General features: G+C 44.6%; 3 protein-coding genes across 3 annotated transcripts; 1 reads left to right on the top strand and 2 right to left on the bottom strand.

Moving 5' to 3' along the window:
- Positions 1-11,544: 11,544 nt before the first annotated feature.
- EIF3H (eukaryotic translation initiation factor 3 subunit H) lies at positions 11,545-84,281 on the bottom strand. Its single transcript, XM_077351622.1, has 8 exons — positions 84,104-84,281; positions 66,097-66,253; positions 28,854-29,021; positions 25,105-25,204; positions 24,107-24,256; positions 20,283-20,403; positions 17,331-17,463; positions 11,545-11,824 (listed from the first exon to the last, which is right to left on the bottom strand). The coding sequence occupies exons 1-8, from the start codon at positions 84,218-84,220 to the stop codon at positions 11,727-11,729; spliced, it is 1,044 nt and encodes a 347-aa protein (XP_077207737.1). The 5' UTR covers positions 84,221-84,281; the 3' UTR covers positions 11,545-11,726.
- A 993-nt stretch (positions 84,282-85,274) lies between these two features.
- UTP23 (UTP23 small subunit processome component) lies at positions 85,275-90,130 on the top strand. Its single transcript, XM_077351621.1, has 3 exons — positions 85,275-85,559; positions 86,956-87,130; positions 89,560-90,130. The coding sequence occupies exons 1-3, from the start codon at positions 85,372-85,374 to the stop codon at positions 89,929-89,931; spliced, it is 735 nt and encodes a 244-aa protein (XP_077207736.1). The 5' UTR covers positions 85,275-85,371; the 3' UTR covers positions 89,932-90,130.
- A 7,176-nt stretch (positions 90,131-97,306) lies between these two features.
- Positions 97,307-120,763, bottom strand: RAD21 (RAD21 cohesin complex component). The gene is made up of 14 exons (XM_077351619.1): positions 120,574-120,763; positions 115,029-115,196; positions 113,810-113,939; positions 112,924-113,023; positions 112,126-112,232; positions 111,217-111,420; positions 109,984-110,109; positions 109,054-109,176; positions 107,088-107,311; positions 106,785-106,932; positions 106,367-106,518; positions 104,323-104,472; positions 103,227-103,310; positions 97,307-102,177 (listed from the first exon to the last, which is right to left on the bottom strand). The coding sequence occupies exons 2-14, from the start codon at positions 115,170-115,172 to the stop codon at positions 101,986-101,988; spliced, it is 1,884 nt and encodes a 627-aa protein (XP_077207734.1). The 5' UTR covers positions 115,173-115,196; positions 120,574-120,763; the 3' UTR covers positions 97,307-101,985.
- Between the last annotated feature and the right edge of the window lie 177 nt (positions 120,764-120,940).

The following is a 120,940-nucleotide window of genomic DNA, read 5'->3' as shown; positions in this document are numbered from 1 at the left end:
TATCCCATGGGGTTTTCAAGGCAAGGGTCATTCAGAGATGGTGTTCTATTGGCTGCCTCTGTGTCATGACTAAGGATGGGTGATGTGGTTCTGATAAGCCAAAAAGTATCTGAATCAATGCTGATTTGGGTACTTTTTGGACCTATCCAAACCAAATTCCCTGTTCTTTAAACCAGCCAAATCAGCGATATCCAGATCATGATTCGGCCACAGTTCAGCCAGTTAAAAGAGAGGGCTGGGGGGGGAAAGAAAGTACAACCTTAAACACCTCCCCCTGCCTCCTCAGATGCTCTCCATTGCCTGGAAGGCAGGAAGGAGAGAGGTATGCACACAGAATAAAATATGGACCATTTTGGATACAGCCCAAATTGATTTGGCTGAATCCGAGCCAGTGATTCAGAGGATTCAGATTTGGGCTGAATCAGAAAAGGTCTGATTTTTCCTGTTCACATGTCTAATCACAACCCTGGTATTCCTTGCAGGATTTCCTTCCAAATACCAGCCAGGGGTGATCCTGCATAGCTTTTGGGATGTGATGGGGCTCACCAGGGCTGTTCAGGTCAGGACAACTGCTTCCGTCAAATTCAAGGTGAAGCATGTTATTGTCTTGCCTCCAGTCTCTTTTGTGTGGGCTCAAATCTGATACATTCCTCATTGTGTATGTGGATGCCATTTTGAGGAACTTTTCCATATGGAAGGAGATGAGATGCAAGCAGAAGGAAGCATTAGGATACAGGTCAGCATTTTGAGAGCATCTGGTGTCAAATGATTTCCAGATCATTTTACTCTGTTTCTCCTGTTCACTCTTACCGAGCCAAATCTGCCTGCAGGTCCGTTGTTAGAGTTCATACTCAAAAACATCATTTTACAAACAATTGTAAAACTGAAGATTAACATGAAAAATCTAAAGGCCTGCATTCTTATTTTCACTTTGAAATTTCAAGGGCCTGTTAATTAAAAAAAAAACACCCTTAATATATAATGTATTTTTTAAAGTCATTAAATATATACTTAAGAATTTGTTGGTCCCTCTGGTATCCCATTTCATAAGAATTACATTTCTAATATTGCTGACAGGAATACATTTTGCACAGTGGAGACCTCGTCTTCTCCAGAATCGTCCATATATTTGAGAAATTGCTATTCTTCAGAGATTGTAATGCAGTATCTAAAGTTAACATTAAATTTCATGCGATATCATTGTATGTCCCCCTTGCCATTGCGACATCGTCTTTTCTAGGATAGCTGCTACAAGGATAGAGTACTGACGACTGCTTTAAAGACAATAGAAAACCATTACCTGGTGAGCAAATGCAAACACATTATTTGAAGACTGCAAAACATCCGTATTATAGCTTTGGTTATTCTCACATCACATTTGAAATGGATGGCCATCCTTCGACTAGCACAGGATTGACATCCAAGGATTGACATAGGAACCAAGCCCTGTGAGGAAAGGCTGAAGGACCTGTGAATGTTTGGCCTGGAAAAGAAGTTGAGAGGGGACATGATGGTTCTCTTTAAGTATTTGAAAGGTTGTCACTTAGAGGAGGGCAGGAAATGGTTCTTGTTAGCAGCCGAAGATAGGCTTGGCTATAGCCCGCAGTCATGGCTTTAAATTACATGTAGAATGGAACTGGCTAGATATCAGGAAAAAAAATCGTAGTTGGGATAGTTCAGTAGTGGAATTAGCTGCCTAAGAAGGTGGTGAGCTCCCCCTCACCAGCAGTTGCTGGACACATACTTACCATGGATGCTTTAGTCTGATCCTGCACTGAGCAGGGGGTTGGACTAGATGGACTGTATGGCCTCTTCCAACTCTATGATAATATGACCTATAACTTTGGCAGTTATATAATAGAGAGAAATGGTAAAAATATGTGCATGTCTCTATGAACACTCTGGGAATTTTAAGCAAAGCATTATGTTCCACCAAAAAATGGCTGCCACGGGAGATGGAACCCTTTTTCTCTACCCAAAGAAGTCTCAAAGCAGCTTACAGTCGCCTTCCCTTTCCTCTCCCCACAACAGACACCCTGTGAGGTGGGTGAGGCTGAGAGAGCCCTGATATTGCTGCTCAGTCAGAACAGCTTTATCAGTATCATGGCAAGGCCAAGGTCACTCAGCTGGTTGCATGTGGGGAAGCGCAGAATCAAACCCGGTTTGCCAGATTAGAAGTTCGCACTCCTAACCACTACACCAAGCTGGCTCTGAAAAGGCTGAGATCTTCAGAAGCACCTCCTTTCTCATTGTGCTTTGAGGAGGAAGTGTTTGAGGGAAGACATTATGGGCACTAGGATACACAGTAGTAGACATTAAGTTGAGGATCATTCTTTCATTCTTCATTAGATTTTTATACCGCCCTCCCATATGGCTCAGGGCGGTTCTATAGCTAGAAAGGCCTCATCTACTGGACTTTGTCACACTTGTTAAAGGAAAAGTACAGGTGGCAACCCTAGGATGAGCGAAATATGGCCTCCATGGGCATTGTAAGCATTATCAAACTGAATATAAATTATGCATTCTTCCTCCCCATCATGCTCCAAGTATAAGGCTGTAGCCACACATCATTCGATATTGCATTATTGATGCTCTATACCCATTTACCTTCTCACAGGAAAATCCAGATGTGAATTATTTCTATTGCACAGTGATAGTGCAATCCATATCCAACAAGGCATAGATACAACCTTAAATGGGTTTCCCTAAAGGCAGCATAGTACAGCATGAGGGATGTAAAGATGCTGACCAGATGCTCCCTGATTCTCCCTGAGTTTTGACCTTATGAGATGGGATGGCAAAAACAAGTCTAAACCACTTTCACAAGTATTATAATGATATCCTTATTCAGAGTTATACCTTCTAAGCTTATGTATTTAGAATAGTGTAAACTAGGCTTTCTCGACCGGGGCTTCATGAAACCCTAGGGTTTCTTTATGGCCACTTTGAGATTCCTTCAGGCAGTGAAAAGCAGGGTGCAAAAAAACAACAACAGCTCTCTTCTTCTCAGTAGGTTTTAATATATAAAGGTAAAGGTATCCCCTGTGCAAGCACCGGGTCATGTCTGACCCTTGGGGTGATGCCCTCTAGCGTTTTCATGGCAGACGGGGTGGTTTGCCAGTGCCTTCCCCAGTCATTACTGTTTGCCCCCCAGCAAGCTGGGTACTCATTTTACCGACCTTGGAAGGATGGAAGGCTGAGTCAATCTTGAGCCGGCTGCTGGGATTGAACTCCCAGTCTCATGGGCAGAGCTTTCAGACTGCATGTCTGTGGCCTTACCACTCTGTGCCACATGAGGCTCTTTAATATATATATGTATATATACAGATTTATTTTCATGCATGAATACATGCACTAATTGCATTTTTCTTCGGATCACCTGCTTTTTGGTTTTACTCTTGGGGTTGTTAGCTTTGCAATGACCTCTACTCTGCCTCTTATCTGCTGTTGTTTCTACTTTGTGGAAATAGTCTCTCCTCATGAGTGAGAAGGGGCTTTGGCATATTTTTGCAAGAAACATAAAACAATTCTTTTCTGACATTTGAGTGATGTTTTTCTGGAAGTACCATCTTGTTTAGGCCTCTTTTCTAGGCTTGAGTTGGGAGGACTGGAAGTCTACAAAACCAGGACCCCTGAGAACTCACCAGAGAAGGGAAATTCCCATCCTCCCTTTCACTCATTAAAGTGGTTTTAGATAGCCTACGCAACCCGCAATTTGAATGCACATCTTGCAAGGTGGTATTGTAAGATGTCAGTGTATTTAAACGTTTTGTGTGTTTTTATTTAATCAGGGTTTAAAACAATTTATATACTTTATCATCAGACATCTTATTCTTGTGGATTAAAAAAAATTCAAACAGAGGGTTTATCCAGGTGATCCAGACATATAATTTAACTGTGACGGTATTTTAACCTGTTAACTTCAGTTTGTTGTGACCCACCTGGGCTCAAAAAAGAAAAGGCAAGAAACAAATATTGAAATAAATGTGTACATTCCCTGAGGAGCTTGCAGTGACTTATATGGTTTTCCCTTAGAATCATCATAGAATCATAAAGTTGGAAGGTACCTCTGCGGTCATCTAGTCCAGTGGTCCCCAACCTTTTTATCACTGGGAACCACTCAACGCTTGACAATTTTACTGAGGCCCGGTGGGGGGGTAGTTTACTCCTCTACTCTCAACCACTGCCCTAACACTCTCTGATCGCTATGGTAATGTTTAAACATCCCTTCAAAATAAGATACAGACACGCCACAACAATGAACATAAGGAACATTTTATTTTCATGGAAATAACTCATGACAATGACAAATCAATGGGAACCCTGAGCTTGTTTCTCTGCAACGAGATTGTCCCATGGGAGACAATGGCACCCAAAGTGTGTTGTAAAGGGCCGGGGGGGGATGAAGTAAAGGGCCGGGGGGGGAGGAGAAGGCGTCCTTCGCGGCCCAACTCCAATGTGGTCCACATGTGGTCCACGGCCCACAGGTTGGGGATCGCTAATCTAGTCCAACCCCCTACAGAATGCAAGAAATTCACAACTACCTGCACATCCAAAGTGACCCCAATTCCATGCCCAGATGATGTCCCCCGCTCCCCCCAGAATCCCTGGCCAGCCTGGATTGGAAGAAATTTACCTCCCAAACCCAAAGTAGTGATCAGCATTTCCCTGGGCATGCAAGTAAGGGCCACAAGAGCCCAGCACTTTCCTTCTCTTTATCCTTGCAAGAGTCCTGTGAGGTGCATCATGGTGAGAGAGCGTGATTGGCCTAAGGTCTTCTACTCAGGCTTGAGACATTCCAGGAGATTTGGAGGCAGTTTCTGAGGAGGGCAGTTTGGGGAGGTGCTGGAGCTTGGTTGGGGTATGAGGCCAGAGAATCTGCCCTCTAAAACAGCCATTTGTTCCAGAGGGAGATATCTCTGTAATCTGGAGAACAGTTGTCATTCGGGCTCATTCTGCACGTTGGATAATGCACTTTAAGTGTTTTGCACAGGAAAATCCAGCTTCAAAAACACATTGAAATGTATACAGAATGTATACAGAATGAACCTCAGAGAGAAATCTAGGCCTCAACTTGTGGCTGGTAACCTTACCTATGCTGCATTTCCAACAGAGTGGTACCCTTTGGAGGCCATGATCTAAATTGTCCCGGGTAGCTGGGTCAGCCTTGGTTATAAGTTGGAGGGAAGACCAACAAGAAAATCCAGGGTTGCTACACAGAGGCTAGCAGTGGGAAATCACCTCTGTTCATTTAGAATCATAGAGTTGGAAGGGGCCACACAGGCGATCTAGTCCAACCCCCTGCTCAACGCAGGTTCAGCCCAAAGCATCCTAAAGCATCCATTTCTTGCCTTGAAAACTATAGGGGCTCACCATAAGTTGGTTGTGAGACACTTGATAGCATTTTCCACCCACAGGCCTTCTGCGACCATTGACTTAATGGACTGAGACCGGTATAACTGGAATTGCTCTACCAGTAGGTGGAACCACCAGATTTCCACAGAAAAAGTTTTACAAAGAATCATGGTGCTAACACTCAAAAGAGGGTCTTCTCCTATAGACCACTTTGACCAACAGCCAAAGGATGCACAGAAGGTCCCTTAGATGTTGAACTGAAAGACTGGGAAATTACACATTATGCCATTATAGGCGTTCCTTTTATACAGTTCCAAAGTCAGGCAACGTGAGTGTGTTTAAAGTTGCCACATTTCAGAGGGTTTTTTTTTTTTATTGTTCTGGTCAATTTACTAAAAGAGAAATGACAGCAAACAGCAGGCTGAGCAGATCCTTCCGTCGAATGAAATAGAAGGAAGGCGGAATCTCCTGCTGGGATCCATGTTGCGATGACTCAACACCATTCCTGCTTTTATGTACAAAATGGCAGAAGGTGGGCATTCAGGGAAGCTGACATGGTGAGGAAAGGTATGCGGGGTGGGGAAGAGATTCCTATCAAGTGATGTTCTTCAGGGAGCCGTCCTGCCTTTTTGAGGTTCAGCTCCTACCAGTCCTGAGGGATAAATTCTCATCTCTCTCCCCGCATGTGGGGCTTTAATTGTGCACGTCCTATTAGTGCTAATGGGAGTGGTGCACCTAAAAGTCCTCTGTGTGAAATGAGTCTAATAAATCCAGGGTTACAACCTCATTAAATACAGAGTTGCTTATTTCATGTGTAATGGGCCTTTAGCCTCCATGATCTGGTAATTCATGTCTTTATTTGTCCCTCTGAGAGGATTCATCAAGGTTCCTTTGCTAATCATTCGCCTCCCCTCCCCTCGATTCTCCCTAAGGTGACCGACCACTCCTGGCACACTCGCTCGGCTTCGTAACGCTTGTGTCGGTTAAGGGAAATAGTTGCCATCAGGTCAGCAAGAAATTTTCAGGGGCGTTCCTGAGGGACAGCCGAGCTTCGCCAACCTAATTTCCCATTTGAAATGGCTGGGCAAGTCACCTCTTTCTGCGATTAGCTACCCCTTTTGGAAATCCGGCTGTATTCAGCATTTTGCAGCTGATTACAAATGTCTTGAGGTAAAACTTTCTTTTTCTGCACCCCGAGGTCTACGGAGAGTGGATTAAATCAGGAAGGGGAGGTTTCTCTCTGTAGCCAGAGGAGCAGGGATAACCTAGAAAGCCGGCCAAAGCAGCGGGAAAAAGTGAAGCAAAGAGCCCCTCTCTAATGTTTTAACATGGGAGCTGTGGTGGTTATACTGACTTCTATAACCTTTTTCAGTGGGCCTCACTTGTACTATCAGAAGCTTCCAGAATACGCTGGAAGGGTCCAGAGAGCATTTCCCCCACCACTGATTCCCCATTGTAGGCAATCCAGAAGCATTTAATGTTCTCTTTGAATTATGGGAAAGAGTTGTGTACCTTCTCTACAGTACAAGTCACCTCAGAAAGGTTATGTGGAAAGCTCAGAGTGAGAATTTTGGGCAATGCTGCTTCAAATATTTTCAAAGGATTTTTTAAAATGAAATCTGCTCTTCCTGTAGCAGCCAAGCTCTTGGGGGGAGAAATATTTGGTGGGTTTTCCATAATGATATAATTTTTCTATTTTCAGGGAAAGATGGCAGCCCTTTAGGATCCCTCCCCCAATACACACATATCTACAGGACTACTTCTCCTACTATGTTCTCCTAAGAGTGTTACAGTCTAGTGATCAGAATCTGCTTAGGGTCCCTGCCCCTAAAGAAATAAAATTTGCCTCAGTTTTTGCCCCGACCTGATGGTATGTTGTCAGACAAGACCTTAAATTGTTCTGCAGGGCTTGCAAGACAGAGCTCAATCTATAGTTGAGGAGGGAATAGTCCATGAATATTGCTGGCCTCCCTATTCAAGAACCTACCGAATCAAGACAGCACTGGAATGACACTTCTATCCCTGGGACAAGGATGAAGGAAGAAGCGGTTCTATTTAGGGATTAAAATAATTTTAACAATTTATCAATGACGTATCTTATGGTTTTAACCTTCTAGGCCGCCCTCAGTCTTTGAGAAAGGGCAGCATAAAAATAGAATTAATCGCAGCAACAATGCACATGGCTCCCAAACCATACCACCTTCTTCAACAGTTCATAAGTGTCTCCATTCCCTTTCCTGATTCTGTGAGGAATCCTGGAGTTCAGCAGAGGCAGTGTTGGAAAAGCCACTGTCATCTACCACTCTTATTCTTCTAGCCCGGATTCTCACATAGCTAATTGGCTTCCTTGCATTTGCTGCAAGGAGAATAGGGAATTGTCCAGCTGGGTAGAACTGCAGTTCAAAGCAAGATCCACCATTTCATTGCTTCCCAATCCAAGATTTTTCCACTTGGAGCTTTTACTTAAAAGGGGGGTGGTTCTTCCCAACCTCCCACTCCTTTTCTTTTACTGGCTGTCTGGCTGCTCAAGGTAAAGAAGCGCTTGCGTTTACAGCCTTGGTATCGAATCCTGAGCAATAGAAGCAGAGTCTTTGGTGCTAGCCAAAGCAATTACAGGAGGGATTTAAATGTGGAAAAAATGATCAAATTGCTTCTTTACGACAGTATTAAAGACACATCAGAGTGTCAAGTAAAACAAACAAGGGATTCGAAATGCACTCATCTATTCAAAACAAAGTGAAAGGCCCCTTTTCTTGCAATTCGCCGCCTAAAAGCAAAGGCCTGCAATTAGATTTTATGCAATGGTTTGTTTTCTTTTCACAGGCTCCTTCCTCAAAGTTAGCCCTTCGTTTGCTAATCCATTCGAGGCTTCACATGATACATTAGGTCTTCAAATGAATGTTTCCCACCATTCGTATAAGCAATATTCTCTGGATGTTATTCCAGAGCACCCAATATTTTCTGCAGTCTATGGATGGGATTTCATCTGCAGCGCATCAATAAAACTGACAAGAACGAATTCCGGCTTCCTGTGAGCTGCAAAAGCGAGCTGGCGTTTTGGGAGAGCCTTTGGAGGGCTTTCGGCTAGCAGGCTTAACAGCATGATCCTAAGGGCAGGACCAGGAAGCGCACCTCCCATGCCTGAATGGAGTGCAATTAACACCCGCACCAGTTGCCAGGAATTTGGGGGTGACATTTGATGCCTCCCTCTCTATGGAGGCTCAGGTCACCAATGTAGCTCGGACGGCGTTTTTCCATCTTCGCCAAGCCCGGCTACTAGCGCCCTACCTGTCCTTGGAACACCTGGCCACAGTGATCCATGCAATGGTCACTTCCAGATTAGACTTCTGTAACTCGCTCTACGCAGGCCTTCCCTTTTCTTCCCCCCTCCTCCAGTCCTCCTGGCTGTTAACATGGGTGGTGATGTCACTTCTGGCAGGGAGGTGTGGCCAGTTGACATCACTTCCGGGGTTCCTTGAAGCCTGAACAATTATTTCAGGACCTTCTGCATGGTCAAAAGGTTGAAAAAGGCTGGCTTAGAGCATCACATATAAAAGTAGCTTGAAATTCACGGTGGTGGAAAGTGCCATTAAGTCATAGCCAACTTATTTTGATCCTGCAAGGCAAGAATGTTCAGAGGTGGTTTGCCATTGCCTGCTTCTAAGTAACCATTGTAGCTTTTGGTCTCTATTCCAAGTACTAACTATGGCTGACCCTACTTAGCTTCCAAGATCTGATCAGACCCGACTAACCTCGGCCGTCCATGCCAAAGCTGTGTGAAATTCATGCAGTGAACTAAATCGGGCTTCCAAATCATGTCAACAGACTGACGGATCAATAGAGCTGCTACAGTCTCATCATGAGACAGTGGGAACAGCCCTGCATTGGACTTGTTTCTTCAGAATGACTAGTTTCACCCCAGCTAACATTGGCTTGTATGGATGTCATCGTGAAGTAGAGTATCTTTCGCTAGCAGAGGCACTATAAAGTTACCAGCAACAATAGATTAGAAGATACAAGATTTTGGACGTCTTCCCATTTCATCTGGAGAACATTCAGAGGCATAGTTTTTATTGCATCGCTGCTACATAACCTGCACATCGGCCTTGAATCAATCCGTTTGCCTGTGGATTAGATCTGCTTGTTTACCCTCCTGTCCCTTATGACTTCCCCCGGCTTCAGATGTTACTTTGCACCGAGAAGGATTGCAAGGTCAAGCTATCAAGCATCTAACCATTCACAATTTCACATTGATTTCCCAAGACACGCCACATGCTGGATGCAGGTTTTGTGAAGGAGAGTCTTGGGAGTGAAATCAATACACAGTTCAACCATGAAACAGCTCTGATGTCGATCTTAAGACACAAATCTGTACAGTAAGGTTGATTTTAAGAAGTGACCTTAGAGTAAAACTCTGGCTCTATAGGTACGGGGACCCCGATGCTGCTTTTAGCAAGCCCAAAGGCCATTTTCGACACTCTGCCTTAGTATGTTTTTTTTTGGGGGGGGGGGGTTAAAAAGCTTTTTACACCTCTTGCCTGGGCCTTTGGTTTTCTACCACAAAAGCTTTAATTCTTTGCCAAATGCATAATAGCTGAGCTCAAGGTTTCTGGACGCAATTCCTGCAGAACGTAGCACGCTCAGAATACTGGTGCATTGTGTGGTGAAACAGGATATTTCGGCAGATTCGAGACTTTAGATAAGCATAACGTAGAAACAATTCATGCACGAGTACTCCGGCCTTGCAAATTCCAGAGCCTGTTTAGACACTTTGCCAAGTGCCTGAGGTTTGCAAACAATTTGCATACGCATTTACATAATGTGAACAATCTCTAAAGATTTGAGAGTGCGTGTGGGAGGGGGATACTCCAGAAAATTTCCATTCTGGCAAATGGATTTTACATTGGTGTAACTTTCCTATGCCGTGAACCATCTTCCATCCCCCTCGACCTGTACAACTGTTCCACCTAGGAATATATTAAACAAATCCCCTTTGACCTTTGAGGCCGAGAGGAAAGGCCTTTTAAGCTTCCTGATATAAAAATGCCCGCATTCTCCCCCACCCCAAAGAAGCCTGAGATAACTCACAAGGGGAGTGCCATCAATAACTCCTCTCCCCCAACTAAGCTTTCCCCACAGGAGCTCCTTTTGGGGATTATTCTCTTTAAATATTGGTAGGCCCTTTACTTTGTCTAGCTGTTTCCTTAACACATTCAAATGGTAATAATAATTAAGTGCTGTCAAGACACAACTGTCCTACGGCGACCTCTCAAGGGGTTCTTGAAGCAAGGGATGAGAAGAGGTTACCTCTGTACAACAGCTCTGCTCTTCCTTTTGCAGTCTCCCATCCAAACACTAACCAGGGCTGACCTTGCTTAGCTTCCGAGCTCTGACAAGCTCAGGCTGCTCTGGGCTTTTGAGGTTGCTGCAGAAAGAAAGGGGCTGGGTGATGGCCCGGGGGCCAAGTTTGGGTTCCCTCTCCATAGGGACGGAGGCTAGTACTAGACTGGCCCGGATTCCCAGATCGATCCTTCCATGTCCAATTATCCATTTGCCTGTTTTTTCTTGGATCATCCAGAGAGCATGTATGGGAAACAGTATTTTAACATTATATCGCCATCGCTGTTATTGAGTATTGTTGTGAGGGTTTCAATGGGGAATTTGAATGTTTTAATGTATTGATTTGTACGAAATGCTGTAAACTCCCGCGAGCCAGTTCTCAGAGAGCGGTGGTTATACAAATCTAATAAATAATAATAATAATAAAAATAATAAGGCTTGTTGAAGTTTCAAATCCATATGTGCCAGCCAATGGCTGAAGGTGTGAGCCTTTGTACCACCCGAAGGATCTAGCACTGGATGGAATCCAACAGACTTAGACTTTGGTTGTGACCAAGGATCTGTGCTCACTCATCATTCTAATAGGTGTTCTAAAAGTCCAGCTTTGGATGCAAGGAGGGGAATGAATTCTGGAAGCAACCACTGTTGAGGAGTTCTCCCCCAAAATGCTATTTCCTCTGCACTGCATTGCAGGAAGCTTTTTCTTTTAATTTTCTTTTTAAATGGCCAATTTTTCAAATAATCTTCAAACACAGTGAGCAGTAAGGTCAAGCATAGTATGGTGTGAGTTAAAGTCCACGGCACAAGCCCCCCCCCCAAAATAGCAGCCCAATAACAGCACATGCTAAAAAGTTTTAAATTGGCCTTTTATTTTAATTTTTTTCCCTTTCCTTTTGAATTCTCAGACACCTGAGAGTCTAGTTCATGGTTCATTTTGCAACAATCGATGTAAAAACCTCTTAAGCCCAAACGAGTAGAGATCCTGAGCCCCTCCTGAGCTCTGGGCAGGACTCTGCTTCTTTTTTCCACCTCTAGTTATTGTGCTCCTGAAGGGCTTGAGCCATGAAGAGCTTGCCCAGGTTCTGTGCGGTGAATTCCTTGATGTTCTGGGCATAGGTATTAATTTGACCTGCAGTGGGAAATGAGAAGGGAGAGGGAAGCATGGAAACAAAAACTCTGAATACTTAGTTCTGCAAAACACAGCCACACTTTCTGCACAAAACCTATTCTTCAGAGATTCGTAAGCCAGTTTCTAACACTGAAACGTTACAGGGTGACCAAGGACTCAAGGCAGGGTTATGTAGGATAGCGGATATGTCCCAATAGGTGCTATGAAACACAAGTAAATTGAAAAGCAAAACAGCCCTGCTGGAGCAAATTAGGGGTCTGTCTATTCCAGCATCCTGTTACAAGTGGTGGCCAACAAAGGGGAACAGAGGCCAAGGTCTGCACTGTTTGTACTGCCCAAAGGAGTCTCAAAGCAGCTTACAATCGTCTTTCCTTCTTCTCCCCACAACAGACGCCCTGTGAAGTATGTGGGGCTGAGAGAGCTCTAACAGAACTGCTCTGCAAGAAAACTATGACTGGCCCAGATCACCCAGCTGTTTGCACTTGGAGGAGGGATGGGGACTCAAACCCGTTTTTTCAGATTAGAGTCCACCGCTCTGAACCACTGCACCACACTGGTGCTAGTGTTCAAGCTGCTAGTGTTCAAGGTGGTTCCCTGCCTCAGGATGCAGTGATTCTCTATAACTGTCTGCACCACAATGGACCTCTCCTCCTTGGATCGCTTTAATCTCCTTTTAAAGCTAGTTGCCATCACTACAGCCACTGGAAGCGGAATAGAGGATTTTAATTGCTCCTTCGCCATGCCCTTTTGTCTGTTCTTCCCCCGTTTCCAATCAACCATGGATTGCTTCTGCCTTCTGGCATTATAGGAAAGGGAGTGGGAAAAGATGTCTATTTTCTCCATCCAGTGCAGAATTCGATACACTTTTTTTTTTCATACTCCCCCATAGTAGTTTTGTCACGGAATTGAAAAACTTTACAACTCTTCCGCTTTCTTGAAAGGGGAAGGTGCTTCCAACCTTTGCCATCCGGAGAAGTAGCAACGGGGAGATAATCTGCTCCTCGTTAGGGGCAGGTTTTCCTCTCCTCTTTGCCTTCCGCTTGCGGAAAGGGAGTTGAAAAGGAGGCCTTCCTTGAAGACCTGGGCTAGGACCAAGACTGTGTTAGGTGGGGGTGGGTAGAAGGGAGACTGGGACAGGACCGAGTTCTGAAAGGCAGGCCTTTCCCTTTGCATCGGTCTGCAGGAGCCAATACTCTTCATGGGGGAGGAGGAGAAGCCACAGGGAGGTGACGTCATCAAAGGAGAACATCAAAGAGAACAGAGCCAATAGCAATCAGAGTTCTGCTGCTAGTGGGCTAGAATTTCAAATCCAGGCCTGGAAGATCAAAACTCCAAATCACAGAGTTGGACAACTGCAGACTTGCTGGATAGCAGTTTTCTGTCTGAACATCAACACCAGGACTGCTGCAGGTACAAATGAAATAACGAAGCCATTTTGCAGTTGCTATGATTATTAGCACCACACTCTCCATTAGCGTGTTGCTGAAAGTCAAAAGGATAAAGCTTGGTGTAGTGGTTAAGAGCAGTGGTGGTCTCTAATTGGGCGAGCTCGGTTTGACTCCCTGCTCCTCCACAGGCAGCAAGCTGATAGTCTTGTTAGATGGTCCTGTTAGAGCTATTCTTACAGAGCAGTTTCTCTCAGAGCTCTCTCAGCCCTACCTCACAAGGTGTCTGTTGTGGGGAGAGGAAGGGAAGGCGATTGTAAGCCACTTTGAGACTCCCTTGGGTAATGAAAAGCAGAGTATAAAAACCAACTCTTCTTCTTAAAAATTAAGGCCATGGATTAAGGATACTGGGTTAAAAGAACCCCGGGTGAGTTTTGTTGTGTTTCTCCTTCTTTCCTTGCTTGAAATGGGTAGATATGGAATGAAGAGCATTTTGATTGCTGGAAGAATTGTGATCTTCCTGGTAAGAGCATAAAAGCAACCCTGCTGGATCACACTAATGTACCAGCCAGTCCAGCATTCTGCCTTACACAGTGGCTACTGTTCCATTATTCCATGGCACCTGGCAATTTTGCAGGGAGAACCGTCCTACAAAGGCCTACCTACTGCCTAGTAAACCGCACTGAATTCCAAAGGATGTACTTCCTGCTTATGCATGCATTTGGCCGAAGCTTTACTGAGATGTCTACTGTCTTCCGGCTGAAGACCGCTGACAGAAAAAACCAAAACAAAGACACCCTGCTAGAAAAGATCAGTGATCCATGTAGCCCAGCACCCTAGTTCTCTACAGTGGCCAACCTGTTGCCCCAAGGGGTCAATGAACATCCAAGAAGGCCAACCCTGATGCTCCTTTCTAGCATTGATATTCAGAGAAAAAGATGAGTGAGTTCTTATACCCTGTTTTTATCTATCCTAAGAAGTCTCAAAGCAGTTTATAACCACATTCCCTCTCCCTACAACAGGCACCTTGTGAGGCAAGCTGGGTTGTGAGAGAGCTCTGAGAAAACTGGGAATGGCCCAAGGTCACCCAGCAGGTTTCATGTGGAGTAGGAGTGGGGGATCAAACCTGGTTCTCCAGATTAGAGTCCATCTCTGAACATAAAGGTTCCCTGTAGTCCAGGGGTAGTCAAACTGCGGCCCTCCAGATGTCCATGGACTACAATTCCCAGGAGCCCCTGGCAGGGGCTCCTGGGAATTGTAGTCCATGGACATCTGGAGGGCCGCAGTTTGACTACCCCTGCTTTAGTCCCTATTGTTAGTAGTCATGGATGGGCCTGCCCTCCATGAATATGCCTAATCACCTTTTATAGCCATTTGGTACATTTAGTGATACAGAAGCCTTTATTGGCTTGATGAACAACACAAGAAGGAAGATACAAAGTAAAAAATTTTTAAAAATCAAGCGGAGTTACTCAGTTTTGTTAAAAACAAGGAATTAATTCTAAAAACCTTACCTAAAAATGCTGCAATACAGGTGGTTTGGGCAGGATCCTTGCTATCAAGTAATTTATTAACTATTACAGTTTCATCACAGTGGAATTGAAGGGAGGATAGAATGTCAGATATCACATAGCGGTATAAAGAAAACTTGGGGCAAAACAAAATAATATGAGGAAGAAGATCGGGATGCCAGTTTTGGTGGATGGCGGTTTTGTAACCAAAGCTTTGTCAAATAAGACCCAGAGGAGGAAAGACTGACACCAATATCTGGGAAGCTATCAGAAACCTTCAACCTGCATCTCCTCTACTTTGGGCCTGGCAACTTCATGTGCCTCATGCTGCTGACGTTTTGTGGGCCATATTTTCTTTTGCTACTTCATGCTACTGCTGATTTTTCAAATCAGCAGGCTTGGAAAAGCTTTTTTTCCCCTGATGCGTTACACAAATTAAAAAAGGGTCTCCATCATCCCAGTTTTGTAGACATTCTCCTGCTACAAATTTATTTAGCTTGCTAGCCAGGAAGAGCAAAGGAAGACAAAGCCAGATTATCAGAATTAAAACTGCTTAGCAGACCAATACACTTTCAATTTAATGCTCTACTTAGAAAAAAAAATTAATGCCTCAGAGACAAAACCAGCCAAGTTTCAGCTTTGATCGCCAACTCAATTCTGCATGAATTAAAATCCTGAATGCTTTTCAGTTCTTTTTCCTGACTCTGCTAAAAAGAAAAAAAAAACATTTTTGGCTGAAGGCTGCTTGAGTGTAATCAGTTCTTGCTTTGCCTAACTCTAGGAGATGGCTGAACTGTAAAACCAAGTTGTGCTCACCTGTAACTATTCTCCATCAGGTATCTTCCGTGCAGGTCCATGTGGGGACTGCACATAAACAGGCCTGTTATCAAAGAGGTGTATACAGCTAAGAGCCTCCAGGGTGCGCTGTGTGCTACAGCCAAAAGTTAGTTCCTATCCAGGGTCCACATGCTTCTATGAAGCAGTGTCCCCACCCTCTGTACTTCTAACGCTGCTGGAGCAGAATATGCAGCGGAGCTGGAGGGAGGATGTGTGTGCCTGCACAGAAGATAATTGATGAACAATAGTTACAGGTAAGTGCAACTTTGTTCTCATCATTGATCTTTTGTGCAGTCCCACATGGGGATTCTAGTAAGCTGCTCATCAGGCTGTAGACCACACTCTCTTCACTTGAGCAGAGAATGCAGCACTGCCTTTCCCGCTTGAGCTTCACACCTCACCTGAAGATCCAATGCATAGTGGCATAAAAACATGTCTGCTGATGACCAAGTAGCAGTCCAGCAGATCTCTGTCAACAGAAAGCTGCAGAAGAAGCTATAGCTCTGGTAGAATGGGTATGAATATTTAGTGGGCACGGTATCCTGGCAAAAAGATAGCATTCCTAATAGTAGAGACAATCCACCTGGATGAAGTTTGGGCAGAAGCTCCCTTTATCGGGACCAGTAAAACATATAAATAATGCTCTGCCCCTGAGAAACTCCAGAGTTATTTTAAGGTAAAATAAAATGGCCCTTCTAACATCTACGGAGTGCAGCATTTGCTCACTTTCAGAGCTTGGTGTAGGAAAAAAAGGGTTGGCAAAATAATATCCTAAGTGGGATTTAAGGAACTACTTCAGGTGGAAACTAAAGGCTCTATCAGAGAATTACCCTATCAGGAAAAATCTTCAGAAATCGAGGTCCCATCTGAAAAGCTGCTATACAGTTACCTTCCTGGCTGATGTAACAGCCACCAGGAAGTGGACTTTCTAGAGCAGCCAAGGAACATTTTGTCAGAACAAGAGAAAGAAGTCATTGGGAAATTAGAGGGTCCAGAGGTAGGCAAATATTACATAGCCCCTTTTGGATAAATGGTGGGGGGAAACTGACCCTCTATCCACTCCCCTGTGATAACAAGATATGGCAGCAAGGTGAACTTTTAAAGAATAAAAAGCCATATCCTTATTCCCCAGGTGCAAAAGATATTTAAGTATGACTGTCACAAAAAATCTACCAGGAGAAACCTCTTTATCAGTTCACCAGAGGTAAAACGGTCTCCACTTATTCATGAAAGACTGTAATTCTAACAAATGAACATTAAGTTGCTTCTCATCTTCTGATACATAACCCAATCTGAAAACCCCTTACAGTGGGTGGCAAAAGAGGAACTGAGGTTGAGGGCACTGCTCCATGGTCCCTGGGCAGAAACAAGTTCCTGGCTGGGGAGGAATGGGGAAGCAGAGGGCAACCCTAAGAACTTAAGTGCATATCGAACAGAAAAGCAGCTTGACTGTGTGAAGAGCCAGGTTTGAAAGGGATCCGTGGGATCAGCGGTTTGCAATTAGGCCATAACTGTGTATTTTGCTGGGGTCTTCTGGGGACCTAACTGAACAAAAGCGAGAACATTTATTGTGTTTCATCAATGGGGAAATCTTTCCTTGAAGAGGGGGGGGGGGGGAACAAACCCTCGCAGTCCCTAGAATAATACACAGATCTTCTGATGACAAAACCAGAGAAGTTCTATAAAGGCACCGCCCGAGACTGTCTCGCTTCCAAAAAGCACATGCAAACTAAGGAGCCTCAAGAAAGGGGGAAGGCTTTTCCGAAAGATTACCTGCAATCAACAGCGATTCCATCCTGGGAGGAGGCTGCAGCGGCTTGAACAGTTTGTTCAAGTCCTCTTCGGGGAGAGGGGTCTCTCCTCTGCTTTGGCGCTGCAAGTTCTCTTGTTGACGCCTCTGCTGGTACTAGAAAGCAGAGAAACAAGCACCGTCACAGGCTGGTCCTGGGGGACTCGTCAGAAATCATTTAAAGCATTTTAAAAAAATAATAAAGCATTTATGGAACTTAGATTATATCGTGGCGTTCAGGCAAGCCTTCAAAGCCAACTCGTTCATCAAGCTTTCTGTACAAAATTATTGCTCAGTTTCTACTTGGGGCTTTTTAGATTTTCTCCTGAGTTTCTTTTATAAATGACCTCCCACCTCTTTGCCCCATGTCACCACTTCTGGGGTTCCTCAAAGCGTGAAAAATATTTCAGGGGTTCCTCCACACTCAAAAGGCCGAGTTGGAGACATTGGGTGGCTTGGCGTATGTATGGAATAAAAGCCTAACTTCTTTGGGTCAGAATGCTAGGCTCCTCACTGGAACACCTTGGAGGGCCCACATCCAGCCGGTGCATTGGTTGCCAGTTCTGGCCTACATCAGGTTCAAGTCTTTGGCGTTAATATTTAATGTTCCCTTAAGCCCCCCACAGGGCTCTTTGCTCTGCAGGAGCTAACCTGCTGGAGGTCCCTGACCCTAAGGAGGTCCCACCTGGCCTTGACCCGGGCCACGGCCTTTTCGGTCCAGGCCCTGACCTGGTGGAATGAGCTCCCAGGAGAGTTGGAAGGACCTGTCAGAGCTTTCAGAGTTCAGCAGGGCCTGCAAGACGGAGCTCTTCCGCCAGGTCTTTGTGTGAAGGCAGAGCTTGATATCAGCTGGGCCCCTTTGTGGAATCAAGTCCCCGCGCTTGCACCTGTGCACCCTGCCTGGGGTGGCTATGGGAAGGTGGTATTAGGTATGACAAAGAGAGAAGTGCCAGGAAAAAGCCACCACTAGCCCTGTTCACAAGTTACAATGGACATCAGAAACAACAACCCCCTTGTGTGCTCTTCTAAATAAATGTACGTTCACTGAGCAATCCTTATGTTACACTCAACACATGTACAGCTAAACAAGTGATGCAAAACATGTGTTGGCTGTTTCTTACGGACAGATGTATGTGCATGCACGCAAAACGTCCTTGCATTCACTGTCATTTGCAAACAGGGCTGCTGACCCATATAGGAACAGAAGAGTATTCTGGGGAGCAGGGGAATGAAAACTAGCAGCAGGCTCTGCTATCAGCCTGGAACAGACTGAACTATTGTGCTACTGGCTTCCAAAGCAAGAATCTAAATTAATTTTCCATCCATTTCATGTAGTTTACTGCCTGCTTGTTTGAATGCACAGGCAGAACCTCTGGGATATAACATTTAGCAAAACATGCATTCTCTCAATGGCCTCATCTTTATAGGAATGGTAAATGCATTCATCCCAGGATATGCTAACATTTTCTTGCTGTTGAGGGAAACAAACAGACAAACGGGAACAAATTGCATCCACAAAACATTAGTGGGTTGACCCCTGTTCCGTTAGTGGAGAACATTTCCGCCAGTGGAAGGAGGCATTCGCTGATGTAAGACACTCTTGAGTGGCTCATGTCAGGGGAAGAGTCCTGCTGCTGGAGGAAACACAACAAGTCCATAGGATCCAACTTGGTGAATAAGAGGCTGAATCTCCAGATCACAGATGACGGGGAAATTATTATATTGGGTTCAATCTCAGGGGTCCAAATAAGCAAACAGTTTAGTATAAACGAAGTATTCAGTTCACCATGGTCAAGAAAAGAATCCCCGATATTCAAGACACTGACCCTTTTCCTTTGTCTGGGCTGAGCACTTACAGAATGTTTTACATAATGCAAATACATTAACACAGGGGTATTTGCATTTGCATCCCCCGCATTTGCTGGCAGGGGCTCATGGGAATTGTAGTCCACGAACATCTGGAGGACCACAGGTTGACTACCCCTGCATTAACACAAACCAGTAGCATCAGGTTAATACAGATCTTGCAGGGGCTATCATCCAGGGTCAGCATCTTGGAAGTTTTCTAGGGATAGCTACTTTCTTTGACCATGGCCAACTGAATAAAGACTTTGCTTCTACTGAGTTCTGTTTGCTTATTTGGACCCCTAAGATTGAACCTTACATAATAACAAACTTTCCTTTCACAGACAATGTGAAAGTGAACAGAGGTTTTCTTTTGAGATTTTTGTGATGGAGGCAGGGGAGGCTGAGGATCAGGATGCTGGAGTGTGTGTGTGCATGTGTGTTTGGTCCTGAGTACCCAGGGCAAACTGTGCTTTTACATTTCAGATTCGCTTGCTCTGGCACACAACTGTTCAACAGCTAAATAATGAACATGGTCTAGCTCTGGGGCAACGAGCCACATCGACAGCAAGTATAAGCTGGGCAAGAAATGAGAGCCAAGACTCCCTTGATTTCTCTTCAAATCAGTTCTCCCAACTCTGCAACATCTTCTTATCAAATCTGCCCCTGCAGATTCATCTTGACATGTGACATAATTTATTTTATTTACGTTTGGATTTATTTTCTGCTGCTCCTGGCCAAGGGTTACAGTCAGTATGCTTTACAAAGATAAAAGCCTTAAAACCATAAAGGCTCTTGATTAAAACAATAGCCAGCAAGATGGCAGCAAAGATTTAACCACAGTACGTCCTTCTAATAGCAGACTCTGCAATCTCACCCATCAATGGACCTGTGCAATATTGCACGGCGGCAAAGCCTGAATTTACAAGTGTCTCTGATATAGGTATTCACTTCCTGAGCAGGCTTTTATGTTGAGCAGATGCAACACAAAGGATTCTGCAGTTTACATCCCATTGTGGAAGCTGCATGGCAGGATGTTTCCCCCATCCCCATCCGGAGCTGATGTGATCTGGTCCACCTTCACCACCCACCTGATGTTTCTGCTGCTGCTGTTTGCTGGTGTTCCTCAGGTAGGTGTTGTATTTGACAATGTCCTGGCTCATCTCGTCCACTCGGTCCATTAAGAGCTGCAGGCTTTTCCCAAGGTGATTACTGGAAAGGGCAAAGAGGCGGTCCGTTAGGTGATGGATGGACGCTTTTTATCGCATGTTTGCATCTGGCAGGTTCAGGTGAGCTCACAAGTTTAAACAGACTTATACAGAATTCAAGAGCTTCCAATTCTGTATAAAGGGTTCTGTACAGATGCTACAATCACAACTTACTTATGGTGACTCTTATTGGGTTTTCCAGGCAAGGGATGTTCAGAGGTGGTTTCCCATTGCTTGTTTCTGCCTCGGAGGCCTCCCATCCAAATACTAACCACGGCCAACTCTGCTTAGCTTCCAACAAGACTGGGCCAGCCTGGACCATCCAGCTCAGGGCACTCAGCATAGACTCTATTGCAGTGGTCCTCAACCTTCCTAATGCCACGACCCTTTAATACAGTTCCATAAAACTATGCAAGTTCATTCACAGAAATTAAACCGAAACTGACCAATGGTGTGAAGATCCATTGTTCATGATTGTATATCAATTGGTTGTTTTCTGGGGCTTCTCAGTTCAGTTCTGCCTCTTGTCCCACCATGCTGACCTTGCTCTTTTCCGCTGCTCCAGAGAGAGGAACTATCTACCTTGATCTACCCCGCAAGGCAGTTGTGTGAATGGTGCCCCCCGGCCAAGCTGCTTGCCCTGCCGTGACCCCTGTGAAATAGTCATTCGACCCCCAAATAGTCTAGACCCCCAGGTTGAGAACCAGTGCTCTATTGTATATTCCATGGTCCTGGAAAGACTGGGGCAATTTAAATCCAAGAATGAACCCTTTCAACACAGATTCTGGCATCCTGACTGGGTACTATCCCCCCCCCCCCCTGCCCAACTTAGCACCAAGAAAGCAATCCTGCAAGATCTAAAGAGACCATATATTCCACCATCCTGTTTCCCACAGTGATCAGCCAGGTGCTTCTGGAAGAAAAACATGCAAAGCTCAAAGGGAATATCCCTACACCCATTTTTTGGGTTGGATCCAGGCATGTCGCCCCCTCCCCCCCTCCCGGTAAGCAAGGTGGATTGCACAAGTATGCCTTTTGCACAAGGCACCAAATGGAAAGCCGTGCAGTTCTGAAACACAGCCAGGTATGCATGGAGAAACCAGTCAAGAGTGTCTGTCACTGTCTCTTACTGCTGGCTATTTCCATTTAAAAATAATTTCCTGTTCATTCTCCTGGGAACTGTGACATTACTTAAGCCAATGGCGCAATTGCTAGCAAGAGTTCCACACCCTAGAAGAAAGTCTGTAACCAACAGCAAAATCCCAGAAAACGAATTCCCAGGATGTGGAATTTGCAGCTCTATTACAAATTTAGCATCCTGTTCCTTCTTCTCTAACTGACTTTAAAGAAATGTAATCCTAAGGATAGTGGCTGCTCTTTGTGATCTAAATTACTGCACAGCCCCTTGCATTTTATTAATAATAATTGAGAGACGCTCTTGATCTACACTCACTCTTCCCCCCCCCCCCAAGCTGGCCCAAACTTGTCAGCTCTCAGAAGTTAAGTTCGGCCCCAATTAATAGCTAGGTGGGAGACAACTAATAAAGTCCAGAGTATGCAGAGGCAAGCAATGGCAAACCACCTCTGAATGTCTCCTGCCTCAAACCCCCTACAGCAGGCTTTCTCAACTGGGGTTTCGTGGTCCCTGAGGCTTCAAATTTGGTGTATTGGTGTGGACTTCTAATCTGGCATTCCGGGTTCGATTCTGCACTCCCCCACATGCAGCCAGGTGACCTTGGGCTCACCACAGCACTGATAAAATTGTGATATTGGGGCTCTCTCAGGCTCACCCACCTCACAGGGTGTCTGCTGTGGGGAGAGGAAAGGGAAGGTGAATGTAAGCTGCTTTGAGCCTCCTTCAAGTAGAGAAAAGTGGCATATAAGAACCAACTCTTCTTCTTCTTCCTGATGGCCACGGAAGGGTTTCCCGAATGGGTGGGACTTAATTAATGTTTAATAAATATTTTTTAATTTGTTAAACATTCTTTTGAGTAAAATGACCATATATAGTCATGTAGACCTCTACTCCCCCTCAATGACCAACGATGGAGGAGAGGGAAGGGCATGTACACAGGTGGGCAGGTAGACAGCTCTGCTTCCCAACCATATTCAGCACAATTGTGCCACTTCTGGGGTTTCTCAAAGCATGAAGAATGTTTCAGAGGAGTCTCAACGGTAAAAAAGTTGAGAAAGGCTGCCCTTTGAGGGTAAATATAAGTCAGCAGTGACTTCACGGCACTTCTCAATAACAATAATAATGATGATGATGATGATGATGATGATGATGATGATGATGATGATTGTCTCACGTCACTGGTGCACCGCTGGCTGCGGCGGCTTGGAACGGCCGATTCGGACACCGCCGCGCACAAACCTACCACCAGCCTTATATGTCAATGCAATGGGAAACTAATGACCTTGCGTGGTAAGTGGCATCTGTTATTTTTGCAGACAGTGGCATTAGGAGGCAGGTTTGGCTAGGGAATATCATTTTATAACCCTGTTTCTTGGGACGCTCTGCTGGAATGGGATCCTTTTGTATTGGGATGCTATTGTTAGAAGCTGCAGTGCTCCAATGTCGCCCTGGCAAAGAGAGCCCGTAATGAATGTGAGAAGGCAGCATTAACAGATGTCAACAGTGACACTGAGAAGCATGTGCTAACTACAGGAGCTGTTTTTCCGCAGTCTACGATCTATTGTTCAGGCTCACTCCATCCTGTTAACAGAAGCAGACTGGCAGAAACTGAACTCTATTAGTGTTTGTGTGTGCTTGCGTGCACAATTCTGTCTCTTGCTAGTCCAACTTTCTGTATGCTATTGAGTTTTTATAAAGACGTTTCAGTGAAAGACATTACTTAATCCCACTTCTAACGAAAATGCTATTTTTTAAAAAAAGGTCAACCACCACAGAAGGTTACATGGGGACGACCTCTAATCTAGCAGACACGTTCTCTTGGACCAAAAGCTGCAAGCAGGAAAGACTATATAAGATTCTCCCCTGTATTCCCTGTAGAAAAGATGACTGTACCCCTAGAATAGAATAGAATCATAACATCATAGAGTTGAATGGTACCTCCTGGGTCATCTAGTCCAACCTCCTGCACAATGCAGGACACTCACAACCCTATCGCTCATCCACTGTCACCTGCCACCCCCGTGAACCTTCACAGAATCAGCCTCCCCATCAGATGGCTCTCCAGCCACCACCTCCCGAGGAAGCCTGTTCCACTGAGAAGCAGCTCTAACTGTTCCAGGCCACACCCTGGGAGACTCCCAGATAAGACAGGAATAAGATGCCCGACCCCCCCCCCCGGAAGGAAATAAAATACCCAACAGCTGTTCATACACTCCGCAACTTGGCACAGAAAGATTCCCATCTTATCTTGTTTATTTTATTTCTTAAATTTGTATTCCGCACTGTTTCTCGTGACTCAGGGCAGATCGCATCATTAAAAAAAATTCATGCAGTCTAAAATGCCATTTGAAGCCATGTCCTGCTTCTGAAGATGCCACCTACAGTTACCAGTGAAATGTGAGGGATCAGAAATACCAGACCACGGCCACATGGCCTGGAAAATGCACAACAGCCAGTTGACTCCGGCCGTGAAAGCCTTCAGGCGTGGCTATCTTCAACACTGACAGGTGTCAATCAAAAGCCAGCACAGTGTTGGGGAGGGATGGCGGTGGATGGCTGCCGTTTTACTTACTTGCTTGCAAGGCTAAGCAGCTCGTGCCTGTCTGCTACTGCCGACTTCTTCTCGAGCTCCCAAAGAAGAACGTTGATCAGGTAGGAATTCTTGATGATGATAGGGACTTCCTCAAACATGCTTTCAAAGGCAATGGTCGCTTTTTTTAACCTAGCAAAGAGAGGCTTCTTTTACCAACCAGCATAGCGATTTGCACCCCTCCCCACAAAAACCACACAAAGACTTCAACTGATTCTAATAAAATAACCCAGTGAGGGATTCTGGAAAGTATAGGCTGCTGTTACCATAGAAATCATAGAACCATAGAGGTGGAAGGAGTCACACAGGCCATCTACTCCAACCCCCTGTTCAATACATATTTCAAAAATGTTTCCCGTATAGCATGGGGGACAGGAAGGCAATCTGAAGAGAACTGGGCTGGATCCAGTCAGCTGTTCAACTTGATGTCACCGAATCTTTCTTTCTTCCTCCTTCCTCCCTCCCCCAAATGCCATACACATTTGTCCTATGTCTGGAACAGCATTTTTCAGGTCAGAAGGAAAGGGAACCCACCACCTGTGGAGGAATCTATCTGTAGCCATTTGAGGGGTGAGGTGAGATTCCTCATTGTAACTTCAATTAGGGTTTACCTAAGGCCTCATTGAGCCTCTTGTGGCGCAGAGTGGTAAGGCAGCAGACAGGCAGTCTGAAAGCTCTGCCCATGAGGCTGGGAGTTCAATTCCAGCAGCCGGCTCAAGGTTGACTCAGCCTTCCATCCTTCCGAGGTCGGTAAAATGAGTACCCAGCTTGCTGGGGGGCAAACGGTAATGACTGGGGAAGGCACTGGCAAACCACCCCGTATTGAGTCTGCCATGAAAACGCTAGATGGCGTCACCACAAGGGTCAGACATGACCCGGTGCTTGCACAGGGGATACCTTTTCCTTTAAGGCCTCATTTTTTTTAAAAAAGTGTTTCCTCTTCCTGCCACCCATATTTCAAAATGTCTCCTTCCACTTACGCTTCCGGAGAGAAGTCTTTCTCTTTGCAAACTTCCATCAATTTAGGTGTCAGTCTGTATGCCTTTAGCGAAAGATACCCTTGTGCAGTTTTTATGGGATCTGAGAAAGTACAAGAAGGGAGTGCAAAAAACAGGTCGTTTATAAGCATCTAGCCAAGCACTTCAGAAGGAGCATTTTTTTAGCTCTGTAAAAGGTTGACATTTAATAGCACAAAACACAAGTCCAGTGGCACCCGAAAGACTAAGGACATTTATACCAGTATGAGGTCAAGCCAGAATAACAGAATAAGTGTTTGCCTCAACAGAAGACTGACACAGCTACTCCTCGGTAATCATCATTTCATGTAAAAGCAACTTGGACAAAGAAATGTTATTCATTTATTATATTTATATATGCCGCCCTCCCCTGAGGCTCGGGGCGGTTTACATAAAACTTAGTGGAACAGGGAACAGTACAGATAACTCAGTAGTTGTAAACAGTAAGAATACAGTGATGGCAATAGAACAATGGTGAGAACAGTCATTTAACTACAGTGTACTGATAGCCCTGTGGATTGGACAAATTGGTGGTGGTTTTCATGGGAGGAAGGCTCAGAGGCCAATGGAAAATTATTGGTTCAGGTTGACCTCAACCAAATGCCTGGCCGAGGAGCTCCCTTTTGCAGGCTCTGTGGAACTGTTCAAGTTCCATCAGGGGCCTGATCTCCTCTGGGAGCTTATTCCACCAGGTGGGGGCCAGGATCGAGAAAGCTGTGTCCCTGGTTGAGGTCAAGCGAGCTTCATTGGGGCCAGGGGTCATCAAATTGAAGTTAGCAGGAGTATAAGGCTCTTTGAGGGGTGTAGGCAGAAAGGCCGTCCCTCAGGTACCCTGGGCCCAGACAGCGTATGGCCTTAAAGAACCTTAAGTCTGATTCGGAATTTGACTGGTAACAAATGCAGTTGTTGAAGGATAGGCCAAATGTGGGACCTCCAAGGTATCACTGTGAGGTTCCGGACCACTGCATTCTGGACCAGCAGCTGTAGTTTCTGGATCAAGGTTAAGGGCAGGCCTGCATAAAGCTAGTTGCAGAAGTCCAGTGACCATGGGGTGGATCACCGTGGCTAGGTGTTCCGAGGCCAAGTAGGGCACCAGTAGCTTGGCTTGGCCAAGGTGATAGAATGCCAGCTGCACAACTTTCATGACCTGAGCCTCCATTGAGAGGGAGGCATTGAAGATCACGCCCAGGTTCCTGGCGGAGTTAGCCACTGATAGCTGCACGCCGTCAAGCTGCACACAATATTGCTTAAAAATGAACAACTTCGCTTTTCCGAGGCTCAAAATGATGCAGATAAATGCCCAAATGACATAAAGTCATGAAAACGGATACACAAAGCGCGTCTGCCCAAGTATCAAGAATTTTTTAAAAACTCAGCAGCAATAGATTGGCTACTACATGAAATGGGATGCTGAACCATGTGGACCTCTGGTTTGATCCAGCAGGGCTTTTATTAGGTCCTTAACACTGAAGACTTGGGTAAAATGAAAAGATGACACCTGAAAAGGCCCCAAAATATTGCTACAGTGGCTTGCCTGGGACAGAAACCTACAGGAATGGGACAGTCCCCCTGCCCTCCCTCCACTGTGGATGGACCTGGATCAAGGCTTTTCTGGAAGCCATTGGGAAAACCATATAGAAGGGGTGGATCTCATACATCTGGGCCTGGCTGTTCAAGCGTCCAAAAACATCCTGAAATAGGCCGAGGAGCACATTCCTATCCAATGTAAACTAGCCACATTTGGTGTGATACACTATTCATGTCAAACACTGTCAGCAGGAGGGCTGCTGAATACCTATTGTAATAACATCATAAAAGCCCTGCTGGATCAGATAAATAATCCGTCTAATCCAGCATCCTGTCTCACACAGTGGCCAACCAGTTCCCCTGGCTGAGGTCTTCCCTTGAGGTTGCCTCCTGGCTCTGGAATTCAGGGGATCAGTGCCTCTGAACGTGGAGATTACCCCACAGTCACCATGGCTAGTAGCCACTGATAGACTCATCCTGCATGGATCTATCTAATCCCTTTTCAAATTGTTTATCCCTGTGGCCATCACTACATTCTCTGGCAGCCCATCAATTTTATTGGATGTTCTCAAGTTCTAATATTTCGGGAGAAGAAAAAAAAATATTATGTAAAGTCAGGGCTGGAACGAGGTGGGGGAGAACACGAACTTTTTATTTCCAGCCAATATTTTGTAACAAAAGCAGGCCTGTAATCATATGTAGTTTCACAGGGTCTGCATATATTAGCTTCTGGGCTCCTCCACGTGACCAGAAGCGGAAGTTCAAGACACCACACGATCCCTTGCTGCTATTGAACCTAACACTATAAGCACTATAAGCATGGAGACGGTCCGTGGATTTTATCATGATCTGGGTGGCGTTCTCCGCACGCAGCCACAAAAGTGGCACAGCCCACAGATACGGCTTTATTTCGACGAGAACTAGGGTCTTCTTCATAACAGCCCCACAAACAGACCTTTTTGGGGGACTGCTGTCTGAATTCCCAAGCTCCTGGTATTCTATCAGAAAGATATTAAGGTAAACGTTTCCAGTTGTATTATTATCATCATCATCATCATTAAGGGGAAAAATGCCCCCAAAGGTTTCAAATTGACATGCGATCCTTAGCACAGAAAAATTTCCAACTAGGAAAAAAAAAACAACCCAAAAAAGACAACCATCTCAATCTCAAAGACAAGGAAGCTCAGCATTTGTAGCAAAGACAACTGTTGAGTTCGGCCTGCCAAGAAGCAAAGCTCCCCTTTCTTTCTTTTCTTTTTTAAATGTCACCGTTTTGCGCTGTCTGAAACTCAACACAGTAAAACCTTTAGCAATCAGTGATAAAATGAAAACCAAAATAGACCGAAACAAGTGGAAAATTCATCAGGATCAGATGATGCAATGTTTCCAGCCAGTATAAGTATACTTTAACAACTTGTTCTTTACTGTAATCCAATTGTTAACATACTGAAACAATTTTGGGGCAGCTCATAAGATTGATCGTATTCATTAGTATTTTTTCTGACAGATACTCAGGACGTTACATTTACTTCTCAGCTGGAAACTATACGCGAGCCTGCCAGATATGGCTAAACTGTGAGTGTTCGTTTGGGGAGGGGGGGCAGCTATAAAGCTGTTAAATTGCCTACGGTTCTGATACAGCACAGAACATCTGGTCTGGAGAGCTTGAGGAAACGCCATTAAAATATATATATATATATATATCGGCAGAAAAGAAAAAATCTTTGTGCTACGAAACAGGCCAGGTTTTGTACGCTTCTGTCAAATGCATAAAAAGGGAAAGGGGGGGGGGAGAGAGACTTGGCAAGCTGCATGATGATTGGTCAGTCACGTACCGAGCCAGACGCTCTAGCAAGCAGGGTTTGTTAAGACATCTGGTCAAGTTCCACCAGCCCCTTTCCACGAGGGAGGGGAGCCGGAGGAATAAAAATGAAGCAGCTACTCTGGCATTCCAAAACGTACACATCAGGGCTCTGATAGCAAGAAAAATAAACAGAGAGAAGGAAACCCTGTCTAGACTTCGCTGCTGCTCAGGCTGCTTGCAGACACAGGATTGGTATTTACTTGGAGGAGGACTGCCAGGGTTGCTCTCGCAGGCGAGGCGAGATGGAAGACAAAAATAGCCGTAATAATATTGGGGTGGGAGAGGGCGGGGGGAAGAGAAATACAGGAAGCGGGGCACTGACCGTAAATGAGGACGACGGACTCCTCGATGGCGTGCTGGTAGCTGAACTGGGAGTCCAGGAGGGCGCGGGTGACAAAGGAGCCGTAGTAGGTAGACTGGTACCAGCCGACGTGAAGATGGTCGATGTTGACATGGCGGAGGCTCCTCATCATCTCCATCTGGTACTGGACTGAGAAAGGGGAAGGGGAAGCCTTCTTTAAGAGGATGAGCTTACAGAACAGTCCCGCTACTTCTGGATGGTGACCATGCTTAACCGCAGGCTGGATCCTGGGGTTCCGATTCCTCTGATGGTGACACAAGGGATCAAGGGGCCTCCAGTGGTGGGAGGCTTCTTGGGCTGCAGGGAACCATTGCTGTTAGCAGATGAGATACATGTGATCTAGTCACCTTGTGCTATACCCTGTTGGGTTCTGCAGGGACCTCGCAGACCAGGAACCCAAGTAGGCCAGCCAGTCATAGCTGAACTGCTTAGGAGAAGGAACATTTATCCCAGACACATCTTGGTTTGTTGCTACTCTTTAACTTCTTCTTTTTGGCCTTCTGTATTGAAAGAAGCTAAGCAAATCCAACTGGTCTTACATGATTCTAAAAGGAAGCTTCTCCTAGGGAAAGAGTTTCGCTCTAAGCAAATTAATTATAATTGCTTTTTCCTAGGCAGCTGTTGGGTTTTTTCCCCCTGCCTGTTTGCTGCAGCAGCTATTGATCCCTCTTGTTATGTTGCAGAGTACTCTTCGGCCCTTGTGCGGCTCTACAGTTTCCCACCTCTTTGACTGTCCCCCTCCTGCCCCCTACTCCGGAAGCCTGCTATTTCTCCAGATCTAGTCTAACGATGTGCATTCCCAAGTTGACTGCTGTCTTTCCCTGGGCAACAAACAAGACTGGCTAGCAGGGAATCCTTACAAACCACAAGTGTTCTGCATTATATACACTGGAACTGCTGATGTCCTCCTGTAACTACAGAACAGTCCCTACTGTACAAAACCGGGTTGTGTTTATGAAGCATTTTGGACCACTCTATGCAGCATCAAGTGGATCAATATTATCCCCAGGTTATACAAGTGCTCTGAGGCTGAGAGAGAATGGCCTGCACATCGGGTTGTCTCATCTATACCAGTGGAGAGACATGAACCCAGGGACATCCTTCTTCACTTCTCAGGAGCTAAGCTACTGGTATCTCTAGTTCTCAGTACTGGCTGGAGTCCTACCCCTGTTGCTAAGTTATTGTTCTGAGTAGTATAGCAACCGTCTTAGAACCCCCACAAACTTTGATACAGGCCTTCTTTTAGGTTCATTCTGGCCAAGACTCATCTGCCAAACACAATTTTTTAGAACCTAGAAAGATTCTCTTCATAGCAACCACTTTCTGCCAAATATGCAATGTCTTCTCTAGCATGGACGACTTTTTGGGTAGGGGGAGGGAGAGACCTCTTAATGCGGTAGAAATGATTAAGAAGAGCCCTGCTGGAGCAGACCAACAAGTCATCTGTTCCAACGTCTGTCTCACACAGTGGCCACCCAGGGCCAACAACAGGGCATAGAGGCCTGAGGCCTTCCCCTAAGGTTGCCTCCTGGCTCTGGGATTCAGAGAATCAGTGCCTCTGAATGTAAAGCTCTCCTGCAGTCACCAAGACTGGTAGCCATTGATAAACTTATCCTCCATTTGTCTAATCCCCCTTAAAAGCTGATTATTTGATGCAGCCATCACTATACTGTCAGCAAATTCCACATTTTAATCACTCTCTATGTAATGTAATAAAAAGCGGTGGCAGCACCAAAAAGAACCACCAGTTCAATTTTAGACCCGTGTCCCTTAATCATCTCTGAGATATGGCAGGTAGAAGGGCCAGAACATGAATGGAGTTGCCTTCCAGACTTGCTTACTTACAAAGTGTTTCGGGCAGGGCTAGGCAGCCTTTCTGGGTCATCTATCCCCTACTCAACACCTACCTGTTGATGTGACAGAGCTGAGGAAGAAGTAACAGATGATATGACGCAGCAGCAAACAAAAAGATGGGTGAGAGTATGTGCAAAGACTGTACTTGGCCGGGAATATTTGGAGCAAAGCCACCCGTCCAGAGTTTTGCTGGACTTAACTGATGTCTATGGACATCTGAGAGACAATGATACATACGAGCCATGTCTGGTGCCCCTCCCACACCCCTGGCCCCAGCAGTGTGGCCATGCTTCATTTGCATGGGCAGAGATCTGGCCCTGGGGGGGGGGGTAAGTATACTGGTGAGAGGTATAAGGGTTAATGTGTTGTTGTTAGGTGCAAAGTCGTGTCCAACCCATCGCGACCCCATGGACAATGATCCTCCATGCCTTCCTGTCCTCTACCATTCCCCAGAGTCCATTTAAGTTTGTACCTACTGCTTCAGTGACTCCATCCAGGGTTAATGTAGAACACCTCTAACAATGCTGAGGAAGGGTTATTAATTTGGGAGACATCTAGCTGCTGCAGGACAGGGTTATAAGCTAATTCTAGTGGGCTACACCAAGGCATCATCAGGACGACACGAGGCAAGCACAAAGAACACGATTGTCCAAAACTAGTAACTCAGACCAGTAACTGGCTGCTCGTCGGAGGAGAGTGAGAATTCTGTCCAGGCAATCAGGAATGGAAGTTCAGTGCAAAGCTTTCAAGTCGCAAAACAACGGTGAGGCTAGCACCATTCATGCATTCAGCTACTGGCACTAAGTACTTTCCTAATTCTACAAAAACTACAAAACACTGCAACCCTTTCCTCATTTATTAGTCCTTATGAGCCGGAGACAGACTAAGCTGAGCAGAACTGAATTGCCACAGGCTACCATGGATAAACTGAAATGGAATGCCTTCTCGGGTCCACACCGTTCAGTAGCATTTGGGAGAAGAAACAGACCTGGGGTCAAGATTGCCCTCCTTTCTTCAGCAAGCATGTTTATTAGGAGTATTGCTGCTTTGACACCTCGCAATGTGCGTGTCAATAAAAGGTGCTAATTTGACTGTTTCAGACGTCTGACAATAGCAGACTCTGTTCTCCAGTGGCTGAGTCTCTCCTCTAACTGGAATGCATTATTAGCCTTAAACAATGATGTTTACAACAAAAAAAAGGACAATGTGTGGTAAAGGCCTTTCTTGCCCACATAAGCAGCATCCAGACGGAGAACGGGGACAATTAATGCAGTCCAACATAATCTTTGCACACACATTTCCAAAAAGGCTAATTAGATTATTGTTAACTACTTCCAGAGGACAAACGAAGGCAGCGCTTGTGTGCTAGACCAGTGTGATCCTTCCCATTGTTAAGTAAAAACTGAGCCATGTTAAATATAGATCTATAATTAAGAAAACGTTATAAGCAGCGAAACACCCTGCAATGAACATAACGTAGAGTTCATTCATCTTTAATTTTGCTTTCATGTAAAAAAAATACATTTTAAATAAGGCAGTCAGAAAAGAATGTTGGGGTTTTTTTTATTGTTGTTGTTACTATTATTGAGCCTTTGATTAATTTTTTTTGAAACTGGCCCACCAAGACAAGCCTTCTCAGACCACCCTGGATGAGCAAAAATCATTCCCTTGATTTTCACAGTTTAGGCATCTGACAAGCATAAAGCAACCCCCCAATATGTGTATAACCAGGGAGCCAGAATGTTAATCTATTTCCAGGATCATAATCCCTTTTTACCTCCTATGTGTGAATTCTCTCCAGCCCACCCCACACGCGTCTGATGTTCTAGGTTTGAGATCGGAACCTATTCAACTCAATGGTTCACTGAGGAACTAGGGGAAACAAAATAACAAGGATCATGGTGCAAGGCTCTGGTAGAATCAAAATGACTTAGAGAACATTTTAGGTCCTCCTCTGAGATGAAGACATCAAGAAAAGTTCTCCACTACCACTGGACCCATCCCTTGTTGTCCAGAGAAGTTCTTCTGAGTAGCTCGTTTTGCTATGGGTTACGAAGATCCCACTTAATGCTGTGCAATTTGCTTTTAGCGAAGCCTATTCACTATGGCTAGATTTCTTTATCTGACGACGAAATGACCTAATAGGTAAAGAGGCCTATTGCTCTTGCAGAGGCTTCCTTGGATACAATTCAAAGGGAACTAAGAATATGCAAGCTGGATATGACGCAGAACCAGGTACAGAGAGGCCAGAATTTTATACCAGCATAAGAAGCCAATGGTTCTGAAAACCAGGCCACAATTATGTATTGTCCCACTTGACCACATATTTTTCTTCTATATAACGAATACAACACAACAGATGGGGTGCTACAATGGAGTTTATGAGAGCTAGGCTGGAAAAACAGCTAATCCACCGAGTCATCAACATAGCCAAATTAAAGGGGTTATTATGAGAACAGAAAATACAGGCCAACATGACCTTGGAGGGACAGGACACAAAGATGACAAAAATAAATACAATGCATCATATTCAACAGGTATGGAACTGTCATGGATCATCAGTGAATTGGACACTACTATTTTCCAAGTCTTTCTTGGTTAACTAAGCAGAGAAACCAGGTTTATGAATCATTATCAAGACAGTGTTATCCTGGTTTGGCATTTTGGAGAGGTTGCACCTGTGTGAGGAGGCAGTCTCTGAAAGAACCATGGAACCACAGGATCAAAAGTAGAGCTGGAAGGGGCCATGCCGGCCATCTAGTCCAACCCCTTGTTCAATGCAGGATCAGTCCATGATATCTGACCAGCTGCTGCTTAAAGGCCACCAGTGAGGGAGCGCTTATCACCTCTTCAGGCAACCTAATTCACTACTGAACTACTCGACTGTGAATCCCCCCCTCTAGCCAGTACCATTCTATACATAGTTTAAACTAGGGGTAGTCAAACTGCGGCCTTCCAGATGTCCATGGACTACCATTCCCATGAGCCCCCTGCAAATGCTGGCAGGGGCTCATGGGAATGGTAGTCCATGGACATCTGGAGGGCCGCAGTTTGACTACCCCTAGTTTAAACCCATCATCGTGGTTCTACACGCTGTTAGCAACATGAAATGCTCCCTGTCCTCCTACAAGTGACAACCTTTCAAATACTTAAAGATAGCAACCATATCTCCTCTTAATCTCCTCTTCTCCAAGTTGAACATTCCCAAGTCCCTCAGCCTTTCCTCATAGGACTTGGCCCCCAGGATTGTCCTAGTCACTCTCCTGTTCACCTTCTCAATTTTGTCCACATCCTTTTTGAAGTGAGATCTCCAGAACTGAACACACTACTGCAGGTGTGGTCTGACAAAAGGGCTAAGCAGAGGGACTATGAAATCTTGCAATTTTGATACGATGCCTCTGTTGACACAGCCCAAGATTGCATTCACCTTCTTTACTGCAACATCACGCTGTCTACTCATATTTTGCTTACAGTCCACAACTACCCCACAATCTGACACACACTGCTACTGATCTGGCAGATAACATCTTGAACATAGACACGTGTCAGTAGGACAGAGGGAAATGCAGACATTTTAAAATATTGTTGACAAAGTCAATTGGTGGTGGAAAGTACCATCAAATTGCAACTTACATATGGTGACCCCATAGGGTTTTCAAGGTAAGAGGCGTTCAGAGGTGTCTCCATGTTAAGATGCTGGTATTTCCTGGAGCAGGGGTAGTCAACCTGTGGTCCTCCAGATGTTCATGGACTACAATTCCAATGAGCCCCTGCCAGCAAACGCTGGCAGGGGCTCATGGGAATGGATATCTGGAGGACCACAGGTTGACTTAAAGGAGGTCTTCCATCCCAATACTAGCCAGGGCTGACCCTGCTTAGTCTCCAAAACAGGACAAGATCAAACTAACCTACAAAGTTGATTAGGGAGGGGAATAGAACAACACCCTCAAACTGGACTAAGTGTAATGCAAATAGCTGTTGCTCAAAGAGCATTTTGTGCAGCAGAAGTTGAAGCGTGACAAGGAAACTCATTCACATTTCACAGACAGCTCTCCACCAGAATGACAGAAATTCGCTATGCTGACTGGTGCAGAAATTATGAACTAAAGCCGCCAACTTCAGTACTGGCACAATGGCAAGACGGATGCAGATTTTTTTTTTTTAATGATCACAATGACCACCACCGCATGTGAAGCGATTACTAAAGTGGTTTCTTTTTAAGGGGGAATCTAAATCGTAGAATATGCACTTGCTGCTCTTTTCTCACCATACCAACCATTCTGGCCTTTTCCCCCCACCATTTCAAGAAGAAGAAGAAGAGGAAGAGGATGAGGAAGAAGAAGAGTTGGTTCTTATAGGGAGGTGAGGCTGAGAGAGCCCTGATATTACTGAAGAAGAAGACTTAGTTCTTATATGCAGCTTTTCTCTACCCAAAGGCGTCTCAAAGCGGCTTACAATCGCCTTCTCATTCCTCTCCCCTCAACAGACACCCTGTGAAGTGGGTGAGGCTGAGAGAGCCCTGATATCACTGCCCGGTCAGAACAGCTTTATCAGTGCCGTGGCGAGCCCAAGGTCACCCAGCTGGCTGCATGCGGGGGAGTGCAGAATCGAACCAGGCATGCCAGTTTAGAAGTCCTAACCACTACACCAAACTGGCTCTCCCTCCCCTAGAGAGGCCACTGGCCGTTCTTCTCCCCGAGACTATAGCGTCATTACAAAAGGTCACTGTAGATCTACCACCACAGAGGGAACTTTGCAACCCTTCAAAACCATTTTAGGTGACCTCTGCTCAGTGAGTGACCAAGCACAGGAGGGGGAAAATATCAAATGGCTACTTGGAGGTGTAAACCATCTCACCAATATTTAGGAGGTTTGTCCTCACACATTTCCATAGCTCTCCATCTTATCATTTAGTCTCAAAGACCCAACTGAAAAAAAAAATAAAGTAGGACCATTTCCAGGCAGTCACGCAAATGATTTAAACCATGTAAAAAGTGATAGTAGTTTTGAATATGTCTCAGTAGTTCTAAAAACCCCTTCCTGGTCATTACAGAAATAACTGCTATCGATATCGGTGCAGTATGGCCTCAAACCGGGCAGTTCTTCCAGCATTACAAGAACAAGACCACAGACATCAACTAAGAAGACTTCAACATTGTATTTGACATTTGTAATATTAGCACTGCATAAACTGAAGAGGAAACTCTTTCAAAGTAAAGCTACAGATTAAAATTTCAATGTATGTTATGAGCAGCTAATTTTAGCGCAATATTTTTTATACATATAACTAAATTTCCTTGAATTACCGTGTCTCTGAACAGAATTTGCCATGGGTTTCTGAAACCCCAACAGTTTAATTTAATTAAAACATTATAAGCATGGCAAATCTTGAAGATCGCCTTTGATGCTACAAAAGATCCTTGTGTGTATGTATTTTTAAAAAAAATTACATGCAAGCATTAAAATCTAGTATGTGCTGAATTCTGAATTTCCTCTCCTCTCCAGCACTTCACAGGAGAAACAAAACAGGATGCTACGTATATATAATAACTGATGGAAGATGGGTTTGCAGCTGCTACTCAAGGTAATTTCTTTGGACTACAGCTGCAAGATTCATGAAGAAATGTACACAAAAATGGAGGGGGGGGAACCCCACACTAATGCCTCCTTTAAAGTTTCCCCCATCAAACCAGACAACTATAAATTCACATATGGAAGATAATTTTTAAACCCTTCATTTTATGTTTAGATTTTTGTTTCAACTTTCTGTATCATGTACAATACAGCATGTTCCCCGTGTACAAATGCCTAAAGGCCCTGTTATTCTCTATGTTACTCAAACCTATTAGAGACCAGCTTTAAATATAGCATACTAGGTCCCACACAGAAAATTTAAAAAATTTGGATAAGGAAACAAAACACCTTTCCCACCACCATTGCAAAAAAAAAAAACCCTGTACATTCGAAATAATCTTGTAACCAAACGGTGTTCCCAAATTAACACAAACCAATCCAAGTTATTTAAGGAAGTGTTACGTGCTCTTCTGAGAGAACAGTTTAGCTTTTTAACAACCCACTGCTGCATTTTTAATTTTCACAATAAGCTTATAGCAAGGCATGCAACTCAAAAGTTACTAGGGACGGATCACTGGGAATTTTGCAACATTAAGTAGGCCCCGTAGTGTTATAAGGAGAAGTTTAAAAAAATACACAAGGAAGAAAATACACTTGCATTTTCAAAATGCAGTGAAAGATTGGTCCTTTGATAGAACAAAAACATATAATTAAAGTACACAAGTGACACAAAACACTCCAACTTCTCCAATTTGCAGCAGTAAGACAGTGGGGTATTTTGGGTAGTAGGTCAATTTTGGGTAGTAGGTCAATAATTTTGGTTGATTAGCTTACCAATACTGGTCGAAGAATTTCAAGGAATAAACTTGAGTAGTAATGTGGCAGGTATAAAATTAAAATCGGCACTTGTGTACAGCTTCATTTCTCAGTAGATTCAAATGGGTAGCCATGTTGGTCTGAAGTAGCACAATAAAATCACAATAAAATAAGAGTCCAGTAGCACCTTTAAGACCAACAAAGATTTATTCAGGGTGTGAGCCTTCGAGTGCAAGCAAGCTTTCGAGTGCAAGTCGAGTGTCTGACGAAGAGTGCTTGCACTCGAAAGCTCACACCCTGAATAAATCCTTGTTGGCCTTAAAGGTGCTACTGGACACTGATTTTAAAAATTTCAGTGTTCATTTAAGATGCGCTTTCTCAGCCAGGGTTTCATGGAAGGGTTTTCTGAAGGGATGGGAGTTAAAAGAGGTGTGGGTGGGTTGAGCAATGGAATAGGCTGCCTAAGGAGGTGGTGAGCTCCCCCTCACTGGCAGTCTTCAAGCAAAGGTTGGATACACACTTTTCTTGGATGCTTTAGGATGCTTAGGGCTGATCCTGCGTTGAGCAGGGGGTTGGACTAGATGGCCTGTCTGGCCCCTTCCAACTCTATGATTCTATGATTCTATGTGAAACTGCATTACACCAAGTAAAACCATTGGTCAGTTGAGAACAGTATCACCTGTTCTAACTGGTAGGAGCTCTCCAGGGTCCCAAGACAGAAGTCTTTCACATCAAAACAAGGATCTTTGGCAGAGCATTCTTGTTAAGACGGCACTGCAATGGAACAGCTCAGGAAGTTGCTTTTATAAGAGCATAGGATAGAATTGTTGTCTTACTGTATGTATTACCTTAACTTTTACTGTGTTGCCTTCTACCATTGTAATCCTCTCACTCCATTATAGCAGGATGTGCCTTTGACTGGGTTGCTTGTTTGCAGTCTTTTCCAACTCTGCCATCCTCGTCCGACTGCATTATTTATTAGATGCCTTACGCAGCTTGATTGAATTGTTTTTATATGTTGGAATTCCCTTTAAGTCTCAGTGAAAAAGGCAGGCTATTGTTGAGGCAAATAAATATGATGATGATGTCAGCCATTTAGTCGAGCCCGACTCTTGGCAATCCTATTAAAGCAGGGGTAGTCAAACTGCGGTCCTCCAGATGTCCATGGACCACAATTCCCAGAAGCCCCTGCCAGCATTTGCTGGCAGGGGCTTCTGGGAATTGTGGTCCATGGACATCTGGAGGGCCGCAGTTTGACTACCCCTGGTTTAAAGTGACATACCAGAGATGGAACTTGGCACCTCCTACAGAGAGAACCAGTTTGGTGTAGTGGTTAAGACTGACAGCTTCTAATCTGGAGAACCGGGTTCGATTTCACACTCTTCCACAGGCAGCTAGCTGGATGACCTCAAGCCAGTCACAGTTCTCTCAGAGCTCTCTCACCCTCACCTACCTCACAGGGTGTCTGTTGTGGGGAGAGGAAGGGTAGACATTTGTGAGCCACTTTGAGACTCCTTTGGGTAGTAGAAAGCAGGATACAATAAACCAGCTCTTCTCCTTCTTCTTATTCTACTTGCAAAGCAGATCCTCTGCCACTCACCCACATCCTCCCCTCGAGGCTCTGGAGGAAATGGCTCAGCTCTCACACGACGCATGCATCAGGGACCACGACTGCACTGAACGGCTGCAACCGGAGGAGTGTTGGTTTGGAAAGTATACAAACTATCCTTCAACGGTACCTCAGCCCATTCACGGCTACAGAATTAATGTTTGTTCTGTGGGCCCAACAGCCCTCCCTGTCAGAGTTTACAAACTAAACGGTTTCAGATCATTTAAAGAGCAGCGGCTTTTCTCCCGCAGAATCTTTGGGCATTATAAGGATTTGGCAAGGTGCTCAGACTTCTCTGTTAGAGATCATTAGTCCTTCACAAAAGGCTACAGTTCCTGGGGAAAGAGAATGCCTAGTAAACGGGACTGGCTGTAGGGCAGACATGCCCTGGGAAACAGAACTACACGGGACGCCTAACAAGCGGTGGAAGCTAAATTCCTCACAGGTGGATAGTTGGCCCATTGCTTTTGGATACTGGGGACAATGTGCAAATAGTCCGTACAAGACAGCCAATTAAAAATCAAACCCACATTAATGTCATTTTTCCCACTTTAAGCCCTTTGCCAAGGGGAAATGTACATTCTTACCTCCTGATGGGAAGCAGAACCTCAAGGGCTCCTCAATTCATTTGCTAAATAATTTGGCCAAACTGAGAACTGTAAACCTGTTTCTTTCTTTCTTCTTCTTTTTTTAAACAGCAATGTATTTTGGAATGCCCTCTAGTTTCCAAATCTCCCTTAAAAACCTCTGACAGGATCTGCAAAAACTGTTTCACCGGTTTGCTCTGGTATGCTTTTTTTACATTAGACTTTAACATATTTTGGTTTTGTAAAATTATCTGTGTTTTCCCTCAAGTCAAATTAAGGGTTACCGGTCTATTTTTCTTAGCACATTTCTTCTCGGGAGATTACAATACAAGCTACCATTTTTCAGGGTTCTGGCACAGTGGCTCTCGCAGTAATAAATTACACATTGTTTGCAATTCAGCTACTTTTACTTCTTTTGTTCCTTATTAGCTTGGATCCATGCCACCTGGTTCCACTGATTTATTGCAAGTTACCTTCGCTTCCACCTGTAGGCCTCCTATATCAACTGATCTGGCAGCTGGCTTCTGCTTACATTCCTACAAAAACACACACACTAACCACCCAATGTGGGGGCCATTACCTCAAACCATTACTTTTAAAGGGTTTGGGTTTATCCAGCTGGAAACAGTGCACTGGGATCAGACCTTCAAACAACAGAGCCTAGAGTCCCTCCCTCAAGTCTGCTTTTGATGCAAACACTAACAAGTATTTAGAGAAAGAACGACCATTGATTACTTACCGAGAAGGGTCCTTCTTCTCTGGAGACAGGAGGACGTCGTGGTAAGTGATTCCCACCACTCCTTCAGGGAGGCAGGGTCAACTTTTCTGCTTCCTGTCCTCTTCGCCCCCCCCCAAAGAAGGAGTAAGGAGGGAAGGTATTCCACCATATTGTAATAATGGTGGCCAGATGTTCCCCCCTGGTCCCCAGAGGGGGTAGGTGGGGGGTTGGTCTCCTGTCATGTCCTTGTTGGGTCTATATTTTATTAACTATTTTGTTTTGGGAGGGGGTCAGGGGGTTTGTATTTTACTTTTTTTATCTTGTAACCTGCCACGAACTGGCTTTACTGAGACTGGCAGGGAATAAATTTAAAAAATAATAATAATAATTGGTGGGAGTTGCCCTCCTTTCAGTTTAGGTACTCCAAAATCTATGCCCTGCTCTAGACCTTTTAAACTAAGAGAAAACATCCCATGGAAAAATGACTTGTAATAAGTAAACAGTAAACAGTAAAGTTTGGGGAAGACACTGGCAAAGACTGGGGAAGGCACTGGCAAACCACCCCGTATTGAGTCTGCCATGAAAACGCTGGCGGGCGTCACCCCAAGGGTCAGACATGACCCAGTGCTTGCACAGGGGATACCTTTACCTTTTAAACAGTAAAGTAAGGAATCAAAACAGGAAGAAGAACTCTGGCAGACAAAAGATCTTCTGAGTTGTACCCAATCTGGGGAAGAGATCCTTATTTCAACCTTGGTCTGAAACTAGTCTCAGGCCCTGTAGTGTGGTCACCTGCCAACAGGGATTTTAAATCTAATGCAGCCAGAGATTCAGCAAGTAAGTATTGACAGTCCTCGTTCTTTAAGAACTTTAGAGACTGCTCAGGGTTCTCTATTTCATTGTGCTCCTCTTAAACTTGAGATTTAATCTTCTTCACCCACTCAGAAAAAGATTTCAAAGCATAGGATTGGAAGTACCAGGATTTAGAAATGTGTGTCTTGAATGCAAACCAGGACTTCATTCTAGAAACAATTTCTCGTCAAGGCCACCAAAATCCAGACACAAAGATGTCTCCCAGACCAGAATAATCCAATCTGCAAAGTTCATTTCCTGCAAAGTGCAAACACTCAAGCACACACACAATCATCTGCTGTTCCTTCACCTGCAAGTTAAAGCTTTCCAAGAGAACAGAAGAACTCTGTTTCGAGCTTCGTTCTGAGCTCGTCCAGCTTCTCAAAATAGGTGCCGGTAAATAACTCTGACCTTCAAAAACCAGTTTTCTAAGCCTATTCGCTGAGCTATGATGGGAGCAACAACGGCTCTGACTGTTATGCATCTGTTTTCTAAAGAGCACAAAAGTTAGCAGTTACTGTGCGTAGACATCAATCTACAAACAAGACTGCAAAAGCAATGCAGTCAAAAGCAAAAATATGGCTCAAGTGTTTTCCACTTGAGAATCTTTCAGTTTTTAAATACATTTTTTAGTCCTTGTGATGACTAGGAATACAATGGGCAATGTCTGGTTAAGGCTTACACAGGTTATGCATGGCAATGCTTCCGGTTTCTAGGGCAACTGTGATACAACTTCCTTACAACCAACCATATCTTGATCAAAAAGTGTTGAGTTATTTTATAAACTTTAACATTAGAGGTGCAATACGTTACAGGTGAATATTATGTTTACTTAGAATGGTAGTTGGGACAATGAAGAAAGCTGACAGGAAGAAATCTGAGTAATCTGAGATGTGGTGTTGGAGGAGAGTTTTATGGATACTATAGACAGCCAAAAGGACAAATAAGTGAAATCTGGATGAAATAAAGCTTGGCCTCTCCCTAGAAGCTAAAATGACTACGTTGTGGCTATCATACTTTGGGCACATTATGAGAAGACAGGAGTCACTGGCAAATATGATATGGAAAGTTGAAGGCAGCAGGAAAAGGAAAAGACCCAACACAAGATGGATTGACTCAATCAAGACTGCGATATTTAGGTTTTTTATACCATCCCTCTTGGACTGGCTGTCACAGGGCAGGTACAACAAGTAAAACATTAGTTAACAATAATACATAATTTTAAAACATAACAATATTTACTAATATATAATTTTATAATATATAACAACAAGATAACAATATGATATAATTTTAAAATATAACAATCCAACGTTCAGTTTGCAAGACCTCAGCAAAGCTGTTAATGGCAGAGCATTAAGGATGTCATTAATTTATTGGGTTGCCGTAAACCGGAAGCAACTTGACGATGCCTACCAGTTAGATCCCCAGCATCTAGAAAATTGACAGCACTGATCAATCTTCCCTTCTAGATATAACAGCATATGTTCTGCTAGTCCACTAAGTGAATATGACGCTTTCCTCAACCCCCAAGGCAGGACAGTATCTCATAATGACAGTCAGATTCTGCTCTGGAGGGTCTCCCAATCTTTACTAGAGGCTTTTTGGGAACGTGGAGGTCCATCAAAAGGCTTCCCGTGTGACTGTCATTCATTCAGTCCCTAGTGTGGCAGCTCTCAAGGAAAAGAACAGAGTAGACCTCATTAGAGTATGTAATCAGTAATCTTGCAACATCCCTCCAACTTCCAGATTTCTCTTGGGAAACAATTACTGAGTTTTATCTCTCAAATTGTTAAATGCTTCTTTTGTTTAAAGGAAATCTCACCTATCTGCTCAGTGATTTTTGGGAGGGAGTTCAGAACAAAATGCAGAGCCACATCAAAACCCTATCTCCAAACATAGAGCAGAAATGATCTTAAAATGGTGCTTTTTTCAAAAGCCAACTAAAACAGCTGAAACTAAAATTAACACAAATCCATCAACCCGTGTAACAGAACTGAGCAACAAATACACAAAGCAAACCAAGCAGCAGAAAAAGAACAGCTAAAAAATAAACGTAGTAACTAATCAATAAAATTAAGCAGATGGCGACTAACAATAAACAACAAAAACCATCACTTAGCTAAAGGTTCCTTCAAACACATGTTCTTTCTCCTGACACCAGAAGCTCCTCTGATGCAGCCCCAGATGGTCCCCTAAGGGGCAGGGCAGTCCACAACTGAGATGCCACGGGAAAAGGCTATGGTTTTTATCACAATCCGGCTCACATGCTATGGCTGGCAGCACTTTGGAAGAAAACAATAGCTGGTTGGAAAGAATGTAAGGAAGTAAACACTCCTGCTCCCAGGTCATCCAGGGCTTTAAGGAGCACAATCAACACCTTGAATGGGGCCCAAAAACCCACTGGTAGCCTGTGCAATGTCCTAGGACAAATATCTGCAATCCAGCTTCTGAATTCCACACCCACTGCAGCTTCCCAGCTTTCTTCAAAAGACAGTCGCTCTGTTGTCTCTGCAACAGACATACAAAACTAAACTAAGGTGACCAGATTTTAACAGTGGTAAAGTGGGACACCATTGACCGGGGGGGGGGGGGGTTCTTGATTAAAAATATGGTCTACTTGGAGCAACAAAAAATGTTCACAGAACGCAAAAATAGTATTGTAATATATATATTTTTTAATTTCAACATAGGTACACTTTGCCAGGTGCCCCCAGATGTCCCTCCAAAAGTGGGACAATCTGGTCACCTTAAACTAAACACTGGGGCAACTTACAGTACGATCTTTCCTAATTTTTAATAGATTTTACATGCGTTTCCCACCACGCAGCTGTAAAAGTCCTCATCAGCCCAGTGGCCAAATTTGTTTTCGGCAGAGCAGTTAATGCTAACCTTGCATGCATAGTAACCCTCCTTGTATATATCCAATTAATTATGCAAGCACACACTGTGACCTGAGAAACTCCTTTTGACATCTATATTCTCTCCCCCAGCCCCACTTGGTGCCTATGGATATAGGTGTAAGGAATCATGAGAGTTGCCTTCCTCGATAAGCATTTTAAGATGCCGGTAGAAATCAGAAACAGCTCACCTTTATTCAGCATAGCATTTGCGGGCATGAAATTCAATAAAATGACCTCCATAAAAGTTAATCAGAAGTCTTTAAATGTATTGGCAATAAAGCACATTTTATGGCCAGCAGAGTCGGTTATCTTCTGCGACAAATTAACCGAGCACTCAAAATAAGAGGCATCGGTACTGTTTTAATAATGAAAAATGAAGGCAGGTGAAAACCGGCAGCGGAGACCCAAGTGTCATTTCCCAATGGAAAGCCTCATACGGAAAGGCGTTTTTTGATTACGATGCATGTAGATTCCAGGGTAAACCACTTCTCTTTGCATTCGGTTCAGGCACTGCCATTCTCTGAACCTCAACTGAAAACCCTGCAGTGCTTAGAGGGACATTTCTCCAGATTTATCAGGTGCTGCCACATAAGTGAATTAGGGAACACACACAGTGAAATTGGAAACATGGCTTCTACATCTGGGGGAGTTTGTATGCATGGAGCTGCCTTTTACTGAATCGGGTCCTTGATCTACCAAGAGTATTGTCTAGTCAGACTGGAAGAGATTCTCCAGCATCTCACATTGAGGACTTCCTTACCACCTCATCCTTTTTGCTGCTCACACTAGGGATTGAACTTGGGACCTTCTACATGCCAAGCAGATGTTCTACTGAGCCACAGCCTCTCCCCTAATATGTCAGAGCCATTGTTCTCAGAAAAGCCCATCTCCATATGGATGTGTCTCCTCAGTTAGAATCTCACGCTGAAAATGAATGATCCAATCACAGCTGACACAGAGACATTATATTCCTTACAACTGTGGGTCAGAAGAGTAGGCCAATGATGGCTCTTAAAGGTGGTTCCAGAGCTTTCCGTTGGGCCTGGAAACAACATTCAAAGGCGCTTAAGAGGGTACAGAATGCACAAGTCCCTGTTAGGTCTCTCACTACCACATTCTACTCAGTTATTGTTAACCACTGCCCAGATATAGGCTTGCAGCTTGACATAGAATAAAAGCCTGATGCATCAATGTGTTCTTAGAACTGCAGTTCCACTGCAGTCATGAACCACACAAGTAAAGTATTGGCAATCGGCAATTTTTTTTTAAAGACACTGGTTCTTCACATCATATCAATCAATCAAATACCTTTATTGGCATAATGATAATAATAATAAAACATTTATACAAAAGACAGGGTGGTTCAGATCCCAGGTCACTTGGAGAAAATCCCATGAAGAAATTTTGCAATGCCTTCAGTTATTTGAGGGTTATGATCCGATAAGAGAAATGCACTATAGTTTCAGGACTGTGAGAGTATTGCTTGCCCCCACAAGAGGAAATGTGTACCGTTCTCCGAGATGGTTATGCTGCTCACAAAAGAGGAGTCAGTGTTCCACTGACTCAGGTTTCTTTGCAGGACATGGGCAGAGTCCGTCGGCATATTGGATTTTAGCCTACCGACCTTTAGTCACTGCTGTTGGTAGGAGGCTCAGCCTTGCTAGCATAAAAATATCGCTTCAAGGATTCGCATCAAATCTATGAAATGAAGTCCTCAATTATATTACAAATTTATGTGATCCATGCTGTGTCAGATCAGAGCGGGAGTCCCAATAACTACAGCTGGAAACTTTGGAGAATATTAAGGATCACACCATAAATACAGATATTCAGCCCACAGTCCAAAAAGATAAAGGACCCGGATCCTGGAGCATCCCAACATGCTGCAGAAACTCATGGTGAAAGCACCGTAACCCGCCTCCCCATTCTAACACAGTTCAAATGTTGACTTTACAGCCATGTACTCCTTGGCGTTTGCCTCTTCTCTGAATCAGAACCTTGTTTAGAAATTGGCATCTCTGGAGGATTTCAAGGTGTTCCTTATCAAAGGATATGCTAAAAATTTATTGGTCACATGAAAACTCTTCAGCAACCCAAATGGCAGATCATAACGTAAAAAAATCTTTAGTGGTAGACTTCTGCATTTTGGCTGCTGATGCTCCGCTTCGGGAAGTGGGGGAGATGTCTACCTCTTTAGATGGATGCAAATAATAAGGTACTGAAACATAACCAATAGTTAAGAGTTGGCCTGCCTTTACAGCAAAGCGTCATAAAGGCATAAAAAAACAACAACTGCAGAATGTGAGACCAGGCCACAGAATTCAGCTTCCGAGGAAAGCTAGCTCTCTCTCTTATAACTACAAAGCCATAAACAGGGACAAAGTGTGGATTGAAACATCAAGAGCCTGAGAGGAAAGCTGAGCAAGAAAGCTGGTCTTCGGTGCCCCCTGAGCTGTCTTGCCACTCCCCTTGCCGGGCAAAACAAACGCATACAAATGTGTTGGAATCCACATAAATCACGGAGTTACCCCATTCTAAGCCCACTAACTTGGAAGGGAATAACTTTGCTTTGGGTTGCTGTTATAAGGACTGGTTTTTTTTTTTGGTTTTGTACCTATAAGTAACAGATGACTTGTGCAATCCTGTAGGGCAGCCTTCGTAGGGCTGCTCTGGAGTGGGGGGGAGAGGGCAGCCCGGGGGCCCGGGGGTCCACACGGCAGCCCCAGCGCAAACGCGCATGTGCGGACTGCCGTGCAGGGGCGCAAACGCGCGTGCACGTCAGTCCGCGCACGTGCGTTTGCGCCGCCGCCATGCCGGCAGCCACGGCTCCCCCTCCCGGCCCCTCTGAGCCGCCAGCCAATTGGCCGCCAAAGCGGCCAATTAGCTTGCGGCTCGGCAAGCTTCTCTACCCTCCACTCCGGATTTGCTCGCGGCCTGGCGAGCTTCTCACTTCGGGAGGGGGGGAGGGAAGAAGGAGCCGCAGCCCGGCGCCAAGGCCTTCACGGCCCGGCACCGGGTCGCAGCCCGCGGGTTGGGAACCACTGCTGTAGGGTTTTCAAGGGAAGAGACATTCAGAGGTGGTTTGTTACTGCCTGCCCTGCATCGTGACCCTGGTATTCCTTGGTGGTCTCCCTTCCAAATTTTGACCAGGGCTGACCCTGCTTAGCTTCCATAATTAACTAGATGAGCCTAGCCTGGGCTATCCCAGATAGGGAAAACCTTAATACATAACAGTCCTAGTTAAAAGGAACAACATATCAAGACTAGAACATAGAAGAAAACTTATGGGCATACATGCCTAAAATTGTGTCTTAAAAATAAGAGCAGGGTTCTACCAAGAAGCATTCTGAATCCAGGGTGAGCATTCAAAATCTAGGAAGTGTGCATATGCTTCATGCATTCATATCATTTCGGTTTTTTCATAACTCTTTGCTATTTTATAGGGGCTCAATCTCAAGAACTCCTACTCGAGAATACATGATGGATACTGGATAACGGAAAGTGCTGGCTGCCCTCACTGGGCAAAAAGTCTGCTGATACAGGTCGTAAATAATAATAAATGTAAGAAAGTAAAAGCCCTCCTAGAGCTGTATAATTCAGTATGCCATTTCTCAATAGTGGCTAAGCTAGCCACAAGCAGAAGAGGAAGACGAAGAAGAAGAAGCAGCAGCAGCTGCTTTTCTCTACCCGAAGGAGGCTCAAAGGCTTCCAATCGCCTTCCCTTTCCTCTCCCCACAACAGACACCCTATGAGGTGGTTGAGGCTGAGAGAGCCCTGATATTACTGCTGAGTCAGAACAGCTATATCAGGGCTGTGACTAGCCCAAGGTCTCCCAGCTGGCTGCAAGTGGGGGAGTGCAGAATCGAACCCGGCATGCCAGATTAGAAGTCCACACTCCTAACCACTACACCAAACTGGTGTAGAAGAAAACTGCTTTGACAGGGTCACAGAAAAACAGAACTTTTCGGACCAAGGAATGGATTCAATATAAAGTAAGTTCATATGACCTCAAATTCAAGTGTAACAAAGGTTTTGGAAAATGCAAGATCTGCAGAGGGCAGGAGTCAGCGGCATGAGAAGAATATCCTGCAGGGGACATCAGAGGAGATATGTAGCTAGCATATTTAGATTAGGAACTTCCTGAGGTTTTGCAAATATGCTCCTTCTGTGCCCTGACTGACTCAATAGGAGACTCTCTCCCTCCCTCCCCAAAGTTGTTTCTCTTCACTGTTTTATTATATTTATTAAGCAGCTTGGCGTGCTTCAGTCTCTTTACACAGAATCATAGAGTTGGAAGGGACCTCATCTAATCCAACCTTGTCCCCAAAGGTATGACCAGCATTTCCCTGGGCATGCAAGAAGGGGCCACAAGAGCCAATCACAGACACAATCCCTTCTGCCCACCCATTTACAATCTGCCTTAAGTTCACAGAATCAGCATTTCTGTGTGGCGGCTATCTAGCCTCTGCGTAAAAACTTCCCAGGAAGGAGAACCCACCATCTCCTGAGGAAGCCTGCTCAACTGAGGAACCGCTCTATCAGGGACTTCTTCCGGATGTTTAGCTGAAAATTCTTTTGAATTAATTTCATCCCATTGGTTCTGGTCCGATCCTCTGGTACATAGTTAAACTCTGTCTAGTTCATCCACACTATGCATTATTTTGAAATCTCTATTGTGTTTCCTTAATCTGTTTCTTTTCATAAACTAAAAAGCCTTGAAAGGGGTGGGGGAGAATCTAATACCTTGATCATTTAGGTTGACATGTTTTGCACTTTTACAAGAACACTGGCATGATTTTCTCCCTTCTGGAAGGGCCATAAGCCACTCGGAAGCAAGAAACAACAGCTATCAGAGACGAATGCACAACTTTGCCAGGCGACATCAGCAGCACCAGGAGATGCAAAGTTTTCTTGTGCCAGGAAATTTCTTTGTCCTCTGCTTAGGCACCAGGGGTACCTCTTCAGAACGGACCTCTGCAACATTTTTAAATCCATCTTCCCTTTTCACAAGCCTCCCTTGCATTATATCAAACTGAGGCCTAAATCACCAAGATGACAAGGAATTGTAGCGGTTTAACACAGACAAGTCTTGAAATAATATTGTGATCAAAGTAGAAGGCAGCCTAATAAAACCCAGGTGGCTTTGGCTTATCATACATGGTACTCATTACTTCAATTGCTCTGTTTAATAGATTGCCTGGTGTCAGCAGAAGGAGATTTCTGCTATTAATTCCTCTAGTTATAACTCTACATGTGTTTTCTGAAGCTCTCTGATAAATCGGCTTTGTCCAGGAAAAAACGTAAGGGGGAGAAAAATCTATTTTAGAAGTCAGACCTTTTGCCACTGCTGGCAAAACCACAGAAACCACTCTGAATTTGCTTGTATTCACTATTAACAAACGCCTAGAACTAGTTTTTCAGGAGGATCCAGATTATTCAAGCTTGCCAAGAATTTTGTGTTCGGTGACGTGTTTCTCCACACCCTCCCCCCCAAAGCCACACACAAAAAAAATGCTAACTTTGTTGCAAGACCTGGTCTATAAATTCCAAAGAAAGGTGGTCTGTTATTTTCCCTCCCCCTCCCCCACCAGACTTTCGTTAGGCTTGTAGTTTTAGATAGCCACCGCAATTTGCAGCTGAAAAAGAAAAAGTATAGGAGAATGAGAACTGACTTCAGTTTTCGGCTGCATTTTAAATAAGGTCATTTGCGCTTTGCCCTGTAGCCAAAGATATGAAAAATTACCTGGAAAATTAAATTTAACAAATGAACTGTTTACAGATATCGTCAATCACAACACTGGAGTAAAACACGGACAGTTTTGGTGCTAAACGTGACCTCCGCAAATTATTCAGTATTAGAGGACTGCCATGCCGTCGGTTTTTAACTACAGCTCAGGACTGTGTGTACATGCCATTGTCACAGCTGACTTATTGTAAACGCTGGCAGGGGCTCATGGGAATTGCAGTCCATGGACATCTGGAGGGCCACAGTCTGACTACCACTGCTGTACGGTTTTCAAGGCAAAAGATATTCAGAGGTGGTTTGCCATTGCCTAGCTTCATGCCACAGCATTCCTTGGAGATCTCACATCCAAATACTAGATAAGGTCTACCCTGCTTAGCTTCTGAGATCTGGTGAGATCAGGCTAGCCTGGGCTATCCAGGTCAAGGCTAATCTAACACCAGGAGATGCAAAGAGGTCCAAGAGGTTTACAAAAAATACATTCACTGCCCCCCCTCCACTCTAGGATGCAGCATCACTGCCAGAAGATGTAGCGCTGGCCACAGACATGTAGTGCTGGCCACAGAGTAATGGAGAATAGGTCTAAACCTGGCTACTAGCCATGATGGCTGATGAGAACATCCCCTCCCCATTGAAACAGAAAAGTCTTCTGCACGTGCTTAGGAAGGCTCAGAAGGGGAGGGGGAGGCAAGCACAGCCTCTTTCTTTGTTTTCTTGAAGATGGGGGGGGGGGAGAGGATTGCAGACAGCAGAGAAGGGAGAAATAAAAATCCAAAAAAAATCCCCTTTAAAGCAAGCTTGTTACCTCGGCAGCTTTGGCCAATCAGAGCATCTCTACCATGGAGTCAGCCTTACCAATCAGAGCTCTCTACCACGGAGCTCTTGCTTTCTTAATCCGAGACTGAAAATATTGAGGGATTTTTCCACTCCTAAATAACGCAGAAGCAAGGTAGGGTCACTCCGGATCAATCCTGATTGTTGCAGGGGGAATATTTAAATCAGACAAAATCAAAAGGGAAATCGCTTTCAGTGGAGATGGCAGGGACTGAATTGACCTGGGATTGGAATAAAAGCTCCATGCAGTTTACACCCTAGTTTCATTTTGGAGTGAGATTGCTTTGTCAACAACTTTGGTTAGCCAACACCATTAATAGTGTCCTCTTTCTAGCACAGGACTCTGCAATCCAGTGCCTCGGTACTTAACCCAATGTTGGCCCTTAAAAGAAACAAACGAAAACTTCTTTCAATCGAGGCGCATTGGAGGGTTAGGTGGAGTACTAGAATGGCCAATAGGAGAAGGTGATGGCAGATTAAAAAAAAAGAATTAGGGGACTAAAGGACTTCTTAGGCATGCTTTACTAAAAAGGGAAATAAAGCAGCTGCCAGTAAACCAAGTGTGATGCCAGTATGCTAACACAATCAGGCAGGGTGCCCCGTGGCATTATTTATTGTGAGACCACACAGAAGCCTCTTCCTAACAGAGGTCTCACAACTGACAGCATTTGAGCCATGGGAACTTTGTGCATCCTTAATCAGCAAGTCAATCATCAGTAGTGTTAAGCTGTATAGCAGCTTAATATATCAAATAATATCAAATCTGAAAATATTTTAGATACCCAACCAGGGCTTCCTGGAGCCATGGGGCTCCATGAAGCATAGAGTTGGAAGGGACTTCCTGGGTCATCTAGTCCAGGGGTAGTCAACCTGTCATCCTCCAGATGTTCGTGGACTACAATTCCCATGAGCCCCCTTGAACCTTCACAGAATCAGCCTCTCCGTCAGATGGCTATCCAGCCTCTGTTTAAAAATGTCCCGAGGAAGCCTGTTCCACTGAGAGCTCCCCAGAGGATCCCAAAACTTTCCCTGGACTCTGTCTTAATGGACTCAGCCATACTTCTGGTCCGATTCCTGGGCTCTTAGAAACCTGAAAAATATTTCAGGGGCTCCTCCACGGTCAAAAGGTTGAACAGGGCTATTGTGTAGTTTTCAGTTATGCAAACTGTCGGCTTCCTGATCTCTCTTGCTCTGGGTGCAGATACTATGTGACTTTGCAGACCCCTGTTCTAATTACTGGACATTGAGTCCTCAATTTCGTCCATCACCCACAATTACCATTACCTTCACAGAGCCTCCTAAATCTCAAAAAATAATATGGCATTTCACAAATCCTCTCATTCATCTGAACAGCTCCACATATAACTACTGGCAAAAGAGAACGTAAATACTCAGAAATAAGGTGTTTCTTTTTTTAAAGTGTGGAGAATAAGGCAAAAGCTGGAAACAAAAAAAGGAGGAGAAGAAGGCAGGGAAGCAGCCAAGAAATGCCAGGTTTACTGATTCAGCTTCTCCCTTCTGGGATTTCTGTGGTTTATATACATTTTTTCCTTCAACCAAGCATAGCACTACACCCAAGGATGAACTATCTTCATTCTTCAAAGCTCTACAAATAACAAGGCCTCCATTTTAAAGACTGTTTCTTGTTATGGGCTTTTAAGAGAGAGAAAGAGAGAGAGAGAGAGAGACTTGCGATTTGTGGGTAGTTCACAGTGTTTCAGGAGTGGCACCCAGTGTCCAAATGGAATCCTTACAAGTGATTTACTTGGCCTCCAAAAATGGTTTCGTTCAGTTCTCGTGTGCCTCACAAGCAGCCCACACCAGAAAAGACTACACTGAGGGAGGGAGGGAGGGAGGGAGGGAATAAAATTAAATGTTGTTTTACAGACAAGGTTCTCAAACACATTTGTAGGGGTAGCTTTTAGGTCATTTTAGAACAATCCAGACTGTTTCTCCAATAAAAATTGAAAACCGATAAATTCAGACCAACCCTTCCCTCCCAAAATAAGTTATAAGCCATATTCTGGGCTAAGCAATGATGACAAGATTTGCTGAAAATGCCAAGGAACTATTGTCTTATATACAGTTCCCTAGTATTTTAAAACACTGTTTTGATGGCTATAGCTCTGTACAGGATTCTACTGTTAGTAGCTTACTCTGGACTACAAAGATCCTCTGGACTCAGAGCTTGCTGGACTGACCAGTGTGATACACCTCAAGCACACAGGGTTTCCAAAGATAGAAACTCTCAGAGATTCAGTTACATCTATGAGAGTTAAGCTCTCTCTCCCACTGTGTTTTTTAAAACTGTAGCATAACGGTTGGTTTTTATATCTCATTTTTCCCTACCCGAAGGAGTCTCAAAGCAGCATACCATCGCCTTCCCTTCCTCTCCCCACAATAGACACCCTGTGATGTAAGTGGGCCTGAGAAAGCTCTGAATGAATTGTTCTGCAAGAAAAGGCTCTTACAGTACTGTGACACGGCCAAGGTCACCCAGCTGGCTGCATCTGGAGGCGTGGGAAATCCAAGTTTGAAAAAACCATACCAAGTTTGAAAAAAACTTTGAAGCCTTCCTCCAACTTCACTGGCTCCAACCGAAGAGTCACTTAAACTGGAGGAAGCCTTCCCCAACATGAGGAAGGTAGGTACTGGAAAAACAATTCAGCAAATTTATATGCTGTTTCCCCCCAGTCCTGTTCTGTTTAAGAAACCACTTGAAGGCATTCTGAACATTTCGGTATTGGCCAGGTTTATTTACTGATAGAGATTTTGATGGGTTTTATGCCTTCGGCTCCTATAGGGAATGGGAAAGTAGAACTCTATCATCATCATCATAAATGAAAAAAAAAATTGTGTGAGCTATATTACAGTTTGTGTGCCCCTCCAAGTTTCTTCTGAGCTAGCGCCGTGACAACTTCCTTAAATGCCAAAATGACCAAGATCAGCCCAAGTTTCCATGATTCAATTCCTTTGAGAGCCACGGGCATCAGAGAAACATCTCAGAACTGACGTACTTGGCTTCTCCCACATCAATGGAATTGACTCTACTATCCATCTCATTTGCAGAAGTCTACCAAACAGGGACAACTATTCTGAGAATTCTAAAGCATTAATAATAATTCCAAGGTGCTTCAGGTCTGGATAGCCCAGACTCGTTTAGACAACTGCGTTCCTTACTTAAACACCTTCTGCTGAAAAACTGCTGTCTCGGTAACAGCTGGCACCCGAATCGAGAGACCGAAACCATGTGCGGTGAGCTTGGGTCCTATAACGTAATATTCGCAGCTTGAACCGCCATAAACGCTAATAAATATTAAAGCCCCAAATAAATCTGTCCTACAAGCAAGCCTCTTGAGCACTTCAAATGAAAGTCACAAACCTGATGCTGTGCTGAAACACCCCCCCCCCCCATTAAACCTCGCAGAGACACAGTGTCAAATGTGGTGGCCTTTACAACAGCATATATTTCAACATTAGCCTTCCTAAAAATCTTTAACTTGTACTACATCTCTGGACTCTAAGGGTTTACTAGCAATTCCTAAAAGGGAAGGGAGGGAGAAGAGATTGCAAATAGCAGCTACGAAGTGCAGGCTCCCAATAAAATAGGCGACTGCTGTCAAAACACTATTTTCAAACAGAACAAAATGGGCTGGTTTATGCTCTGCGCACTACATGCACTGCAATTTAAGGAATCACACAATTTTTCTTTAAGGAAGAAGGCATCTTGGTAAACTCCGAGATAGATTCCTCTTCCTCCCCCCCCCCACCCACCGCCCCGGCTTTTTAATAGGAGCCAGGTGCTCCTGTTGCCTTCCCCTAACTCTATCACGGCCCCTCTCGTTGCTAGGTATGGCAATAACAGCCCCTTGCACAACAATAAAATGCTGCAGGCTAAATGGAGTCTTGCAGCCTGCAAAGTTTCTCTTGAAAACGATGTCTTTGGAATTTCATGCCTGTAGCTCATCAGGATGAAGATGTGTATTTTCAGGTCCTGCCAATATTAAAGTCTGCCTATCTTTCTCCTGATTTAGGCAGTGGGCAAGATCCTAAAGGTTCCACGTGTGTGCCCCAAGAGCTTCTGATTTGAGTCCTCGCGGTGTCTCAAAGCCTGTTTATGATACGCTTTCCAAGCAGTTTTTTTTGTCTGGTGGAGCATGAAGAAAGATGACATCAGAAGCTCTGGCACATGTTATCTGTATCACTTCCTGTTTTCTGTAAACCGCCCTGAGCCCTCGAGGAGGGCGGTATATAAATATAATAAATAAATAAAGGTATAAGGAAGATGCAGGAGGCTGCAAATACCTTTAAATATATTAAAACTTCAAATAATGCCCCTGTCGCAAATATACTTACCGCTCGAATTTAATTCCTATGCTTAACACTTGAAACAAAAGAGTTTCATAGAGCCCTTAATGGGTAAGAACAGCACACAGTTGTGACTTGTACCTGAATGAGTGTTTTAATGGTTATTAAAGCAACAGGATTCAAGCCTGAACTTCTCCTAGAAGCTAAAATGACTAAAATGAGGCTACTGTACTTTAGTCACATCATAAGAACACCAGAGTCACCGGTACACCAAAGACAATCATGCTAGGAAAAGTTGAGGACAGCAGGGAAAGAGGAAGGCCCAAAAGGAGATGGATTGGTTCTATAAAGGATGCCACAGCCTGCAGTTTGAAAATTCAGAGCACGACGGTTAATAAGAGGGCATTTTTGAAGGATATTCAGTCACAGAACAGCCATAAATTGGAAGTGACTTGACGGTGAATGCCAAACACATAAAACAGGCTTTCTCAACTTGGGGTTTCTTGATGGCCCTGGAAAGGTTTCCTGAATGGGTGGGAGTTATTTAGTTAATTACTTTTAAAAACATTTATTGGGTGATTCGACCATATGTGGTGATGTCGCTCTGCCTATCTACCCAATGATGGGCCTGGAGGGGGTGGGAAGGGGAGAGGCCCCAGATGGGCACATACACACCTATGCTTCCCAACCATATTTTGCATGTTTGCGCCACGTCTGGGGTTTCTCAAAGCTTGAAGAATGTTTGACGTTTCTCAATGGTAAAAAAATTGAGAAAGGTTGACATAAAGCAACAGAATAAGGATACAATAGTTTCCCCTCTATTAAAACAACGTTGTATTTTGCTTTATTCATAAAGTCCTTTCACCCAAGGTCTGGAGCAAAGTCAATAAACCAACATGTGTCTGACTGCGCACAGGCAACTAGGAATACAACAGCAATGATCAAGCATTAAGACGTGTTTTCTTTTAAAGCCCTGGTTCAAAAGACTTTAATACCAATGTTACAGTGTTGGACCAAGAGGAAAGGACAGTACTATCTAATATAAACATGGTAACATGAAAAATGATGCAACGGAAGCCATTCGCGTGTATAAGAGATTTCATAGCCAAGCTGTAAGGCTAACTTCTTTGCACCATTAAGGCAGACTGTGTTAGCTGATGTGTGATTTACCTCTGGCACGCAGTTAACTAAATGAAATTCAGACATTTACCTGTCTCCATAATCTGATTGTGCGAACTCTCCAAACATACTCCATTAGAATTTAATTCATTCACGAGCATCAATTTGTTGGCCTGGCTTAGTCGCAATTATTGACGGTGAGCCCAGCGGGTGTTAAGATGCAGCCGGACAAAATTCTCCCTTCTACTGTTAAATCATGTCAAAAACAGAGGAAGTCTGCCCCTATTGAATCAAGCAATCTTGAGAGGGGAAATCACAAATTCTGAGTCACAGTTTGTCGCAGGGAACCACTTTGCTGATTTATGGCCATCATCAGGAACACTAAAATGAAGACAACTTGGCAAAAAGGCAGCAAAACACTCTGGGATAATTCCATTTCCTAAAGAGAGAGGGAACTGCAGAGTTAAAGGTTCCCTCTTTTGCTGTTCCCACAAAATGTGTTCCAAAAAAGCTAAAACCCTAGCCTTAAATAACGGAAGTTCTTTTCCCCAATACACTCTTTGTTCATTAACTTCTTCTCCCAATGCAAGAGGGATTTCCCCTCTTCTTAGCAAGAACCTAAAATGTCTAGCCCTTCACTGAGGAGTTTTATAACCCACATTTCCTTCCACCTATAACTCGTTAGCCAGGCCATAACTATTTAGCTCTTAAATTTCCTCAGATTACTTTTTTGCTAGGACCAAGTCCATCTTGTTCCCTTCAACTCTCAAATCCATTTGCCTCCACCGTTTAAACTCTTAACCTGATCTTTGTTCCTCATAAACAAAGAACTCGTCTTTGCACAAAAGTCTACAACCCCGGGGCCAGAAGAAACAACGAGGGTTTGACTTTAATACACTGAATTTCAAAATAAATTTTTATAGAAGCAAAATATTCCCCCTTTTTAATAATGTAACTTGCAAGTTTCGGCTGGGCGCCAGACAAGCAATATGGTGTTCAGACCAAATTAGCCAAACAAAAGTAAATCTGGCACCGTCATGGAGGTGAAGAATGTTTAGTCCTTTACAGAAGCTCTCATCCCTGATCTGGACTGAGCAAACCACTGCCACCATCCCTAGCAGGTTGTGGATTTACTTCATTCAAGTAATTTAATCTTGAACCAAATTTAACAGGTGTACAAAAATGGTGCAAAGGGACAGGACTGAGGGATGTGATGCAAAAATGGGGAGGCAAGCAACTTTTATAAGCTAGCAGGTGAGATAATGGTATGGAAGAAATAAGAACAAATTCCCCTAACCCCCTGTACGCTTAAGGTAGGGTTTCTCAACCAAGGTTTTATGAAACCCTGGTGTTTCTTGATGGCCCTGGAAGGCATGGTTATGTTGACCCACCCAACCCTCCCCAAATGGCCAGTGATGGGCCTGGAGAGGATGAAAAGGGGTAGGGCCCTGGGTGGGCATATACACAGCTATGCTTCCTAACCATTTTCTGCACACTCGAACCACTTCTGGGGTTTCTCGAAGCCTGAAGCCTGTTTCAGGGGTTTCTCAACAGTAAAAAGGTTGAGAAAGGCTGCTGTAAGGAAATGCCCAGTCTTCCCAAGTAAATAAGAAGTTGGTTTTTATAACCCGCTTTTCACCACCTGAAGGAGAGTCTCAAAGCATCCAACAATCACCTACCCCTTCTCTCTCCACATCAGACACTTTATTTATTATATATTTATATACCGCCCTCCCCAGAGGCTCAGGGCGGTTTACATTGAACTTATTAACCATACATAAAACAATTTGCATTAATCATCAAATAATAATATTAACAAAAGTGGTTATAACAATTAATAATACAACAAGTAAAGTTGCAACAGTACACAATACAATACAACAGGTCCGGAGCGCTCTGGTGGAGTTCCGGGGTGGGGGGAGCAGGCGCCCTTCATTCGCTGTTGGTTATGCCTGGTCTCAAGTGCAAAAACAATTTAGCAAATTTGTGAGGCAGGTAAGGCTGAGAGAGCTCTGAGATAACTGTGAGTGGCCCAAGGTCACCCAGCTGGCTGCAAGTGGACAAGTCAGGAATCAAACCTGGTTCTCCATATTAGATGCTTCCTATGCTGTATGGCTGCTATGAAATTATAAGCTGCCAGAAATAAATAGATGTAGCAGGATATATTTTCAAACAGAGGAGGCCAAATGATCACCTGATCTAGGCATTTGCACTTGTTGACCCTAAAGAAATTTATCATTTCACCTTAGTTCATATTAAACCTAGTATTTAGTAGACAATTTTTTAAAAAAGGAAATTTGAACTATATCCTAGAAATCCAACTCTGAAATTCACCGAAACATGCAGAGAATCTCTGATTTCAGAATCATTCTAGAAAGGTATTTCGAGATGCTTTAGGTTTTAATATTATTGCAAGCTTTTTCGGGAGGGTGGGGGAGAGACCACTGGATCCATACTAACTACCAGGGAGAAAACTAGCATTTTAGGATTTCATCTCTGGCATTTCAAACTGTACATTAGTAATATCAAATCTGAAAATATTTTAGATCAGCATATTAGCTGAACACTTCATAAATCTCAAGGCCCGTAAAACCAGCTTAAGTCTGAAAAAAAAATCAAATACTTTTTAGAATTCCCCTCATGTGGCGAGATATAATGTATCGAGTACACTTCTACTCTGTTTTACTATGAAAGTGATATTTTAATGTTCCTAACTTTTAAATAAATACCGCTTTATAAAATGTGCCGTCCTTTCCTTTTAACATTTCCACAGTTTAAGTATAAAGGGATCTAAGAGCAAAGTTATTAATATTAGTCTCATACATCGTTTTTTAATTTTAAGCCTCATATTTCAATTTAAAAGTTATGTCAGCTGCCCCAAACTAAAGGAGTTTGGCTGAAAAATAATATATATTTCAAATTTTCGGTTAACCAGAGCCAAGGCCTTTTCCTCAACTTATCAGAATAACTTATGAATGGAACATTCATGGCATTTGTTCCCGTAAATGCTCTTTAAATCAATATGCCACAATAAGTTAACATTTTAAAAATGCTGATATGCACAGGCAATTCCCATGCAAGGCCTAAAATGTTAATCTATATGTGAAATTATTTATTTTATCTCTAGTTACAGGTCTGTATACCTTTCCTAAAAGGTGTTAAATTTCCTCTATGGCTGTTATTTTTCTCTCTCCAGAGCATCATTCTATCAATTCAGGAAAGACTTTCTGAAAACATTCTTAGAAGATTAATAGCACATTATTTTTTTTTACCCTATATCCACAGCTATCGAAAGGTGTTGATGTCGTGCGTTAATATTTTAGGCCACAGGAAATAAAAAGAGAATCTCAAACAGCTGTTTGTCTTGTAAGCTATAAAGTGGGGCAGAAATATTCACGGAATACAACTGCAGCTCGTATGTCATATAATTATGACTAATGGATAGGAATTTGACTTAGTTGGGGCAAGTATGCTACTAAAGGAAGACCTGTGGGCTGTTATTAAATGAAAACAGGCATACACTGTGCCGGAATCAAACCACAAAGGCAAAAGTTCTAGTAGGCCAGGAATGAATGGGTGACGCCTTCAGGTGTGCTACAACTTAAATACTCTCTCAAACCAGAGGGGGGGGAATGCATTCCCAATTTTGTCTAAACGAATGATAGAACAAAACACGGGGGGGTACTTGTTAAAGAAGGGCCCCAACTCGGGAATTATCTTCCTTTGTGCAACTGATGTCAGAGAAGAAATCCAAGAGAAGCCATTTTAGATAACATGCGATGGGTGAGACACGTCCATCTGCTCAATATTGTGATCCTCAAGAGAGTGGCACCACTCAATTGCTTATTGAGTTCAATGGGCTTACATAGATACTGTTTAGGATTGCACTGCGGTTCCCACACCGTCTCACATTTGGTTTTGCAATTTCTAGTTCCCCTGAGAAAGACATGTACAAGCCCCCACTAGACACATGGAGCTCAGCCTACTATGTTCTGGATTATGGCCCTTATGTGGTCCCACACTGCAGTCTTCTAAGCTGTGAAAATGGATGCCGCTAATTGTAAACCAGTGCTGCTCTGTCTTGCTGACACTAAACCCATATAACAATGGCTCCATACTATCTCTGCCTTCAATTTCTAATATCTTATATCTCTACTGGAATAATGTATTTATTTATTATTAATTACAGCTAAAGCTCTATGAGATCTGATGATGGACAGGGAGATTTCAGAAGATCCCTTACATAGACCGTTTATGCACTGGGAACTTCACTGCCTCAGCTCCCATGCAGGAGAAAAAATCGGGGGCAGATGAGGAGCACAGGACCAAATGGTCCCCCGTGTGGGTGCAGGAAGACATGGTGCTACCTGACACGACTAAAACTCCAGCCTGCAGCCTGGCATGAAACCTCCAGTGCATAAACGGTCATACAGAGACACTGCCCATGTAAACAAGGTTTTATAGAATGGGTTTTTTTACTGCCCCTTATACGATGCTATTCAGTAAATATAATAAAGCTCTAGATTTACTCTTAGTTAAATGTATTGGCTACTGTGATAAGAACAAGGTACAGTTCTTTCTCTCCAATCAGGATCCAGATACAACTGATAAAGTAGCTAAATTCTTACAAATGGCAATTAAGCTGCGTGAACTTAAGAACTAATTGATCGTATTCTGATCTGTCCTATTTTTTATGCCGATAAAAGTTGTTGTTGTAGTAGCAGTATTATTAATAATTACATTTATATATCACCCTCCCCTGATGCCTCTGCCACATATATGCCCCCTTTAGAAAACCTGTAGGGGAAAAAGACAACTGATGTGATCAGGGAGGTTTACCCACGTCGTCTAAAAAAATAAGAACTAGATCGTATGCTGCAGTATCTAAATGAGAACAGTCAGGGAGAAGCATTGAACAGAGCACTTTAAGGATATTTTGGAGAGAGCTTTTACAGAAAAATCTTAATGCACCTCCGATAGAGCCACCGAGCAAACTGTGCAAAGCAAATCTATCCCATTTTGTACAATTTAAGTTCTCAAAATAAAATCTGTCCACTTTTGAATGCTTTGTGGCCAACTACATTTTATAAGTAAACAGGGGAAGGGGGGGGGAATCCTATAAAACAATTTTCGTTTACCCCAAACCCCAGAAATACAATTTTTAGCTGAATGCTTAACATCACTAAGGACACGAGACTCCCACTAAAAACTTTTGCTTGTGCCACAGCATTCGATTTTAATACATTGTGCATCATCATACTAATATATGCTAAATCCGAGGACTCTGCTTAGGTTGTAATCCCTGCAAGTGGCATCCTACAAAATGGAACAGAGATTAAGAGAATGCCGAACAAGTTGACACGACATATATTTTGAGAGGGTGCTGCCAAATAGCTGCATGGCTCTCAATGGAAGTCAGACAACCCCTGAAAGATCAATTTTGGCCCCACCAAAAAGCATTTACATGCAGCTGATCACAGATGGCTCACGCAACAAGTTGCATTCCTCTCCCCGGACATGAAAAAGATTAAGATTAAGATGAAAAGGTTCGCTAGGTCCTGTACAGAAGATTTTAGAGGTACAAGCATAATGGGCCTGTAGAGGATTCTTCAGCGCCAGCAGCTTCAAAACCAATAAAGAACATGCTGGAGAAGACAGACAAGCAGAGAACTACTGGACGTTATTTAATCAATGAACTTTATTATATTTACAGAATGTGTTTGTATAAAACAGTATTTGAACCTTTGCTGAGGAAAACACAATCCTTCCCCCTCCCCATCAATCCTGGCTACATGGCCAAAAAGAAAAAGTGATTGTTTTTAAGCTGGGTAACAGTGCCTCCTAATGGGGATTTCAATAAGTAGCCAATTTTAAAAACCCGTCTCAAATTTTATTACGCTTTTCCAGCAGCGTTGCTTAATTGTCTGAAATAGATTTGTTTTGTGGCCACAGATATGGAGCAGATGAGGCATAGGAGGGATGGGGGGAGGGACAGCCTAATGGGAGCATTAAAACATATATTTTTGTAACCAGAGCATTGTTGATAACGCCACAGAAAATGCTTTCAGACCGTTAAGACTGAATAAAGATTAAATAACACATGTAGTTTGAAAATTTGCTACCAATTCTGTCTGAAGAAACCAATCAGAAGATATTTCCCAAAAAAGGCAAGAGAAATAGGAATGAATCCTTGCCCACAAAGAAATCATCAGTATCATTTTATATTAAAGGGGGGGGGGAGAGATTAGGGTCTTCTACTAACCACTTCTGTGTTTCTCAGTCTGCACAGACACTCCGGGTTAAATCAAATTAGTCAGCCATCATGACTCCCCCGCTCTCCTCCCTCCTTCAACTGAATACAGGAAATAGGTAATTTCCAATACCCCCCCCCAATTCTATATGGTAAAGGTGAAAGATACTGAGAGCATGCCCTACCACAGGGGTAGTCAAATGGCAGCCCTCCAGATGTCCATGGACTACAATTCCCACAAGCCCCTGCCAGCAAACGTTGACAGGGACTTATGGGAACTGTAGTCCATGGACATCTGGAGGGCCACAGTTTGATTACCCCTGCCCTACCAACTGCTGCAGAAACAGCAATACCCTGGGGCATGCTCAGTGACAGAGTATTTCTTGAAGAACATGTTAGCTATGTACTCCAAGGACACAAAAGAGCAGAAAAGTCATTTCTGTGTAACACGCGACCCAAAATAAAGGCAATCCGGCAGAACTAAATCAACGACAGCATTGTTTCCCTTTGATAAAAGCAGGATTCTGGGCATGGAGCTAGCTAGTGGTGGTGCATATTGAACGGCTTGCCTTCCCCCATCTCACAGAAGCATGGAGGGGGGGAAAGGAAGATGAACTAGACATCACTATCATATGTAAGACCAATTGCATTTCCAAAAATGGCCAGTCAGAAGCTTCCGGAAGGTCACAGGCAGACACGGAGAGCTGCCTGCTCTGCTGTTATTTCCAGCCATTGGATTCTAAGAGAAGAGCTGGAGAGCAAGCCCTGGGGTCACCAAAGGCAAACGCCAGGCGCAAGTTTCCTAGATCAGGGGTAGTCAACCTGTGTTCCCCCAGATGTTCATGGACTACAATTCCCATGAGCCCCTGCCAGCGTTTGCTGGCAGGGGCTCATGGGAATTTTAGTCCCTGAACATCTGGAGGAACACAGGTTGACTACCTCTGCCCTAGATGATACGGAGTCCTGTCCTATCCATCTGCCCAGCTAAGGGCAAAAACCTTCAAGGGTCAGATTGGTGTTGTGGTTAAGAATGGCGGCCTCTGATCTGGTATGATTCCCCCACTCCCCCACATGCAGCCAGCTGGGTGACCTTGGGCTAGTCACAGTTCTGTTAGAGCTGTTCTCACACCACCTCTACGACTTCCTTACAACTCGCTGCACGAGCAGGCTAGAATTTAATAACCAGCGATGCTGCTAATTTGCTATTTTAATTCTTGTTCATTTTAAATTTTATATTCAGTTTATTTATTATTTATTATTATTGTGTTTATCTTGCTGCCAATGCTAGATCTGTCGTACAGTACCCTGAGATGGCTAGTCCGGGCAGGGCAATATAGAAATTGAATCTGTCTGTCAACCAAGACAGTCTAATGCAGCAAAAGTGAATGGAAGCCTTGTGGCACCTGAAGGACCACGTTGTGGGGAGGGGGGGGGAAGCAGTTGTGGCTCAGTGTAAGAGCAACTGCTTAGCATGCAGAAGGTCCCAAGTTCAATCCTCGGCATCTCCAGGATCAGATATAGTAGGTGATGGAAAAGAACTCTGCCTGAAACACAGAAGAGTTGCTGCCAATATTGACAAGGCTGGACCAATGGTTTGAGTAAGTGGAAAGCAGCTTTGTACACTGAATATGTTGTTTTATCCTGGCATAATCTTAGGTGAACCACAGCCCACTTCCTCAGATGCACAGGCTTAGGTTGACAAAAGCTTATGCTGGAATAAAACTTTGTTGTTAAGATGCAACAATTCTCCAAGTGATAATGGACACACTCATTTGGGAACGTTTTCAAATGTGTTTCTAACCGGATGATTCAGTTGGAGGTGCCTATCGACTATTTTGTCCCATTACATCCACATGGATTTTAGAGCAATCTGCCACGAAGCCCATCACGTGCCCAAGATATCAACACAGTTGATAACTTTATTTAAATTGCCTCGCAGTGTATCAATGCCGACCAGATCTCAGAAGAAGAGAAGGTTTTTATCTGCTTTCCTCTACGCGAAGGAGTCTCAAAGCGGCTTATGATCGCCTTCCCTTCCTCTCTCCACAATGTACACCTTGTGAGGTAGGCAAAGTGGAGAAAATTCTGAGGAAACAGTGACTAGCCCTAGGCCACCCAACAGCTTCAGGTGGAGGAGTGGGGAACCAAACGTAGTTCTCTGGATTACAGCCTGCCGCTCCTAACCACTATACCAGAGGGAAGAAAATCAAAAGGCATTCAGCATGTTGCCATTAAGGTTAGCAAACAGTTTTTCAACTCAGCACAAAGCCCTTCCCATTTAGAATCATAGAGTTGGAAGGGACATCCAGGGTCATCTAGTCCAACCCCCTGCACAATGCAGGAACTCACAACTACTTGCCCACCCACAGTGATACCAATATCGCGCCCAAGTGATTCCCCCACCCCCACCCCCCCAAAAAATCTCCAGAATCCAGCCTGGCCTGGAGGAAATTCATTTGCCATCCCGTAGTGGCGATCAGCAAATCAGGTATGCAAGGAAGGGCCACAAGAGACAAACACTGGCATATCCCTCCTGCCCACCCACTCACAATCTGCCTAAATTCATAAAATCAGCATTTCTGGTATAGTGGTTAAGAGCACCAGACTCAAGTCCAGAGAACTAGGTTTGATTCCCCACAGCAAATCTGGTCTCCCAGATTTCATGTTAAAGGGGAAGAGAAATATAGGTTGGCCATCAAAATTACTGGGAAAAGCCTTGATAGCCTACACACTTTCTCACAAAATCTAGCTACTTGGATAACATGAGGAGGACCTCCTCAACCCGTCTTAAAAGTCCAATGGCTTCTCTAGGCTACATGCCGCAGCATGTTCCACGTAGGAACATGTCAAGGCTGAAATAACATGATCTGACAGAGAAAGAATGGCATTCTGTTCCAAGCCAGCATTGAAGTTCTTCAGAAAAGCAGACACCATCCTCTGTTATTAATGAACTGTTCAGAAACGGAGGGCTCTTTATGACAGTGTGACAGAAAGACTGGCAGACCTTGGTAACAGCTTGGACAAGAAGTCTACACATAACTTTTCCATCAGAAAAAAATGTCATCTACAGGATGACAGTCCATTGTCCAGTCAACAGTAGAACTCCTGATGTAGGATTTGAAGTGAAAAGCAACTGTTTTCCCTTTGAGTTGTGGCATCTCATGAGGGAGGAGGAAGAGAAAGGGAGTGTTTCTGGGCTGACAGAAGCTTTAATCCTTGTTTCTACCAGCAATTTTCCTAAGCTTTGAAACCATTAAATATTCCCTTAACAACTAAAGTTTGGCTCGGAGACTTGGACTGCACTTGCCATGTTCCGATTAACCAGGAACCGGCAGCCGATTCATTTCTCACAGATATTAGTTATGACAGTACAGTTCCTAAAAAAATATTATCAAATTGAACAGAAGGATTTTGTTCCTGTGAACATTAATCTCAATTTATGCCCAAAACCTCATTGCTCGGTCTTGCAGAAGGGCAGTCTGAATAATGTGTGTGCAAAATTTCATCCTGAAAAATTGGCTTCTGCTTTGTAGTTTGTATTCCTGAGAATCCTGGCCTACGACCCCTCCCGCACCGGCTCTTGGCCCCCACCTCTGCAACTGGCAAGTATTTTGAAAATCTGAACGAAATTTGCCTATGAAACCTTCCTATGCAGAAAGCAGTTACATTATGTGAAGCCCCCGGTTCATCCCCTCATTGTAACTTGAGCTGGTATTCACTGTCCGAGGCTCAAATGTCCCATTTTCTAAAGAAAACGGAATTTCCAATTCTCACAATTCTAAAGGAAGCCAACAGATTCTACATCAGAAACTGTGCTCCATGCCCAAGGGTACCAGTGTAACATGGCTACCAGGGCCTCATCAGCTTAATGCGGCATAATAAATACCTGGACAAACAAGAAGCCAAGATCAAGAAGCTTTCCTTTCGTCTGTTCCGAACCTCCTGCCCATCAGCTGCATTGGATGCCCTCAGGTTTCTGCAGGTGTAAACGTTTGAAAGGCAAAGGGGAGGTAATGTAGCTGTTGTAAACCGGTTACCTTCATCGAAGTCAGCGTCGTCCTCTGTATGCTGAGGGAACGGGAAGCAGTTAGTGATTTCGAGCCTGTCGTCCACCACTAGGCCCAGCAGCACGCCCTGCACCACTTCATTTCCTTGGCCTTCTTCTTGATAATGTTTGATGATCTTCAGCACCACCTAAAAAAAAAAGATAAGCTCTTGATCAGGGCAGCCTCGCTGAGAATGAAATATCCAGGTCCATCTGTGGGCCGTTGTCCCCAAGAGTAACATTGCAAATCTAGGCAAATATAGTAAATTGTAGGAAAGATGGCAAATCTTGGGGGAGGAGCTATGGTTCAGTGGCACAGCACCCATTTTGCATGCAGAAGGTCCCAGGTTCAACCCCAGGCATCTCTGGTTAAAAGGATGAGGTAGGAAGTGATGGGGAAGACCCCAGCTTGAGACCCGGGAGAGCCGCTGGAATGGACAGTATTGACCTTAATGCAGCCTTTCGCAAAGCTTTTTTACCAGTGAGAAACCCCAGAAATATTTTTCAGGCTTTGAGAAACCCCAGATATGGCACCATCATGCAGAATATGGTTGGGAAGCATAGCTAGGTTCATCCCGACCCCTTCCCACCCCCTCCAGGCCCATCATTGGCCACTGGGGGAAGGGCAAGTCAACAGGACCATATATGGTCACATCAACTGATAAATGTATAACAATTTTTTTTTAAATACCAAAAAATTAATTAACTCCCACCCATTCAGGAAACCCATCCAGGGAAGTCAAGAAACCCCAGGGTTTCATGAAACCCTGGTTGAGAAAGGCTGCCTTAATGGACCGAGGGTCTGATTCAGTATAAGGCAGCTTCATGTGTTCAGTCATCATCACTAACAACATTTATATAGTGCTTTCAATGTCCAAAGCATGTCACATACAGTATAGCACTGTAAGCTCTGACCTGGATAGCCCAGGGTAGTCCAATCTCGTCAGACCTTGGCAGCTAAGCACTATGGACTTCGGTTAAGAAGCTCTTTGCTGCATTTCCAACATAGCCATGGGTGCAACATGGTTTTAGTGTGGGTATCCAACTTCCCTCCAAGCAAAGAAGTCAACTCCAGTTTAGTGAATCTGGTGATTTCAGACACCTGCTAAGTGACTCTAAACCAGACACTGGGAAACTCAGTCTACTGATGAGTGTAGGTACTAAATGTGGTGTCTAAGATTCTTGCTAAAGGACTGTCAGACTTTAAATAGCTGGTATCACTGGATCAAAATTATCCAATTTTGTTCAATAAATTCAACTAAAAAGTTTTAACTGGATTTTGAATGAATGTGCTAATCAAAAAGTTGGTGGCCTCAAAATTTTGGGAAGCAACGATGCACCTAAATAATCCCTCCATATAAAGAAGACATAGATGCCAGACCAAAGGTTCATCTCCCCAATATGTAATGTAATGACCTGTAATGCTTTTTTTTTCTTTTCAAAGAAGGTAGTATTAAATCACACAATTCATACTACCACCATGTACATACTGAAATTATACAGTTCCAGAACAATTATATCAATTTATCAACCATTTCAGTTGTCTACGCCAGTGGTTCTCAAGTGGTAGTACAAATTCATTTCCCCTCAATCCCAGTAACACTCTTGCCATTTTTAATTTATTATCTGTGAATTTCGTAATAACCGTAGCAGTAAAATTTATACTCAACTGTATTATTAAATTTTCAACTACTTACGGAAATTATTCTTCATTGTTTCATAGCCATAGCCATCAAATGTACTCCCAACGATCTACTGCAATTTTCTATGTCCCTAAAACTTACCATAAATGATAAACATAGTGCCTGTATACATTTAAATGTTCATCTTGGAAATACATGTTTTTTTTTAAATTTCTATTGTCGTGGAACAAAAGTATTTTAACGAGTGATTGTTGGTTCATAAGATATGAAAGGTTGGTCAGGACAAAGGTTTCTTGACCGCCCTCAAAGGGTTTCCTGAATGGGTGGGAGTTATATTTTTTAAATTTGTTAAACATTTATCAAGCAATACGAACATGTTGACTCACCCCCCATGGCCAATGATGGGCCTAGAAGGGGAGGGAAGAGGAGGGACCCCAGGTGGGCATGTACACAGCTATGCTTCCCAGCCATATTCTACATGATCACACCACTTCTGGGGCTTCTGGAAGCTTGAAGAATGTTTCAGGGGTTTCTCAATGGTAAAAAAGAAGAAGAGTTGGTTCTTATATGCCACTTTTCTCTACACGAAGGAGGCTCAAAGCGGCTTATAGTCACCTTCCCTTTCCTCCCCCACAACCTGCGGACACCCTATGAGGTGGGTGAGGCTAAGAGAGCCCTGATATTACTGCTCCATCAGAACAGTTTTATCAGTGCTGTGGCGAGCCCAAGGTCACCCAGCTGGCTGCATGTGTGTGGGGGGGTGCAGAATCAAACCCGGCATGCCAGATTAGAAGTCCGCACTCTTAACCACTACACTAAACTGAGAATGGCTGGTCTAGGCCCTTGAATTACCAGAGGCTGGGGGAGGAGGATGTACTAACTTTGGATTTCCTACACTAAGGGTGGGTGGGTGGCTCACTTGATAGTCTTCCAGCTCTAGAACTTCAAATGAAACAATTAACTAACCAGCTTTCAGTCCTCTTGCTGAAAAGCAATCAACTCCTGCAACCAGGCTGTCCCCAAACTCAGAGAAATTTCACAAAAAGCTTCCAACGGAGCTAAAGGGGCTTCTCCTGCTCACAAAAGAGCTAAGAAAAACCTCACACACCTAAAGAGCTTCTTCGGACCACTGCCCAAGCCTGAAAAGAAATGCGGCATGTCAAACGAAACTGGCAGTCAATCCCTGCCACGGTTAAGAAATCTAGCGAAAGGTAATCAGAGGCAGAGCTCTCAAAATAATCCAGAGAGCTTAGAGTCAAAATTTTCCGCTCCGGCTGAACTAATTGCCGAATGGAAGAGAAGGTTTCATTAAGGAAACTTTTATGAAGATTAACCTTCTGCTCAAATACCAAGGTATCCCCTCTTTTAATTTGGATATGCAATTGATATGTAGCCGTATTACTGGAAGCACCCATGTGTTTCTGGGGAAGCGAGGCAGCGATTCCAAGCCCTGGCACTGAGAGTTATAGAGCTTAAGGAGCTAGCTTGCCATAGCCTAGCTAATTGAACATATAAACAGATCAAAACAACAGCTTTTTTTATCTATACGATTTGCGTTCAAGAGGCAGTCCCCATTTTTAAACTAATAATAACGAAGCATGCTGGTAGTTAGTGGACCAGGGCAGAGTCTGCACTTACTTTGTTTATTCCATTGTCAATCCTGTTGAATTCAGATCGATTTGAACTCGGGTCTTCCTCTCCCCCCCTCCCACCCAGTTCCATTGAAACAGGAAAGTGTTCTGCACGTGGTTAGGGAGGCTCAGAACGGGGGGGGGGGGGGGCAGGCAAACGGAGCCTCTTTCTTGAAGGGGGGGTAGAGCATCAAAGAAGTCAGAGGAGGGAGAAAAAATCTTTTCTTTTCTTGAAGGGGGGGGGAGGATCGAAGGAGGCAGAGGAGGGAGAAAAAAATCCAAGACCGACAGAAGTTGAGAGAAATTACGGGCTTCTCCTTTTAGGCAAGCTTGTCACATGAACAGCTTTGGCCAATCAGGGAATCTCTACCACGGAGCAGAGCCCAGATTCAGAACGCCCTGCTTTCTCAATTCGAATCTTAAAATATTGAGGTTGAAAAGCACTCTAAGATATTGCACAATAAAGGTAGGGTCACTCTGGATCAATCCTGCTTGTTGCAGAAGGAAAATTTAAATTACCCAAAATCAAAACGGAAATTGCATTCTGTGTAGACGGCAGGGACTGAATCGACCTGGGATTGGAATAAAAGCTCCGTGCAGTTTACACCCAGGTTACAAAATGGGAAGGCAGGAGGAGGCAAAATTAGTCCTTAAAGAAAAGCTGGTCAGGCAGTACATTTGCTACCTTCAGAACTGGTAACTTAGGGGAAGGCTTATTGTTTAAAACAAACCTCTTCTCCCAGAAAGCTGCCTGGGTCCCCTCTCGTGTTAGAAATGGCTTGTCACAGAAGCCACAAAGTATGTCCAGGATTGCTACGCAGAGGCAGATGATGGCAAACACCTCTGAATGCCTCGCACTTTCAAAACACTACAAGGTTGCTATCAGTCAGCTGCAGCTTGCCAACAAAAGGGGGGAGAGGCAGGATGGGGAAAGGAACTCACATCAGAAGATACATGACTGTGCCCCTCAGCCACACAGGCACAATTCACCTTGAAGGATTCAGGGGATGAAGAGGAGAAGGAGCACGTTTCCCAGTCTCAGATCCAATGCCATTTCTGAAGTCCCTGGCATTGCCGCGTTCATCTGCTGCACCCAAAACAAGTCCAGTATGGCAGCTTTGAGATCAATGGATGAAGGCAGAGAAAACGCACACCTGGATTTCCATCAATGAAAGCTTCACAGGGGATGTATACCCCTATGGCACCCGTTCGTCTCCATCTAAGAGCCTTGGTGAGAAGTCTTGGAGATCGTCTTGCAGGAGTGGGATCCACGGAGCCGGCTGCCACGTTATTGCACCCCATATGGATGACCGAATGGAGGTTGCAGCAGAGGGGTGACAGCTGAAGGAGACCTGCCAGAGCTCCTCTGATCAACTGGGCATTCCTCGCTTTGAGCAAAGAGGAATATGAAGCAGGGACCATCCCCACGGACGAAACCTAGGGGGACTTACCACCGCTTCTCTCACACTGGGCATTGGCCGGTACAGGGCAGGGAAGATCAGCCACAGCCCCTCCGCCAACTCGGCCTATCAGGCTCAACACAACCAAGAAAAATGGGTGTGGCGAAGGAAGAAGCACACCCAGGGGGGGAAATCCTCCTCTTTGCCCTCCTCCTCTTCTCCTCCATTATCAGGTCCCCACTTCTTAGATAGCCCCATGACAGCAGCAAGACATTTCTCCGTTTTCCAAACTGCGTAGCCATCAATCACCTTCACACCAGCATTTTGTTAAGTCGGCAGGAAATAGAGCCATTCCGCTTGTACCTTTACGACACGTGCGATTAATCCTGCCTAAGTAGCAACCCAAGTCTTATTGATCTGTCAAAGAAACCAGGAACACAGGCAGAAGGCCCGGAAGGGATTATTGAAGAAAAATAAAAGGAGGCACGGACCCACACTGTCATACTTTCTGGACCGCTGGATTGCACTGAGACATATCTGAGATCTTTACCAACTGAAGGATGGTTAGGCGGAAATCTAGTTTGAAGATTTAGATAAGCAGTACGGAAAAATAAATTACCTAAATATGAGAAAAAATGGGAAGTGACACAGAAGCCATTCCACGAGGCAAGTTTATCTCCATGGAAACTGCAGAACGGTTCTTTTTATAGAAGCGGGGAGGGGGGTCTTTGGAACAGAGCCCTGGGGTTCCCATTGTTTGAGCCCCAGAGAAGGTGGGCACCTGATTCGTAATAATGTTTTATTTTTAAAAACAAGACAATATAAAAGGGACGCAAAAGAGGGACTGTGCAACAGATTACACATTCCAAAAATCATTACACATTACTGGGTGTATGGAACGAAAAAGATTTCTCCCCAACATCCTCTTCATTAATTTTCAAATTTCACAACTTATTTACCTTGCAACCATCTATTTCATCACTACTACACATTCCGTGTTACACATGTTGTCAATTCCACACGTTAGCCATAGCTTTCAATGTACCCAAGTCCAAAAGAAAGCATACTATATACCTCACAGTGAAAAACAAAGGATATCATTGTTCAGAATTGACTTCCTTATACTTTTATATTCAAAACCTGTTCTTATTCTGCTTCTGCGCTGTAACGTGTTTTTATGCATTGCAATACATTTGTATGCGATTTTTAAACCGTTCCGCTTCCTGTCTCCTGATTGCATAACAAACACTTTGGCTCTCCTCAAATTTCAAAATTGATCTGTTTCTCAAATAGGTTGGCAATTTCACCATTACTGTAGTCAGCAAGTTTATTTTTCCCATTCTTCTCAGCTTGAACAGACTTCTGATTACTGTTTTGAAACACAGGTGATTCCCACCATATATTCAAATATCTCTTCCAAAACCTCTGGTAATTTCGTTAGGCAATATTCTTAATAGCATATTCTTAGCTTCCGAAGGGAATTTAAATGTGAAGGTAAAAGGTAAAGGTAAAGGTATCCCCTGTGCAAGCACCGAGTCATGTCTGACCCTTGGGGTGACGCCCTCCAGCGTTTTCATGGCAGACTCAATACGGGGTGGTTTGCCAGTGCCTTCCCCAGTCATCACCGTTTACCCCCCAGCAAGCTGGGTACTCATTTTACCGACCTCGGAAGGATGGAAGGCTGAGTCAACCTTGAGCCGGCTGCTGGGATTGAACTCCCAACCTCATGGGCAGACAGATTCAGACAGCATATCGCTGCCTTACCACTCTGCGCCACAAGAGGCTCAATGTGAAGGTAGGCACTTGTTATCATCGGGAAGATCATAATAAAGAAGAGCTTCCTAATTAATTTAGGAATACACCCGTATTTCAGAGTTCTCTTCCTACCCTGTTCCCACAAGATGCAGCAACAGGGTCCTCAGGCAGGGGAAGATGAATCTTTATATAAGTTTAAAAGATGACAAACACGGTAAGAGTACATCTCTCTCTTTCATAGCCGCTTCTCAAAAACACCTTTGAAAAACTCCATAAAGTTAAGTCGTTGTTGTTGGTTTTTTAATCAGTCCTTTTACTATTCTGGAACATTTAGTCTGTTCTAATTATCCAGTGCTGTGCAAGACACCTCAGGCGTTCAGAAAAATGGGACATATATTCTCTAATTCAAAAGAAAAACAAACAAATGCAGTTGGGGGGAGAGAGAGATGTAGAGAAGTGGTTTTACAATGCAGCCCTACAAGAGTTACCCCAGTCTAAACCCAATGAAATCGTCTTGCTCAGGCAGGAACAACTCTGCCTAGGATTGCACGGTTAAAACTTCCACGTTAGTGAACGCAGCAAAGACAGGGAACGTGGGAAAACAGGTTTCTAGCCGGCAGCCAAGGAACGGAGAAGCCAGAATAAAAAGGAATAAAACTTACAAATTGCTTTCATGAGAACAGAGGTTTGTCATCCTTTGCTCAGCCTTGGATGGGATATCCCGCTCTGGAAGGCTGATCCGTCCAAAACAATGGACCTTTATGCCGTTCCTTATGCGGGGCAATCAGTTGCATGTGTCAGGCCTCTGGACACATCTGGAAACTGGCTGGGGGAAAGATATGAAAGGCTGGGAACAGAGGAATGGCAGGAGCAGACTCAGATCAACTGATTGACAGCAACACCCTTCTGTCATGGAACTTAATAGCAACAGCACTTGGTATCTGGATCGTATGAGTTCTTATTTGAAATGCTTTGCTTGTTAGCACAGACTAAATTAGCAATGGCTTGCTGGATCTACTGCGTGACTCCAAGCAGGCTTTTGTATTTTGAATTCCCATTGTTCCAATGCGCCGTTAGCATCCTGGAGAAGTTTCTTTGGCAAGCACGAACCGGCTCTGATCACTTCTCACAAACTGGCGCTTGTAACCACCGGTATAAATGCCACGGAACAGAACCCTGGTGCTGCAAGCAGCAACCAGTTTCACTCAGATGTATCCCTTGCATGCTCAGAGGAACACCAGGCAAGACAGCTGGAAGCATGGTTTTTCACATACACTATATGTGTATGATCAGTGCCTTGTTATGTTCAGTGCCTTGTCACGCATATGTTCAGTGCCTTGTTAGGCATGAACGTCTCTGCTCCAGATTCAATGAGGATACCATTTCTGCATAAGGTCTCAATATTTCAGTAAAAGGTCTCAGCAGAGGTTCAAACCTGCACTTATTACTGTACCCAGTCTCGACCACTCAGTTGATCTATAACAGGTAAGTCCTTTTTGCCAAGAAGCTCAAAGCACATGTGACTCCTCTATTTTAGTCTCATAATAACCCCGCAAGGTAGGTCTGGCTGAGAGAGAACACCAAATTAATCCAGTGTCAGAAGGATTCCCGTCAGTGGAACACAACTTTCTGCCCTTCCTCTGCAGCCTCCCCCCCAAGTGCACTGAAAAGGGGATCAGAGGTCTGCTACGAGAGAGGGGAAATATGAAAACTGGCCCTCTTTTGTCCATGGAAATCCTTTGTCAAATCGACCTTAATGATCGGGCTAAGGTTACCCACCAGTGAATATCTGAACTTAGGTCTCTATAGTTTTAGTCCATCTCCTCTGATACGTTCCTGCCTGAAGGCATTTCAAAGCAGCTTACAATCACCTTCCTCTCTCCACAACAGACATCTGGTAAGGTAAGTGGGGGTGAGAGAGCTCTAACAGTATCGCTGTGTGAGGACAGCTCTAACAAGACTGGGACTAGCCCAAGGCCACCCAGCTGGCTGCATGGGGAGGAACGGGGACTCAAGCCCGGCTCTCCAGATTAAAAGCTGCTGCTTTTTCATTGGAAGAGGCCTCCCTGACTGTCCAATCAGCCAAAGAAGTTTGCATGGTGGGTACACGAGAAGGAGCCTTTTCAGTGGCAGCCCAAAGTGCACCCAATCCCCTCACTCTTGTCCTTACGAAGAGGTCGAGGTCCACTCTAAACTGCACTGTGCTCCAAAATGCTGCGCAGAAACTGTGGAAATTTAAATCTGCCGTGTCATTAGGATTTCAGAAAACCGAGCTGCCATTTCACCTTAACTTTTTTCTATTTGGTAAACATGGCTCGAGATGTATATTTGTCCGCAGCACACTAAAACCTGCTGTGCTGTGGAGAAAGCCGGCCATCAAGAATCTGCGGGGCTCATAAGAGTCTTCCTGCTGCCATCAAATCTGCCCATCAAAGGAGGACCCTTCCGACTTCAGCTCCCAGTGACTGCATGCGTGGATATTCCAGGGTGACAGCCAAGAGCAGCAACAGAGGGCCACTTCATCCTTCAACAAGCCCCGCCTTCCACATAGGTCTGACCAAATCTGTTTACTGTTGTTCCGAATTCAGAAGAAGAAAGCCACAAACTGCTTTCCACATCTATCTGGGCTCTCGGGAGCAAAGAGACGGAGATTTCTAAAAAGCGAACAACATCATTGTGCTGCTCTTAACTTTAGCCACACTTTAACCTGAAGTCAGGTCTCATCCTCAAGGTGACTTTGAAAATTGTGGACAGCAAACGTGTTTGAAACATCCACCGCGAGAGTCCTCCGCAACTGCAAGTCTTTTAACATTCAGACAGGAAACAAACGCTGCTAGAGTAGAATGCCTTTTCCCTTTTGGTTTTCTGGCAATTGGGCTAACCACCCAGCTGGCCCTTAACGCTGCCAAAAGGTGCTGCTGCCAGAATGCAACACGAACATGTTACTGGTCGCAGATTCAGAGAGCAGCAATCTTTGCCCAGCCACATTCAAATAACTGCAGAAGGTCCAACATTCATTTTGCAGACACCCTGCACCTTCTTATACAAATATCAAACACAATGCGCAGCCAGAAAAGGTCAGCCTGAAACCAAACCTAAACAAGGTGGCCGGCGAACCTAAATGTCAAACCTAAATGTCGGGTCAGTGGTGAAAGACGGGAGACTTCCAGAAGGTAGAAGAAGAAGAAAGGGGATCTAGACCTCTGACAACAGAGGATCTTCGCCCTCCCCCCCCAAAAAAAATTCAAAATGAACTTGACTTGAAAAGCCACCCAATCAAAATGTACATTGATTTCTTTTTAAGGATCCATGTGGTTATTATCATTAACAGCAGACTCAAGACTAAGAGGTGTTGACTGGGCAAAGAGCACTGCAAACACGGATTTCTTAAAAATGGCTTTTTACATGGCTTAAGGAAAATGTTCAAGACAAAAAGCACGTTTCAGAGCCACAGTCAACCTGTAGTCCTCCAGATGTGCACGGACTACAATTCCCATGAGCCCCTGCCAGCAAATGCTGGCAGGGGCTCATGGGAATTGTAGTCCATGGACATCTGGAGGACCACAGGTTGACTACCCCTGCTCTAGGAGACCCAGGGCTGAATCCCTACTTGGTGTCCTTGGGCCACTCGTACTTGCTGAAGCCCAGCCCTCCTCAAGGGATAAAATAGGAGGGGAAACGATATTATGTTTGAGGTCTCCACAGGGGAGGGAAAAATGGAGGTATAAATAACTAAACTACAACAAAAAGATGCATGGGTAGGATTCAGTGTACTGTTGCTGCCAAGATACTCATGGAGGCTGTGCATTTGGGAAAATAATGCTGCAGTTTTCTTTTTCCATTACTGCTCCATGGGTTCAAAAAATCAGAATGCAGTGGCACCTTTAATACCAACAAAGATTTATTCAAGGTGTGAGCTTTTGGGTGCAAGCACTCTTCGTCAGACTATGAACTACCATCATGACAGTGGGAATATAAAGCAAAAATTAATTCTGTTAAATTAGTAAACCTGTGTCACACCTCCAAATCCAGCCATATGATAACTGCACGACACGGTTTACTATTTTAACAGAATTAGTTTTTGCTTTATATTCCCACTGTCATGATGGTAGTTCTTAGTCTGAGGAAGAGCGCTTGCACTCAAAAGCTCATGCCTTGAATAAATCTTTGTTGGTCCTAAAGGTGCGACTGGACTCTGATTTTATTGTGCGACTTCAGACCAACACGGCTACCCATTTGAATTGCTCCATGGGTTGACAACGTCGGATACCAGTTAAGGGGACCATTGCTAGACCAGCAGTGGGCAAGAACTTCCAGCAGGAAAATCTACTCAGCTGTAGGACTCTCACCCGATTTGGTTCTCCCTCCCTCTCCCAGCGAGAATGAAAGGCGCAAAGGAACTTCTTAACACTAAAATTCTTTTCTTACCCCGCAAGCTCCTTTCTCAGCCGGCAAAAACGCTGCCTAACCCATCCCATGCCGCTTCACAGCGGTGACAAGATTAAGATGTCACTATCCAACCGTGCGAGCATCCGAAGACCGGAGCTTTGAGGTGCCTCTGGCTTCGGATTTAATTGGCACCGGCTTCTGGCGAGCACTACACGTGCAACTTGCGCCTCACAATGCCTCTTTCCTTCCTGCAGAAAGCAGAACGGATCTTTCTGTTGGTGGCAATGAGGGAATATAAGCTACCCAGAAGAGCCCCTTCACCTCTTCCAAGAAACTGCATCACTACCAAACACCCCTGTGCTTTGTGAACCTAAGTGGAAACACACATTGTTCATTAGGCTAGTAAGTAACAGTCGACAAACTGGCACCGGGAGACCGTAATCCATCAGCTTCCTCGGCTGTGCATACATAATCACATGGCGAGAGTCCCCACTGATGAAAAAAGGAATGAGAAGTCCAACCGTTAAACCACAGCGGCATACAGGAGAGGAGAGGTTGCCAATTCGCTCTCCAAACAGGAAGAGCAATTGTCAAGCGGAATTTCATCTACAAGTCTTGAAGGACGGCACGGGAGGCCAGATGCTGTTCAACAGGGCGTGAGTTTAATGGACGCCAAATGGTACCAGATGTTCCTCTTTTAAGCTCCTTGCAGCTGTGTGTTTGCCAGTGACATAACCTTTGAGGGGATGCAACGGGCTTGCTTGGCGTTCGGCTCGGCTGCACCCACGTGGAAGCAGCAATCGGTGAGGCGGAGGCTGGCCCCATGGATTTAAGTGGACAGATCTCTCGGAGGGATGTTGCTTTTCCTCAGATACAGTAGTTCCCCCCCCCCCGGGTATTTAATGAGAGCATGGAAATATTCTTTGACATGCATTGATCACAGCCCTATGACTCTTTCAGAGTCGCTCACAGGGGGAACCTGAGCTCGCTCTGTGTCTGTCTATCATGCCATGAAGTCATGGCCAATTTATGGCAACCCCATAGGTCAGGCTTTCTCTACCCCATAGGTCAGGCTTTCTCTACCAGGTTTTCGTGAAACCCTGCGGCTTCTTGACCGCCCAGGAAGGGCTTCCAGAATGGCTGGGAGTTAATTTTTTTTTTTAATTGGACAAATGTTTATCGGGTGATATGACCATATATGCTCATGTCGACCTGGCCCCTTCCTCCCAAAATGGCCAATAATGGGTCTGGAGGGGGTGGGGAGGGGAGGGGCCTCACATGGGTGGGTACATGGCTATGCTTCCTAACCATATTCTGCATGATCACACCACTTCTGGGGTTTCTTGAAACCTGAGGAATGTTTCAGGGGTTACTCAAAGGTAAAAAAACTGAGAAAGGCTGCCGTATGGTTTTTAGAAATTGTTTACCATTGCATTCCTCTGCGTGGCAGCCCTGGAACTGCTTGGTGGTTTCACAGCAAAGTACTAACCATGGTCAACCCTGCTTAGCTTCCAAGACCGGGCTAGCCTGGGCTATCCAGGTCATGGCTTCTCAGAAACAAGTCCCATTTTATCCAATGGAGCTTACTCGGAGGAAAGCATTCCTCAGACTGCAGGCTTAACCCTTATTTTTGGCCTTCATTATGAAGTATCTCTTTGATTTGATCTCAAAGCAGGCGGGAAGAGTTTTAGCAAACTTTATTTTTTTATTTTGGGGCTAGGTTATCATGCAGCTTATTCGTTCCTTTGTGATTCCATCGTCCCCCCTTTGTATGTTATGACACTGCTGTTATGCTTCGCTATTTTATCATGCTTACTTAAACAATTCAAAGCAGGCTCTTGAGGAGGGGGGAAAGACGAGGCAACAATGGCCCAGAGTTCAGAAGATGCTCTTATTCAAGTCTGAAAGGCAAAAAGTTACACTGCTCTCTATTAACCGCTTTCTGGGCAGAATATAAAAACAAAATGAGCTTTGAAACATTTGCAATAATCCTTCAAGCAAAAGCAATCAGAGCAAATGGTTTGTGCTTGAGGAAGCAATGGGCATTAGTAAGAAGAGGTAATTAGCGCACCAATATTGTAAAAAGTAAGTTGACAGAAAGAGCTCTGAAATGGAGAATGAACTTCTGTAAATCCTTGGTGGGAAGTACTGGTTTGGATCCAGCATAGCATTTCCACTAGCAGAAGGACTTCCACCCATGGAGCGTGACTTCCCAGCTCCTCCCAGACCACAGACTCTCAAAATGCCCCCTGAAATCCGGTCCTTAGGTGTTTCCTCCAAGACCAGGATTTTGGTGGACATTATGGCTTCAACAACAACAGCTCCACATGCCACTCTCCACAAGCAGAAGCCCTCATGGCACTATCTGGGACTCCCCATTGTCTGAATATACAGTTTGAATGACACCATTCACCCTTATTTCAATCTCAAAGAGAAGGAAATTAAGAATACTGGTATTGTAGGATGTGTACACTGGATGCAGTTTGTAAAAAATGAATATTTGCTCCACTCTCTCCAGCTGCTGATCCCCAGCAGCAGCACTCAACCATACAGAATATAGGGTATGCATGGGATACAGCAAGATTGCTCATGCTTCAACAACTGATCAGAGGTGGTCAACAATAATTAGAGGTAACAACCAGTGTGCGTGGGGAAGGTGATAGGGTTACAAAAATCCTAGGACAGAAGGAGAAACCGGCATCTGCATAGGACCTGTAAAGAACATCAACATGACGCTACCCTAACCTTTTGCTGCCATTGATCTAGAAAAAGGATTTTCAATCAGGGTCCCCTGGGGTCTGTGGGAGCTCCAGAGGGGGTCCGTGTCCTTTCTCATCCTGCTTTAATGGACTCAGACACAAGCTGCAGAACTGGCCACTTTCATTGCTCCTCCTCCCCCCCTCCCAAGCATGAGTGAGTTTACTCGTGGTTTCTGTGCCTGGAGGGGGTGAAAGCTGCAAGCCTACTCCCATCTTAAACCGCCTCCTGTCCTACCCCCCCCCCCAGCAGCCCTCCTCAAGGCAGCCTGTTAACATGGGTGGTGATGTCACTTCTAGTGACATTTCACTTCTGGGGTTGTGGCAGAGTGGCATAGCCAGCTGACATCACTTCTGGGGCTTCTTGAAGCCTGAACAATTTTCGGCTGCACGGTTCCCAGAGAATGGGACAAGTAACAAAACAATGGACCTGCCATGAAATCAGACCACTGGTTCATCAATTTCAGTAGTGCTTATACAGACTGATGGAGTTCTCCAAGGCTTCCACAGACTTTTCTTCCAGAAACCTACAGTCTAGAATTGGAGAGCCCATTAGGTATTAGAAGAACAGTTGTGTTTCTCTACCAGGAGTCTCAAAGCAGCTTATCATCACCTTCCTTTTTTCTGTCCACAACAGACACCCTGTGAGGGAGGTGAGGCTGAGAGAGCCCTGATATTACTGCTCAGTCAGAACAGCTTTATCAGTGCTGTGGTGAGCCCAACGTCACCCAGTTAGCAGCATTTGGAGGAGAATCAGGGAATCAAACCAGGTTAGAAGTCCACACCCCTAACTATTACACCAAGCTGGGTACTTCATGAGATATACACCATGTCATTATTCACATACACACTCACCTTCCCCTTCTCCTTTACCTGCAATTCATAGTGCTAAATACAATGCACTGGATTCCTAACCATTAGGTCTGCATAGTATTCAAACCCTTGCAAACAGAAATTACTGTGGCAAGGCATTTTCTTTCCTTTCAAGCTCCCCTTTCTATTCTCTCCTAAGAGGAAATCTGCATATGTGTACAATAACAATTCCAACAGAATTCTAAGGTGACTCGCAGGGTCACCTTAATAAGCTGTATCCACTTCCCCTTTCATGTAAAGGGTATTTATTATTTGGATACACCTTAGGGCAGCGATAAATTCCTTTTATCTCTGCCCTGAGGAGTATCCAAATAGTAAAAAGTGATTTTCCATTAAGAAAATACCTGTGATTTATACAACATAGATGAGCACTGGTTTTCATAACACCTCCTTTTGTCTATAAAGATAATGCTGAATTAATTTCAAATACTTAAGGCCAGTGCTCAACAAATCCTGAGAAAAGGACACCTAAAAATTTTATTGTGGCGCCTAGCACTTTCATTTAGATTATTTTATTGCATTATCTCTTCATGATCCTCAGTGGAAGTAAAGAGACAATTTGTCATTTCACTTCAGTAATTTTTTTGCTGTACCAATACTGGCTCCAATAATCAATTATATGAAGGTTTTCAAAGTATTTATAAAATTAAGAGAAACTGCAAAGAAATTAGGCAAGGTTTAGAGGCTAGTTGTTTCCTTGGTGATGACAACTTACAATGTTTTGTCAGGTCTTTATGAGAAACTGAAGTGCCTAAGTATGAATATTTTGCAGTATTAATAGGTAGAATTCAGGGACCGATTCCTAAAGCTAAAGAACATTTGTCAAGGCCTGGTTTAGGGTCTCTTGCCATATTCTATCAGGAAATACTATACTGGGAATCCAGTTTCTATTATCACAATTAAGTATTAGTAACAAGAAAAGTCTCCCTTCAGCATGTTAATTAGATCCCCAGTGTCCACTACCAGCCTTTTTAGACAAAGTGGATCAAATATTACTCACAGCTGCTTCTAGTGGGCTCATGATAGCATCAGCATCCCTTGCTCTATATTATTCCTGCTGTCTTTGGAATTCCTTCAGGAGATACCTTGCTTCAGTTTAAAGGCAATTAAATGCTGTTCCTATATGGGCCTAACCTGTTACCATATGTTAATTGTATCTTTCCCTGTTTTCTGTAAACCGCCCTGAGACCTCGGGGAGGGCGGTATATAAATATAATAAATAAATAAATAACCTCTGCGCTTAAGAATCCAGTAATCTCTCAATTCCATCATTGTTTCTGCATACAACACAGGGTTGCAATAGGGCAGTCAGAACAATGCCATGGCCAAATTAAGCTCCAACAGCATGTTGCAGTACAGTTACAAGCTCTAACTGTCTTGTAATATAGTATGCCCATTTGACAAGGGGTTTGCGGGCCCAAATCCTTCACTGTGCCATGAAGCCCCCCTCCCCAGAAAACCTTATGCTAGTCACTGTCTTCCAGCCTAAACTACACTGTAATTAATTGAGATGACTATGCTGCCCCTTGAAATAGCAAAGGAATGCAGGGTGGGAATTATTAGAAGTCACAGAAATAAAAAAGGACATTTGCCATTAAGCCATACGCACAAAGCAATGGCAACCTTTTATTTCCCAAACAACTGAATAAGGATTGACCTCAGCATTTAACTGTAGGTGGGATGCAGCAGGATTTAAGTCATCTCAGAGCTAATTCTAAATGCAGCAACAAGCAAAATCATAAGCCAAAAGTACTCTTGGTGGAAGATTCAGCCAACCCACTCAATCGTTTTGCATCAAGAGCACAATTGTCTTGGTCAAGAAGGCAAGCTTCAATGCAGGATTTCAGAGTTTTACAGTTAACTTCATTTTTACAGTTAACTTCATTTCCACTCAACTCCTAGAAGCACTCTCCAGGATTTAGAGACATCAAATCCTCTTTTGAAGCGCCATCTCCAAGGGAAAACCAGACAAGAGCTCTACAAACTTGTCAGTTACCCTGGGACTTACTTCAAATGTGAGGAGGCAGATCCACTGGCCTCTACCACCAGCCAAAGGTCTGAACCCTGCAGGGAAGAGATTTCTAAAAGCAGTATATAAACTATTTTCAGCAGCCCCAAGCACCATTTGATTGACTTGATAAATCTTGAAACTGTATTTATTACAGCTATATTCCACCTCTCTTCCTTCACAACTGTTCCCTGGAAACAACACATTTGTGTGTCCAATCTGAACGGGGGAAAAAAAGAGTTGTGTTTTTTATCCCACTTTTCACTCCCTAAGTTGTCTCAAAGCAGCTTACACTTGCCCATCCTTCCTCTCCTTACAACAACACCCTGTAAGGTGGTGAGACCGAGAGAACCCTGGGAGAACTGTGACTGGCCCAAGGTCACCCAGCTGGCTTCCTGCAATAGAAACGGGAATCAAACCTGGTTCTCCAGATTAGAGGCCGCCACTCTTAACCAATACACCAAGCTGACTCTCCCATCAGACCTCTTGGCTGTGTCAACATCTAACAATACACACCTCACCTGTCATTCCCTGGAGAACCGAAAGTGACATGTGCAGGCCCTGTGGCCTGCTCGTTTGAACATAACTTTAGAGCAGACTTTCTCAATTTTTTATGATTGAGAGAACCCTAAAACATCCTTCAGGCTTCAAGAAACCCCAGAAGTGGCACAACTGTGCAGAATATGGTTGGGAAGCATAGCTGTGGACACGCCCACTTGGGGCCTCTCCCTTTCCCACTCCATCACTGGCCATTTTGTTAGGGATGGGTGGGTTGACATGACCACATCACCCAGTAAATATTTAACATATTTAAAAATCTAAAAAATAAGTTTAAAACTCAGTTGTTATGCCCCCATTCAGGAAACCCTTCCAGGGCATTCAAGAAACCCCAGGATTTAAAAAAAAAACCCTGGTAGAAAAAGCTTGCTTTAGAAAGTGAGAAGTCTGAGCTCTAATCCCCACTCATCCACAAAAGCTCAGCAGGCGAGCTTGAGGCAGTTGGTGCCTTTCCCCCCAAGCCTACCTCACAGGCCCATCGCGGGGACACAGAGCAGAGATCCTAGAGGAGGGATCGGGAAAGGGTATCCCAGACAACCAGAGACGCTGGAGGCCTCTCAGCTAGCCAGACTAGAGGGAGACTTGTTTGGCTACCGCTGAGGTGACCAGATTATCTCATTTTTGGAAGGACATCTGGGGGTACCTGGCAAACTGTATTTATGTTGAAATTAAAAATATATATATCACAATACTATTTTTGCGTTCTATGCATTCTGTGAAACTTTTTGTTGCTCCATATAGACCAAATTCTTAATCAAGAACCAACCCCCCCCCCCGACCAATGGTGTCCTACTTTACCAATGTTAAAATCTGGTTACCTTAAGGTTACCTGCCCCATCAGGCTCCTCAGGCCATGACTCATACCCAGGAGCTTGCAAGCCTCATTGCTCCCCGTGATGCCCTGGCCAGCCTCTCGCCCTCCCTCCACGGACGGAGCCCAGGCCAGCCAAGTGGCCTTGCCCGCCTTCCCCAGCCCCACCGCTCACCAGCCCGTCGATCTGCACTTGCTTCACGGCGGAATCGCCCGGGGCTGCTTTGCCTTTCGCCTTTCCGCCGCCCACGGCAGTGGAGCCGGTGCCGGCCGCTTCCTTGCGAGACGCCATCTCTAGAGAAAGAGCACACCGGCCGGAAAGGGAACAGGAAGGCTCCGGGAAAGTGTTCCTCCACTCCTGACTTCCGGTCGGAAGCACAGCCCTCGCAAGAAGGTTCCGCGAAACCCAAGCGACGCTCCGCGTTGCGCAAGCGCAAAAGGACGGGAAGCGGCCAGGGATGGGAAGCGCGTGCGCAATCGCGTTTCTGCCACCCTTCAAGCCTAACCTGAAGCTTTTCGATTGGGAACGAACTGGATTTAAAAACTATGCTTTTCTATGGTTTGAGACTCCGGGGAAGGGCAGGCTAGAAATATAGTGATGATATTTGCTGTAGCAGCTTACTTCCATCATCAGCCCGCTGCACAGAGTAATTGCAAAGCTGCAGAATATGGAAATTGAGTTGCATGAGTAAATGTTTATATTGCCACTTTGGATTTCTTATTTCTCCCCCCCCCGCGATATCTTTTCTACAGAACGAAATTTGAGACCAGTGCTGCCTTTTTCAATGTTACTTGATCAGTGCTTTTAATCTTAGCAATTTTCAAGAGTGATGCTATAATGTGATTATTATAGATTACAGGTTATAGATTATATAGATTCAAGTGGGCAGCCGTGTAGCTATGAAGCAGAACAAATTTAGAGCCATTTAGAATGCCACTGTATCTGAGGCAGCGTGTGTGCACACGGAAGCTCATACCTTGAATAAAACTTCGTTGGTCTTAAGGATGCCCCTGGACTCTAAATTTGTTCTGTGGTTTTTAATGTCATTTTGTTGTGAGCCGCCCTCAGCCCTCTGGGGAAGGGCGGCTTACAAGTGGATCCATAAAGAAATGCCTAAACCCAAGCAAATTTAATCCTGGGCAAAGCAACCCCGTTGATGGCCTGATCGGAGACCTGAAGGGTTAAGGCAGTGCAACCTTCCACGTCCACCCGCCCTCGCCTGGAGGGTGGCAACCTAGTGCTGGGACAGGAGAACACGTGACAGGGAAATGCACGAAGGCTTCTGCTCGCTTCCGACGGTTTCTAACCGTGAGCGGGTGTTTTTAGGCAGCTGCACAGCGCGTGCGTGCGTCCCAGGCTCCTTCTTCCGGCGCAGCTGGTGCCGGTCCCGGCGGGCGATTGGGGGCTGAGCCGCTGCCGCCGCTGCTCTCCCCGGGGCGGCGATGAAGATCACGCGGCAGAAGCACGCCAAGAAGCACATGGGCTTCTACAGGTTCAGCTTCGGCTTCCGGGAGCCTTTCCAGGTGCTGCTGGACGGGACCTTCTGCCACGCGGCGCTGCGCAACAAGATCCAGATCCGGGAGCAGCTGCCCGGCTACCTGGCCGGCCCCACGCAGCTCTGCACCACCCGGTGAGGCGGGGGAACGGGAGGGAGGGCCCTGGGGCCCCGAAGAGGCAGCTCAGACCCAGGCTGGGATCAGCCAGATTGGGGGAAAGGGCTGCTGGGAGGACGGGCTCCACATATTGCACTCTATTGAGGTCCCTCCCTGCCCCAAGTCCCACCTCCTCCCAGCCAGGACCTGGGCATCCCCTAGTTTTACAGGTCATCTCCAGATGATGGCTCCAGTTCCCCTGGAGAAAAGGGCAGGCTCCATAATATGACACTCCATTGAGTTTCCTCCCTGCCCCAAATCCCACCCACTCCCAGCTAGGGATCTCAGTCCCCAGCCAGGACCTGGGCATCCCCTAGTTTTACAGGTCATCTCCAGATGATGGCTCCAGTTCCCCTGGAGAAAAGGGCAGGCTCCATAATATGACACTCCATTGAGTTTCCTCCCTGCCCCAAATCCCACCCACTCCCAGCTAGGGATCTCAGTCCCCAGGCAGGACCTGGGAATCCCCTAGTTTTACAGCTCATCTCCAGGTGAAAGAGATCAGTTCTCCTGGAGAAAATGGCTGCTTGGGGGGGAGGGCTCCACAATATTACACTGTATTGAGGTCCCTCTCTGCCCCAAATCCCACCCACTCCCAGTCTGGGATCTCAGTGCACATGCAGGTCCTGGGGATCCCCCAGTTTTACAGCTCATCTGCAGGTGAAGAGATCAGTTCCCCTGGAGGAAACAGCTGCTGTGGAGGGGGGATGTCATAGCATTATATTCCACTGAGGTCTCTGCCCGCCCACTCCTGTCTCCACTCCCAAAGGCTTCAGGTATTTCCCAACTTTAGGCTGGCAACTTTAGGCTGGTCCTGCACTGAGCAGAGGGTTGGCCTAGATGACCCGTATGCCCCCTTCCAAATCTATGATTCTGTCTTAAGCTTGGTGTGGCGTCAATTGACAGGTGGGCCTTTCTTCTTGAAAAAATGGAATATTTGTCCCTTGCCTTAGGTGGCTTGATTGCATCCTTTCTGTGTTAGGAGGAAGGTGGGGTGTGCAAGTATTGTCACTAAAACTGGAGACAAAAAGTGGCACATACAGACCTTGATTCAGGTATAATCAGGGTGATTTCTTTAGCACCTTGATCTGGATGGCCCATGCTAGCCCAATTTCATCAGTTCTCTGAAAGTGAGTATTATCGTCCCAGCCTAGGGTTTTGATGGATGACCAGTGAAGTCCAGGGCTGCTATGCAAAGACAGGCAATAGCAAACCACCTCTCTTACCTTGAAAACACCACAGGGTTGCCACAATTCGGTTGCAATTTGACAGGGCTTTCCACCCTCTTCCCTTTTCTTTAGAATGAAAGACCCCCTGTAGGTGTTTGACCGATCTGACGCTGCGCCATCACTTTTTATCCCATTTTTACTCTAGCTGTGTTCTGAAAGAACTGGAATCCTTAGGAAAGGAACTGTACGGTGCCAAGCTGATAGCTCAGAGATGTCAAGTGCGCCACTGCTCTCACTTCAAAGAGCCAGTCAGCGGTTCGGCCTGCCTGTTGTCCATGGTGGAAGGGGGCAACCCACATCATTATTTCATTGCCACACAGGTAAGAGCCTTTCCCTTTAGCAATACAACAGTGCAACAATGCAAACAGGTCCAGAGCAATTCTGAGGGGAGGGCAGGCAGGGGAGGGGGGGCCCTTCAGTCGCTGTTGATTATGTCTGGTCTCAACCAAATGCCTGGCGGAAGAGCTCCTTTTTGCAGGCCCTGCGGAACTGTTTAAGCTCCGTCTTTTGAATGGGGGGGGGGGGAAATAAATGTTTATATATATTTTTAAAATTTGATAAACATTTATCAGGTGATATGACCATTGGCCGGGAGGGGAGGGGAAGGGCCCTGGCTGAGTGTGTACATAGCTCTGCTTCCCAGCCATATTCCACACAATCATGCCATTTCTGGGGTTTCTCAAAGCCTGAGGAATGTTTCAGGGGTTTCTCAATGGGAAAAAATTGAGAAATGCTGCCCTAAATGATCTGGGACCTTCATATCTGCATGACTGCCTTCTCCACTATGTCCCCGAGAAGTCTAAGGTCTAGTGAGCAAAATTTGCTTAGAGTCCCCAGCCCCAAAGAAGTTAACTTTTCCTTAACTAGGGCCAGCACCTTTTCGGCCCCAACCTGGTAGAACACTCTGCCTAACAAGATTAGGACCGTGAACAATTCCACTGGGCTATAAGGCAGAGCTGTTCTGCTAGGCTGAGGTATACAAACACCATCAACTGTCTGGCCTCCCTACCTGAGACACCCCTAGCACCCACCTGTTGACCTGTAAAGATGCACTTTATGTGTCCCTCTCTGTAATAGGAAGGAGGTGGCCCTTTATGTAATAGGAAGGAGATGGCCCTAGCAGGCCAAGAGGCCCTCGTTAGCAAGCCCTCCACCATGACCCTTTGCCCTCTCCCCTTACCTGCTACTGGCTCTGAGGTGTCTGAGAGCAAAGAGGCTAGAGTTTAGGGCAGGAGCTGCGGGGCAGGGCCAATCAGGACAAAGCTGGCTGCACCCTGATTGGCCCTATTCTAACTTGGACAGCCGGACACGTCCCACTCCCTAGGCTGTTTTATAAATATATAGAGGAACAACAATGGATAAGGATTTTATTTGATTGTTGTTTTGTACTGTTATATTGTGTTGTGAGCTGCCCTGAGCCCCGAGGTAATGGAACCATATAAGTGCAAAAATAAATAAGTAACAACAGCTCGGCTCAAAAATATTTCTGCTTTTCACCCTTTCTGAGTAGAGTGAGATTAGGCATGCATCTATTAAAAATAAGTCTCTTTGGGACAACAGCCTTTGTTTATTTTTATCCCACCTTCCCTCCACGAAGCAGAAATTATTATTTGTGTACCTGGTTTATATGTATAGAATGGGAGTCCCATCACTTTATCTCCTCAATTCTGCGAGATTGGGAGAGGAAGGAACAGAGAGAGAGAATGTATGTGTCTCTCTGTGTGTCGTCCAATTTCACTCTGAATCCTAAACCTAGAAGGGGCCATACAGGCCATCTAGTCCAACCCCCTGCTCAATGCATCCATGATAAATACCTGTCCAGCCACTGCTTGACGACTTTGTAAACTTCCTGATCGAGTGAGGGTTTGACCTTGGAACCCACCATTCCTTGTCCAATGCTCTCAACCCGCCCAGAACATGCTGTTTCTGGACACCATTGTCCCTCTCATTGTGTTCCTGGTACACATTTTCTTCTTCACCCCAAATGAGCTTCTAAAGCTTTCTATTTTCCAGTTGCCGCAGGTTGTATAGCAGCTGTTAATTTATTTGAGGAAATGAAAAGCCAGTCTACCGCTATGTATGCATGAAGTGCTGTTGAGTTGCAGATGATTTCTGGTGGCCCCCTAGGGTTTCCTAGGTAAGAGGGGTTCAGAGGTGGCTTGCCATTGCCTGTCTCTGCGTAGCGACCTGGGACTGCCTTAGTGGTCTCCCATCCGGGTACTAATCAGGGCTGACCCTGCTTAGCTTCCAAGATCTGATGAGATCAGGCTGGCCTGGACCAGCCGGGTCAAAGTTCAGTGCTGCAACTATAAGAAATTTGGTAGCATGATCAAGGGAAGAAAATTAGGGGGGAGGGGGTCTGCCTCTTAATAGTATTTTTTAATACTATGATCAGCCCTAGTTGTACAGCACGTGCAAAACCTGGGCAGCTTTATCTTAAACAATTCCACAGGGCACGCAAAACAAGAATTGTTCAACCGGAGCCACAGTTGCAACCTCTGAAGAGCATCTGTAAGATTTATTAGAATCCCTATCAAACCCTGTTTAATTTTGTTCAACCCAATTTGCAACCCTTGGGTTTTTTTACTGCCTACTGTAGCCCTCGTTTTTGTCATTTATGTGGCATTGGAGAAGCAGTTGCATGTCTTTAAATGTTGTAATCCACCCTGAGCCTTCGGGGAAGGGCGGAATAGAAGTACAAGGCTAAATAAAATAAGTGTGCGTATTTGTTTGCTTGCTCTCTTGATAGGACCAGGTTCTAGGAAGCAAGGTGAAGAAAAGGGCTGGCATTCCTCTTCTCTTTATCATCCAGAACACCATGGTGTTGGACAAACCTTCTGCCAAATCCCTGGCAGCAGCACAAACAATGCAGACCAATCGGCTGATCCCAGAGCATCAGAAGCTGAGCATCACACAACTCAAAGAACAGCAGGGTCTGGGGAAGGCCTCGGAGTCTAGGAAGAGGAAGCGGAAAAGAGTCAGTGGTCCCAACCCTCTCAGTTGCTTGAAGAAGAAGAAGAAGAAAACCCAAGAGACTCCACAACCTTCAGCAGCCAAGAAGAAAAAACGGAAACGCAGCAAAAGGAAATCGGGGATTCCGGCTGATGCTGTGCAGCCGTGACAACAGACTTCTTCCAAGACAACTATACTGAGTTTGTAGTGTTGCAAACCTGGTGTAAAGACAGTGGGTTGGATCCAAAGTGCCAGGAGAACTTTCCTGCCCCTCTGCAGAGAGGGAAGGTTGGGCAGAAAGTCTTCTCAACTGATATGAAAATAAATTAGTGGATTGCCTTTTCTTTAAAAAAAAAAAGAGTCTGGCTTCATATCTTATCCATTTGGTGCCTCTTAATAATTGTGAAACAGCCTTGGGGGATGAACGGTCCGGCCTCCCCAGGGCCAATCAGGGTGCAGCCAGCTGCACCCTGATTGACCCAGCCCCTACAGCTCCCGCCTTCCCTGTCCGAGTTGGAATAGGGCCGTTCAGGGTGCAGCCAGCTGTACCCTGATTGGCCCTGCCTCTACAGCTCCCACCCTCCCTCACCAAGCTCTCACCCCTTGCCTCACAGACGTGCCCGCTCCACTTGCAGGGCCCCAGGTAAGAGGCCCGGCTATGGGGTGGGGGGACGGAGCGCTTCCCAAAGGAATGGAAAGCACATATGGGGTCTACCTCTGCCCCCCTTTTCTTGCTCGCTCCCTCCCTTCAGGCTAACATCTGCTGGTTACAGCTTGATCCCAGTAATCAAAATTGATGCAACAGTGTTAAATTGTGGAGAATGGACAAGCTGGCTTCCTGCCCGGATTGTTTCAGAGTTGATGACCAGTTGTGATTTAATCTGTGTTTTATTGTATTCATTTATATTTACAGGGTTTATTATTTAAGTTTTAATGCTACGTGAAATATGCTGTGACCTGCCCCGAGTCCTCTGTTGAGAGGGTGGAGGATATAAATCAAGTAAATAAATATCTTTCTGCCTCCCCCCTCTCCAAGATAACTGCTATTCAGACCCCTCAAAATTCCTGGCAAACCAACAAGTCTTCCAGAACGTCTTGAACAGGGGTAGTCAAACTGCGGCCCTCCAGATGTCCATGGACTACAGTTCCCAGGAGCCCCTGCCAGCGTTCGCTGGCAGGGGCTCCTGGGAATTGTAGTCCGTGGACATCTGGAGGGCCGCAGTTTGACTACCCCTGGTCTTGAAGATCTACAAGGAGAGGGGTTTTCAGGGAGCCCATTCCACAAAGCTCGAGCCAGGATGGAAGCAGCCTGCACTTTGTCAATCCCAGGCAGCCCCTTCCCAAGTGCCTACAGAGGGCTGCCTGAGAACTGTCATTAGTGCCCAGGGACTTAGGGAAGGATATATTTATCTACTTTTTTCCCCAATGGGACCCAAATCAGCTTACAACATCTCTCCCCCCTTTATGACAGTTTTATTGAATGATGGGTATGGTATTCCCAGTTGCAATGTATGGCTGCGAAGGTTGGACCATAAGGAAGGCCGAACGTCAAAGAATTGAGGCTTTTGAACTCTGGCGCTGGAGAAGACTCTTGCGAGTCCCTTGGACTGCAAGGCGAACAAACCGGTCAGTCCTAGAGGAGATCGGCCATGACTGCTCCTTAGAAGGCCAGATCCTGAAGATGAAACTCAAATACTTTGGCCACCTCATGAGAAGGAAGGACTCCCTGGAGAAGAGCCTAATGCTGGGAGTGATTGAGGGCAAAAGAAGAAGGGGACGACAGAGAATGAGGTGGCTGGATGGAGTCACTGAAGCAGTAGGTGCAAACTTAAATGGACTCCGGGGAATGGTAGAGGACAGGAAGGCCTGGAAGATCATTGTCCATGGGGTCGCAATGGGTCAGACACGATTTCACTCCTAACAACAATTGAATGATAATAATGCTATAGCTGTTGGTTTTATGTTGTGAATCCTCACAAGCCCATCCATAAATTATGTTTTATCCCCTCAATAACAAACTTGTGAGGTGGGTTAGGCGAAGGGAAGAAAGGGACTGGGACTGGCCCAAGGTCACCCAGCAAGCTTCTATGATGCCATGAGAATTTGAGCCTGGCTGGGTCTCTTAGATCCTTTTATGACATTTTGATTACTACACCATACGGGCTTTGAGTTAATTGAAGAGTGTTTTTTTGTTGTTGCTGTATTATGAAAATGTACTAGATTCAAAGCCCGTTCATGAGAACGGGCTTTGAAAAGCCCCCGCGCGGCCTCTCAGCAAACACATAGAGACGGTATTGCCCCCGGGTGCAGCGTTTCTGGACCCAGTGGGAAGGCCTGCTTCCCCCCTCCCCTTCCAACAGCGGCGTGGCCTTCCCCCTCCAGCCTAGAAGCTTCTAAGCCCTAGGGGAAGGCCTCCATCTTTACTCGTGGTGTCCTGCCGCTTTCCTGTGGCTTTCTGGCCTGTCCTGCTGAGGGCCTAGATTGTACCCTCACCCAATCGGCTAGAACTGCTTCACGCCTTCTGATTGGCCCCTCACCCGGGCTGGTTCCACCCACTTAGCCCTTAACGAATTACGAAGAAGGGAAAGATGGGTCCCTGCTCTAGCCATGCCATGTGTTTAGCTCTCTCCTATTTGAATCCACATTTAAATTTCAACACATGATGTAGCCTTACAGTAAATCAGATTATTGGCCCATCAATGTTGGTATGGTCTACTCCAACTTATCTCAACTTTTTTACAGTCAAGAAGCCCCGGAAACATTCTTCAGGCTTCGAGAAACCCCAGAAGTGGCTTGATCATGCAGAATATGGTTGGGGAGCAGAGCTGTGGACATGTCCACCCAGGGCCCCTCCCCTTCCAGTGTCCATTTTGGGAGGGGGTGGGTGAGCTGGCATGACCGTACATGGTCATAACACCCAAAAAATGTTTAACAAATTTACAAAATAGATTTTAAAGATTTACTCCCACCCATTGAGGAAACCTTTCCAGGGCTGTCAAGAGCTTCCAGGGTTTCGGGAAAGCCAGGCCTACTCAGACTGGGAGCAACTCTCCATAACATCAGCAATGTCCTTTCATATCACTTCCTGCCTGATAGTTTTAGCTGGAAATGCTGAGGATTGGATTTCGGACCTCCTGAGTGCCAAGCAGATGATGCTCTGCCACTGAATTTCAGCCCCTCCCCAACCGGTTGGCTCATGCCCAGCCTGTTTTAGCTTCCCCCTCTTTCCAGTAGGTCTTTGCTCAAAGCCACACGGCTGAAGCATTGAGTTATTTCTGCCACTTAAGATTAATTTCTAACACATTATCAAGTGTGACCTCCAAGGAACGGATCCTGTTTGTACTCCACATCCAATTTATTTAATTATAGGCTCTGAAATGGAGAAATCCTTTCAGCAGGAAGCTTCTATCTCTTGCCCAGTTATCTGATTCCAATTCTGTCAGGTCCCTGGCTGCTGGGACTTGAAAAGTCCCTGGAAAGCCATTTGTAATGCAGAATGACAAAAGCCAGGGGCCGGAGCGATAATCTTGGGGAAATCTATACATACAATTTGGTGGCTCAGCCGAAAAATAAAGTGATTAATGAGCTCGGAATGCTTAGCGCACGATGCATCATATTAATTACTGCAGAAGGTTGAACAAGACAAACACCAAAATGATGGCCAAGATAGGCTAACTTCAGGGAGAGGAGACCTGTGCAGATGGGCAAAATATGTTGAGAAGCTGATATTTCAGCTACAATCATTTTCAACAGTAGCCTGCCTTTGACTCAGTTTGTACCAAGGTCCTTTTATGATCAGGCAATTTAAGAGACAGAAAACTGACCTTGACCAAGGCCCAGGGCTTTTTCAGCCTTGGCCCTGGCCGGGTGAAACGCTCTGCCGGAAGTTACCTGAGCTCTCCGGGACCTCTGGAGAAACTGCGTAGCTGAGCTGTTCTGCTAGGACCATGGTTGAGGCCAGATGATAATATGAAATGCAAAATCTCCAGGATTGGTATCAGCATGCTGCCAGGAACACCCCTCCCCGCCCCCTGCACATAGCCTTCTCTTGCTTGCTTACGAGTTCCCAAGCTGCTGGCTGCTCTTGATGTCCAGCACTGCTGGGGAGAGGCATGCAGGCAGGCAGAGTAGCTGCACTTGTGGCTTCAAAGGTGGCAAGTACTCCAGGCTGCCCAGAACCATTGGGGTTGCAAAGCACGAGGGTGGTTGTGAGCAGTTGGAAGGAGAGCTTTCAAGCAGGTAATGGAAGGGCAGAGGCAGATGAGATGGCAGGTAGGAATAGAATAATAGCATCATAGAGCTGGAAAGGGCCAAATAGGCCATCTAGTCCAACCCCCTGCTCTACGCAGGACCAAACTAAAGCATCCATGGTAAGTGTGTCTCCACCCACTGCTTGAAGACTGCCAGCTGACCACCTCCTAAGGCAGCCTATTCCACTGCTGAACTTCCATTCTACACAAAATGTAGACCCATTATTGTGGGTCCTGTACTCTGCAGGAACTGCTTCCTGGCCTCCTCCAAATGACAATCTTTTAAATACATAAGAGAACATTCATGTCCCCTCCCAGCCTCCTCATCTTCAGGCTGAACATTCCCAGGTCCTCAGTCTTTCCTCATAGGGCTTGTTGAGAGAAGGGGTACTCTTTTATTTATCATACTTCTATACCGCCCTCCCCGGAGGCTCAGGGCCATTAAAAACCTGAAACGGCCCTGCCTCACTCCCAGACATGTGTTTGGCTCCACCTCCCATAGTCATTTTGTGGCTAGTTCCACCTACTGCAGCAGCCATTTTGTTGCACCCCACCACCCTATCTCAGAATTCCAAAGGCACCTGCAGGATTAGAAAGGTTGGAGACTCCGATTGAATTAATTCTATCTCCTTACTGAGGCAGCCACATGAACAGAATACAGAACAGATTGCAGTGGTTAGGAGCATGGACTTCTAACCCGGCAAGCCGAGTTTGGTTCCATGTTCCTCCACATGCAGCCAGCTGGGTGACCCTGGGTTCGCCCGGGCACTGATAAAGCTGTTCTGACCAAGCAGTGATATCAGGGCTCTCTCAGCCTCACCTCCCTCACAGGGTGTCTGTTGTGGGGAGAGGAAAGGCGAATGTAAGATGCTTAGAGACTCCTTCGGGCAGAGAAAAGTGACATAAGAACCAACTCTTCTTATTCAGTAATATCAGGGCTCTCTCAGCCTCACCTCCCTCACAGGGTGTCTGTTGTGGGGAGAGGAAGGGGAAGGCAACTGTAAGCCACTTTGAGACCCCTTCGGGTAGGGAAAAGTGACATATAAGAACGAACTCTTCTTTTTCTTCTGCCAAACAAGGAAGGCTTTATGGATAAGTGTGGCGTACACTACAATTCCCCAGAACAGGCTGCTCTTTGTGGATGTGGGAAAGCCATCTGCACCTAGCTTTGAAATTACTTCATTTATCAGAAGTCTGAGAGCAAGTACTTTAAAGATATCTCGGGTCTGAGCCCCTTGCCACAAATTAAATCTTGGCGAATTAGAGCATCGGCTGAGGCACGTCGGAAAGATGGCACAGGGATTCTGCGCCTTCGTGTCCAAAGGAAACCACGAGGCCAGCTAAATAAGGCCTTGGGCCGATGGGAAATTACACTGCTTTAAATCTCTGTTCTCTGGCATTTTGCCCCTCACAGCACAGTCTTCAGCAGGGATTCATATCTGTCAGGCTTACCGTGGGCCCGGAAACTAGGAATGGACGGGGGGAATAAGCGGAAAATTATACACCAGTTGTGTCTGCGTTCATGTAAATTGAGGCCTGCAAATCTGCACAAAATGTTCTTCAATCGCTGAAGAATGGCATGCACAGACTGCATAATGAGCTCTGGTCCTGTTTCTGATCAGACTTTTATGAAGGGGAGGGGAAAACCAACCCGGAATTGCACGGCTTTAGCTTCCTTGCTGATTAGGCTTGATCCTTCTAAAATCCGCCGATACGACATGCGTTTTCCCAGCATTTCTGCTTTAAGCGTATCTGTCAAGCTATCCAGTCACCCCCAAGTAATTACAGATATCGGTGGCCCCAGCCTGAAAAGCAGCCTCTCTTCCCCTTCTCGTTAGCTCCGTTTCACTCCGGAGAGAGCAGGCCGTCTTTACAAGCCAGGATTGCTCTTGACAGATGCTGTAATTTAGGACTCAGAGGTCCCAAGATTTCCAAAGCCATTTCAAGCTCAGTAAGCCATTGAGACAACATAATCTGCCTTCTTAAACAGCTTTCGTGGCAACATTAAGACTTTGGGGTATTGCGCCCGCTTCTGTTCTCTCTCCCGCATCAGCTCAGTAGCCAACGTTTGACAATCAATTGGAGGCGAAATTTTAAAGTCTGGCCGCTATTCAATTCATGATGGTGATTTGAGCTGATGCTTCCGTTCTTTTTAACCTCAACAAGAGACTTTCTGTATCCAAGGTTGCTGGGGTGAGGAGTCCAGAAATTGGACAATTGCATGCAGTAAACAGGCAGGCCACAAGGCATTTTTAAAGGCCTACACAGGCATTTCATGGAGTAAGGCTTTGTGAATTTTTAAAATGGGTTAAGTAGCTCAATTTCTCCCTTTCTACTTTAGGGTCTTCTCTGGTAATGCACTTCATGCTGTTGAGAAGCTTCCCTCTGTTCTCTGGGTTTAGATAATACAGATCTTAAACTGGACAGGGCAAGAGAAGAGTGTGCAAATCCAGAGATTTTAAACCCAGGAGAGAATGAGAGCGGGAACAGACTTCATAGCATATTTCCTTTTGCTGGTTTCCAATCAGCTACCCACCACACCATCTTCATTGTGCTTGTTGCTATTCCCCACTTGAGGTTCGTCACATATTCTGGCCAGTTCCTGGAGAAATGTTCAGGAACTGAAGAACTGCCATGAACTTCCACGAATTTTCAAGAACAGAGGAGCTCCACCCCATCAACTGTTTGATTTAAGTGGCCCTTTGAAAGGAGCAGAGCGCAGGGATTTAAATGCCTTCCAGCCGTTTCACTACCTGCTTTCTGCTTACCACGGCTTTTCATGGGGAGGAGCTGTGGCTCAGTGCTAGAACATTTGCTTTGTATGCAGTAAGGCCCAAGCTCAGTCACCAACATCTCCAGGTTAAAAAGGAACTGGTAGCAGGTGATAAAGACCTCTGCCTGAGACACTGGAGAGCTGTTGCCAAACTGGGTAGACAATAGTGACTGATAGACCAAAGCTGTTATCTAGTATAAGGGCGCGTCATGTGTGTGGTTTATAATTTGGTCCAACAAAACTAATTAACAATGTGTCTTCTGTTCCTGCTACTGTCCCCTGAAAAGCTACAACAGGTCAAGCAGACCCCTTGAGAACAACATGGAACTACTGCTGTAACAATTAAGTAGTGGAACCATATGCACCTTCCACCTAAAATTAAGAGAAATCTTGTTCCCTCAAGCTGGAATGCAATCTGTCCCACGCTCATGTTCCTTCATTTAAATTATTTTGCTCCATTAAGTAATTAAGTGCTTCTTATGTCTCACAATTAAGCTGCATAAATACACATAAAGTCGCGATAACAGCTTGTAACACAACTTTTATTAGAAAAGTTATACATAACAGCAACTATTTTCAAGAATATTAACCTTGAAAGGCAACAAAACCAGACTAAACAAACTTTAACAAGAAACTAATGACTTTCTCTATAATTAAACATTCAAGTTATCTACAATGTCTCTTTGTACAAAAAGGAGGGAAATCATGGTTGTACAGGCACATCATCATGTCAAAAATAAAGCTGCAGTAACTATTTTATACAATTAATTTTCTCAAGGATTATTAAAACGTTGCAAATTTTAAAACATTCACATAATTTTACACTCGGGGGGGGATATACGGAAACTTCAGTCCCGGAAAAGAGAATCATTTCACAAAAGTTCCAACATTTAAAACCAGAACCTTTATCATCCGAATAATTTGCCCTTTAAAAAGCTGACATTTATAATCAATATATTAACATGATTTCCACCAACCCAATCCTAACAGTAAAGCCATTATTTTTCATAAAATAAATCCAAAATGGATGTGATCTGCAACAGGCTCCAGGAGTGTGCATTATTGGAAAATATAGTTACAAAAGCCATCAAGTCCATGGGGAGTCATTAATACGTAACACATATATCTGATAAAAATTTACTTTCTCTAAAATACACCTGTAACTTGCTGTCCTCTCAGAGCCGGTGATGTCTTGCATAACTTTCTTAAAAACTTGCCTGGAATCCCAATATCTTACCTAGCTTACCTGGACCAAACTGTTTGCCATCTTGAAGTACAGAATTTCTACAAAGCTCCAATTTTAAAAAGAATGCTCAAGAACACTAGATTCTATAGAAAAGGGTTAGCTTATTGGCTGCTTAACTATCATATCCTTACTAGTCATATCAAAAATGGACCACCATAAGGAATGTAATATTCAATCTGTGAAAGGTTTCATGCTTGGAGAGGATCCGTATTTGTTTTAATACATGAGACTCCTCCCCCCCCCCCCCCAGCCATTTATACTTGCTTGAACTCTGTTTCAGAGACAGCATGGCACAGTGAGGACTCCTGCCAGGCACTAACATTCATAACAGCAGCTCCAAGAGTGCCCTCAGAAACCATGATAACTGCTTAGTGGCATTTAGGAAAGGGAGAGAAAAAAATCACTACTGCAAGGAAGGAAACAACCACTGGCCTTACCTGTGAGGGGTCCTTCTCCTCTCAGATCAGGAGGACATCTTGGTGGATATTTCCCACCACATGGTGAGGGAATCAACAAAATTTCACCTCCTGACTCCTGTAGTAGGAGGCACCCATCTCCAAGTCTTGGAACACCAAGAGCGATGTGCTACTAGGTACTGAGAAAACTTAATAACCCAGAAAAAAGTGTTCAAGTGTAACATTTAACTGGGAAAATCAGAAACAAGGAATAGAAATATACAGAATAACTCCTAATGTAGAAGATATGCTCAATTCAGTCTTTAAACAATAGAATAACAGACTACCAAGTCCCAAAAATCATACGAACCTCAGTTCTGATCTGTTGTTGAAATACAGTAACCCACCAGACATAAACCACCTGTGTAAGCAAGAATGAGTTGGACACTGGTGATGCAACGGGAGGGACAAGATGTCCTCCTGATCTCAGAGGAGAAACCTCCTTGGTGAGCAACCAACAGCCATTCTCTCTCTAAGATGGGAGGACATCTTGGTGGGACTTACAAAAGCAGTCTCCAAATGTTCAGGGCTGGCAGTCATCACCACATAGGAGATTGGGGGGCCAGTCTGCTGTCAGTGCATCTATCATCAATGCCTGAGGACAGCAAAAATGTACACAGAAGTCGGCACATGTTGATTGAGATTGTTGCCAAGGATGTCCAGGACTGGCACTCTAAATTTTAACGTGATGAGGCTGAAAACTTCCTTCTTCAGGGACTACTCTCCTAAGATAAACGTGCCTGCTTAGCCAGTCAGCCTGGGTGTTCAACACATACCTGCCATGTTCGGCCCTGATGGACAGTAAGTGTTGTTCTTGCCAAGAATTTTCATGGTTTCTCTGTGAAGGTTCATGAATCTGGAACCACCCTGATGGTTGAGGTAGCCTTGGCTGCTGCATTGTCCATTCTTATGAGAACATGTGAATCTCTGTTCAGGTCCTTGAAATGCAGATGAGCTAGGTGAATGGCCCCGAGTTCTAGCAAATATATTGGAAGAAGGCTCTTCAACATAGACCACCTGCCTTGCACAAGGGAATTGTCCCTGATTCACTCACCAGCCCTGGAGGCTGGAATCAGTGAAAATCTCATATTCTGTCTGGATGAAGAATAGCTTCCCTTTCAACAGGCTGGATGACTTCATTTACTCCTGCAGGTTGTTTCACCTGTAAGGGAACCTTGACAAGAATGTTTGATTTTGATTTCTTGGCTATTCTTATTTGATACTTTCCGAGAAGCTGTTGTAGCTCTTGTGCACAAAAGTGAACACACTGAACTGCTTCTGAGTTGGACACCAGTATGAGGCTGGACAGCTGCAAGAGGGATGTGGATCGACACTTTGTGAGCACTGAGACCATCCGTTTGGGTTTGCGTCAGCTTCTTTGCTGGCAAAAACAACTGAAGATGTTTGTCCAGGATCACCCACAGATGTTCTGTGTGTTGAGATGGTTTTAGGTGATTCTTTTCTATGTTGTCTTTGAACCAGCACCTCTGCAATTGATGGTTACTTCAGTGTGGATCATGGCTAGCTGGAACAAGCGTGCATAAATCAGCAGGTTGTCGACACGGGTGGACGTGAATCCCCTCTTGCCTCACTAGGATCTTCATGAAGACCTTCAGAGCAGTCAAGAGTCCGAATGTTAACGCCATGAACCGAAAGTGAAGATCCTCCACACAAAACCTCCTGTGTGTGGGAAAGACAGGATTTGTAAATAGGCCTTTGTAAGATCCAGGGGAAGTTAGAAGCTCCCCTGGGAGTAAGGCTTCTGCAATTGATCTCAGTCTCAATAAACAACGGCATATCCCAGCTTAGCCTTCCAGTCTCCATTTCACTGGGACATGGTAAAAAAAAAAAAAAGATGGGGTAGATACTGTGACCCTGTTAGACCTTTTGGACTGTTTCAATGGCCTGAATGCTCAGCATATGTCCTATGGCCTGTAAAGTCCTTTGGTGTTTCTCAGGTTTTTTGGTGCTGAAGGTAAAAATGATCTGGTGGCAGGCTTTGAAACTTCCGTTTGTATCCCTGAGAGACTTCCTGAATCCAGATTTCTAAGGAATGCACCATACCACCTTGAAGGTTAGCTGCCCCCACAAGACTGTTACCAGAGTTGTCTTGGGAACCTTGCTGTCCCTGTCTGCTCTATCTGTACATGTGGATCTCTGGAATCTTGAGACAAAATCTCCTCTTCTGAAGCCAGATTTCAGTTGGTTCCATGTTCCCCTTCTGGCATCTGATCTGAACTTTGGGGGCGTTGGGAATGAAAGGATTTTGTCCTAATATAGCTTAGTAGGGCTTTCTTTTTTTCCTGATTTCTATTAATACTTTTTCCAGATGGCCTCCAAAAAGCTTATCATCCTGTAAGGGATAGGCCATAACGATGGCTTTAGAATGGTAGTGGTGCTGCCAAGCCCTTAACTATAATAAGTGCCTAGTGACTGCAGTGGAAGTCATAGCTCTGGCCAAAGGAATTATGGTGTCTGGGGTAACATCAGCTGTGTAAGATGAAGCCTTTAATAGGCACTTCATCGCCTCTTTGAATCAATGGTCATTTTCTGGAATCAGCTGTAGTAACTTATGTCACCCATATGGCTGCCGCTGAGGAGGGTGTCTGTTGAGGCCTTTTGGCAGGCATTATGCTGTCACTGCGCTCCTTTCTTGCTGTATTTGGAACTGCCTGTTTAGGAATGCTATCAGCCATGCCTGCTTTGTCCTCAGGCTCTTAGCCCTCCTGGTAGCAGCAAAGTACGGAGCTTCTCATCAGAGGAGACAACCCTAGAAAGATCTTGAGCAGCCATTATAGGGCTCCAACAGCAAGAGTCTATTCCTCATTAAACTGCCTCCAACTTCCATGATCACTATAGTGAAGAGGAGCAAAATGGAAGCTGAGAAACTAGGAAAGGGCTTTAATAGCAGAAGATAGGGTAGGTAGCATAACCTAGCTGCTCTTGAGGCAGGAAGAAGACTGGAGATGGGGGCCTCCCACCACAGGAGACAGAAAGTCAAGTTTTGTCCTGTGTCCCTCACCTGGCAATGGGAAACACCCGCCAAGATGCCCTCCTGTCTTAGAGGAGAGAACGCATTTTAGACACATTTGGCAAAGATTTTAATGAGATAACTGGTTGGCCATTTCTGTCTCCTGCAATTGATTCAAATAGATCTCTATATTACTAACCAGATAACTGTAAAAACCATTTATTAGTCATAATTACATGAACCAATATTGCACACATCTGTTTTGAATGGTTTTCTTTAAAAAAAAAACTTTATAAGCCCCTCGAGTCACTTAATCGCAACCGGAACTCAAGTAGTCAGAGTTAACTAGAAGTGAGTGTGTGTGTGTGGAGGGGGGGGAGTGGTAAAATTTAATAGAAAACCCCAAAACACAAAAGCCAACGATTTTGTACAGACAATGAGATCTAGATATTTTTCCTTTTGCGGGCCCTACACATGGGACGATGTGTAAGCACTAATGAAGCTAACTATACACAGTAAGACAAGCATTCAAATAATATGGAATCTGGGACCAGGAGTTGCAATGATGTCGCTGTACGGTTCCTCCTGTGTCAGTTCGATCGCTTGCTGCTTTTTTAGTACCAAGAAACTGTAGAACTTTGCTGCCGCTTGTTTGCGGTTCGTGTTCCTGCACAGCTCCAGCAGACTGATGGATTCCGCGCCGGTTTTGGCAAGGGCTCTCTGGAAAGCACAAGAGAAGGGGGGTCAGTTGTCATCGCTCTTGAGCTGGCTCTGAACGTTTACTAGCACACGGGGGCTCTACAAATCAGCCTGCCAGCTCAGCACCTTGCAAGTACTTGAGGATTATTCTGGAGAATGCCCCCTTCCCTAATTATTCCCCAAAGATTTCAAGGAAGAGTCAGTCTTCCTGTTTTCTGATGCTCAGATTATTGAGGACAAGCCGAAGGAGAGGGACCTGAAGTTGCCTGGGGTGCCCTGCAAAGCAGAGTGTTATGGAACACAGTCAAGCCCCCACATTTTTCTTCTTGGGGAAATGCTGTGTTGATGCCAGAACAAATCTGAACTCGTCACTAAGGCTAGTAGAAATGAATGGACACCAGAACACGGCCAAGAACTCAAGCTTCCAGAGCAAGAGGAGAGGTGGCAAAGCAAATGTCTACAACTTTATAAAGAGTACACATGCATTCAAACAAAATATGATCATCAAGCCAGTAGCTCTGATCTGTCCCTGAAGATAAGCAATTGTGTATGTGAAACGGAACAGCAAAGCTCATTACAAGGGGATTTTTCAGTTTTAGATCAGGAAATTGGCATCTTGAACGTCAAGGCAGAGGCAAGGTACAAGAAACAAAACAAGAAACTAAAAGCTTTGAAAAATTAGACTTCCTGATATGAAGTTGGTGTGCAGTGGATCCCCTGTTTCTCTACAGAATGAGTTTTAGGGTTTAGGGAGATTGTGAGTGAGTGGGCAGGATGGTTGTGTCAGTGCTTGACTCTTGTGGCCCTTTCTTGCATGTCCAGGGAAACACTGATTCACATTTGGGGTAGGGAAGCAAATTTCCTCCAGGTCAGACTGGCAAGGGACTCTCTCTCTCTCAGGGGGGGAGAAGAATCTGGCCATGGAGCTGGGGCCACTGTAGGTAGGCAGGTAAGTTGTGAGTTTGGACTAGGTGATCCTGGAGATCCCTCCCAACTGCATAATTCTATGTTAAGCATATCTACTAGATTTTAAGTCTCACACTCTATTTCAGGAAAAAATAATTTCATACCTGAAGACCATGAAGCATCTGTTGGGTTCTCTTATTCCACCGTCTTTCTTCCTGATCCTGATCACCTCCTGTGCCATCTTCCTCCTGTAACCATTTCAGAGAAGTCTCATATAAAACCTGCTGAAGGACTGTCCATTGCTAATAACACAAACCCCGTGAAGGCCAGACTGACATCTGATGTGCATGCACATGAAAGCTTGTGCCCAGAATTGAACTTTTTTGATCTTAAAGATGCCACAGGACTCAAATGGGGAGGGGGGGGGAGTGAAGAGCTAGGTTGACCCCCTCCCCCCCACATACACACAGCCCAATAAACACCTAGGTCCATTTAAATGCCTTGGAGCCAAAATGATTTGGGAAATCCAGGCAACCGAACCCAAGCCCCTATGCTGATACTGGGATTTGAGCGATTAGGGTTTCCCAAATCGTTTTGGGTTCAGATCCACCCAGACAAGAAACAAACCCATTTTTTTCCAGTGCAGATCTATAATTCAGAATTGATGGAACAGTAATTTTATTGTTGTCAATTTAATAATCACTTTATTAATAATCACTGGCAGTCTTCAAGCAAAGGTTGGAAACACACTTTTCTTGGATGCTTTAGAATGCTTAGGGCTGATCCTGTGTTGAGCAGGGGGTTGGACTAGATGGCCTGTATGGCACCTTCCAACTCTATGATTCTATGATTTAATTTTTGCGTTCAAGTCACAATTGATTTATGGTTTTCAAGGTACGAGGTATTTTGAAGCGCTTTATCATTGTCTACTTCCTTATAGTAATAAGAGGCCTACAGTTTAACTGCAGCCATTCTGACCCTTCGGGGAGGGCGGTATATAAATCTAAATAAATAAATAAAATAAAATAAATTCTTGTTCAAGAGGCAAGGGAGGAAGCGTGGTCAAAATCAGGAAGTCTCTTGTTGAACCTATCAGAAGGAGATAATCTGAACATTATCAGGAAGTTCCTATCCCATCTATGCTCAATAGACATCTGCTTCAACACCCCCTACAGGACACCCTTCATATTCTGCTCTACATTCAACAGTTCTCACAAGATCCTCCACATGCTGCATCACAGGAACAACCTCAGTACCTACCTCTTCCTCCTCCTCTTCCTCCTTTTCCTTTTCTTTTTCCTTCTCTTTTTCAGGCAAGAGCTCTAACTCTGGAATTAGCTGGCAAAGGCTCGGAGGTTCTTCTGGAGGCAGTTCCACTGGAGGCATTTCGATCTGCTGCATTGGTTGAGCCTGAAGGCAGAGGAGACATGCAAGTTCTAACCGTGAGAACTAAGCTGATACCCGCAGGTACTTAACAGCGGGGAAATATTTGTGACATGCTTCGGAAAAGCCATACAATGTATAAGTATTTCTCTTCATTACTGTACATGTACAAATATAGGGATTTATATTAGCATAAACTTTCAGATGAGGGTTAGGGTTAGTTTAGGCATGGGTCTGGTTGGGGAGTTTGTAGGTTTAATGGGAGCATAAGGGGCAGGGAAGTGTTTATGTAATGGTTCGGAAAGGCTATGGGATGTATAAGTATTTTTTTACATTAAAGGTAAAGGTAAAGTTATCCCCTGTGCAAGCACCGAGTCATATCTGACCCTTGGGGTGACGTCCTCTAGCGTTTTCTTGGAAGACTCAATACGGGGTGGTTTGCCATTCCCTTCCCCAGTCATTGCCGTTTTACCCCCCAGCAAGCTGGGTACTCATTTTACCGACCTCGGAAAGATGGAAAGCTAAGTCAAACTTAAGCCGGCTGCTGGGATCGAACTCTTAGCCTCATGGTCAGAGCTTCAGACAGCACAGCTGCATTACCACCCTGCACCACAAGAGGCTCTCTCTTTTTGATATTATCGTACATCTAAAAATATAGGAATTTATATTAGCATAAATTCATAGGTTAGGGTTAGCTTAGACATTGGTCAAGTTGGGGTGTTCGTTGGTTTTGTGGGAGCATTAGAGGTAGGGATGACTTTGTGACATGCTTAGGAAACTCCAGGGGATGTATAAGTATTTTGTGATATTATTGCATGTGTAAAAATAAAGGGATTTATATTAGCATGCATTCTTAGATTAGGGTTAAGGTTACCTTAGGCATGGGTCCAGTTGGGGAGTGTCTAGGATTAATTGGAGCCTTAAGGTTGGCAAATATTTGTGACATGCTCAGGAAGCTCCATGGGATATATAATTTTTTTTTCATTGTTGTACAGGTAAAAATATAGGGATTTATATTAGCATAAATTCTCAGATTAAGGTTAGGGTTATTATAGGCATGGGTCTGCTTGTGGAGTTTGTAGGTTTAACTGGAGCGTAAGGGGTGGAGAAGAATTTCTGACATGGTTAGGAAAGGCTCAGGGATGTAGAAATGTTTTGTGACATTATTGTACGTGTAAAAATATAGGGCTTCATATTACTATAAATTCTCAGATTAGGGTTACCTTAGGCATGGGTCTGGTTGGGAAGTCAGTAAGTGTTGTCGGAGCATTAAACACAGGGAAATCTTTGTGACATTGTTAGGAAAGGCTATGAGATGTATAAGTATTTTTTGACATTACTGGATATATAGGGATTTATATTAGTGTAAATTCTCAGGTTAGGGTTAACTTGGGCATTAGTCCGGTTGGGGAGTTTGTATTTCTGGTGGGAGCGTGGGGAAGAATTTCTTATACGGTTGGAAAGGTCATGGGGGATGTATACGTATTTTTGACATTATGGCACATCTAAATTTATAAGGATTTATATTAGCATAAATTCTTAGGTTAGGGTTAAGCTTAGGTATGTGTCTGTTGGGGAAGTTTGTTGGGCTATAGTTGGCACCTAAAAATCCTACACATCTGGAACTTCTTGTTTCACAAGAAGCAGTCCTCAGTTTGATAATGGACACTTCCTTGAATCAGACTGCCCATTTTAACAAGAGAAGCAGTCGATTCTCATTGCCCTAATACCACCTCCAACCACAACACAGTCTCCTATCCTATCCTAAGTGCCCCTGGGCTTCAAGGAGGGGGAGGGCAATCAGTAAGTTGCACAGCAGGAAGAGGGACAGAACCGAACCCCTCTGCAGATTCTAAATTGCTCCCATCATTTGTACAAGACTTACTGCCATAAACACATGAAGAGGTACAGTCACACTCACAGGTAAGACGGGCTCCGGTTCCACTTGCGCAGCCTTTCGCTTTACACCTGTCTGAGGTGGAGGTGGTGGCATGACTGATTCATCCAGGTTGGTCCGGCTCCCTTCCATCATGGATTCCTGGAGGCGACTTGGCTCTTCCAAGATGGGCTCGTCTGTTTCACAGAAGTATTAATGACCATCCACCGTATCCAGTCGTAAGATTCCGCAACCCTCTCTACATTTCTACAGGGAAACTCAACAGGCACACAGCTTCCTTCTACTCCATTTGCGATATACGCCTTTTTTGCTAGCTGAACTTTGTTTTACGCACACAAGAGACAGCATTATAAATGAAGAAGCTGCACTGTTTCCAGCACCAAGGTGCCTAACTCTTAAAACTCAGCAAGGGGGAAAAGACGGCAATAAAAACTATACAAACCAATCACGTTCCGCTGAGGCAGCTCCTCACGGGGCACTTCAGGGTTCTCAAAGTCTTTAAGGAACTCATCCAAGTTATCAGCCTCTCCGCCTTTCCTCCTCTTTCTAAGGTCTTCTGGTACAAGAGGTGTAAGACAACGAGTGAAGAGCTACAAGGCAAAGCAAACTGGGTTAAGCCACCAGAAGCTCTCCAAAATGACATGCAATGGGATGGTTCATTGAGGATACAGCTTTCAGGTAAAAGTATCTGCTGTCTGATAAGCTATTTATGTTTAAAAGAAAAATCTCTCAAAGCACAACTCACCTTCAACAATCGGTTATTCCACAGGGGTTGAGCAGGAAGAGAGAAAAGTTTTTCGACTCCTCCAGTCTCTTTCCACATCATTAGCTTCTTAGTGGGAGGTGCCAAGTCCAGTGTAGTAACTATATCAGAGTAGTCACTCAGCTGGGCTCTTATAGTCTTGCTGTCCAGTTCTTTCACGCTGTCTACAATCAGCTTCCTCTTCCTCTTCGCCTTGGTTTCTTTAACTGTTTAGGAAAAAATGGCTGCTTAACAAAGGAACTGGAGAAGGCAATCTTATTCTAACCAGGACTGCAACAGCATCAATTTTAGCATTTATTAGATGCATATTCATCTGCTCAAGAAAAACACACTTTGGGTTTTGAGACACTGACTTAACAGCATTAAAATATTCTAAGTGGCATAAACATGCAAACTATAACACTATTACTCAAAAATGATACCATATTCCCTAAGGAACAAGTGATAAGTGAGAGCCAGTTTGGTGTAGTGGTTAGGAGTACAGACTTCTAATCTGGCAAGCCAGGTTCGATTCTGCACTCCCCCACATGCAGCCAGCTGGGTGACCTTGGGCTCGCCACAGCACTGATAAAACTGTTCTGACCGGGCAGTGATATCAGGGCTCTCTCAGCCTCACCCACCCCACAGGGTGTCTGTTGTGGGGGGAGGAATGGGAAGGCGACTGTAAGCCGCTTTGAGCCTCCTTCGGGTAGGGAAAAGTGGCATATAAGAACCAACTCTTCTTCTTCTTCATAAGCAGAATTGAAACATACCAACGAAATATAGATAGCCTTAAAAAAAAAACCTAGCGTGTAATACTTGTAAGAGGTGACTTACAGGGTGAGTCGCATGGTCAGTGTCCAGTTCCTATACCAGTTCTAAGCATTAAAAAGTGTGACTATTCCCAGGTTCCCACACATTAATAATCTAGTGCAGACCTGAAGAACACAAGGCACAAGAGATACAAGTAGTCCTCCTGCTGACGAATCATGAATCCCGGGAAAAGGCTAATACCCATTGTGGATTACCCAGTTCTTTGTGGAAAGCAGCTAAGGCTAACCTGAGCTTATCAAAACAGTGGTGAGGACAAGAGAATGTTCTTGCATACACCTGAGTGGACAGAGCTGCTGCACTTTTGCCCTGGATAGTGGATGATGCTGGTGTTTCTAGTGTCTCTAGCTCTGCTGCATAATCCAACTGCAGCAGAAGTTCTCAGTATAAAAGCTGCTGTTCTACCAAAAGTCACCAAGCCAAAGCAAACAAAGCAAAAAGGAAACACTGAAGGGAAACTGTAAGTAAAAGGGAAATTGACTGAGAGAAGATATGAAAGAAGAGAAAGGGGGAGCAGTTAGAAGAGATGCATGATGCCGAGTCAAAAAATGCAACTGATACAGGTGCAAAGTGGGAAGGTTAAAAGTCATTCAGAGCTCTGTGATGCAGAAGGCAATAGATGGTGTTATGGTAGGTCCTGCAGGAAAGAAGGGTTGTCTTCCAATGGAGAGAGCGTGAGAAAAATCTTCTCCAAAGCTCAATTATGTAGCTATTACTCACTGCAAATAAATCATTTCATGTTATGTTATATTGGAAGATGACTGTGCTTAGCAAGAATCTGAACCAGAGGTAGGGAAGGGAAAGACACAACTTTCAATGGTTCAGTTTCATTGCCGGCCTGCAAATCCACAGCAGAATGACATGATGCTGGTGCAGCTGTCCATATAAACCAGGGGTAGTCAAACTGCGGCCCTCCAGATGTCCATGGACTACAATTCCCATGAGCCCCTGCCAGCGTTTGCTGGCAGGGGCACATGGGAATTGTAGTCCATGGACATCTGGAGGGCCGCAGTTTGACTAACCCCTGATATAAACTCTAGAATCCAAATTATGTTCCCGATCTGCACGACCAATAGATTTTGTGCCTCTTCGCTCTTGGCAAAGTCAAGGCCTCAAGTACCACAGTTATACTGCTTACCTGTGATATCAATAGGCTCCAAAGCAAAAGCTTCCTCCTCATTTGGAACCAGAGTGGTCTGATCAGTCATTGTTGGCAGCGGCTCAACAGGATCTACTGAGTCTGGGCTGTCTGGTCCACCCACTGCAAATCAAAACGTTAAAATTAAAACACCGCTTTCATTTCAAATTATGAGTCAAAATACAGAGCATTACAAGCATGCTGCATGGAAACCTGCACACAGCTTCCCTCCAACGGGCTTATCTGTACTCATTTTCTTTTGCCCACAGACAAAATGCCCTTAAACTACCATGAGGACCTAGGGACTCACTGGCACAAGGAACACAGATCCTTGCTGCATTTTATCCCCTTCCCTTCACTAGTCCCTTCTAAGCCCAGGAACCAACTTTCTGCGGCCTGAAAGAATCTGGAAATGTAATGGAATAATGGAAGGTGGATAAGTTCTGAATGCACCAATTCTTACTTCAGATGGATCAATAGCTCCAACCAAAGTAACTCAGGTATGTGACAGACATTTCAAGCTGGGGGTGGGGTGGGTAGAGAGATGAAGGGGACTAGGGGACCAAGGAGAAGGCTGCTGAACCAAAGTAATAATGAAGAATTTCAGCTGCCCTGCATTTCAAATTGGGCTCTTTCTCCAATATTTTGCCAACAGGAAACAGGACTTGCTCAGGAGTTTTGAAGTGCTAGCTGGGGGCGATGCCACACAGCTGGCAAGTTCCTTTCAGGGGGTAAGGCAGGGGGAGAGGAGAGGGAGTTCTCCATTTAGCATTTGAATCTTCAGATGTTTAGTATCATATCGTTTACTGAGAGAAAGTACTTATCTGCAAGTGCTACTAATAAAAATAGGCGCTGTTACGACATCTTTAATAGAATAGTTAAGCCCTTCTCCCACAACATCTCTGACTTTAAGATTTAAAGTCCACTCACTTGAGACATTGTCATCATCATCCAAATCATCTTGGTGGGGCTGCTCAGGCATCATTACCCCTCCTTCCGAGAGGGCAGGTGGGTCATCAAATATACCTCCTTCGTTGTTGCTGAGAAGTTTGTCATCTGAAATACCCACTCAATATATTAGGGATGGAGGTACATATGCTCTGTCACAACGTGTAATACCATAACTGATGCAGTACTAAAAGAACACAGCACTTCTTTTTTGTAAGCGAACATCAAGCTAGGGTTCACCAAGGCTAAGGAACTCATGGACTCCAAGGTATCTACCACCAGTCATTCAGCTATGCAACTGTTTGTAAAGACTAAAAGCTCCAAGGCATTAGAACACACACATGTGTCAACAGCTAGATACTGAAAATTCCAACCAATGTTTTCTAACCCAATGATAAATAAGCATGCTACCATTTTCTTGACAGGAAACATTTGATAAAAGAATTTCTCATGTCTTCGGAGAATGATGCAGCCTTTCAAAATTACAAGAGTTACAAGTGTACAGACCCTATATGAAATACGGCTGGAAACTTTAACCCATGAAAATTTAGGACAAAATTCATGGGCAATGGCAACCACCAGTTGAAGGCAAATGATAAAATATTATTGGACAAGAGGGAGACCTAATTAAATATCTGCTGCAATGGCGATAAAAAAGTTTTTGAAGCACAGGTTGCAGCTTGGTTTTTTTTTAATTAACTTTCTTTTCATCTAGTAATTCAATTACTGGCACCTGCATATCAGCACACAATTTCAAAGAGCTGGATCTTGCAGAGGATTTCTGTTAATAGAGAACAAATTCCCTGTCTCCCCACTTCAGATCAAAATGCCCCTTGAAAAGCTGCTCCTGATTACCTTGAGGAACGGGAGAGGGGATGGCTGGAGTCTCTAAAAGGTCAGTATGAATTGGTATAAACCTCACACACACCCCTCCCCTGTGGAAATCATCCATGGAGTCCAAGTCAAATAGAACTGCCATCAATAGTCTGCTCTCTAAAGAATTCAACTTTCCATTCTATTCTATGCTGCTTTATTCAGAACAGTAAATAAGAAACAATGGCAACCACCAGATTAATGTTTCAAGGCAGTTCCTATTCCCAGAACTAGGCAAATAAGTAATACCAAGATCAAGAACCCATATCCCTTTCAAGGGCTCATCCGTGTAAAGTTGCACGCCAGAATTTGCATGGAACAAAATATGAGTTGCCCACATACCCAGGATTCCACCGTCATTTCCATCTCCAAAGTTGTCATCCTTGTACTGGTCTTCGTACTCCAAGTGATTAGATTTCTCATTAAGATGACTGGTGCTCTGTTCAGGCTCCAGGAGAAGGTTGGAAGCACTGGTGCTATCCAGCATGTCATCAGGAAATGCACTGTCTTCTCTCATCATTTCACGATCATCCATCCCAAAGTCACCTTTCAGAAGATCAGAATCAAAGATTAACGTTTAAATGAAATAATCCCGTGCCACAATAGTTATAAATCACACAGTGTGAATTAGTCCTACTGTTACTGAATTTCACAAATACACTTTTACACATAGTATTGGCTTGGATCCAATCTAGTCCTGAATTCAGGGAACTGATCTTTGGTAATCCACCCCAAAGCCCCTTCTGAAGATTGAGGAATTTCCAAAACTGAGGCACTGGAAGATGTTGCAGGAAGGAGGAAATCAGCAGAAACCCCCTCCCACAAACACGATTTCTTATTCCAGCTCTTGGCCTGCTTATTCTTCCTTCCCACTACAGAGCTACACATTGTCTTCTATGCCATTTCTGTCCAAAGCTTCTCTTCTCTGAGATCCAAGTTAATGACATTTTATCCCACCAAACACCACAAAACCACTTGGTAATTGTCTACTTCAGCTATTCCATTTCACAATTTCAAATGATTGTACAGAAATGAAAATATTTTGTCTGCATGTTGTGATGTATCACATATATGCACAAATTATTTATATTCAGAGTATTTGTATACAGGCCCCATTCATAAACCTTTACACTACAGCTTTCTAGTTCACAAGCTAAACATTGTTGCAAGATAGTCATACTACGAATGTAATGCTAGTACATGGCAGCTGCTATAGATACATTAGCAAACAAATTAGTAATTGTATTTTACCAAAGTCATTTTCCTGAAGGATACTGATGTTGCCCACTTCTTCGCGCATGGTAATTTCTTCCACTCTGCTTTGGTTCAAACTGAATTGCTGCGCCACATCAATATCGCTTTGAAAAACCACAAGCACAGTTTAAGACAGACCTTTAATGTATGCAATTTAAAAGTGTTCCAAATATTACTTGCACTTGGTTATAATCTAACAGACGACTGTGTGTCCAGTTACCTCCAGATACAGCTATTCTTTTGCAGATGTATCTGCCTTACTATGCTGAAGTGTTTATGTTCAAATATACATGGGATCCTCAAAAGTAAGATTAAACAGAACATTAAGTTTTATTTTTGAAATCATCTGCATTTAGAATACTGATTTTCTGCATTGAGTTTTATGCATTGCATAACTCACAGTGCCAGAGGTTTAGCAAAGAGGTAGCTATTTAACTAAAAAACACAAGTTCAAAGTAAGCACTTGAAATACAGTTCACACTGAGTTCATCACAGATCCATTCTACTAGTGGTCACACCTTCCTGAGGTACAGATAGCCTTCCAGAGGAAAAGGAACTCTGCTAGCAGAACAGACCTGATGGATCTAACCCAATATTAAGAATGTGATAATCTTCAAAACAACAGGCCTTGCAATTTATGGGCTTCAAGGGCAGAAAGAGAAAAACTTAACTTTCTACCCAATGCAGAGACTGTTATTTTGCTGGGATTCCTCACTACGTAGAAATTGATGGGTAACAGCAAGTAGGTAACAAAATAATGTTTTTAGTAAGTGATTAAAAGACAAAGCAGCTTACTCTAAGTCTGGTAAAGGCTGGTCAAAATCATGAAACTCTTCAGGTAAAGTGATAGCATTGTAGGCAGCTTCCCTGTTTTCCTCAGGTAGATCAACCACACCTGGAGAGAAGGGTGAAATGGTCACAAGAGAACAGCTTTGAAGGAACAAATGGCAAACCTACTCATAGTCCTGTAAACACCAACAATCGTGCCATCAGTATTTATATTCACGAGATTAATTCATCAGATGCCTGAATCTATTTTTCCTAGCATTATATTTACAATATAGTCTAACACAGGGCTCCCCATAATTTAAGATCCAAGAGAATAGTCATGTTGGTACCTGGTTTAAATTATGATGCCACATTAAATGCAGATCTTTTATTGGGTACATGAACCTCATATTATGTTGAAACATTGAAAAGGGCAAAACTCAATGCTGCCTCTGAGTAATTTCTGTAACCTCTGCCCCTCAGAACCCCCCTTTCTTTGCTGTCAATTCACAGCTGACTTATGGTGACCGATAAGGTTTTCAAAGCAAGAGACATCCAGAGGTGGTTTGCCATTGCCTGCCTCTGCATAGCAAACCCGGAGTTTCTTGGTGGTCTCCCATCCATATGTAGACCTGGGCTGACCCTGGTTAGCTTCCAAGAACTGAGGAGACTGGGCTAGTCTGGGCCATATAAGTCAAGGCCACTACCAACAACAACACAAAGCAGTATTATAATATTTCACAGGAAAGCAGTTTGCAGTTGAATTGGTTAGCTGCACTCTCTCACAACTAAATTTTGTTATTATTTGTGAGCTGTCTCAAGCAGGTCGCTAGAGAAGAAGCACATACATTTCTTGACTATTTAAATGAATTGTGACGTATGCCAAAGCAATAGCATTAATTGTGCAAATTACCTGGACGGAAAGCCATCTTGATCTTAATGAATGCCTCATTACAATCTGCAAGGAGGTATTTGGCTTTCCTGTGGTAGATTCTAACAACGCCCAGCAAAAGGTGTCCTGAAGTTCGAAGAGCCATCTTCACCTGAAAATGTATTTATAATTAATATATATACTTCCTATCAAACATGTCACACTTAGAAACAACATCTCTGGATGGAATGTAACTCAATGACACAAATCATTCTATATAGTCACCCCCATTCTATTCAGTACCAAACAGCAACATGTTATATTTTTAAAAAATTGTTCCATATTGCTGGTTTGTAATATAGTCAACTTGGGTTTTTTTCCCCCAACTGCCTTGAGCCTCCAGGGAGGGAGGTATATAAATATAACAAATAAATTAATGTTTACTACAAACATGTAAACATCAATTTGCCTGTAGCAAATAAATATTATTTCTAGGAAAACAGGTTAGAAACTTGGTCTGTAATTGATGAGAATGTATTCTCAACACCACTTGGGCAATGCCGGGGAAATCACTTCTGTTTATACAAGTGGGCAAGGGAAGAGGGGCAACCTTTTGACTTTTTTCCCCAAGAACCGGTAGGACTTTTATCATTGTTTGAAGGTAAGGCCAACCAAAGCACTTTTGAAGAGCTTTCCACATGAGACTCACTACTCTATTCAGAACAGGATAATGGAAGTTATTCAGGTAAGAATGCTTGCTTCTAGGGACACATTTCATCAAGTGAAAGACAACCTCAGCGGCTATTAAAGCATTAAAACATTTTGTAAAAGGCAATATTTTAATAGGCAAGGCTACAAATGTAAAGCTGGGCAATACTGCCATCAGGATGAACACTAACCAATGCAAGAACAGAGTCAAAAGGCACATGTAAACAGATTGGATTCAGTTGCTCACTTCAGCACATGAGAAGTCTAAAAAAGCTACCAGCTGCGCAAGACAAACACAAAGTCTATGTGCTGCTTCCTTCTGAATACAAGTACAGGGGTCAACCAGCTCAATTCCCCACTAGGGAAATCCCAAAACCACCTTGGTTGACCAAGGCTGGAAACAACACTCAGTTAGATGGACCTTTGCCTCATCTGGCAAAGCAATTCTTAGACGGTGCACAATTATGCATCACCTGCAAGCTTCTGGGTTTTTTGATTTTCACAAAAAGAAGCATATAATCTTTAAACACAAAAGCGGTTACAAATACAGTACCTTAGGTGAGATGATGCTCTCCACACTGCTTTCCAGATTGCACTCAAACACATGGGCTTTGGTCAGCTTCTTATCCCAATGGGCCGCCAGCCAGATTTTGGCTAGCGGCCCTCGCTTGCTCAGGACAAAGTGAGCGTAGAACATTTTGCCAACTGTCTATAGGAAAACCTGTAAAAAACACAATTAAATTGTATGCTGAATAACAAGAAGACTGAAGTAGTGATTTTAGCAAATTATTTTCTGAGTACAGATAATCTGTTTACCCGCCTTGAGCTGTATTTGAAGGGTGGGCTAGAAAAATAAAGATATATTTATTTTATTTAAGGCAAGAACCAATTCACATACAGTAAGATTTTTTTTTAATTCCGTCTGCTAATAAGCGGTGCAGACTGATATAAACAGGAATGGCGGACAGCAGACTGAATGAAGCAACTATTCTTATTGGAGAGTTGCACATTCCTGGCAAGAGCTAGCATTGTATAAGGGCTAGGATGCTGAACTATGATCTAGGATAGCGATCCCCAACCTGTGGGCTGCGGACCACATGTGGTCCTTCGACTAATCGGAGGTGGGCCCCGAAGGACACCTTCTCCCCCCCCCTGGTCCTTTACTTCATCCCCCCCAGCCCTTTACAACACACTTCATTGTTGTGGCGTGTCTGTATCTTATTTTGAATGGATGTTTAAACATTACCATAGCGATCAGAGAGCGTTAGGTCAGTGGTTGAGAGTAGAGGAGTAAACTACCCCCCCACCGGGCCTCGGTAAAAGGCGTTGAGTGGTCCCCGGTGATAAAAAGGTTGGGGACCACTGATCTAGGAGACCTGGGTTCAAATCCCCATTTTGCCATGGAAGCTCATTGATTTACTTTGGGCTAGTCACTATTACTTGTCTCAGTCTAGCCTACTTCATAGGGTTGTTGTGGGGATAAAAACAAATGGAAGGGGAAAACTGTGTCAGTTGCTTTGTATCCTCAACGATGAAACATGTATTCTTTCCCTTGCATAGAAAAAGCACGCTCCAGAATTTTGTGCTGCTCTATGAACTGGTACTCCTCTTTCTAATTTTAAAGAAGCGTCATAGGCCTAATGTAATTGTAACACAACAAAAGAATCCACTAACGCAACTTCACACTGATGCTGCGTCTCTTATAAATGGGATTGTTAGCACAAAACTGGATACTATTCTGGCATGTTAACTAGATTCATAGTATCGTAGGTTAAGCAACATCCTAGACCAGCTTTTTTCAACCCTTTGACCATGAAGGAACTCTTGAAATATTTTTTTTCAGATTTCAAGGAACCCTGGAAGAGGAGTGGGTGTGGAAGTAAGATGCAGAAATCAACCAATCAATTAATAATTAATTAATTTAGAAGAACAAGAGTTGGTTCTTATATACTGCTTTTTTCTACCAGGAGTCTCAAAGCAGCTTAAAATTGCCTTCCTTTTCCTCTCCCCACAACAGACACCCTGTGAGGGAGTGTCTGAGAGAGCCCTGATATTACTGAAGAAGAGTTGCTTCTCATATGCTGCTTTTCTCTACCCATAGGAGTCTCAAAGCGGCTTACCTTCCCTTTTATTTCCCTACAACAGACAACCTCTGAGGGAGGTGAGGCTGAGAGAGCCCTGAAATTACTGCTTGATCAGAATAGTGCTGTGGTGAGCCCAAGGTCACCCAGCTGGCTGCATGTAGGGGAGTGGGAAACCAAACCCGCCTTGCCAGATTAGAGGTCCGCGCTCCTAACCACTACACCCAGCTGTTTTTCCACTGTGAAGAAAGAGACTAGGCCTATACAGGAACAGGGAAGTGGACTCCAGTGATGTCTGTGGCCATTTGTATAACCTCTGGGGAGCTCTTGCATAACTCCAGGGTTCTCCCAAAGTTCTTCCCTAAACTAAAGCCTCATGATTAAGGTTCTGCCTTCCTGGCATCACATTTAAACCTAGCAAAATACATTAAGTTTTATCTCCTCTTAGTCTTCAGGTAGAACTGCTCAGTCAGCATATCACATTTTGGCTGCTCCATACAATATAAAATACATGACAATATGCCAGAAACAAAAAGGAATATATTAAAATAAATTACAAGAATGACCACTGGAAACACTGGGTGCTCTCTGAAGACCCACTTAATAAAACAGGAACCAGGAATGCTAACTGACTTGACCTATTGAAAAACACCGAAGTACTGCAAAGTTGGGGGAAAAACAAGAACTGATGAAGACACCTAATGAAAAAGTTCAACAATTTGCAGGATTAGAACCAGTCACAGAAACTGGAGTTTACAGCCCAGAGTAGAATGATGGACTAGGGAATGGAATGGGTGTTCTAGATCTTCTGAAACAATATTCCTGGGAACAGAATGATAATTCTGAGAAAATAATGATTGCCTGACATTAGAATGGGTACTGTAGATTTCATTCTATAAATTAAGAGGCAATGAGCAGAATGACATTCCCAGGGCTTGAATTGCAGCTCCTAGTCATAGAATCATAGAATTGGAAGGGGCCATACAGGCCATCTAGTCCAACCCCCTGCTCAACGCAGGATCAGTCCTACAGTTACTGTCCCTAGAGTGGAATGAGGAACCATGGAAGTAGAATGAGTATGGTACAACTGGAATGATGGTCTTGGGATCTGGAAAGACACTGCCAGGAGTGAAACTTTAAACTTACAGAAAGGACTCATCAATGAAACTTTACCAAGCCATCTTGTCTCTGATGCACAAAGTTTCTGCATACTAAATAAGTTGGCAGGTTATTTTGGCTGACTCATGGCGATCCTGTTGAGTTTTCAAGGCAAGAGACATTCAGAGGGGAATTAACACTACTTGCCTCTGCATGGTGACCCTGGTACGCCCATCCAAATTATATTGACCAGGGCCAACTCTGCTTAGCTTTTAAGGTCAGGCTAGCCTAAGCCATCCCGGTCAGAACAGCAGGCAAGCTGTATGATGGCAATTTCCTACAGCTGCAACAGAGCGCCATACATTCTTCCAATGTGATGCCCTAGCATAACTCTTCTGGGCATAGTGACCAAGTGCTGCTAGTGTTTTTGCCAATGCAGTTACGTGTAACAATATGAACAACAGATAAAACAGAAGGAGGAAATCAAGGAAGTCAGTATTAGAAAAGAAGGCAGAAGACTTGAAATCACCATAAGGGGGGGGGGGAGAAATCCTGATCTAAACCTCATACTGAAGAGCCTCTTGCAGTTAAGGATCTTACCACTTTGTGAATGCTGAATAGAATGTGGCATCTTCCTACATTCTTTTCTGTTCCCACAGCATCTCCCTACCCCAGACAGACTATCTCCAAGGTCACAGAAGAGTTGCGGGGAGAGCAGGGCTGGAGTGAGAAAGAATAAGGTGGTAAAATCACTCTTCAATTAGAAGAGCTCAACTCTTCCTTATCCTTCCTCACTACAGACCACTGACTCACAGTTGTTTCTTTGCACAGATCCTGTGACACCCTTCCAGGATTCAGGGATGGCTACAGGAATGGAGAGGGGTGCAAAGAAACTCCCATACACTGATGGTTGGACAGTCACTAATTAGTCAATATGGACCAATGGCCTGACTTGCTCCACAAAACTTTCTATGAATTCATATATATTCACATATGAAAGTAGACATTGTTCCAATGTTTTCACGTAGAATGTTAGTTCCAGAGGACACAAGAGATGTGTAGAGGGTGACGTAACAAGAATACAGAAGCTAAGGAAGCAGCCCTGGACAGAGGGGGTCTCCAAAGAAGAATAGTCCCAGGGTAAAGTAGAGGGCTTGTTAACTGAGGGGGAGGGGACACTATGATCCTTTCAGAGAACAGAATGAGGGAAATTCAAGGTGACAAAGGATATGCAGCACGCAGGAATGATTCTAGTATCATTGCAGTACTTTCAGGTACATTTAATTCTACACAGAGTCTTTTATTCCTCTGGGCCCCCAGGGCCATAATTCCAGATTTAGAGCATTTCTCCCAGACCCAAGTACTATGTTTTGTGCTTTACATTATTTCTCTTAATGCCTTCCCTGTTCTATTTCCACCAGGCCAGTCAAAAGGCATTAGACAAGTCCCACCATTTCTATTGGGCATTCCAGCCAGATAATCCACTTATGAGAATATGCCTGTAACTGAGAATTCTATTCAATTCTAACTGCTAATCAACTGGGAAGGGCAGGCTTTAAAAATAAAACTAATATTATTGCTATCCTTAAGGCTATTTAACAGTGACAAAACAACAAGACACTGCCTGACACTGCAGCTTGTAGTTCTAACATAAACCTAAATGCCCAGTATGGTATATTTTCTTGCTATAGTGCGATCTTGCATTCCAATAGCGGGGAGAGAAACAATCAGGGGTGTTATAATCCTATAGTAACCTCCTCAAACATCAATCGAACAAGTATCAAAAAATAAGAAATTTTGTTGCTGCAGGAAGTTTGAACTACATGAACTTAGATACTGACAATGACAAAAACAGACAACATCGCTCTCTGGAGATGGGGGCAGTTTTTACTTTCCGATAAATGCCCAAGCCATTATTTCTTTTTCCTCCCAGAAATTATCAATCTGACAGGAGACTGTCATAAGAAGAAACCAGCACAAGGCACACCTCAACAGCATTGCTGTTAATACGAAAACACACGACAGCCCACTGGCCTTTGTCTGCCTGCCAGACTCCTCCACACAAACCAAACATTTCAGGAAGTGGAGAGGGCCAGTGGCAGAACCCGCAGCTGCCAGGCTCATTTGTCTTACATAGGAAGGGGCGAGAATATGGGGATTCCAGAAGCACCAACAGGTCCGGTAGTAGCCAGCCCCCCCCCCCCAACTCTGTTGTTCTTATTATTACTAGTTCTGCATTACTAACTCAGGGGTGAACTTTGCAAATCAAGAGATCTTTTCTCAGCAATGGAGGTTGTGCCCAACAGTCACACACTTCAGTCTTGTTCACATATCCAGCAACACACACACACAGAGCAACAGGAAAGCAAGCGTCCCTGCAGAAGGAGCGGCACAGACCCGCGACACCATCCTTCCGAACAGGCAGGGGAGCGCACGCCGCTCTCTCTCCCCTCTGCCCAACCCACCCCCGTTGACCCTCCCGGCCCCAACCTCCAAGGCAGGTCAAGCCGGGGGAACGGCGCCCCAAGGTCGCCCTGTCCACGTGGGCGAACCCGGAATGCCCACGCACGGGGCGGGGGGGGAGGAAGGAAGGGGGGGTTTAAAGCAGCCCCCTCCAAAAGAGCAGGGGTGAAGGCGGGGGGGGGGGTCTCAATTGCCCCCCCCCCACTGGGGCCAGGGCTATGCTCCCACCACGGCCCCTGGGAAGGGGGAGGCGAAGCCGGCGGGAGAACGGCCCTTCTCCTAGCCGAGGCGCCAAAGGGAAGCCGCCCGCTTGCAACGAAGCGGCGGCTGGGCTGGTTCTCGCGCGGCTCCCCCACGGATTGGGGCCTGGGCCTACCCCGGCCGCCTGCCCCGCTGCCCCCGAGGCGGCGCCCCCGCCCTGCTGCTCCTCGTCCTCCTCCGGCTCGGCCCCCTTACCTCGAGGCCTGCTGGGGGCTCCGTCGGCTCGGGCGGGCGCTGGGGGGGCCCTGGTTCTCCCCCCGCCCCCCTCTCCGAGTCACTCAAACAAACAAGATGGCGGCCGCTCCCCTTCCTGCCGCCCAAACGGACCGTTCAAAAATCAGCAGGATGTTTACCGTTAAAAAAAAATGAGAGAGGAGGAGGAGGAAGAGAAAGGCCCCACGGCGCCTGCGCGAACGCATCCCCCCCTCCCCTTAGAGGCCTCTCCAGGTGGCCCGCAAGGCGCAGGGATGACGTCGCCCAATGAGAAAGCTCTCGGGGGCTATTGGCGAAGGAACGGGGGCGGGGTCAGCGTCAGAGTACGGCGCATGCGCGGAGGAGGTGG

This window comes from Paroedura picta, chromosome 9, assembly GCF_049243985.1.
Source record: "Paroedura picta isolate Pp20150507F chromosome 9, Ppicta_v3.0, whole genome shotgun sequence".
NCBI classification, from domain to species: Eukaryota; Metazoa; Chordata; class Lepidosauria; order Squamata; family Gekkonidae; genus Paroedura; species Paroedura picta.
This window is presented reverse-complemented; position numbering and strand designations above follow the sequence as displayed.

Bases quoted from the DNA above. Each gene is read 5' to 3' on its own strand.
- RAD21 (XM_077351619.1), bottom strand. From the start codon at position 115,172: ATGTTCTACGCTCACTTTGTCCTGAGCAAGCGAGGGCCGCTAGCCAAA. The intron at 113,940-115,028 runs GTACTGTATTTG...ATACATTTTCAG, and splicing joins AGAGCATCATCTCACCTAAG to GTGAAGATGGCTCTTCGAAC. The intron at 110,110-111,216 runs GTATGTGGGCAA...TGGGTATTTCAG, and splicing joins AAATGACGGTGGAATCCTGG to ATGACAAACTTCTCAGCAAC.
- UTP23 (XM_077351621.1), top strand. From the start codon at position 85,372: ATGAAGATCACGCGGCAGAAGCACGCCAAGAAGCACATGGGCTTCTAC. The intron at 85,560-86,955 runs GTGAGGCGGGGG...TTTTTACTCTAG, and splicing joins ACGCAGCTCTGCACCACCCG to CTGTGTTCTGAAAGAACTGG. The intron at 87,131-89,559 runs GTAAGAGCCTTT...CTCTCTTGATAG, and splicing joins ATTATTTCATTGCCACACAG to GACCAGGTTCTAGGAAGCAA.
- EIF3H (XM_077351622.1), bottom strand. From the start codon at position 84,220: ATGGCGTCTCGCAAGGAAGCGGCCGGCACCGGCTCCACTGCCGTGGGC. The intron at 24,257-25,104 runs GTAAGTGGAAGG...TCTCTTTGCTAG, and splicing joins AAAGACTTCTCTCCGGAAGC to GTTAAAAAAAGCGACCATTG. The intron at 17,464-20,282 runs GTGGGTGGTGAA...TCTGCTTTCTAG, and splicing joins AGCAGCAGCAGAAACATCAG to TACCAGCAGAGGCGTCAACA.